Raw genomic sequence first — 144179 nt, 5'->3', positions numbered from 1 at the left:
AATTCTTCTGCTCTCATCTTCCATCTCAGAACAGCAATTGTAAGAGGTTACTGCACTAGACGTCATCGTGGTACTCCCCATACTTTGCTGTGACGGCTTCCTCAAGACTAACTGCTGCGCCACCCATTAAGGCAAATGCCGGGTACATTACACCAGAGCAGTCAACCTCGCACTCATAAAGGCATTTCATACAGCCTGCGTCGTAAAACCCCACCTTGCCCTTGTCACAGTCGAGGCAGATGCCCAAGCACGATGGCAGGGGAAGGATTCTGCTCACTGGATCCTTGGGGGCAGCAGGTGTCGTGGGGATAAAGAACTTCTTCATGCCTAAAGTGACCAGTGTGAAAGGCTGTGATGAATCAAAGAAGGCATCTTCACTCCCACTGTCATGACCACTGTCTTGTTCATATCTAGAACAGAAAAACAACCACTTGCTTTTGTCAAATTCTTAAGTGGGATCAGTGATGTGAACTGAAGAAAACATTTCTGTAGGACAGGTAACACCACACTATCACCCGCAAAACCTTGTGGGGTAAAAATATACGTAAGTCAGGAGGGAAGATGCACGTAGTAGGTGGAGAACACTCACTTGGGCCACTTCAAACAACTAATAACAGCTAAACACTAATGACGATGAGACCACAGAAGGCTTTACTAAGGAGCAGATGTATCTAAATGCACTAATGCTAGGCAATCATTAACGAACCTACAGGTACAGGAAATCAGTTAACTTGAGAAGTAATTTAGTGAATATGACTAATCATTACAGACAAGATGTATTTAACTTTGTTTACATCATGTTAAATGACACCAGTAAGTATATTCAACATTACTGTTGTCCTATGAGTTTTCCATGCTGCTGCTGTATTACATTGTCTTTAGAATTCACAACACAAAAAGTAGTGGTTTAAGTTTTTGGTTTGGTTTTGTTTTTAAGTGCTCTGACTGGAGGCTTCCCTAAACCCCTGTTACGCAGCTGGTTACCAGGGAAAGTTTGTAGCCAGATTTGTTCAGTCTACATGCTTTTCCCCCTGCTTCTGTCCCCAGGTGAAGACAGACCAAAGACACATACACTCTTCTGTGTAGACAATCCCTAGCTAGGTTTGCATTTTGGGGGTGTTTGGGGGAAGGCTGATGTGTGTCAGCTCAAGTTTTTCAGGTATTTGTGTGGATAAGGAAAAAGAAATCAGGGAATCCAGATCTCATTTCTCACTTTGCAAAAAGGCTCCATCATCTGACTTTAAGCAGCTCAAGACATTCGCATTTTTACACTTTCAGTATGTTATACAGAAGGAAGCCAATACATTTGTCAGATTCCTGAAAGTTAGAGACCCCAGAAGACAGCCTCCCAGCCTGCAGATCCTAGACACAGCCAGGCTTACTACAACTGTAACTGAGAGCTGAAAATCTTTTTGCTGCTTTGTCCACTGTACTTTGGCTTGTGCTCAGTAGCGCTCCAATACTGTATGCAAGTGCATGGCCTGGGATAAGCCAGTGACTTGGAGTCCACCGTGACGCAAGCTGCCACAAAGATACACAGATACGCACAGTGAACGTTGTACCTCTGAATGGCTGCCAAACCTCACATACTAAGGGAATTAAGGCAGAGTCTTACTACTGACAATCAAGCATGGCTTCAATCTTGCAACATATGCTTTTTTCTTTTTTCACCTTCTTGCTTTAACTGACACATGTCGACATCTATAGGTACCTGAGTTCTTTCCCAAGAAGAAAGAAAACAGGACTCTGAATAATAAGAACATGTTTCTACTATTAGGAGGGGATGAATAGGACAACCTGCTTACACCACTTACTTCAAGCCACTTTCCATCGGTTAGGGTCACCTTGTTTGCTAATTGAGACCAGACTCGCTCCTAATTTATTTTTTAAAAAGCCATCTCCTTATATAAAACATGTATTAAGCAAGAGTCTGCAATTTACCTTGGGCTGGTCATGTCATGGGTATTATGGAACAATTTCTGTATCTTGTTGCTAGAAACAACTCCCACTTTCACCAGGTACGAACAGGCTTCCACACGAAAGGCCCAGAAGTGCTTCCCTTTGGCAATCCCAGTGTCACCAATGATGTAATCCAGGGTTGTGTAGCATCCAACCTGCATGCGCTCAGATGCCAGCAGTAGAGGAAATCCAGCCCTGCTTTCCACAGAGGTTCTTCTTGGGTTCAGCAGGAGATGTTCACTGTTGTACCCACATTTGTCATCAAAAAGAAAACTGAAAACTGGAAAACAGTATCCCCAAAAATTTCCTCTTAGTTAAGTATTTGGCATTCTGTGCTTACGAACCACATTTTAAGTCACACTGGCATTAGAGTTTCTCACTTTTAAAGGCTACCAGGAACATCATGCAAGCTAACACAGTCTCAGTATGCTACCTACTTAACCTGTTTATTAACAGTACTTCTAAACATTTATGCAACCTGTAACAGTATAGTGGAAGGCTGGGAGCTACTGGAAACCACCTACAGCTCTTAATACCAACAGACATAGATTCAGCACCTTGTGGACATAAGAAAACCCAATACCTGGAGCTGGAGGTGTATGCAAAATAACTTCTCGGCTCCAAAGGCTACAGATGGACCCTTTACATCCTCGAACTCTAAAGCCGTAGCTGCTGTCGTCATCAAGATCAGATATTACTTTGCTCTTGCTGTAAACTTTGATCTCCTGCCACGTCGCACTCTCCTCTTCTCTGTTAAGCTTACGATACTCAAGAACATACGTATCAGCTGTGTCTGTCTTCCCAGGGCATTCCCAACTGATCAGAGCTTTGTTGTACATTCTGCTCTTCTCTTCATTGATTGCTGGTATTCCTAGACCTGGAATGCCAGAAATTCAGGAGAAAAAAAACTCAAATTTAGATACACGTTCTTTTAGCATTAACCATACAAGCCCTTCCGTTGAGTGGCTATAGCACAGCATCTCTGTGTGTGTGTGTGTGTGTGTGTGTGTGTGTGTGTGTGAAACCTGATTCACTCCGTTAAAGAGTGCAGATAAGGATCGTTCTGTTCACGCACTTAAATAAATCCCTTACTTTCTGGTTTTAATTTGAAAGTTGTATTACTTAATTTTGCTGTCAGATAAAAAACATATAAAAACCTATTCTCTTCTGTCATGCACAAAAAGCTTCTAGGAAGACCTAGTATTACTTAAGTACAATATTTTGGAAGCCAATGTAAACTGGTACTGAATGCGACAGCATCTTAGCTTCTTTATCAAAGCTGAAGCTAGCATTGCTGCCAGGTAATGCACTGTGGATCACAGAGACAGAAGGGACAATGCAAGTCACAAGACTGAGTTCTGCAGCTGCAGCCCTGCCTCTTTCCAGAGAAGCCCTGAAAGCCAAAGCTCGAGAAAGACCTGATGCTCTCGCAATGTACCGTTGGAATGGAAGGACAAGTCATCAAGGATCTCTTCTTGCTTGGCTATGTCCACCACAAAGTTTTCAAAAGTAGTTTCAGCTGCTGGCTTGAAGCTCTTCAGAGACTCAGTCGCTTTTTGGATTCTGAAAGGACAGAAGGAGAGGGATGGCAGAAGAGAGTGGAGGGAATTCACATGCGCCTTCCTTAAACTAAAATGCTAGTTTTTGCTTTAAAAAACGTTCTGTTTTCATGGACTTACTGATGTCTCCCAGGAATCTGTCTCTCTAGACAGCATTCAAATGCAAAATTTGAAGGCCTTCTGTACATCAGTGTAAAGATAACGAACAGGTAATCGTTGGCAGAGCAGTTTGGGGCATTATGTTCAAGGAACAAAATAGGAGTGAAGCGCTAATGGAGAACAACTATTAAGATCAAAGAGTTTAAAGCTAGAAAACTTGCAAATACCCGATACAATCTCTGAGCAAAGGAATGTGTCAGTGAGCTGAATGGACTACCCTTCCACCGCAGTGCTAGTGAACAAGGCTAGGCTGTTGCAGGACAGAGCCCCTCCTGTGTGCCATTTCTTAACGCATACCATAGCATAGTAATCTCTACTGAACGGTACCGGGACCATCTCTGAGCCTCTGCAATACAAGGTATTGCATTCAGTACTTCGTTAGCCGGTGTCAAAAGAATATGACTAACCAGACATCCTGGAACAGTACCTGTATCTTCAACAGAAGATAATTAACATACCTGACATGAAGTTGTTTTGCCGTTTGAACAAAACAAGATGGATCAGTTTCTTTAAGCACTTCTTGAGCATATCCTACAAGGCCATTATTTTCCAGGAGCCCTTGATACTCTTCTGCTTGCGTTTGCAATTTTTCCAGTCTTAAATTCTTAGAAGCTTCAATTGCCCTGAGAGCTGCAGATTTCTTCTCCTCCAGGACATGAAATAATTTCTCAAAACTGTGAGATGCTGCTTCTTTAGCTCTTTCACTGTTGCACTAGGAGGGAACAAAAGACATTTTAGACAGATTCCACAGCACTGTGGCTGCATACAGAAAGATACTTAAGGTTGCTGAAGATATCATAGCAATCTAGTCATCCGTCTGACAGACAAGACTAATGAGCTTTGTTATGCTCTTCAGCACTGAAAGTACAATCGACACTGCACCCAAGCTAGTAAGCATTTACTATCTTAACACAGAGACCAAAGAGCAGGAAAGTATTCCTCTGATCACGTCTTGAGTTATACAGAGCATTTGCCAAACAGCTCATGGAAAAGCACTATAAAAGTGCTCTCTGAAGCCTTCATGCCCAAGAGACAGGTGCTCTTCCATCTTCCCCGATCACTCTGAACCGGTGCAGGGCGTCCAGCCCAGTTTCTCACATATGCTCTCAGAACCATAGTGCCACCTCTACCTAGTGCCCTGGATAAAAGGAACTACAAACCACGGAGACAGTCTGTATCAAGATACGGGCAGAGCCAGGAGCTCCTGCAATTTCTGTCACCGCGTTTTTCAGCTTGTATGTGAGCATGCCCCCAGCTCTGACTCTTCTGCAGGGAGATTTTGCCCTTCATTCTGGCTTTACTGCAACATCCTCAAGGTATACAGACAGTGTAAATCGTGCAGCACCATTAATACACAAGAGCTGTTAAGTTTAACCCACTACTCTTTGGTTAAGGTATCAAATAAGCTTTATTTCAATTAAATTTACAGCAGCACCCAAAACTTAACTTCCCTCTGTATGTTGCCCAAATTTCCCATGCTGTCAGGACTAGATCTTACTGTGTGTGATTCAGGACTAACACAAACTGTACAGAAATTGTTTTACTGGCTAACTGAAAAAAAACAAAACGATTTTAAATGCTTCACTGAAAACAGTTCGAGTCCCTGCAAGGGCCAGCCCCAGACAACCCGCAAGCCACTCTTACCTCTGTTTCCTTCAGCAGCAGATCCAGCTGTGTGATGTGAGCTTTCACCTGGCTCTCCTTGCTGATGAGGTACTCAATATCTTTTGAAAGCTTCTCCTGTTAAAATAAAAACAGCAAGCTGGCAGAATAAGGGTATCCCACCCAAACTGACAACCAGCACAGGCAGGTCATCCAGCTAGCACTTGGTTATCTAGTTACAAGGACAACAGCCTGCCACCAGTTAGGAAAAGCAGCCCCTCGGAGAACTGCTCGGTGAGCTGTGATGAGTGCGCGGGGACACCAGGCCACTGCTATGAGCAGGACTGGGGGCACAGCCTCTAGGGACAAGAGGTAACAGCCTCAGCTGGCTCATGCCTCCCCAGACACAGGAGCCACCCTCTCTTAGGCTAGGAAAAGTCCTGAGGCTTCAGGACGTTATTAAAACTTACAGAAAAGCCGTGTTAGTTATTAACTCATTTGTAGTAAGATTTGCCAGAAAAATCAGTGGTTCAAAGCATGAACTTACAAGGAGGTAGCAGCAATCATTTTTTTAGTAACAAAGCAATGTTTGCAAGTCCTCCCTGTTGTACTGTGCTTAGCAAATTAACAGCTATGCAACTTCAGAAACATACAAAGTCCCAACAGATAATTCAGATGCAAATTTTTCAGGACTGCTTCTAAAGTATCAGCTAACCCAAGCCACCAGGACACTTATCTTAACATCCAGGGGTAAAAGCTAGATTGCAAAGTATTAACAGCTTAAACCTTCTGCATTGGTCAGTACTGTTGACAGTTCACCGAAATAAAGTGGAAGCACTTCTAAGGGGTTATGCTTCAAGCCTCCTAGAAAATACATAGTTTAGTTTCTCAGACGTGCACTGTGTCACCCCAATACATACATTAACAGATGTTGCACAATAGCATGCCTCGTGACTAGCTCGGTGTCCTCTGCACACGCGTCCTGGCTTCCTGCCAGAGCGAGTTTGCCCTTACACCGGAAGCTCAGTACTCTTCCCCTTCTTAAGGCCAGGTCCAACAATATTTACTTTTACCTTAAGGGTTTTGTAGGCAGTGCTCATGGTTGTTACTCTGTGGTTCGCATGACATCCACCCAGCTTACAAAGATGACAAACGGGCCTTCTGCAGAGCTCACAGTACATGTTTACCCTCTCCATTTCATGTTCTGGACACATCAAAATCTGAAAAAAAAAAAGAAACAGAGCAGAGAGAATGCAGATGTATTTCCAAAAATTGAGGTCCTCAACAAACCGTTAAGACACTCAATCATCCCACAGCAGCGTCTGATTTCATCAGTGGGTATTTTATATTCAGTTTATCTTCCACCTTTTATATTTGCCCACGCCAGTGAAAGCCAGCAGATGAACACACACAGTTTCGCAAGGTTTACAGTGAGTAAACCTGTAGCAATGTCTGTGGACACATCATGTAGCCTTCGAACTGCAACCAACCATTCCGCTAATCCCTGAGGCTGTTTGCATGCCTCAAGCTCCCTACACACTCCTGTTCAGAGTTGTAAATGCAATACGTAATACACCCACCCTGTCAAATTTAACCCTGTCCACGTCAGCATCTCTTGAAACAGCTACAAACTGTTTCTTAAAGCAAGAGTTGACATAATACTGTAATGGTTTAAGTCTAAGCTAGACTCTGATCAGCCACGTAGCCATAGCTCTTGGAGCAAAAAACGAAACGCAGCCACCACCACCAGTCACTGTCATTTTAAAGACAAAAGGCTCCAGTGTTTCAATTTTTCTGTCTGACTCCAATCACATGCTGAGTGCTAATTCCAGCAGCAGCTTAAACACCATTCTGAAAAAGCTGGTGTTCGCTAAAAATGATCTTTCAAAAATTGAACATGTGGAAGTAACTGCTCAAAGAGGGAAAAAAAGCGCTGCTAAACTCCAAGCGCAAGCAACTGATAAAGCCATCTAAAAGGGCGGGTGGGGGGCTAAAACAAAAAATGCTTTGCCTCATTCCAGAACACCGAGAGACAACGTTTGTGTCCGTCTACTCCATGTTGCCAAAGAGCTCTTGAGAAAGCTTTTCAGTTTCACGTGAAGAACAAGACAGCAGTGCGAATAGTCAAGCTTTAAAAGTATCATCTTTTAACATACACACGCAAAAAAAGAACAGGAAAGAGCACAAAAATAGAAAATTATGAGTAGCATTAGTATGGCCACACTAAGCTAAAATCACAGACTATCTCTGAAACCACCTCTCAAGCCCCAAATGTTACCTTAGGCTATGGTGAAAAGGCCAAAGACACCAGTCTCACTAGCGCCTTGGTACATAAAACTGTCATTAAGCAGAATATGGATTAAACTATCCCGTTGGCACTGACTGCAGGATTGGGGGCAGGGGGGGAGAAAACTTTGTGGAAAATCAGCTGTGCAAGCACACACCTCCAAAAACTACAGTCGTGCTGTTAAGTCTGTGGAAGTAAAACCCTCCACAGCAGGGCAGTCACACCTAACAGAAACCACATATTTTTATTCACCTCCTCGTATAAGCAAGAATTACAGCCTGCAAGCTAAAGACAGAAGAGGTCAGCAGATGACCTTGTCTATTTCTCTCAAAATTCAAGAACAATCAGCTCAGTCTGTGCTTCTCCCATCCCCACCACACACGTTACAAAGTGCTCTCCAGTCTGGTTGTAACTTTAAAGTGATGACTGGGAACATTGTTTAGGAGACCAGCAATACTCCATGCATTCAGTTCAGGTCTTAACAATGCAGTGCAACGAAAAATGCACTTTTCTTTCTTATATTAAGCTCAAACAGTCCTCAAAAAACTCTCTATAAGAGCACAGCAAAGATCAGTTTACTGTTGTTGGGAAGTTTTTCTACGAAGTAGATGTATCTACAGTTGACTTAACTATACTATGTTTTTCTCTTTTTTTTCTTTTTTTAAAACAGTACATCTGTCTTCATGCATAATTTTAAAAAGCTAAATCCCACACATGCGCACACACTTGATACATCAAGGTCAGGATGATCTAAACCACTTCTCCCCCTTTCGCTCTGCTTCAACAGAATTCAACTACTGACTTTTAAACCCAAATTCAGTCTGCATGTAGTGTAACAACATATGGTACCTTTAAGAGTAGACAAGGGCCACAAGATGCCTTTCGTATTTTCAAGTAGCAATACTGCAGCAGCGAGGGTTTAGATAGCACAGAAGTTTTTAAGGAGCTGTACAGCATTCTAGATCAAGAGCTGGAAGACAGCACGCAAACTTTTACCTTACTCACTTATCCAACAAAGGGACATTTCACAAAGACAGCTGTGTGCTAGCGCATTTTGAAGCACATCAAGCACATGCAACAAGCACAACTAAGAACAACTTAGCTGGTGTGAATGCGTTAGACTCAAGAAAAACAGCTTTAAGTGGACTCCCGGATGTCCACTATCTGCCAGCTCAATAACTTTTGAGGCTCAAATTTTTCCAGCCTCAGAAAGAAGGTACACCACCAGTCAAGAGCTTCTTACACATTGCACGTTAATCAAACCTACTTAATTTAAGAAAAATTCATCAGGACTCCTTGTACACCAGCATTTCCGCTATCTGTGGGACCTCCACTGAGGTCACTGGCCACAGGCACACAGCAAGTGCTGGGACATTAAGACCTATTGCTGTCCCTTGTTAGAGACGGCAGCTGTGACAATTCCTCCCATCGTGTAACTTAAATTCAGTAAGACACTGCCATGTTCTGCACCATGCTTAGCAGGAGAAGCAAAGGTGATGGCATTTTGCAATCGCTCTGTTTTGTCTGAAGGCAGAAGCAGCAGCAGTGCATGAAGTAGAAAACCTGCCATTACATTTTCTTGTCTGCTACAGCTAAAAAAATAACAGGGTGTAATAACACCGGAGACCTGAACTCCACCTTTTGCTATTGCTAGATGCAAGGAAGGAGGAAAGAAAGAAGATGCTTTGTGATGGATCACCCTCAGGCACAAAACACCCAAAGGGAATCCGCCTCAAGGGGACGAGGGGGAGGCCAGTTGTGTCGGGTTTTTTAAATTTACTGCACACAGGCATCCTCCTTGACCCGACTTTTGGGGAAAAGCACTGCCACTCTAGATGTTCAAGTTCATTAAGTCTTCCACAAAAAAGAAAAAAAAAAAAGACCCAAATCACAAACAACATAATCCATTCCCCGAAGTACAAAATCCTTATTTTTAGGGTCCCCTTCAAATATGTTCTCAATGTCCTCTTCAACAACAACCACTTCAGCATGAAGAACAACAAAAGCTTACAGTTCATTCAATAAATAACAGCAACAGTCAATAAAGAAAAAATGGTCCTAAAAAGCAACTACCGTTGCACAGATATGTCTGAAGCAACATACGAATGCTGCAACCCAAATTCTCTAAGACACAGTACACTCACCTTGGGTCTCAAGTTGGTGGTTGGTCCTACATATTCATGCTGGGCTTTCACAGTGCCCCAAGGATGGTGTATTTTGAAACATTCGTTGCAATAGCTGGCACTGCAGTCCATGCAGCTCTTTGTGGACTCTTGAGGCGGAGGTTTGCAGAAATCGCACATAATAGCAATGGCTGCCCTGGCTGCCTGCCTGTATCTTTCCACGATCGTTTCCAAAGTAAAGTTGCGAAATAAGCCATTGATGCCACGTTCTCCGAGATCAATATCCCGCTGGCAACCCGGACAAGGAAACAGACTCGATCTAGGAGTCAAAGAATTGCGTTTTCTGCCTGTGTAGACACCAAATCCTGATTTAGGAGGAGCATAAACAGAAGAGGTTTTGATTTTAAAAGGAGAAGCACAGGAATTTACGAACCAATTCCAAACTATCGTATCGCATCGTCCAAACCAGTACAATACCAACTCGTATGCAGTCTGCCAAGCCAAAGAGAATACTTTCGCCATGACAAGGTAGTGCAACGTCTGAGTCCAGGGGACGTTACAAACTGCTGCTCTAAAACTTAATTCTATGTTAAGACTAATTTAGCTGTTCCAATCCTATCTTCTTTCATCTAGTTTTGGATGCACTCAACCCGCAGCCTTTTGAAACACTAAACACAAACCTTCCAGAAACCTGTTGGGTTTAGGCTAACTGGCTGCCCATATAGAGAGCAACAGCTCCCTAACATACTGAAGTGAAAGATGCTTATTCCCAGAGTCAGACTAGTTATTCCCAGACACATACAGCCAACTTTGAGCTCCCCGAAGTTTGCTTTGGCTGAGTCAAACTTATCTGGCTCGTCCCAAGAGGCATCATAAAAAAATAAGGAGGAAAACAAGAGAACTGGATATTAGCAGTATGAAAACTCAGACAAATCATTTAGTCAAAATATGCAGAGGCTGACTTGGCCCTTGCTGAATGGCCTTGATAACGGAGGGCTGCTGAGGAAGCCCCGCACACCAAAGGGCATGCTGAGATGGTTATGTCTGAGAGATTCCTTTGCCCTGAACTGGGGAACCAGGGATCTGCACGGTTACACAGGGTATGTCTCTCTCTTTTCATTTCAAAAAGGGGACAGCAGAGAAGCTGCACTCCTACCAAACAGCTACGCCCAAGTCTTCCCTCCTCTCCAAAATAAAGTGGTCAAAGGCTCAGGTAAAGCCGTAAGCCTAAGGAGCCTTTGGAGCCTGTTCAAGGGGATGGCTCACATAGACCCAAAACTATTTACAGGGTAGTATTCTTGAGGCTATCAAAGAGGGAGCGCATCCCCGTGTCTCACTCATGAACCCACACGGCACAACTATCAAAAAGCAGTCCTCTATGCATTTCTGAAGCAGGCTAAGCCCCTGTTTAGGCTTCACATGTATCCTCTCAGCTTACCCTTACAAACAAACAAAAAAATATCCTCTGTAGCTGTACCATGGATTTAAGATGCCCTTGAGAGGGCTGCATGTTGGTATAACTAACAAATTTGTAAATGAAGGTAAGAACTAAAGCTGAATTCATGGTGTTGAAATTGGTTCTTCTTCAGAGAGGGAAATTTGTTCTCATCTGTGTTTAGCCAGTATCTTCCCACCAGAAATGTCAATGCTTCATTTCTTTACGAAGTGTCCTTTGATGCTATCCAAAAGACACTTGCCTTGTGCCACTCTCCTCCGGCTGCTTCACCCAGCAATCCAAAACCTCCCTTCCTATCCATGCCCTTTCCAGTGTCTTTAAAAAAAACAAACTAACACTCCCATAAGGAACTGGTTCCTTTAAAAATCTTTGAAATGTGCTCTATGGTAGTTATGCACGACCGTCAGCTAAGAAGCCACAACCAGAGCATGAGTAAGTGTGTACAAGCTGGCAGTCTCAAACTCAGCTGGTCTCATGCTTTTCTGCAGGTTCTGAGCAGAAGAACTAGAATGAATTTACGGAACAGTATGGGTGACACAAGGCACCGGTATACAACTCTCTGGCTATGGGAAGCTGTGATGGTTTTTTTTCTTATTTTATTTTTTATTAGTACTTACTTGAAGTGAATTAATTACCCAAACTGCACGTCCTGCAGTACCTGTAACTTGGCATACACAGCAACGCACACATGCAATGCACAGCAACAGCAGTGAAATGCAAACTGTATTTCCAATGTACGCCCCAAGCTAGCACTGCACACAGGAACACAGAGCGATCTTCTACACAGACTTCTACAATTGCCTAAACAAAAAGATGATTTCGCATGCACGGCCATGCAGTCAGCAGCTACAGAAAGGGATCTGGAGTACTTACATTTGCTAAAACTAAGAAAATAATGATACAGTGTCGTATGTACAGGGACTGCCTACAAGCAGTACGCTACAGCAGACAGCAAGCCATGACAAAGCAAGATAACATGAAAAAAAACATGGTGCAGTGGTCAAGTTTAAAAATACGATATGAAATTCGTATCTGGTAGCATGCTTTTGAAGTCTGGCCCAAGCGGCTCAAACGTGGAAGGGGTGTTTGTTTAACTCAAAGGTGAGTTCAGGTGCATCCCCCAATGGAAGCCCTTCGTTCTGCCTGTGGTGGACCGAAACGAGACCGTCATCACGAGCCGTGCTCTGCGAAGACTGGTGACGCTGCTTACGGAAAGCAATCCAGTATCAAGGACATCCTGCGTCATCCCTTTTCACTGACAGCGCTCTAGAGCCCAGGGTTGGGTTTTTTCCCCGGTTTTAAACCCTGAAGGTTATTTGCTGAGCTTCGTGGTGTGCTCTGTCACCTGAAGACTTAAAGTATGGAAACATTCTCTTTTTGCCTAGCAGGTGTTAAAATATTAACATGCAGTAACAATTAGTCCTGCTTTCTGCTTATGGGATTTCTACACTCGTATTTTAAAAGAAAGCGTTGATGAAGTGATAAGTTACTTGGAGCACTATCTTCCCTACCTGTCTTGTGTTCAGTTTGCTAAAACTGAATTCTGCTTCTATACAAAGAAAACCCCACAAAAAAAAAAAAAAAAAAAAAGAGAAGCAAAACCCATGGGTTTTGTAGTCATATTAGATGTGCGGCTCAGAGAAACTTAGGTTCTCCCCACATTCTTTTTCACACTTTGCCAATGCAGCTTACACAAACCAGTATGTATTTTGTGAGATATTAGGAATCATCACAAGAAATTTTCCACTGTCGCTTGTGAACAGACTGCTCCACTTGCAATGAATAGCTCAATCAATAACTAAAACATTAGCACAACATACGCTCATGCTCAGACTCTAAACTCACAAATACTAGGATACAGATTGCAAAGACTCAAGTCAAAGAGCAATCTTAAGTATGTCTTCTAAAGACAATGTTTAAATGTCCTCTTCCCAAGGAGAGGTACCAACACCTAAAATGTTGAAAAGCCCAACCTGCAGCTGATGGTTTGCAAAGGGATGAGACATCTTAAAGATAAAACTGTGCTTTCCAAGTAAACAGTATCACCAGAATTCTATGGTTATGGAAGACATGGAAGTTAAATGTGTGAGAGTTTAAAAAAAATAAAGATTTTAAAAGTCAACTGGATTCTCATAGAAGTTTTTAAAAATATATAAACGTAGATTGCCACCCCCCCCCAAACTCAGTTAATGCTTTTGCACAGATTTTTAGGAAGAAAGAAAAGAAAAAACGTGTGCGAAGTCAGTAGCTGCGGAATATTATTTTCAGATACTTTAATCTTCCCCAAATCAAGAGTGCTTTCTGCAAAAAGAACAGATAAGGCCAGCTTTCCAAGAGCTCTGACAGTGTCCTACGGTATCTTTGTTTTATGACACTTTTCAGTCTTGAACTGAGGCAATTCAAACTTCCGCTTCCGATTAGCTGCTTTGTCCTCCACTGAGTGTGAAAATCAGCTTTGTGTTTAGCTCAGTTCACGTCTTTCCTGAAGGGCAAAGTATTTCTATGGATTGCTCATGTGCCTGCCAGTATTACGGCAACATGGAGCTTTCCGGGTTTTTTTTCCGTTTTTGACAGAGCATCACATAAAAAAAACCCAGAATATTTATGTTAACAAGCCCACACAGTGGCTGAGATAGCATCATAGAATTGTTTTGGTTAGAAAAGGCCTTTAAGGTTATTGAGTCCAACTATTAACCCAGCACTGCCAAGTCCACCACTAAACCACATCCCTAAGCACGACATCTACACAGCTTTTAAATGCCTCCAGCGATGGCAACTCCACCACTTCCCTGGGCAGCATGTTCCAGGGCGTAGACTAGCTCAGTTCTGGAAATTAGATGTACTTAAAACACAGACACTGGCTGTCCTTCAGCTGACTTGTCTCACTAAGCACACCAAACATTACAAGTGTATCAATTTAAAACTAGTTTTCCTCATATATTCATGTGCCGTGCTAAACTGCAAGATCCAGAACTACCTGCTCAGATGAACATGCTGTATCAAATTAAGTGGGTTCAGATACAACGCAGGATCCGTATTACCTTCCATTTAAAAGCGATGGCCAACCATGACCTCTAAATGTTACAAAGATCAATCTAATACCTATACTTCACAACCAGTAAGACAGCAGTTTTACTGAAATTTGACCATGTAAATTCTTAAAAATTAAAAAGCAAGGGGTGTGGGGGGGTGACTGTTGGGGTTTTGTTTTAAAGGGAAGAAAGAACGTGCGTTTTTGCACCCGTCAATGTGTGTTCAGTCATGCATACATACAAGAAAAAAAATATAACCCAACCTGTAACTGAATTCCAGACCAGTTGACCTTTAAGTCAGTGTTAAACAGAATGAAAAGCTTTTCTGATAGAAGTCCGTTGCTGTACCTTTGCTCACTGCAAAAGCCATTTTGTGGACTTGACCACTGACAAAAAGCTATACGCTAACCAGCAATATTTAACTCGATATCTAAATGCTGGACTATCTCTAGCCAATACAAGAAGTGAAGTATTTCTACCTCTCCACCCAAAAGACCTCCTCTGTGAGGCTGCGAACAATGAACAGAAAGCTGTTTAGAAATCAAAAAATGAGATATACCATTGGTTTACAATGGTTCAAATGAAAAGCATCAACTGTTTTCTCTCCTGTGGCTGTTAAAACTACTTCAGGGCTGAAAGGCAAGAACGTCTAATTTCCTAGCACATGAAACAACTGTAGTATTTAAGCAGAACAGAAAAAGGGAGAAAGAAGAGATTTGGCGGGGGGGGGGCAGTGCAGGGAGTTTCAAACATTCAGTTTCTGCATCATCCATCAGTGCTGCACAAGTGTCAACATAAACAAATTAAACGCTTTACTCTAATTACACCAACACTGTAATTACACTAACATTACAGAATATGGATTAGCAATAAGAAATACCCTTTATTTTCATTTTATATGCAACACAATCTTTTTTAATCAAAAATTATTTTACATACAACATGAACAGTGGGAATTTTTTAAACCAACACATTAGATTTTAAGAGGCACATGCACTCCATTTCAAATGAAAAATAGGTAGTTCTACCAGTTCCAGCCTTTTTACATTAAGATAAATTGTATTTGCAAATGCAAGCTGTGTGGGCACAACAAATACAGAACGTGGACCAGTTCCTTCTCGCATCTCAAGAATTTAAACGCTAGAATAATTTTAAATAGATGATATTCCACATGGAGATAGCAGGAATTCCTTAAGTAAAAAAAAAGAAAAAACCCACGGCAGGAGGAAGGTGTCGTATACATTTTTGAATATAACAATAATGTCTTGACACTGACGTGCCCTGCACAAGCCTACCGGAAATTCCAGTGATTTTTTGCTATACATGTGAGGCCCCACTTTGGATGTTTTCTTGTACATTTTCTCTCTTATGGAGCTGTTTTATTACAAATTCCCCTAAGGATCACAAAACGAATGAAGCAAGGCAAGGCACAGTACGGGTACTTCAGATGCAAGACAAGAATTGTACAAATATAAGTTGCAAGCTGGTTGAGCATTAATGGTACCAAACGTCTGGGAGCAAATCTCACACCCCACATAGCAGTGGAGCTATAATGCCTGTAACATTAGAAGCAAAGACAGTATAACCTGAATGTCCAAATGTATTCTTTCAAGCTCCCATTTCCATATGCTTTTCATTTTGCAAATTCGAACTGTCTGAGATGATAAATTTTCCTGTGATGTTCATCTGCCCAATGCTCTTTGGGGGGGAAGCCCATTATTTCCAATTCTCCACACTATCTTGCTACTCATCAAACAGGTATGAAGTCTTTAGGAAAGCATTCATCTCCCTCTACTAGCAGGACAGATGACGAGATAACACACATAACTTCCCATCAGTTTGCTGGGATGGTGGCAGACTACTGTGGATTTGAAGACTGCAACCCCTGCAACAACTTGTGTGCATATATCTCAGGGTGGCAGGAGTACCAAGAATGGGTCTTTCTTGCCCTGTCATTATGGGCACAATGAAGTAGTAATGCTCAGCCTTGCGAGAAAGGGCCACCAACAACCATGGCAGCCCTGCGAACTGAACTCTGCAAATCTAGCAGTAATTAAATGTCAGGTTCCCAAGGGAGCCGTGCCTCCTCCGTGCACAGGGCAAACTGTGCCACAGCACCGCGTGCGGGCCGTGTCATGCTAAATCACTATTTCTAGTGCCCGATGGAGAGCAAGCTGGAGAGCAGCTTTTGATGGGAGAGTAAGGATTACCTCCTCGCTTACGCTGCTGAAGGCGGCATGGTGGGGCTCTGCTCCCCACCCACAGCCTGTCCGATGCTCCCACACTTTGCAAGCCACAGTTTTCACAGGGAGCTCAGGTCGCCCACGCTGCGTCCACCCCTCCCCAGGCACCCAACCTAGGGCTCCAATGTCCACGTTGTAAAAACATAAAGTGGACAGCTGCAGCAAAACCAGGTGACTGCTTCAGTCCATGTATACATTGCCATGCCAGAACATCATGCTTACCGAGGAAAAAGGGGAATAGACTCGGATTTGGGAGAAGGCAGTCACCGGTGGGCTCTCTTCATTCAAACTTCACGTAACACTGCAGTTAGAGAGGGCTGATAAAGCAGCTGAGGTGTATGTATGCAGAGCTAAACAGTGACTTTGGGGCTGTGCACCCCATGTCCAGAAAACAGGGCTGTAACAAAGATAAGTAGCCATTTGGCTTGGGGATTTCCTCAAATCATGCGAGCCTCAACCTGCCAAGCTACAGCAAACACAGCAAACACTTATCAATCAATCAGATTTGAAAGAGTACCAGTACTAACAACTCAGGAGTTGTTTAAAAGAAGTGGGTGAAATAAAACATTTGAACTTCGAAAACTGGGAAGGATGAATGTTAGTAACATACGAAATGCAAGATAGAGCTTTAGGGTTTGACTTGGGGGTGACTCTTCCAGAGCACCGCAGAGTGTGGTTTTGAAGTGGATAATTATGTCAGAAGGAAGCCTAAAAGCCAAGATTAGATTTCTTTCGATAAGTATAACACGTACAAAGTACTTAAGGACGTTTCTGTGTAAAAGCAGATCAACTCATCCGTGGATTACACAGATGGCTGTAACAATCCTCCTAGTGTGACATCACAAAGAGCATGAGGAGTCCTACAGCTAAGCGCTCCTTAAAGCTTTGAGCAGACCACACTGAAAGAGACTGTTAACACAGCCTTCTTAAAGTCATCTGTCCTCCAATTCTGCAACCATGCAATGATCACCATCTATGGAAAATTATTTATTGTAAGCATAATGAAATGGGTAGGACAAAACTATCATTTGCAAAGTCTGCAGAGGCCCAGAAGGAAGTCGGAACTACCGCATTTAGGCTGGTCGAAACCTGAGAGAACCACCTCAACAGTACTACTGACAGGCAGTAAAGCTGGTGAAACCCACATCGCGACGCTATTGCACATGACACTATTGCATCTCAATGTAACTGAAATACAGGAATAAGCAAACACAATGGTTACAAAGATTTACAGGATGCCACAAAGACAAACCTATTATATATGAAATGAAGTGCTTTGTCCTTAAAAATATTCCCATTGTTCTTGCCACAGAATGCACAAGACTTGCGCTATCCCTAAGTCATCTCTTTAACTGCGTCAGGAGTAGTGGGAAGATATTTTACCAATGCAGATACCATTCAGCTCAGGTCAGTCTAATACATAAAATTAGGAAAACGCACAAAAATTCTGATACGTACCTGATCTACTAATCCTGTCAATTCTATCCATGCTAGAAGAAGAGATTTTAATTCGAGGGCTACTCTGGTTAGAGGATTCGGAGCCCCCATCAGCAAAAGAGTCTTCAAATGCAAAGAGTATTTCTTTCACACATTTGTGACAGACATTGTGCTGGCAAGGAAGGATCAGTGGCTGGGTAAATAATTCCTTGCATGCTGGGCAGATGAGCTCTTTTTCGATACTCTTAATGGTAACCTTCATGACAGAAAGAGGGGAAAAACAAGTGTAAGCGCAGAAAACATGAGCCAGCAAGACTTACTGCACAGCTGTATGTCTCTATGTCACCAAACCCCAGCTCGGTAGAATAGCCGCACACAGTTTTAGCTGGTTTGAGGCGCTCCTCTGGGTTAACACTGCAAACAAATCTCAATTAACATTTATGAAAGCACTGACAACACTCATTTCAACTGAAATGAACACGGCCACCAGGCAAACTCGGTTCATCTTTAGGTCATGCCTGCATTGCAGGGGAGGAGAGGAGGGGAGTAGTCTTAATTCCACCTAAGGACCTAGTGAAACGAAAGCAACCATACTTCTTAACAATAGGAATCCATACGTTTAACTCAGCTTGCCTCCTCGCTTTTCAAGAAGGGGAGGGGGGAAAAAAAAGGAATTAAGTGTCAGACTGGTTAAACAACAGGCTTTCCTGTCGTGTAACTCACATTTAAGGGCTGAAAGTGCCTTGGCTTCATGAGGCTCACAGCTGGAGCCAGGAGCACCGCTTATTTATTTATTTGCCGCACAAAGGGCAGCCCCTGGATCCACGCAGCTCCTCAGCCACCCGTCACCCCGCAGCCGTGCGGCACCGCGCTCCCCGGCCGCAGCACCCGCCGGGAGAGCCCACGGCGAGCGCAGCCCCAGCGAAGCATCAAGCGGGGAGCGCCGGCACCGGCCGCCCGGCGCCCGTTCATCCCTCCCGGGCTGCCACCGCTCCGCCCGCCGCCACAGCACACCGACTGCATTGACGTGCCTCCGGGAGCGCTTCCCCCGGGCGCACCGAGCCCCGTCGGTGGATCTCCGTGCCACCCCTGCCCGCCGCTCCCAGCCGGGCAGGGACAAGGCTGCCGGCGTTCACCGGGGGGCGGGTGGGCAAACACCCCCCCATCCACCACCCACCCCCCGCAGCACAAGCCGCAAACCCCGACCCTCCGCCCCGCCCCGCCCCGCCCCGCGCTCACCGGGCTGTGCATCCGATCGCACTCCATCTCCGCGCCTCCTCCGTCCGCAGCCTCCGCCGCAGCGGCTGACAGCGCAGCCGTCCGCCGAGGGGCAGGCGCAGGGAATGCCGGCGGCCGGGCGGGGCCGAGCGCGGCGCCTAGCGCACAATGGGGAGCGGGCGCGTCACTGGGCAACGGCGGCGCGGGGGGGGGCGGCAACGGCGGCGCGGGGGGGGGGGGCGGCCACGCCCTCAGCGGCAGCAGAGCCGGCAGGGGGCAGCGCGGCGCCGGCGGCTGTCCAGCCACCGCCCCGGGCCCGGGCCGGGCCTCGGCTGCCGCCAGCCGCCCCCGCAAGCCCGCTCCTCTCCGGTCCCGAGGGGGTATCGGCGGGGTTTTTTAATTTATGTTTTCCCTCTGGCCAAGCGGCACCGGAAATGTCGCCCGTCCCAGCGGCGGGGAGCACGTAGGGAAGCACTCAGCCCCCTTCCGTTAGTAACCGCCGCTGGTAACGGGGACGAGGCACAGGTGTGTGTCTGTCCCTGGGGAGAACAGGGTGGCGGTGCGGGGGGCACGGGAGAGAGAGCTGGAGCGGGCCGTTTTCGGGGCGCAGCAGGCAGCACCGGGCGGGTTTCGTGGCACCGAGGGCGAAGGAGATGCGGTGCAGCGGTCACGCCTGTCTGCACCCCCCGCCCTCCCCTTGCCGCCATCGGAGAAGGTGCAGCGAACACCCATTTCACCGCCAGCCAGAACAGAAAACAAAACAAAAAACAAAACAAACAGAAAAAACAAACCAAACTTTGAAACCTCCAGCTTGTTCAGGTTTTGGAGAGGGTGCAGGCGCAGCCGTTGCAGACGCAGCGCTGGCTGTAGTTGACGTGGCATGAGGCTCAGGGAGAAAAATCACTGCTTAGGAAACTCGGAGTGTTCTCACATGACACAACGGAAGGAGGTTTGGTTAATTAAAACACATGGAGCCGGGACTACGTGTATGAAGAAATGCTGTCAGTTTTACAAACCCTATATTTGACCTGCTTGCCTATTAAGAAGACTAACCTCAGGATAAGAAGTTCCTTTTTTCCCCTCGGAATTACCCTCCAGATGAGTCAATAAAACAAACACGCTTGAAATATCGTATTTGGGTTTTGGTCGTTATTTACATCTGGGCTTCAGTGGCCTCTACATGAAATTTGAATGGAAGCTTACACTCAGAATTCATGAAGACAGAGATGATATTTTTGCAAAGAACTTTCTAGAAAACACATATAAAAATATTATTTCACATTTACTGTGGAAACCACCCTCATAAAAATACAGAGTACTGTGCTAGAAATGATTCCGATAATGCCAGTAATGCACAGTATGTATATTCAGACTGAAACATCTCACTTAACCGAGCTGGGGCAGAACAGGTTGGTAAGGACATGTGTTGTCAGCCCTCCAAATATGTTTTGAGTAATGATTTGCAGGCTTATGAATAACTATATTATCCCTTAACCACCTCTACTATCCCCAAATTTCCTGATGTTACAGGCAGGCTTTAAGGGATGTAGCTCTTAATTAGCCCTTGCCAACATTAGCACACTACCCACCGCTGGCACTGGATGTGATTGATTTGGGGCCAAATAAACCATCAGCTGCAGACCAGAACAAAGCCCCTTTGGCTGTGCTGCCACCTTTGAAACAGCATGAAGAAATTTTGTCCGTGGTGGCACAGCAAGGCAAACTGTTCTGCACTTCATGCCGGAGCTGTAGGTGCCAGCAGAGGTGGGTGTTGCTAGCATGGACAAAGCCGGGGCACACATTTTCCTCCTGTCCTCCCACAGCCTTCAGATGCACCACAGTGCCAACCGCTGTTATGGCCAGGACCTGTGAATGACTCTTTGTTCAATCCCGTAATAGATCATTAAGGTATTAGCTTGTTTGTGTGCCTGTTTGCTCTGGCTTCAGGGTGCTTTTGAACACGATATCAATTACCACCTCCTCCTCTACCACATTAAGATGTTCCATAGATGAAAAGGTCCTCCAAAGGGTAAAACTCCCCCTTCTGCACTCACAGCTTTTTACTGGCCTTTTGATCCATCTTCAGCCTAGGATGACTGCATTTGCAGTGCCAAAATCCACATTAGCTTTAAAGTACTGGGAGAAAAAAAAAACCCAGTGTTAGGAAACACCGGTATACTAAAAAGACAAGAGCACAAATCACTGTCAGGAGAGATGCCTATCGTTAGCCTCTGCAGGAGGGGTTAGTAAGACCAGTGTGGCCACAGACATCAGACCTACCCTTCTGCTTTGTTTCCAGACACATGCGTTCATCAACTGGACACCTGTTCTGCTAACGAGGGACTCCTTACATCCAGTAATACCTGGGAAGTGTCAAGATAGTTCAACACATCCTTCATAATTCGCTCCTGCACCCTCAGCAGGCAGGGTCTGTTGAGGCATTGCTGGTGTGCCTTGCCTTCCCAAGACAGAAACTGGAGGGGGCAAGAGGGGATTTGTCATCCTATTTTCCCTCCTACCTCAGGTTAGATGTGCTTGTTAATTTAATCAGTGGTGTGCAGCAGTCTCCCAAGCGCTCATTTGCATTAACTATCAGTATAATTCAAAGAAGGATGCAGCACTGGTTTTCAACAAGCCATAAAAATCCTACGCTTGGTTTACAGAGCGATTGGGGTCCTACTGCGTGAAGCAACACAGCCCTTCCCCAAACCGCTCAAGACAGTCTGGCAACACCTCCCCTGCCTGCAGTAGTCAGGTCCTCCGACCAAAGCTTTCCAGGACTTTTTTTTTTTTTCATGCTGCTTTTGCAGCCATGTCTCGATCCTGAGCCAGTTCCCTGCGGGTCTGTGCTCCTCTGACTGAACTGCTGCTAGCTGCCCTGTGCTAGGTTTGCATCAGAGCAGAGCCAATGCAGAGACGCACAGCATGAAGAGTGAGATTTGTTCCTGTGCTAATGTGACTGACTGTCCTGGGGACTGAGTTACCAGAGAGATCGTTTTCTCTCTGTGCAAAGGAAGTATCTTTTGCCAGGCTGGATGCAGTGGGCTTTTAGCCTGCATCACACTCTCTGTAAATTAGGGACGCGGTTTAGTGGTGGACTTGGCAGTGCTAGGTTAACGGTTGGACTTGATGATCTTAAGGTCCTTTCCAACCAAAACGATTCTATGATTCTATGATTAAATTGTCAGAGATACAATTTGCTTCTCTGCTTAGACCTGAAAAGTTGAACCTTGAAGACCACTTTTTTCCCCAGGATTTTCTCAGTCATGCAGGCTGAAAGGTGTATCATTCACTCAGCAGTAAGGCAGGAATTTATGCTGCCTGAGAGAATTGTGCCTGTTGTGGCTCAGCAACACAGGCTCATCTTTGTCTTCTCGATGGTTAGCCTTCAATTGTGTCACCCTGAACAGCCAGCAAGGGCCTATAGACCCTGGGTGTTTCAAAATGAAAATAATGATGACTTCAGGATTTCTTGTCATAAAAAAAAAAAAAAATAGCAAGCCCTAATCCTTTAATTCTGGTTGTTTATCTGCTCTGCAGATTTGCTACAGGCCCATAACCCTCACAGTCGGATGGGTTTCCTAACAGACCCCATAACCTGATCAGCTGGACTGAACAAGTTGGGAAGGTCACACTGCTATGCACAGAGCACTGAGCCAAAAAAGACTATACTCGTTGAACTGCCAGAATACAGGGATTGCAATCAGCTTTGGGTAGGATTTGTAGCTAGCACATCTCAAAGTGTGGTAAGTTGGCTCAGACTATCTTTGCTTTTTCACTTCCTGCCACGTGTACAGTACTCTGCTTCACGCCTAGACACCTGGAAAGCAGCAGCTGCGGGGGATCCAAAGAGCAGCGACAGACAACAGTCCACACAGAGGACTCCGCTGTTTCCCTCCACACATTGTAATCACTTGCCAAGCAAATGAAAGGATTATAATGAAAAAGCTTCTCAAAAATATATGACATTCAAGCCAAAATACCCTCCAGCTCTGAACTACGAAAGAATCATACCTGTAAACAAATTATTACTGTTTACCAGAAATGAAAGGTAATGGTTATTTTTAAAAGGATTTGGAATATAAAAGGTTTAAATTAAAAAAAAAAATATCAAATTTATAGGAAGCCTAGCCACAGGCTCAGTTTCTGACACCATAAAGATACGGCACGAAAAATATGAACAATACATATGTAGCACATGGGGAGTTGCCACTGTGTCTTGCTGCCTTCCCTCCTTCACTTCTGATTGTAGCTACTCCCACCACCGAGGGCAAGGCTGGGAGCTCGCCCTTGCCACGTCACTTTGCAGGCGCTTCAGAGAACCTGGCTGCTGGAGCGATGAGGACATGTCTAAGCTGTGGAAACACACCTTTGTCACACAGGCTGACTAACCCAGCTAAGTAACTCAGATTGAAAGCTGTGAAGACAGGCAAATTGGATTTTAATGCATCTTAGCGGCTAGATTTCAAACTCAGACTCCCCTGCAGTATCTAACTTCAGCTGTTACCTGAAATTGAACTCCATGTTATCTTTACATGCTCTTTTAAGCCAAGTCACCTTTTTGCGCAAATACCCCTCACAATATAGACATAATCTGGCACACTTCTGTATAGCCTGTAAATGGAAGAAAATTGCTGTTAAAGGGCTATTCTTCTCATAGGGACCCAAACCCCAAACAAGATCTTTCCTACACATAAGCAAGAAATATGTAAAGCCTTCTCTTCTGAAAGATGAGCAGAACTTCAGTTCAGCTGAGTCAGGCAGCCCAGAGCATCCTGCCAGCCCCCGGCAGCCACTAGTAAACTTTGCTGTATTTCCTCTCCCCAGTTCCTCATGCCATTTGGTTTTTGTACCCCCATGTAGCTCTATCCCTTACTCTTACCAGGAGAAAAGCTGAAATGCCACCACGAGATAATTGTACATCAGTCACTATATGAAGCCAGGCAGAAGGGAGGGACAGAAGTCAATGTGACCTGCAGAGTCCAGGTGGAGAGCACACAGAATTTCAATTGCTCTTAAAATTATTTTTATAAATCTCTCATGTTCACATCATATGGGGTTTGGGGCTTCTTTTTAGTAGTATCTATTTCTCTAAACGCTTTTTCTGGAGAAATGTTTTTAAAGCTCTTCCTTATGGATCGCAAACTGTCAGTTTCTACAAACACGTGGAGGGGAAGAATAGACTGTAAAACAAAGCAAACAAGTGAGGGAAAAAACAGAGGGGTTTGATTAAAAAATGGAGCATGCCACGGGTCCTGAGGGAACTGACGGATGAAGTTGCTAAGCTGCTATCCATCATTTTTGAGAAGTCGTGGCAGCCTGGTGAAGTTTCCACTGACTGGAAAAGGGGAAAGCCCCTTTTCCAAGAAGGGAAAAAAGGAAGACCCGGGAACTACAGGACAGTCAGTCTCACCTCTGTGCCCGGCAAGATCATGGAGCAGATCCTCCTGGAAACTATACTGAGGCACACGGAAATCAAGGAGGTGATTGGTGACAGCCAGCATGGCTTCACTAAGGGCAAATCGTGCCTGACTAATTTGGTGGCCTTCTACAACGGAGTTACAGCAGTGCTGGATGAGGGAAGAGCAACCGATGTCATCTACCTGGACTTGTGCAAAGCATTTGACACTGTCCCACACGACATCCTTGTCTCTAAATTGGAAAGACATGGACTTGACGGATGGACCACTCAGTGGATAAGGAATTGGCTGGATGGTCACACTCAAAGGGTTGTGGTCAATAGCTCAATGTCCAAGTGGACACCAGTGACGAGTGGCGTTCCTCAGGGGTCTGTATTGGGACCGGTCCTGTTTAACATCTTTGTCAGCGACATGGACAGTGGGATTGAGTGCACCCTCAGCAAGTTTGCCACGACACCAAACTGTGTGGTGCGGTTGACACACTGGAGGGAAGGGATGCCATCCAGAGGGACCTTGACAGGCTTGAGAGGTGGGCCCGTGCGAACCGCATGAAGTTCAACAAGGCCCAGTGCAAGGTCGTGCACGTGGGTCGGGGCAATCGCAAGCACAAATACAGGCTGGGCGGAGAATGGATTGAGAGCAGCCCTGAGGAGGACTTCGGAGTGATGGTTGATGAGAAGCTCAACATGAGCCGGCAACGTGCGCTTGCAACCCAGAAAGCCAACCGTATCCTGGGCTGCATCAAAATCGGCATGGCCAGCAGATCAAGGGAGGTGATTCTGCCCCTCTACTCCGCTCTCGTGAGACCCCACCTGGAATACTGCATTCAGCTCTGGGGCCCCCAACATAAGAAGGACATGCAGCTGTGGGAGCGAGTCCAGAGGAGGGCCACGAAGATGATGAGAGGGCTGGAGCACCTCTCCTATGAAGACAGGCTGAGAGAGCTGGGCTGTTCAGCCTGGAGAAGAGAAGGCTCCGGAGAGACCTCATAGCAGCCTTCCAGTACCTGAAGGGGGCCTACAGGAAAGCGGGAGAGGGGCTTTTTACAAGGGCATGTAGTGACAGGACGAGGGGAAATGGTTTTAAACTGAAAGAGGGTAGATTTAGATTAGATATTAGGAAGAAATTCTTTACTGTGAGGGTGGTGAGACACTGGAACAGGTTGCCCAAAGAAATGATGTGGATGATTCCCACTTCCCTGGCAGTGTCTGAGACCAGATTGGATGGGGCTTTGAGCAACCTGGTCTAGTGGAAAGGTGTCCCTGCCTGTGGCAGGGTGGTTCGAACTAGATGATCTTTAAGGTCCCTTCCAACCCAAACCATTCTATGATTCTGTGATTCTACGAAGATCCTTATTTCAACAAAACCAACAGCTAGTGCACAAGGACAGTGGCAGTGTTGCTAGCCTCTCTCTGAAATTCACATCATTTTATATTGGTTTATTGATTTTATTCCACTTACAGGAAAATGCCTGAAAATGGTTCTACAAAATGGATTACAAGTATTGGTATCGGTTACTTCATCAGACACAAACATTCCTTTACAGTATCTAAACATTATTTGACGTTAGTACTACAAGAGAAGCAGATGCGCTCCAACGAAGAAAACACGCATCTATGCAAGTAAAACAATTTCGAACAGAGTGAGGGTGACTAATTGTAGGGATGTTTCTGTGTTTTATTACTGCAAAAGGAAACTTACAGACTGTGGAGAAAGCAGAAAAAAAAGAAGCCTGAAACCGTTTCTGGAATATTATGTCATTTTGAGACAGCTGAGTGTCCGTCCTCGCTGTGATTTGAACTGGGATTTCAGTCCTGAAAGAATGGAATACAATCTCCTTCTGCCTCAGTGCCTCTGCTACATAACACAGTTAATTGTTAATCTATCTCACAGGGGTATTTTGGAGTGCTCAGATGCTGCTGTGACATTTGTGACAGGTGCCTCGGGGGCCCAGAATATCTCACAGAGTATTGTAGTGAGCCTAAACAGATGTTGTGGATATAAGGATTATACAAGGACTGTCTTATCCAGGCTAAAAGTGTTACATGCCTCTTTCTGTTCCAGGGACAACGTGCAAGTTGTGTGTGTGAAATGGAGTCACAGGGGAATAATTAGTACAGATCATTAAAAGAGATAACAGATTTTTGAAGTGTCAATACCCCAAGGAAAAGCGATATATAATGATTTGCCCTGTTTGAGAGGCCTGACAGAGGCTGAAAGCTAAATGGAAAAACAGCATGAGTGCCAAAAGAGATCACGTGCCCAGGGTCTGTGAGCTGATGTATAGTACCTGTTGGGACCCTACGCAGTGAGAGTGTGTAAGTGTAAAGTGTTGTTATTATGTCCTGTTTCTCTAATAGTTCTTTGTTCAGTGAAAGCCAGATGCTTAGCAGTCAGTTCAGAGCATGTTAATGTGCTCAGGCTTTGTTGCAAAAGGGGCATTGACGTGGGAGAACTGGAAAGGGAAAACTGCAGTCCTGGGACCTCTAGGCAGTAATACCTTGCCCCTAAGCAAATACAGTTTAGTATGCCGAAGAGTCCTCTTACTGGCATGATTTATGTCACCTGAGAAAGCAGCTTAATTATCCCAGCAGAATACCTCCAAGCTCCTGAATAGCATCAATAAATTACAGAGGGGGTGTCATCTAATACCCTGGTCTGGAGGTAAAGAAACGCAAAATGAAAACGTAGAGAGTGAGAGGTCTCAGAGCTGGCCCTGGAGATCCTCAAGCAGTGACTCCCACTGTGGAAAGCCTGTGAAGGTCACACAACTGCTACTGCTCCTCTTTTCTTCAGGTACATCAAGTGTCTCTGAGGATGGGACTTGGCAATGTGATGCTCTATGTATAAACAACAGCACTGTTTGTAATAAACATGCATATTTCACACTAATGTGCTAGCTCGGCTGTCTACCGAACCATATGCTCTTGCAGAGGGCGTCTGATTCAAGCTACCAGCACAGACTGTTTAACTGTGAGAGATGGGGCAGACATAGCACCCCCTTACAGGGAAATCACAGGCAAAAGGAGTTTCTTGTCTGAAACCCTTTATGATTTTGTGTAGTGTGTAAAATGGACAGGAGCAAGACTTGGCCACCTGAATTTTTCTTTGGACCCCCAGGCATGGTTACTCCTCGGTAAGGAGAAGCAGAAAATCACCCAGGAAACTGTTCTCTCACCAGCTCTAAAGGTTCATCCACAGCTTTTAGAAGAGGGAGTGGGGGAGAGGGAGGAGGAGGAAGGGTGGGCACCCATAACAGGGTGTGAAGGCAGCCTCTGGAGATGAGCTGGAAGGTCTTCAGGATGTGTTCTGAACAGTCTTTCAAATAACACCATTGATTGCCCCACTTGTTTTTAAGTTTAAAAATACTGTGACTGCTTCATTTTTTTTAAACCCACCACAGCAGTCTTTGGGAGGAGGGCAGAAGAAGTACTCCTTGGTTTTTGTATGTATCAGCAGCTCAAAAATACAAGAAGTTGGATCCCCCCCTCGCACATGCTGGTTTCCCTCAAAATATTTGCAAACTCTGAATCATTTCCTGGGGGTGACACTTTTCACTCCAGCATTGCCCGCAGCCAATCCAGCTATGCGTAACAGAAAAAGCTCCCGGTAACAGGCTGCCGTGGGCGCAGCCCGCGTTAACACACCACATCGCAGATGAGCAGAAGGACAAGCTGACACACACTGAGCAGAAGGCTGCAAAAATGCCAGATGCCTAATTGTGCCGGGCTGAGTGACGCTTCGCATCCAACAGCCTCAGAAGCGTGCAGCAGATAACTAGGCGAGCCTCCAAAGTACACCAGCTCTAAAGATGAGCCAAGTTCCCCCCCATAAAAAAGATTTAAGGAGTGAACCGCTTCTCCCCTCCAGGCGCATCTCCAGCGGCTCGCCGGTCCCGGCGCTGCTGCCGCCCCAAACCTGCACAGGTGCCCTGGGATGCCCTCCCGCACCCCCACCGACCCGCCCGCCCCGGGGGCGCCCTCCCGCACCCCCACCGACCCGCCCATCCCGGGGATGCCGACCCGCCCGTCCCGAGGGTGCCCTCCCGCACCCCCACCGGCCCGCCCGCCCCGGGGTCCCCGCAGGGGCGGGCCCACGGCCGCGCCGCTCCTACCTTGTCCCGCTTCAGCAGGTCCAGGATGTAGCCGAAGCGGCTGCTCTCCGTGGCCACCGCCATGGCCCCACTCTCCCTCCGCCCCCCACAGCGCAGCCCCGGCCTCCCCCGGTGCTGTGCAGGGGGTTCCGTCGTGGTGCGAGGGATGGTCTCCTCACCTCCGCTCCTCCCCGTGATGGGGAGGATGCTCATGGGACCCTCGCCGCTCCTGACACCCTCCCACCCAGCAGCATGGGCAGGCTGTCAGGGCACGTCGGGGTGCCCAGAAGCATCATCTCTGCTCAGATGTTATGGCTGCTCTCAATGCCGCAGCCAGGCCTGCCCAGGGCAGCACCCACGGTGGGCAGGCCTCTCTTCCAAGAGACTTGGAGGCACAGCTTCAAGTGGGGTGCATGCTGAGGTACAGCACAGTGTATTTGTCCCCGGGCTCCGTCTGGTTTTCTTAAATTCCAAGCTTCTGTATAGATGAAAAATTGTGTCTAAACACATCCGCAGAGAAGAACACCTACTGATGTAATGTATATAATTCCGTGTATGATCTGTGTGGTGTGTTGGCACTTGGCTGCTGTCATGCCTGTAGGGTAACTCAAACAGGAAGAAAACTTCTATTTTTCTGCATCCCAGGCCTGGTGCTGCCACTCAAGATGGATACAACATCCGTGTATACAACTGTGGCAGAAAAACTGGTCCCAGCAACTCAAGTACCCTGCGCTGCTTGAGGAAGGCAACGCTCCGGGCCTGCTGACATGTTCACACCAGGCAAGAAGGCCAGCTACCAGGAGAAGCACTGTCAATCTTCACTCAGACACAGTAGGCAAGGGGGCCCCACAGGACGGCTGGGGACTGGTGTTTGAGACATTGTAAACGTCGCACCCCTGCTCCGTGCCTGTCTCCATTCCACACTGTGCAATAACTTGCTTCTGGTAGAGGCACCACAGGTAACTTCAGCCAGCAGCTGGCTCATTTATTCCTCCTCTGGTCACAAATTGCCCCAAACCCAAAGGTCCCAGCCATCCCAAAGACTTGGGGGAGGTGGGTAGGTGAGTGGCCAGTCTACTGCTCTCTCAAACTGAGAGGTGGAAGGGGACAAGCCACCCTTACGCTGTAGCTATCAGGTAGTGCATGGAGCACATCACCCCTGTGTGGTGAAAACATACCAAAGGGTGTTTTATGACAGTATAATGTATCCCCTGGGAGGCTGTATTTCCTAAGCCTTCTGATACGGTGGTAATGTTATCCAAGATTCTCTCTACAGGTTACTCACTGAAACAAAATATGCTTTCTCTTTCAGGAAACGGGACTCATGAATAGCTACCAGACTTTTCTGTTACTAGATACTGTACAATTATGTATATCAGATGGCTCATTAATCAAATAGCTCGTTATTGGGATATAGACAGGCTTTCAGCGTTCCACATATTGCTTTTGTGCAAACAGGCCAGGAATAAACAATGGGTAGCAGCACAAGGGACAGTCAGCTGTCATCACCCACGCAGCTGACAGGTCCTCGATAAATAATTTAACTCAACGTGAGATATTTTACTTCTCTGATCTAATTCCAGCTCAAAAATTGCACTCACATAGGAAATATTTGCTACTGTAATGTCTTTGGGTCAGTGTCGAGTGCCATCAGAAAGCAGGGCTGGCTGAGGCTGGGACGAGGGACTGCCCAAAGTAGTGCCTCGCTTCTCCCAAGCTGCTCAAGTCCACTAGCCATTTGCAGGAGACCACGCTGGTGGTGGCCTCAGCAGCAGTGGCACTCCCTCATCAAGGAAATTTGTACCACGATATCAGTGTGAATCTCCAAATGATAACCAGCACCAAGCAGCAAACATACCTTTGACCTAACTGCTCAATAACAACAGGCTGTGTGAAAAGCCGAGGAATTTACAACCGTTCCTGCTCCACCGTGCAAGAAGACAACATGCAGTGGTTTACTCCACTGGAACCCTTTCAGCTGGAAGCATGTCTGCACCTGAATCTCATTGCACCTTTGTTATATCCATGTTGAACAACCCCCAATGACCACCTCCCAAAGTCTGTGAGACAAGGGTCTGCCCTGGTGTATGCACTGTGCGCCTGCTGTGAATCGGTGCTTTTGTCTTGTGTTCTTTCGCCGTGAATCACACTGGTATTTTGAACTGTGTGCTCTGAATTTCTGGCTGCTGTCTCATTACTTTTTTGCTGCACTACTGTGATTAGGTATTTTCTCTTTTTCCCCCCCCCCTTTCTGCTACACACTGTAGGTTGTGGCCAGCCTGGGTTGAAATTCAAGGACTTGGGACAGAAAGGATGCTTCCTGTTCCCCTCTCTTCACCTCCCCATGATCAACACCCCAGTCACAGCTGAGTTGTGCTGTCCTCCAGAGCAGTGGAGTGCTGTGGTTCTCATTAGAGTGCTCTGTAAATGTAAAGAGATGTAAATGTAGCTCAAGTCATGAAGTCAGTCAGGGCAAGAAGGATATGGGAGAAGATGGAAGAAGCTGATCGTTCTTTCATGCTCTTTTCTTGAAGCAGTTTTGTTTCAGCCTTAGCTCTGTTAGCACTCCAGGTTCGGGTGGCTGCCAGCGATAGGCAAGGAGGAGGGTGCCACAAAACACTTTTGCATTGATGTCAATGCTGCCAAGCAGCGCTTGCTGGGATGATCCCTGTCCCTGTATGACGGTACTGTCTGCCATCAGCTCTGCAGAAGAGTGTATTTCTGCAGAGTCCTGCAAGGCTGGGCAGAGCCTTGTGGATGGTTCAGTATCATTAACACGAGCTGTCTCCATAGATCCAGACTAGCTAGGAATTTGGGACTGTTCTCTGCAGCAGATGTCAATTCCTGTAGCCATTCCGAGGGATCCCACTTTCTTCCCCTTGGATGGAAGAAAGTTTGTGCTAGCCTGTGTCTTGAGTGGCTGCAGGCTGACAGGGGAATATGCACTTGGAAGGCCGGAGACAGATGGAGAAGCTTTGTGTTGCAGCCAGTGGCCCAGGGACTTTCACCCCTCTTGGTAACCTGTCACTGTGTTTTACACAACCTTTACTGAGGTAGGCTGTATGTCAGAAATAGCTGGGAGCTCCTCACCTGTTCCACATAAATCACAGGTATTAATGTGCTTTTCCCGCTATTCCTCCTTTTTTTTCGTCTCTCAGGTTGTTTCCTTTCTGTGGAACCAGGATGTCTGAAAATGGATTGAAACCTTTCGTTGTCATGAAATTATCAGTCTCAGAGCATGTCATGTTAAAATGAATGAGTAGAAGGACTTAATTTGCTTTATATCACTTAAACTTCAAGTAGGTCTCAAAAAAAGCAAGTATCCCAGGCTATATTATCCACTGATATAAATAATTTGTGTAATTTTATACCAGTGGAAAATCCGCCTGTGTATTGTGATCCTGAACTGTCATGCAGCACAGGTCTCTGTCTTGGCACATTGGTATAGAAATTAAAATAGAAAGGAAATCTGTGTTTCCTGACCTGTGAATTATGTTGGTTCTCCCAGGACAGCAGCGACAGCTCTAGATTTTCTGTTTGATCTCCTTCTCTGTCATAGTTTCTACTTCTGAAGTAAATCTGAGCAGAGGAGCCTGCTCAGACGCTCTTTTCTTTCTGCTCCCCCAGGATGGTAAGGTGTTTTCCCATTTCTGTTATACAGGGGATCCACTCAAGCACACACCCTTGGCAGCCGTCTAGCGTCCTGAGCAGGGGTCTTCTCCCGCTGTGCTCCTGTACACCACGCTTGAAGTTGTTGGCTATCATTACCTGCAGAAATCTACTTAAAGTGTGTTTGAAACCAGTTGCAGGTGGGATATGGGAAGGGCTAACACAAATAATTCAGTACGGAGGACAGAAGGAGTGCTTCCATTTTACGGTATGTATGGGGGAAATGGATCTGTGTAGATGTACCTCTATCTCAGACTCCAATGTCACTGACAATGGCAGTGCCAGAGCAATGGAGATGTCAAGAAAGACGATGTCATAAGTAGTGGAAAGTTGTGCCAGTATTCAGTATGACCTACTTCAGTGTTAAATTGTACATTTAAAGAAACATTTGAAATAATGACAAAACCCACCATGCATATGCAATGTCTCTGGTAAGGATTGTGACTTGCTTTTATTCTCTGAACAGTGTTCAGAGGCCTGCAACCAGCTTGAGCAATACTAAAGAGAATTCATGTAAATAGTTTATGAATATTATATATACTGCTTCCTTCTACAGGGAGTGATGTAGATGGGAACTGTCACTAGCAGAAAAAAAAATTTGCCATGAAACAGATAAGACCTTCTGATGGCTGGAAAGGTTTTACAAGCAGGATAAATGAGACCAAACTGTATTTCAAAGCTCACAGTACCTGCATGCAGACCTAAACCTCTCCCTGCAATAAACCCCATCACCTCTAGTTCTTTTAGGCACCACAGAGGGATTTTTTTTTCCCATTCCGAGCTGTGTTGCTCTGGGGAAGAAAAAGGAGCATGTCACGGTTTAAAGCTGGGCCAGCTATTAACCCAGTGGCAGACGCTCTCTATTAACCCTCTCCCCCCCACCCAAAGGGAAAGGGAAAAGGGAGAGAGACTTACGGGTTGGAAAGTTAAAACAGTTTTAATAAACTATAATAATAAAAAAGAATATAATAACAATAATAATAGAAATAATCAAATATATACAAATATATAAAATATATACAAAACCAAGACTGAGAGCTTGGAAATCCTCCTCAGGCAAAGTTGTTCCCACAGCACGGGCAGAGGGGAAAATGCAGTAGCTCCCCCCAGCACAGGCAGAGGGGAAAATGCAAAGCTGGTACCAATCAGTGGGAGACAGGAGGGCCCCTCCCTCCTGGGCCCCACCTCCAGGAGGCAGTGGGTTAGTGATAAATAGGAAAGTGAGAATGACGTGTGTGGGATGGAATACTTCGTTGGTCAATCTTGGGTCACCTGCCCTGTCTGCTCCCCCCTGCAGCTGTGACCCCCCTTCGGCTCTTCACTCGTAAGCAGTGAGGAATTTAGCAGTGACCTTGGTTTCTCTAAGACTAATTGGCCTGGTTTGGGCCAAACCAGGACAGAGCACAACTATCTGGACTATCTTGGTGTGTGGTCAGGGAACTGTCTGCTTCTGCATCTATTCCATGTTCCGCTGAGGTCCCACCAAGGCCACCTCAAGCAGACAAACTCCTGCACCTTCTCTCTGACACTCGTGTTAATAAATCCCACTCAGGATTCAGATTTAGCCTGTGATTCCCTGGGATCCCCAGATATGTCTCTGTGATGCAGCTGCCGATTCACATCCTCACTTTCTGTTGGAGAATTTGATTTTTACCTCTTCAATGTCTCTAGCCTTCCTTAGTGATCAAATTTTTACTCCCTGTTACCACAGACTGAAGTAGGGTTTATTTATTTTTATATACCTTGTTCTAATAGGTACTGGCAGAAACAAAAAGGCTGCTAAACCCGTAACACTAAATATGGCAAACGAACAGCAATAATCAACACGAGATACTGAAGCAGTTCTGCTGCTCTTCTGTGGCTAAGTCAACATCATCCATTGCTAATGGCCAGAAAAAAGAGTCTCACCCTTAGCCTGTACCTCTCATTTCCCTTACTTCTGGCTGTAGGTCCTCTGGCAAAGGCACATATAGTAAAATTAAAAGGTGAATTTCAAATCCACAACATTCTGGAGCCAGACTTTTGTTCTAGTACGCTCAGACCTTTTTGACACCAGATATACCTGCCTCTAGGCTTTTTATCTTGCTCCATTTAAACACCTCCATCCAAATACTGTAAACATATCCATTTAGAATTTGTGAGACACGAACACACAAATAAAGTATAGAGTGAAAACTGCATCTGTGCTGTGTGGAAAATTATCTTTATGTATGATTTCCTCCTAGCTGTCCCATGTGATACTAGTACGGTATCACATGCCCCTGGGAACAAGCTCATTTAAGAAATATGGGTTAAGTATGTAGAGTACCATTAATATTTGATGTATGGAGTATGTTATTAGATATTTATAAGGAATCAGCTGAAGTACATAATGATGCACACCATGAATATATAATGTAATTGCCATTTTTTGCTACAACTACAGTTAATCAAGTTTGACAATATAAAGAGAATTTTGAGTATCTAGACTTTTAACAAATATTAATTGAGCAAAACACAGCAGGTTTGAGCCTATTAATTTACAGATTCTATTCATTTACTTAAAGGAATGTGTCTAATGAAGAAATCAGAGACATGCAGATCAGGGAAAGGTGAGTGCTACTGAGATCTGCATGCGACTGTGGTGATGTACATTTTAGCGATGTTGTGTGTTCTGCAGAAGAGGTATGTGTGTAACAGCGAAGGCTCTGAAGAAGGCAGCATAGACCTGAAAGCTCTTCAGACTCAGCTGGCCTTCAGAGAGAATTACACCTCTCCACAAAGCTTGTCCAATTTATGCCTTCAAGTTTTAAATGTGTCAGCTGGGCTCCTGCACTTTTCTTTCAGCTTAACTACACCAGGATTAGGTTTGAGTTAACTTTCCCTTTTCAAAATGGCTTACCCTGCGTTCGTGCAAAAAAATTCTTCCCCTGCATTTACCTGTGGGTTAATACAGTCCTTAATCCCCACTGAAAGTGGATTAAGCTCCCTGTGAATTGAATTTGCACAGAGCGAGGCTGGTGCAGACCCTGCTGTGCTCTGCATGAGCCAGACAAGTGCTGACCCTCCCAGCATCGCACTGCACCAGAACGAGCCTGTCCTTTACCTGTGTCCGCTCTGGGCATCTGAGGCTCTCCAGACCCTTAACACCAGCAGCCTGCTTTTAACACCAGTATGCAGCTGGGATCAGCACCGAGGCAGAGGTTGCGCTGCTGGAGCACCTGCCTGCAGCGCTGCAGGAGCACTGTCACAGCCAGCCTGGGCGGGCAACACCGCACCGATGATGGGGGCTCCTGCCTGTCCTTACCCCTCCGAAGGCTGACAAAGCTACTGGTGACCCCTCACAGAACCACTGGCTTAAACAAGGTTGGTTTATGTATGTAAAGGGACGTGCAGCGCAGAGCAAAAGGCCAAAAATATCACTTAAGGGAGTTTATCTGAAGTCACAACAAAGCTAATTTTTCCTTGTAGTGTTAACAAAAAATCTGAGGGTTAAGCACTGTGACACTCCTGCTCCCTTGTCCCATCGTGTGGAGCATGGAGAGGATCTGGGGCAGCAGTTTGTCCTGGATGTGAGATGGATGCCAAGGCTGGCCAGCACTGTTTGGGGCCAGAACCCCCAAATCATGGTTCTGGCTGGTTCCCCATGTGTGTTGCAGTGCAGGACAAGCCGAGCACCACAAGGTGCAGAGCCAGCTGCAGAGGGTAGCATAAGAGAACCACAGCCCCGAGTGCTTGGCTGTTGCTCTGGAAGATGTTCCTGTCCCATACATGCTGCTGTGCAGAGTGAGCTAGTACAAACCTCGCTGCGTGAACTTGGTTGCTTTTATCACGTGGGTGATACGCAGAAGCACAGTCCCTGATGATGGGAGTCTGGGCCCTACCACGGGCAGACAAGCACTTATGCACTATTCTGGAGTTTCTGGAAAAGGAAACCTCCCTGGTTTTCCATGCAAGTTTGTTTTAATTCCTTTGACCTCTACAGGCCTCTCAACAACTTCAGCAGTTCTCCTTGGCACACTTAAAAAAGCCTCCCTGATGCAGCAGCCTAACTGGAACAGATTTACCTCTGATTCAGCTATAACACACTAACTTCATGGGAGCACGCTCCCTTTGCCCTGCTGTGAAAGAAAGTCAAGTGCATGTTGGTCTGCCAAGGGTGGCTTCTTGCAGCATCCTCCCCAAATAACTTGCTAGCCAAGGATTTCAAACTGGTTAAACACAAGAAAAACCCTTCTGCTACTAGCTATGAATATTGCATTATTTATTACCTTTTTACTGTTTTCATGTAGAGCTGGGGTGGGTGAATAAGTTATGTTGGCAAAATGATATTTTAGCCAGGTTTGATTTTATTTATTTATTTTTTTACCATTAGTTTAAAGCAATCAAGAACAATCTGTTCCTGACCGACACCAGTGAATGAGCAGAAGTGTGTAGGCTAGACCTGTCTCAGCCTGCAAGACAAGGCGCCTCCAAAGTGTCTCTATCTTCCTTTGCCAGTGTTTGCAGCATACAGACCTTCACCAGAGTGACTGACATCAGAGCACTTATTTCTGAAAGACAAAAAAAAAAGACTTATTTCATGTTCCTGTTCACTCCAAATCTGGCTAGCATCAAAAAGCACCAGAAGGCTCAGCTTGTTCTGATGGCAAGAGTTGGCCGTGGGTAGCTGGAGGAGGCTGGGCAGCCAGCGAGGGGATGGGAGGGGGATCCAGTCTACACTGGCTAACAGACTAACAGTTGCTGCAGACTTTAATTTCCTTTTATAGAAGGGAGATCGTGGGAACTGTTGCTCTTCATAGCCTGTGGAGACTTCAGCTAAAAAACTGCCCTCCCCGGGGACCACGTACTACATAACATCCCAAATGCCAGTCTGCTTGTTTGCTCGTGTTTCTGCCACAGCCAAAAGCAGCGTGCTTGCCTTTGCGTCATGCAGGGACCTGTGAAGCCTCCCTGTTCTGTGGCTCCTGGACCATGACCTGGAGTCACACGAGGTGAGAAAGCCTGCAACAGTCCAGAGGGTGGTAAGGGAGATGCAGAGTCAGGGCCACACAGGAGCAGGAGGAGGGATGCATTAGGAGCCTACCTGCTGCTATGCACGGGGCCCCCTAGGGCCGAGTGCAGGCTCAGGTGCCCGCCTGGATGCTGCTCCAAGGGCCGCTGACACTGGAGCACGCCGGCAGCCGTGACAGGGCTGGGGAGCAGCCTTCACCCGACAGCTCCCGTTCCTAACTCGCCCCCAGGGCCAGGTACACCCTGCAGCAGGGAGGATCCTGCATCTCGGGCAGAGTAGGATTAAACACGCGCCTCTGCTGTTTCCGCCAGTCTAGGTTTAATAAGAACAAGGATGAGCCTGGGGCAGCAGAGGGGAAGGGGACAGGACTTGGCATGTGGCCAGGGAAGCTCACCTCGCTTACGCGGCTTACACCTTTTCTTTAGAAGCCCACCATCGCAGTCCTCACTATTACCGGCAGCTCCTCATTCTGCAGAAGGAAGTTGCTTGAGGCTGGAGTTTATTTATACTGAAAACAAATGTCAAGGCATAGAGCCATCAGGAAAGTTTGGTGGCAGCAGCAGTTTCCATGGTCTGCGCAGGAAGCTATCTATAGCAACTGGGAAACCACAGAGGGCACTTGTTATCACCACTCTGCAGGACGCACTCTGTCTGGCCATATACAGGGAGTTATATATAGGGCCATATATAAAAATACAGAAGAGCCCTGTGGCTGTGTTGGAAAGCCTCATCCAGACTAATTCTCTAGCAGAACCCTGTCCTTGGCCCCACCAGAGCTGCATATTTCAGAGGCTATTTCAGAAGGATGCTGGGCAGTCAGCACCACCCGGGGACAGCTGATCTGTAACATACGAGCGTACAGACCAGAGTGCAAATACGCCCAATCGTTCTAAGATTTCTGATTTCCTCTAAATTATCTTTGTGCTAGATATAGAACCATCCCCCCTCATTCCCATCTCTGCACCTTGCAGATTAGCTCTACACTAAACATTCACACCAGCAAAACTCTCCTTAATTTAAGAATTTACAGGCTGGCGGGGGGCGGAGGGGGGATTAAAAAAATTACAATGTTAAAGCAGAACTAAAGAACTGTAAAAAATAGTCCAGGAGGGTCCTTAAGACCTTAAGAGCCCACCAGATTGCCCCAAGGCAGGATCAGCTGTCCCTATGTCATTCCTATCCTGCTGTGAAAGAGCACCCCCAACAAAAGCTCCCCAGGCAGTAGGTTTACACAGATGCCTTTCTGTGGGATGCTCCTCCACAATGGGTCTGAAGTTAAAGGAGGCTTTAATGGTATAATAAGCAGTATGAAGGTCGGGTCCAAGATTAAAATGTAATTTTGTAAAGTGAGCCTATTTTAGTAAGGCATGGTGATAATTTAAAGAAGGTTGCTAAATGAAGACTCCTGGACAGCATAACAGCAAATTAATATAGCTCTGTGCTAAGGGAAACCTTTAAATTATCCAAAGGCAGCATGCAATTTCAACAGCAGCCCTGCATGTTCAGCTTTCTAGGCAGCATAAGCACCACTCCTTTCCCACAAGCACTCAGGAAGAGCAATGAACAACTGAAAGCTGTGCCTTGACTTCTATTCTGTCATTTTTTGTGTCAAATTGTCCTTTTGCAGATTTCCCGTAACAGGATAAGGTGGAATCCTCCCTCCCAGGGCGAGGCAGAGCCTCTCTCCCATGTGCTGTACCAAAGGGGACATGGGGAGAGATATGGATAGAAACCCAGGGATGGCTCTTGCAGAAATAGCTTCACAAAGGCCTCCGCGCGCTCTCAGACTGTGAGCATGCGAGGTGTTTGGTTTAACCAGTGCACAGGGTAGCTCCTGGTCCTCGTACCAGAGCCTGGATGCCATCACTGTTCCGAGTTAATAAGGAAGCCACCTTCACATGCATACACGACTAAAACTGTCAAAACACAGGCTTCCACATGCGTATCTCCCTCTTTTCATTTGTGAGTTTAACAAAAACAACTTAATCCGGCAAGTGGAAAGCGCTTTCCTTACTGCAAACATTTCCCCTCCCTTGCACATTTTGAAATTCTCAAAGTGAGAAGTTTCAGATTGTTCTCACACAGATTTTCTCTTTCTTGACGACCTTCCCCTTTTTATTGAAAGGCAGGACCATTTCCTTCCTCAGGATCCTGCTTGTTCTCCAGTGATAATGGCCACTTCTGTTCAGTCCCGTTCCCAAGTACAGAGCCTGTACCTACAGGTGGACAATTCAAAGGATGTTCTTGCACTGCAGTTATCAAACAAGGCACTTTGCCAGTACCTCAAAAACAAAGCAGTAGTGTAGGGGTTTGCTGTCTTTGGTGGGCTTAGCTTGAAAACTTTTGGAGGTTGCAATTTTCTGTGCCCTGAGAAGATGCCATGTGGGCAGTTCTTCACCCAGAACACCTGACTGTACTTGCAAAAAAACCCACCCCAATGGAGCTACAGCTCACAAGGAACAAGAGTTTTTCCCTGCTTCCCAAAGCAACAGTTCATTGATTTTTATTAAATTCAGAAACTCATCAGGCAAATAGAGACCAGGAAGATAAAAGCTTGAAAATGGTGGACTGAAAGTGTAAATCTATGACACACTGTAACCACTCAGTGGAATAATAATCATTTAGTATAAAGATGATGAGACTTCTCCTTCACCCAGTGCTTGTTTAAAGTGAGGAAAACTTAAGTGGTCTCTACTTGCAATAGCAAAACAAAAGCTTTTCAGAACAACCACAGTTTCTAACACCAACCAAAACAGACGAATATTCTCATTCAACTGATGCACTTCAGAGACAGTTCACATTTTAGTTACAGCAATAGGATCTGCTTACCTGGGGGGTCTCTCTCCTTCTGACATCCTGACAGCGTGTCTTCTACCTCTGCAGGGGCACCAATAGCAGGGTTCTTCCAAAACGCAAGGAGATGGGCTGTCCAGAAAGGCTCTGACTTTGGAAATCATTGTTCCTTCCCCTCTACACAAGGTAAACCCAAATCAATGGCTGAGGACTTGCTACAATGGGGAAATGTATTTTTCTGTGAGCACTATTCTTTCTAAGGGATATTTAATTTTTACTGGCTTTCACGGAGAACAGCATATTTGATGTAGCTGAAGAAGCTCCTCTTAGGTTGTCTTTTACTTTGTTACAAGGCATTAGAGCATGGAGCAAGGTAGACTTAGTATGTGCTTCAACATACGTATTTCAGATATTTCTCCCCATGCCCAATTTACTTGTTAGTTTTTTTCACGGCTCATGATTGTTCCATTTAGAACAAAATTTCTCAAGTTGAAAAGTTCATAAACACAAACTTACTTAGCAACAGTCTTCCAAAAATGCTGTTCACAGAATCACAGAATGTTAGGGATTGGAAGGGACCTCGAAAGATCATCTAGTCCAATCCCCCTGCCAGAGCAGGATTATCTAGATCATATCACACAAGAACGCGTCCAGGCGGGTTTTGAATGTCTCCAGAGAAGGAGACTCCACAACCTCTCTGGGCAGCCTGTTCCAGTGTTCAGTTACCCTCCCTGTAAAGACGTTTTTCCTCATATTTATGTGGAACCTCCTGTATTCCAGCTTGTACCTGTTGCCCCTTGTCCTGTCAATGGATGTCACTGAGAAGAGCCTGGCTCCATCTTCGTGACACTTGCCCTTTACATATTTATAAACATTAATGAGGTCACCCCTCAGTCTTCTCTTCTCCAAGCTAAAGAGACCCAGCTCCCTCAGCCTCTCCTCATAAGGGAGATGTTCCACTCCCTTAATCATCTTCGTGGCTCTGTGATGGACTTTCTCTGGCAGTTCCCTGTCCTTCTTGAACTGAGGGGCCCAGAACTGGACACAATATTCCAGATGCGGCCTCACCAGGGCAGAGTAGAGGGGGAGGAGAACCTCTCTTGACCTGCTAACCACACCCCTTCTAATACACCCCAGGCTGCCATTGGCCTTCTTGGCCACAAGGGCACACTGCTGGCTCATGGTCATCCTGCTGTCCACTAGGACCCCCAGGTCCCTTTCCCCTACGCTGCTCTCCAACAGGTCTGTCCCCAGCTTGTACTGGTACATGGGGTTGTTCTTGCCCAGATGCAGGACTCTACACTTGCCCTTGTTATATTTCATTAAGTTTCTCCCCGCCCAACTCTCCAGCCTGTCTAGGTCCCTCTGAATGGCTGCGCAGCCTTCCGGTGTGTCAGCCACTCCTCCCAGTTTTGTGTCATCAGCGAACTTGCTGACAGTGCACTCTATTCCCTCATCCAAGTCATTAATGAATATATTGAATAGAACTGGTCCCAGTACCGACCCTTGAGGGACTCTGCTAGACACAGGCCTCCAACTGGACTCTGTCCCACTGACCACTACTCTCTGGCTTCTTTCCTTCAGCCAGTTCACAATCCACCTCACTACCCGATCATCCAGACCACACTTCCTCAGTTTAGCTGCGAGGATGCTGTGGGAGACCGTGTCAAACGCTTTACTGAAATCGAGAGAGACCACATCCACAGCTTTACCATCATGTATCCACCGGGTTATGTCCTCATAAAAGGCTATCAAGTTGGTTAAGCATCACTTCCCCTTGGTGAAGCTATGTTGACTGCCCCTAATGATCCTCCTATCCTTGATGTGCCTAGAGACAGCACCAAGGACAAGTTGTTCCATGACCTTTCCAGGGATGGAGGTGAGGCTGACCGGTCTATAGTTACCTGGGTCCTCCTTCTTGCCCTTTTTGAAGACTGGAGTGACATTTGCTTTCCTCCAGTCCTCAGGCACCTCTCCTGTTGCCCACGACTTAGCAAAGATGATGGAGAGTGGCCTAGCAATGACTTCCGCCAGCTCCCTCGGCACCCGCGGGTGCATCCCATCAGGGCCCATGGATTTATGGACGTCCAGATTGCTTAATTGGTCCCTGACCCAGCCCTCATCAACCAAGACAGATTCCTCCTCTATCCTGACTTCTTCTGGGGCCTCAGGGGTTCGGGGCTCCTCAGGACAGCCTCTAGCAGTATAGACAGAGGCAAAGAAGGCATTCAGTAACTCTGCCTTCTTTTTATCCTCTGTCTCCAGGGCCCCCACCTCATTCATCAGTGGGCCTACATTGCCTCTAGTGTTGGTTTTACCTGCAATGTATTTGAAGAAGCCCTTTCTGTTGTCCTTGACCTCTCTTGCAAGGTTTAATTCCAAGGAGGCCTTAGCTTTCCTAGTTGCCTCCCTACATCCTCTGACAACAGACTTATATTCCTCCCAAGTGGCCAGCCCCTCCTTCCATGATCTGTACACCCTCTTCTTCCACTTGAGTTTGCCCAGCAGTTCCCTGTTTAACCATGCAGGTCTCCTGGTACCCTTCCTTGACTTCCTACCTGTTGGGATGCTCTGATCTTGAGTTTGGAAGAAGCAGTCCTTGAATGCTAACCAACTATCTTGGGCCCCCTTACCTTCCAGTACCCTGTCCCATGGGATTTCACCTAGCAATTGCTTGAAAAGGCCAAAGTTACCCTACTGAAGTCCAGGGTTATGATTCTGCTAGATATTCTGTTCCTGCCATATGAGATCCTGAACTCCACCATCTCACGGTCACTACAACCAAGGCTGCCCTCAACCTTCACCGCTTCAACCAGACCCTCCTTGTTAGTGAGAACAAGATCCAGCAACGCTTCTCTCCTAGTTGGTTCATCCACCATTTGCATCAGAAAGTTATCAGTGCACTGGAGGAACCTCCTAGACTGAGGATGGCTGGCTGAGTAGGCCTTCCAGCAAATATCAGTTTAGTTGAAATCCCCCACGACAGCCAGGGCCTGTAATTGTGAGACTGCTCTCAGCTGCCTGTAGAAGGCCTCCTCATCCTGATCTGGTGGCCTGTAATAGACACCCACAACAGTATCACCCCTGCCAGCCTGCCCCTTAATTCATACCCACAAACACTCAACTCGCTCCTGATCCGCCCCTGGACAGAACTCAATACATTCTAGCTGCTCACTCACATAAAGAGCAACTCCACCACCTCTCCTTAGTGGCCTGTCTTTCCTGAACAGGACATAGCCATCCATGACCACATTCCAGTTATGCAAGGTGTCCCACCAAGTCTCTGTAACTGCCACTAGGTCATAACCCCCCGACTGAACACGGATTTCTAACTCCCCGTTTATTCCCCATGCTGCGTGCATTGGTGTACAGGCATTTCAGGGAGCGAGCTGAGCACACCGATTTCACCGTTACCGTATCTGCCAGCACTTATGTACAAATCAAGTTGCTGTGAAACCCCTAATGACAGTATTTAAGACCTCGGTCCTCAGATCCTATTGAAAGGGCACATTTAACTTACTTTGTTCAACAAGCCAGTTCAAAGCTGTTTTTCTGGAAGAGGAGGTAGAACCACAGTTTCTGAGCCTTTCAGATAAGATAGCGGCACCCAGCTGGCATACATTTGTCAGCCCAAGCCAACATCAGCAAGCTTTGAGTGCTGCTGAGGATTGCATAAGGCATTAATTTTATACATACATTCTTGATAAACAGGAAGTATTAGGGAGCGCATCTGTTGTATGACACCCTTGCTGGAACACCAAAAGGTTGTGGCAGTGTAGCCGTTTCACATAGTGCAAGCCCTGATAGCCAAGACGGTTTTCACATCCTCAAGCACATGGTAAAGCCATTTACTTTCTTATTTAGGTTCAGCCTCAGCAACGTAAAGCTGTGCTTAACACAAAATTATTACAGGTGGATAGTAATCGCATGGTTTGCTTTTTCTAGCTATGTTTAAGCTGCACAGTTCACATTTAAGTTTTAGCTGCATTTGGACGTCTCTGTTGTAAAATAGATCTTAGGCTATGGACTCCTTTCTGTGAAATTATTGTCCATCAATTTATCATTTAACATTTTTCCAGTCAGAAGACATGATAACCACAAAAATGGGGGAGGCAATGCAATCTAGTGTTAACTACACAGTCAGAATCAAAATGTCTGCTACACAGGAACATTCAATGTGCACCATTTGTTTGCTTGACACCAGTTGGGGCACTAAGAATGGCAAATCATGCATGCAGAGTTGGTTATTAGCAGAGATTTTTGTCAACTTTAAAAAGATTAAAGATTTCAAACCAATTAAAGTAATTGGATTCTCAGTGTGGGGTGAGGGCATACACATTTTGCTGTCTCCAGAACAAACTATGGGAGTTAATGGGAAATAAATATGTCCCCTGCAACCTTCAGAGAAGGGAAACTCCGTTGTCAACATTCAGCCTGAAAAGATGCTATTATTTAGCTGGGGAAAAAAAAAAGCTGTAGAATAACTGGGGGCCAAGATGTGAAATATAAAATCCATATAAACAACCCAAGGTAGCTTACAGATACAGAAAACAAAGCAAAAAATATTACCTGCTTTTCAAAGCATTACTTGCCATGAGAAACAAATTATTCACAGAATATGATTTTTCACTGTTGTCCCCTTACTTCTGCTTCTCTACGCTGATGTCCCTCACAGATGAGAATCTGGTCACAGACAAGGGAACTCAGGAGCCATAGTTCAGGATTTTGTAAGTACGGATTTGCCCCAAAATAATAAAATACATCATTCCTCATGAAGCCAAGTAAGAAAGTATCAATATTTGGGCTGTTTCCCAGAAGAAACTTAGAGCACCTTACATAACTCTTCTGAAATTCAAAGCTACTTCATCTAACAAGGGATGTACACTAAATGCTAAGAAACTGGTAAACACTCTCCAGCAAGGCAGAAAGCATGGGTAGGGACGGGTGGCTACAATAACATTTCATCTTCATTGTAACTTCACCATGTTCCAAAAAAACAACACACTCTACCATGGGTCAACTTGTGGCCACCGTCTGATGTCAAGGACAAGCAAATACTGTGCTATTTTAAAATACTTTTGCCCCAAGGTTTTGTTTGGTTTTCAGTGGATTGTCAGCTAGGTAGATGCCCATGACCTGAGAGTCTTCTGTCCAGGGAAGCTACCTCAGCCTTTGCTGACTAACATCCCATTAAGCCCCTCTGGGAAAACAGACTCCCCCAGGAACTGCTGTAGTGAAAATCCACCCTGGGAGATCCTCTCTTTTAGGGATCTCTACTATTTCTTCCTATTTGCAGCTGAATTTCAGGTAATCTCAGGATGTGGGGAATAAAACCAGTTCCCAAGCTCTCTCTTTCTCAGTTTATTCCCTCATGTTGCTTGAGTCAGTACCTCCCTCTTGCTGTTGTCCCCTAATCTACACACTAACCCTAGGCAGCTCAAATATTTCCACCATTCTGGTTCCATTCTTACTCCGCATTCCCTTCCCTATTTTTCTCTCCATATCTCCCAGTTTTAATATTCTCTTACTCTGCACCAGTCCTACTCAAGCACCTCATTCCCCCTCCCCAGTACTAGCCCTATAGTCCCCTTGCTTCCACCACTCGACTTTCTTACAGTTCTTCCAGCTAATGCAGCCTCTCCTCCTACAGGGAAAGTGTCTACTGGGACATGCCTAGATGCAAGTTTTACTTCCAAGCCCTTCCCCATGCTCCTTCCCTGCTTTTCCAAGCAGACCACCACTGGTGATATGTTCCCAGTGCTGCCATGGAAATTAATCTGCTTATAGAAATAAAAACAATTTCTTTAAGTAGGAAGGCTGCCACAGGTGTGAACATCAGGATTGTTCTGATAGCCTGAAGATGCCCATTGGATCTCTCTGACATGTGTGACAGGGGTACAACTATGCTACCCTCTTCCCTTGCACTGCATTGCAAAATCAGAACCACGGCTATTCCTGAAAGCTCTTTTCGCTGACTGAAAGGGTCTATATCCTGTCTCTTTGGGCTCTGCAGTGGCAAATAGTGCACTTAATCTGGCTTGAGAGATCTCCAGTTATCTGTGTTTGGAAGTGCTTTAGAAAAAATAATGTGCCTTAATAACTGGCAAGTAGAAAGATGTCCTGGTGTCTACTGTATGCTTGAAATGCACAAATGACCTGCCACAAACGCAACAGCTGCGAAGTTATTTGCTATGATTCTGAGCCACATTTCAAGCATAGGAAGTAAGGCACTACTACTAAATAAGCTGAGAATGTTCATCATCTCTCTAACAGCAAACCACTGCCACTTACTTTAAAGCCCGATACTTCATTCTTTACACAGAATGGTTAATAAACTTGGAATTATTTCATACTAAAAAGGAAATACGCATTAAAAATCGGAGTGCAGCTGTACAATTTTAATGTATTGCAAAGACTTGACTTTGGAAACAAGTTCTAATGCTCTTCTCACACACAGCTACTCTTCCAAATGACTGTGTTGAGTATCTCTTACTGCCATACATCAATACGCCACACGCTCATTGAATTGCACATGAAGACGGTATGCCAGACGAAAACTCTGTCTGGCTAACGATCTGCTGCATCTGTGCAGAAGCTACTCAGAAGAATTATGAAATCCATCTAGTAAGGCCACACAACTTTAGAAGTCCAGTATATTGAATAAAATAATTTTATTTGTATTTACTTGCTTTTTTTTAACAAAGTTTATGGAATCTGAAAGTAGACAATAAAAGGTAACTTTTAACTGAGACTTAATATGGGAGATTCTCTACCCCAAAAATATGTCAAACATTAAGATCATAAAGAACTCCAAGATTCTGTGCTATACTGTATGATATGTAAACAGATTTCGAAAATACTTCCCCATTATATATTTTGACACAGTATGCACAAATTTCAAAAAATAAAAATGAAGTTTAAACGCCTCAAGGGATTTCTTAGAAGTAAAGCCATTCGAAGAGCCATTTACAGTCTGTGGTGACAAACTTCTATATAACCAAAATATTTCCTTTTCTTTCACAATACAGAATAACCTGCTGAAGGCCACTCCCTATTGAAGTGATGCCAGCAACACAGATCTGATTGTATGACTCCAGCACTTAAAAGAGCACATTGGTTATACATGGCTTTTAACCTTGGGCTACAATTATGCTACCAGAACTAAATTCAAGTCTAAATCAGTCGTGTAGAGAGGTGTGTGTCGTCTGAACACTGTTTAGAGTCCTTGTTTTCCAGATCTGATGAAGGTGGTGAAGGCGGTCTGAGGTTCTTGTGCTTACATTCAGGGCGGGATGAACTTTGCAAATACCAGGTTCTCCAATTAACGACAAACCACAGATCCCAAAGTAGGCATGTAAAGCATCTGAAAGAAGGATGGAAAAGGAAAAATAAAATTCCTGGATTCCAACACCTCTGAATAATTACAGCCAAGGAAAACAAACAAACAGGTTCTACATTTTAAACTTGAGTTCTGACAGAAGAAATCAATTTCTGCCCAAAGCCACCAGCGTGAACTGATAGTCTGTAATCTCTAAAACTAGAGTCTAGTTTTGTTTTGTAACAATTCTTGCCCACTACTTTATTTCTTCTGAGTGCTCAGGCCAAACAGCAGAAGAATTTGAGCATCTGGAAATAATTTCTGTCCACAAAGCAACTTTTTTTTTTTTCCCAAACATGAAAGAATATTTTGGCTGATTACTTGATGAACAGCTGACTACTGAAACATCAAAATTAGCGCCAATAGCTGCCAAACAGCAAGATTTAAAAGTATGAAAGAAGTCATTACTTTACCTAGCTTCCCTGAGAGCATGCCCTAAGGACAGGAATTCATGAGGTGGCTTAATCAGCCATAACAGATGACTGCCACCAAAAAGGGATGCTCTTATTCCCCTGTCCCACGCTGCTCCTGCTGCCTACCTTATACCAGGCACTACAGCTTGCTGAACACCCTGCATGACCTAAAGCAATTGAAAAAACATGGAAGAAAATTAACCCAAGCAGGAGAAAATGGACAGTTTTCTGACATTTTAGTGAATTAATGTGGTTTGCAGAAGGTTTTGATACATATCAAAGCTAGTGCAAAAAGGAGAAGGGATATGCAGCTGTACTTGGGAACGCTGGGAAGAAAAGAAGTGAGCCTGCCTCCTCTGGGCAGCAGCAAGCCATTAGATTAGATTATCTGCCCAGGAAATCACAGGCTAAAGATGGAAAGAGGATGTGAACTTAATATGTCCCTCACAAATTCTCAACACTTAGTAATCTTTTAGAGGTGTCAGTAAATTCATATCTGACTAAAATGATACAACAACAAGGTCTCACAATGACAGACTCTGAAAGAAAACTTCTGCTTATCAGCATTAATATGCAGACAAAAGCATGGGCAGACACAGCTCCTACTGGCCTTGCAGAAAGTATGTCAGGCAAGGAGACCTCAACTTCAGGAAATACAGTACATTAACACTTGTGGAGAGCTGCATTGATACACAGTAAAAACCATATACAAATCTCATTACTTGTATATGGCTATTTGGTGGATTTAACCACAAAGTTCAACTGTTGTGCAAATCCATGTTAACTTGAGTATTAAGCTCTAGCCAAAACATACATATGCAGCCTGTGTACTCCTCTGTTTCAAGCTATGAAATACACCAAGTTTTTCAAGGTCAAAAAACACAGGTCCAAACATTTTGTTTCATAAGTAACTCACAAATACACAATGCAGCATGCAACCTCAGGACTGCTTGGGTGCTGTCTTAAAAACGTAACAAAGTAAGGTTGCTACAAGAGCAAATCTCACTTTAGTGTTTTACATGTAGTAACTGTGCACACTCATTTTCATCCTCTCTTTTATGTTAAATCTTTTGATCTTTCTCTTGCATAACCTGTAATTCACATATGCTTCCAATTCTTTTATACTGCATATCAGTTAAAAGTAACAAGTGAGATGCATCAGAGTTGTGGCAGGACCTCCTGGGGTATGCAGCAGTACATCTAGGAATTTAAAAGAAAAGTTTATTTAAATCTAGTCATGAGTTATGCACAAGTCTGGGAAAAACAAAAAAAAAAGGACAAGTGGCTTAGGTACTGTTCTAGCAAAATGTTGTGGATTAACCCTGGTAGGCAGCTAAGCACCACACAGCTGCTTGCTCACTTCCCCTGCTCCACCCCAGTCGGAGAAGAGGGAAGGAAGAGCAAACGTAAGAAAACTGGTAGGTTGAAGTAACGACAGCTTATAGGTAAAGCAAAAGCCGTGGGTGCAAGCAAAGCAAAATAAGGAATTTGTTCACTACATCCCATGGGCAGGCAAGTCTGTAGCCACTTCCCAGCAAGCAGGGCTTTATCATGCATAATGGTTAGTTGGGAAGACAAACACTGTAGCTCCAAACGTCCCCGCTTCATCCTTCTCCCAGCTTTTATTGCTGAGCATAATGCCATATGGTACAGGGTACCCCTGTGGTCAGTGGGGTTCAGCAGTCCTGGCTGTGTCCCATCCAACTTCTTGCGCACCCCCAGTCTGCTCGCTAGCAGGGCAGCATGAGAAACAGAAAAGGCCCCTGACACTGTGTAAGCACTGCTCCACAACAGCTAAGACATCAGTGTTTTATGAACACTGTTTTGTCATGAATCCAAAATACAGCACCATTCAGGCTACTAGGAAGAAAATTAACTCCACTAAACCATGTTAATGTGGTTTAATGTTTGTTACAAGTAGTATTAACACAAGGTCACAGATCTAACTGCTTAACACTAAAGACTTGGGAAAAAAATCACAGACTCACAAAATCACAGAATGTTAGGGATTGGAAGGGACCTCGAAAGATCATCTAGTCCAATCCCCCTGCCGGAGCAGGATTGCCTAGACCATATCACACAGGAACGCGTCCAGGCGGGTTTTGAATGTCTCCAGAGAAGGAGACTCCACAACCTCTCTGGGCAGCCTGTTCCAGAGTTCGGTCACCCTCACCGAAAAGAAGTTTTTCCTCATATTTATGCGGAACCTCCTGTGTTCCAGCTTGCACCCATTGCCCCTTGTCCTGTCAAGGGATGTCACTGAGAAGAGCCTGGCTCCATCCTCATGACACTTGCCAAAATACATACCTGTCACTTGTAAACAAAGAACAGAACAAATACAGTAGGTGTCAGTTGTGTTTTGAAGTATGAATCCCCCTACTAAGCCAGTGTCCGTGTCTGCTTTATAAAACAGTAATACTACTATTACAATAATCTTCAGAAGATTTTTCACATAAAAGCCTTTCCTATATTTGACAACCTGTAGATCACTATAAACAAAACAATAGTCATGTCCTGATTCACTTTGTTATGCTCATGTTTTCAGAGGATTGCTAGTATTCAAGAGCCTTTTGACTTTTTAGATTTATTTTCAAAGGCCAGAAAGTTTTCTAAGCTCACTGCTCAATAAGCACGCTGGTCCAAACACTATTTAAAAGCAAGAAAAAGTGTTAAATAATGCTACTGGCCTCCAGAACGAACAATGTATTGATGTCTGTTAGCATGTGAACATCAGAACTATAAAACAGTATCTCCCTGAATCATCAGTTGTGGAAAGTTACTTGCAACTTCGGACGTCATGTAATATATAGATTATCACAAGCAGTTGACCGTTTTCTGCAATTTTTTCTAGTCTTCTTCCTAAAAATATTATTGCACAGCAAAGACAGCTTGACTATCCAAATTTAAACAGAGCTTTTATAAAGTAGGAGCTACAGAAGTTCAAATTCTGAATCTATCTTAGAAAGTACCTTTGAAAAAATGGCATATTCTTACTTTGCAAACTTTCCCTGGAATATTCTGGCACATCCAAGTTTTGCAACAAAACCAAACTGAGGCCACTGTTACCAGCTTTACAAATGCTAAATGCTTCAAGGAGAATGAATCATTTCTGTCAATATTCAGCCTCAACAAAACTATTAACTCATTTGCAAGATGACCCATACCACTCTCGTTACCTTCACATTTTGTATTTACACTGAAGTCAAGAGGACAGTGTACATTTAACCAACAATAGGCTTTTGAGAACAATCGAGTTGCACAGACGCTTCACATTAGTAAAGTGTGAAATCTTCATTGTGGAGACACACAACGATCAAAAGATAGCTTGCCTCTCTGATACTAGACTGAGCTTGCAGGAAGCTATGACTATGTATGACTATGCAATCACAGTTCCATAGAAACAATCTTTGCATTTATAGTCATTCTTCACATTAGAACTGCCTTAACTTTGTACTCTTTCCTTCAAAACATGAACACAGACTTATGTCACCATCTGCCTGAGGAAAGAATGCTGCAATAAGCCCACCTATCACAACAACACAAAAGAGACAGCAAAAGCTTGCTTCGTAGGAAACAGCAGTGTTCAGGCTGGAATACCACACAAATCAAAGGAAAATAGTTTTATTATTAGTCTTGCCTTTCTCAAATCTTGTCTCAAACAATCACAGCTATGCCAAAAGACAGGTTAAGGAACTTTGCACATGACTGGGGTTTTAAACAGATTTTTTAATTCCTAGCTCACTATGTAAATGGTTCATCAAGATAAACAGAAGTATTTCCTCCAAATGATACTGACTGATCTATATAATGCAGAGTAAATACAGCTAGGTCCTCTGTAATCCTAAGCTGGTTTTCAGGGGAGTGAGGGGAGCACATCTATGACAAGCACTGTGTTTTCAGTGTAGGTCCACCCTGAAAAATTCTCAATTGTTCTTCAAAATGAAATAATGAAAGGATGAAAAATCAGGGCACAGATTCTGAACGGACTCATCCTTTATTTATTATGACTATTTTTTATCTTATTTGGTCAGTTTACAGGCTGTTTATCTTCCCTGTACAAAATGCCACTGGGCAACACTACTGGCACAAGGTTTGTTTTCACACGTTTGCAATACCTTTGTTGAATTCTAGCATCTTTTAAAATTATTTCAAATTAAAAGATTTTAGCATCTTTCCGAGTTTTTCACTACTTCAAATTATCCACTTCCAAAAAGATCATAATTAACTTTCAGATATACTATGTATAATTGCTACGTGTAACTACAATCTGTAAATCACAATATGTAACTATGTAAACTTTGTTTTTACATACATCAATGACTTCTGATTAAGCTTAACGGATTCCTTGATTAAGGAAACAAAAGTTTTGAAATATTTCACTCAGACGATTTACAAAAATACCCACTGCACAATATTTCCTTTAACTAGAACAGTTAAACACATACAGAAAGGCTTGTCCAGCTCTAAATAGACAGTGATACCCTTTCAGCAATAGTCTAAACAACAGTAGCTCACGTGCTCTGTGTCTGAACAAGGAAAAACTGTAACTCCTTCTTCCCACTTAAATCATGAAAATCTCTTTTTTAAGTTTTTTTTTTTTTCATTTTTTGAAGGAAACTGAGGAGAAAACTTCCTTTACACCTCTCAGATGTCTGACTGCTGGAACGTTATTTCTAGCTTAGAACACACTCACCCTAATACGAAAAGAAAATTTACCTGGATGACTATCTGGCCACTTGGCAAATCCACCAACAAGGCGATCTTGAGTTGACAGGATGTAATTTCGGTTTTTCTCAAAATTTGTATATTGGAATATGTTCAAGAGCTGAAAATAAATTAGACCATTACAGTAATACACAAAATCTTAGTGCCTATTTATGAGATAAGCAGTGATAGCAGAGAGAGCACTAACCTGGTAAACCTCCATATCCTGCACTTTTGCAAGATGAAAGACCTTTATAGTGATTTGTGCATATTCATGCACTTGTGCCAAATAGGTAACTCTTTCAAGCAAAGAAAAGATATGATACTTAAAGAAGTCAAAACAAGTCAATAAGTATCCTGAAGCTGTTCTGTACACTACCTTCAATGTTGCTCCCACCCAAAAGGAATAGCAAGTGTCTACAGGTTTGTTGGGTCGTCCATGGTAGCCATTCTGTTGTCTCATTATACACCACCTTCTTATTCTGTTCAATTCCTTTTCTGAAAAAACTTCCTCCAGTTTACCCATCAAACACAGCGATGCAATACCACAAAATGTAGAGCCACCTGTGAAGAGAGTTGTTTTTGCAATGTTTTGACACCCAGATTTTCACTGAAGCCTGCATAATCTCAGTCAGAACTTTAACTAGGGTAGTAACAATTAAATCAATGGATTTTTAAAAGTATGAAAGTGTTAATTTTAAGTCTAAAATACAAACAAATAAAAACACTTTAGTTCAGCAATTCTAAATAAAACTGTATTCATTTTCTTAAAGCTGGATTGCCTCTCAATGCTGCACAACCTACATTACACAGCAGTCCAGAAATAAGTAAACTGCAATGGAACAGACAACATTTCTTCACATGTAACTTAAAAAAGACAGCTATTGGAAAGCCAGCAATCAGATTGAAGCAGAGATGCTGAAGGCAGTCTCAGACACAATCTCTCAGCGCATATAAACAGAAGTGTCTGATGAGCAGAAGCCAAAAAAAATTAAGGAAAAAAAAAAAGGCATGGTTAATACTATGAAAAGACTGCTGGACTCTCACAGTTTTAAGATACACAAATTATACTTCTAAGGAATTTTTTGTTGTCAAGGAAACTGTACTATAAAATTTGGAATTAGAAATGTTCTTTGTCTGTGTATCATGGTCATCACTTTTTAAAGCCCATCAAAACTCATTCTGAGTCTATTACCTGATGTGATAAAATTACAGCCTGAAAAAGACCATAAGCGAGCTCTTGATAGAATACTTGGGGCCCAAAGCTCCTTACACTATGCTGGTGCTAGAAGATACCAGCACCTCTAAGGTTATTTTCATTCTGATGCTGAAATGCATCAGGAGAAGAACGCTGAAGTAACGCTGTTATCAATAGCATTCTACAGTAATTTAGTTAACTAATTTTTAAAATACGTAGAGGTATAATTTAAGTTTTTCAACTTTATCCATCCTGCAGGAAGAAAACAGATGGAATCCTATCAAAGCTGAATACTAAGGATAAAGCTAGCAAACATTTGATAGATTTAGTCTCAGTCACACAGGAGTCAATGGTTCTCTGTCACAAGCAGACCACTAGTTCATGGCATAGAAACATTTTGCTTAAAATACCAGTCTCTTGGAAATTCCTATCTTCACAGCTACCAACTGTTTACAAAAATTAACTGCTGCTTCAAGATTTGAGCCCCCAATGGATGCTGTAATCTATGAGAGGAAATGTTTCTAGGTTTTACTAATAGCTGCTGAAATTGGAGATTATCAGGTGCATTGCACAAAACCTCTTGCAGATAAATCCACAGAGTAGCAATGGTACACGTGGAAAAAGTTTGCTCTGTCAGCAAGAGATGAGAACTACAGCCAACACCTTTCAACAAAACATTCATGAGGTACGATTAATGGAGTTCATATAACAAGAGCCCAGCTGGTCTGATATTAAGCTGGAACTAAGGCAAGAAGACAGATGATATTCTGAGGCATGTTTTGGATTTGCTCCTCCTCATCCCACTTCCTTAAAATCAGAAAAGAAGGAAAGGCATGACATACCCTGCACCTTTTACAGCATTTTCAATCCCAGTCTTAAAAATAGGCAGAGAGCATTTTAACATTCTTACCATGAGATTCCAGTCCAGCTCCCTGTGCCAGGCCGTTATCATAAGACTGAAGAAAAAAACCGCACAAACCAGTTACTTTAGAACCACATCACTTTCACAGACGTTGCAATTTCCCAGTTTACTAGCGAAATTATCATCAGACCATAACCACCATTTAACCTGATTAAATTCTGAACCTACACCTCAAAAAGCTCTTGGCACAAAACAGTTAACAAATCAGCCTTGTTTCAGTACAGGCAGCTTTTATGACTTGTGGAATTCATTGTAGTTGTGAAATAAGTTATAAGTCTGAAAATGGGTAAACATGTCTTTGCCAAAAAGGAAAAGCATGTGATGCAGCTAACCATTAGAGAAAAAGAAAAAAAACACAAACATTTTTTGTCTTTATAAAAAGAGAAAATGGACATGTAATTCCAAACAAAGTTAAATGGATAAATTAAAGCCATCTCTAACCCAAAAGCTGGTTAACATACAAAAAGGCAAAATGCAAGGTACTACTATGTATACAATACTCAAGTACAAGAAATGCTTTAGTAAGGAGCAAGAACATCAGGCTTTAAAAAAATTAAGGGGGGGAGGAAACCAGAAGCAACAACATAATAAAGCATAGTATTGGACTAAACTTAACCTGCCCTCTAAAGTGTTACTGTTAAAAAATACCTTAACAATGCCAAAAAATAACTTCAAAGCACCAAGGATATCATAATAGTACAGGTCTGTTAGGAGCAATCTAGGAGCAGATGATATTGTGTATGTAGGAATAACAGTCTCTCTTCCCTAAAATTTCATTAACTCATTTTGCGTGATAAGAAACAAGAGATCACAGGATCATAGCAAGTTATTCATAAAATGGAAAATGTTTTATTTTACAAGAGTTCATAGAATACTTAATAAATTATCACTGGACAAACCAAACTTTAGTAGGAACAAAAAAGAAATTTAACTTTTGAAGTTGAATTACACAGGTCCTACATCTTGTATATTAACTGCTCAATTAATGATTGGTTCAATATCTGATCAGACAGTTAGAAAGCAATTTTAACACCCCCTCTGCCCCCCACCCTCCCCCAGGTGCTGACTATGAATTTCTCATAGTCATCTCAGCACTAGTCATAGTGCTAGTAGATACAGGACACCTTAACAGACCATTAATAACTCCCATAGTCCTAACCAAAGAATGGCTACAGGAGCTAGCATGTCTTTAGGAATGACCTAAGGATTATTTTGTAGATCTGTTTTTAAAGCTGACATTGAGAAGAAAAAAGGAAACAGAAGCAGACACAGAAGCTACATTAAAACTGTATTCCTCAGTTTTCGAGTTGTTGCTGCAAGTTGAAGCAACTAAGACAACTAACATCTGACACATACACTTCAAGCTGCAGCCTGACCTTCTAAAGTTTGAACCAGTCAATTTTAAGTAAGCCCTATGAACATCTGAATGTTAAAACACAGTGTAAACTCTTCGCACTACCTTTTGAGAATGCAATGCAAATGTGCTGCCATACTCCACAGACCCATTAATTGCTAAGCAAAGGCAAGCTGATTAGCAAAGATATGCTGGCAAAGCTAATTAACTCTACAAACAGTAAGAGGAGGTGGTTTGCTTTATGTATGACAAAGTAATTAGCTCTGGAGAAAAGCTGTTAAGTGTGCATCCCAGACACAGTGTACTATGTTGGGCTGTACAATTAGCTTGAAATTTTAATAGAAAATACCTGACCTTTGGCTGACTGGTGCCTATTTATTGACAAACAGCAGCTGCTCTTTGGGGACTTGTGTGCATTAAAGAACTAGGGAAATATTTTTGTTTCTTTGTCCTTTTGAAAAGACCCAGGAAATTACATGCAAAAGAGGCTATGGGTTACTGCAACAGGAAAACTGCATAATTAAATACTATCCCCAGGAAATGTGTAAATCCAGTTGGGTACAACCTTTGCTTCACAGTCTAAAAGTTTCAAAACCAGCTTAATTACATCAACAGACTCATACACCTGCATTTCAAGAGAACTCTTACTATACTAGAAAAAGTAGATGCTATACTTAAAGCTTCTTGGAATATCTCCACTTAAACTGTCATAAACCAAGTAATGTTGCAAAAAGCAGTATTTTAGAGTCTGTGGAAGTAATTCAAAATTTCAGCATCTTTTTGTCTTTTGTTTTTTGATTAGTGATATATCTGCCTTTTGAATGTGAAAGCCAAAAATCAACCTGTGCTGATAAAAATGGTGTGATTGGAACCTGACTGTTTTACAGACAATAAAACTGATCCAGAATTATTGTGATCAGTATTGTATAAAAACTTTTTAGTCAAGTGATAACAAAAGGGCTATCCATTCTGTATGAAGATTCAATTCTTTTTAACATAGTTACTTTTCAGAATAAAGCAACACCATTGTTTCATGTTAGTCTTCTGCTGTTCTTAACATGCCTAACTACCCAAAGTCCCTCCCTCCTTCAGCTGTACTGAATTCTGTCACAATACTTACACTGCATCACTAGAAATAATAAATTCCAAAGAATAAGCTAAAAAATCCAGAACTTTATTACAAAGATTAGTGTTTAACCAGTCATGTTACTCTCCAGCCAGATTAGTCCCACTTCACATGCATGCCAGTTTGAATAACTGAAAAAAGTCTGTGAACTACCACTTGCTTCATCTATGTGCAAATGATGACATGTGATTGTAAAACGACCACACCTTTCTGTCACAGCAGTTTACTACTCAGCAATGCAATCTCTTTTGTTTTATAATTAATGGAAGTACCAGGACGAGGTAACACTGTAGCAAAACAGGAATAAGCATTTACAAGAAGGTCTACAGCAATATTCACTGTATAGTTACACAAGGAATAACAAATGAAATAATCTCAAATAGAATTTACTTTGAATTGTAATATATATAGGTTATTTTTCACACCATCTACAAAATCTTAACAGGAGAATTCAAGCTAACATTCTTGGATGCCACGTTTCACATTCATTGTATTTATTTAAGAAATACACTTTAAGAAATACTTGGTTCCTGTGATATGTAACTGAATTGGAATACATCTCCAGGAGTGTCGTGGAAAGAGATGAATGAGAGGAAGGAATAACCACCACTGTGAAATGATTTTCGCAAAGGGCTAATCCCCAAATGTTTGAGACTTCTTCAGACACATCTTAAACTCTACAATGTGACCAAGCAGGATTCAAGGACTTTGTGTGTTTTTCTAGAAGTGCCAGACACTTTGCAACCGAGTTAGTGCACTGAAATACTGGTTTGACCAAACAGTGCACACCCAGAAAACCCAGACAAAAGTAGTGTACATGTGCGTAACAACTCTACAGTGAATTAACAGTATACCAATGCTTTTAAAAAATAAATCCTACTGAACACAGTGTATAGTCCATCACAGTAATTCACAGTAAACCTGGCCAAAATATAGCGTCTCGTTACATGTTAGCACATGATAAGATGACTGCTGCCTACAGAACACTGCTTAAAGTATCTCTTTAAGTTAGTCTCTGAGCTAGCCAGGAAAAGACAAGAGTCTTCGTGATGAGCCACAGTGTCTTCTGGACTTCAACCATGCCCAGACTCCAGTTTTACTTCACTGGTCAACTAAGTATTACCACAAGCACTTCCAAGAGGTCTTGTTCCATTCAGGCTTCATTTTTTTTTAAGTGTTGTCAGTTTTCCCAGTAGGAACATAACAACTGGAATTTGCAGGTACAAGGATTAATGCTAAGTCTCTAGAAGCAAATTATACATTTGGTTCAAGATCACTGTAGACAGTAAATCTCCAGTGCCATTTCAAAGCTCCAAACTTTCAAAAAATCTCCTCTTACCTGCTCTACCAATGGTCTCATATGATACTCTCTAGTTCTTGTCTTAGAAAGAAATAATTGCTCCCTGCTCACTTCATCTTTTCAGTGCTACTTACTACTTTACATACCTCTGTCACACTCCACTTAATCATCTCATTTCCAGAATGAAGAGTCCTAGTACATTAAATGCTCCTTTTACACAAGCTGGTTCATACCTCTGACAATTCAACTCAACTTTCTTTGTACCCTTCCTATTTCCACCATATCCTTTACACCAAAACTGCAGTCAGGTGTCCAAAATGCTAACTAACAGTTGATGTGATGTATAGAACAATAAGATGAGGATTTTCCTCTTTGGTTTTGTTCTCTAGTCTTTCTTAATATTTGATTCTCCTATTGTATCTCTGCTAAGCTATCTGATTAAAGTAAACACAGAGGTCCAGCAAGGATCAGAGGAGGAAGAACCCTCCTGACCTTATCAGTGAAAAGTGAGCAACCAGACTTGGCTGCTCCCTCAGACTGCAGAAGGAGAATGGATAAATCATTGCTCCTGGGTAAAACCGATAGAGAGGATTCAGCAGGGTTATTCTCACCCTGGAAACCTCACTCACATTCAGGGAACTGTAGTTTTCAAGCTTCCTCAGCTTCTTTGAAAAACATTTATTTTAAACTTGGAAAGTGAAACTCAATTAAAGTAATGAAAACATCACGAAAAAAACTGAAAATGCTTTTGCTCCAACCAAACAGGAAGACAGCTTGCACAGATACAGAAAATAATGTGTAGATACTAATATTTTCCTTCATTCCAAATATCTAATAAATAAATAATGAAGTGAATGACTGCAAACACTTACTAAGCTTGAACTGATGTCAATAATTAGTTTTTCCTTTGATTCTACATATCATTTAAAAAGCAAGACTACAGCTCATTGAAATGTGAGAATTTTATTGATGCAGTACTTTAATTATGCTCTTTTTCCAAATTATAAACATCAGGCCCTAGTTTTCAAAAACTTGTTTTCAATTTTAAATTGAGTTTTAAAGAAAAAAGAGCAGATTTAATTTGCAGTGAACAAACACACCAAATAAAATTATCTTGCTAGTACACACATTACAATGAAAATACAAATGCAAAAAAAAAATATACTTTTTCACTTTCAACTTGCTAAAGTAGGAACAGAAAAGAAAACCGTTACCATAATATTTCAATTTGGACAGAGAGATTTTCAGTCGTAGTTAATAAATAAAGCTAGTAACTTTAAAATACAGTAAGAAATAGCACTTTGCAAATACTCACCATACTTCTTCTGATGTAGTCTATTGCTTTTTTCATATCCATGCCTGACCAGTTATCGAGCATGTAGCAGATGCAGGAAGCACAGTACACAAACCTCATATCATTCTCACTTCCTTCCAGCACTGCACAGAAACTGAAAGAAACGTTTCTGTCATTATAAACTGTATAGCCAGTTATGTCAGAAAATATGAAAAGCAGTTCAAGGAACTGCGTTATTTTTCCTTCAAAAGTTAGTTACTTCTATTTATAGTATTCACATAAATATGACCCAAAACTATGCTAGATTTTCTTTTTAGAAAATGTGATTCTAACTAAGCCAGGCAAAATGAACAGAACTATTAACACTTAGGGGCCTGGGTGACTTGTATTTCCAGAAATGTAATGACACTGGTTTTTATTTATTCAGAGATGTCAATGCTTACAGTCTTTCACCTATCACAGTACATACTGATGTATGAGTTACCATTTTAACATTTACTGGTCTGGGCAGAATTCTTTGCCTTCCTAGAAAACTTAAGTGCTCACAAGGTTTTCTTTCCTCAGTGCCATTTCAGGATCAGTTTCCCATGTATGTATAAATGTAATTGTTATTACTCCCATTTCTAATACAAATGGTGAAAATTACCTTCAATCCAGTTCTTGATTTCTTATGGCTACAATCTTTCCAAACTCTACAAACATTTTGAAGTTGTATCTGGGTTATCTAGATACAATCCTGTGCTCTCTCAGAGACCCTTAAAATGAAGATGGATGCTGTGATCTGCTGCCTGCAAGCCTCCATTTGGTTCAAAGAGCGAGTTAGTATATTTTGATGACTTAACCATTTGCAAGAAGCCAGGACAACAGAATATTTTGATAAGCCTTCCTGACAAATCTCTTCTAAAAAAAAAAAAAGGAAAAAAAAGGTACTTCTGAATTTAAAGACAGTCTTTTAAGCACGACTATCACTACCATGATACTCCTTCTTTGACCCTGCAATTCAAGTATGTACCTCATTATCTTCTTGCATAGAAAAGCCTCCAACATTTACTGGGAGATACTTTCATCTCTCCAAACCCCCATAGTGCCAGGCCCTGCTCTCTGCAGCTCAGATAGGTACGAATTCCACTGATCTCTGGATATGGCACAGGGCATTCTCAGAAACCAAGACACTTCTTAACACGTGCCAGTACTGTGGTTTACAATCTCGTCCCATCTGCAGGTGACAACCGCATTGTATGTTACCCAGATACTTCAAATAACATTCAGCTAAGGTAAGGTAGAAATTAAAATACACACATTTATTCATAATGTAAAAAGAGACAATATAATTTCTTTTTTTTTATTATTATTTTAGTTTTTGTTTTTTCACATCTGTCTTTTATTACTAATACTACCATACTTATACTAGGTTAACACCAGAAAAATGTGTCTTTCCCTCACTGAGCTCACTTGCTGTTTCCATCTGGACAAGACGTTAGCTCAAGTTCTGTCCCTTGCACATCCTCCCCCTTTGGTTTTCAGAGGTATGAAAATGTCTGTCACACTAGAAACTAACTCCTGCCAAAGTAACAATTCTATACCAGTGCAAAGCAGTCTCCTTTCCCTGTAAGGGCTAGCTGGCACTGTTCAACAGTGAACACAAAACACAGGATCATGTGTTAAGAGCTATCAGTCTGGTTAACTATCAGAAGAGGTTAACTGCATGTAGCTTATTACTGTAACCAGGCAAGATAACAAGTACCCACTTCAACATGCTAGTGGGTTAGAAGCAACTCCCTCCTTTTGGATATACTTTAAAAAAAACATGGTCTGACATATAATAGGAATGCTTGGAGCAATGGAACAGGGACCTCTACACGCTTGAAGAAACTGCAAACTACAGCAGATCAACAAATACATGTATATGTGTCTGTATACACACATTAGGGCTTGGCCCATTAAAGTCAGTCTGCTGTTATAAATAACAGAAAACTGTACATCATATAGTTCATATTCACCACTTACATTCTGAACATTCTGAAAACAAAAGCTTTCTTAATTCACAAAAGGTGATAGCAATTTCATTGTGAAGTGAAAAATAATTCCTTCAGGAACCACATTTCTAAAATTCTGCTTTTCTTAAAAGTACTCTTTCAAAAATGACATTCAGTAAAATTTAACAACATAGACAGATCACGTGCACTAGCACAAGTTTTCATTAGCTACCTGCTTCAGCCTGTATTAAAAAAAACAAAAAACCCACTAATAGAAGTAGATCAAGGGATATATACCACCATCTATTAAAAAATGCATGCAAAAAGGACAGATCTCACAATGAAGTTTAGTAGTATTATACTATTACAAGTAATATATAGCCTAATTCATCTCCTATATTGATATCTTGAATCTCTCAAAACTAAATAAAGCCCATGCTCGCACAAAGCAGAGCAAACCATCATAGTAGTGTTCCAGGGCCCTGCAAAAAACAGAATATAAACACAGAAAACCTCACTTATCTGAAGGACAGAGCAGAAAAACTACTATCCTCAAGACATAAACCAAGCCATTAACTTTTCAGTAATAAGTATCTACAGTTGTAAGCAAATACCGTCATTCTCCACTACGAAAGCAAATCTACACACAAACTGCTGTTTAGTCCTGTAAACTGGTATGTGTTCTATGACTGATACTGATTACCCACAGAAATATTTTCTCATAGAAAGGATTTTATAGCTACTTTCATAAAACATGTTTCTTATGTTTGATTCCACATCTGGGTTTTCTATTAACCTTCCAGAGAGTTGTAGAATATAAAATGTCTTTTACCTTCCATCCTCCAGCTGGAGAGCTCTCAGTCCTGCCAGTACAGCATCTTTATTTACTCGACTTAAATCATCTCCAAGAATAACCAGACATGACAGACCTGTGTAAGTCATTGCTATGTGCCCACTATCATAGGGATGAGATACACCCGGACCCTAGAAAAAAAATGGGAAAAAATAAAAATACCGAAACATCATAAGACCTTATATTACAGGCAAGTATTAATTTAAAAAAAAATTAAGATGTAAACAAAGTTGTTTTCCCTTTACTCGTTATGGTTGAACTAAAGGCATTCCACTCAGCAACTCAGGTTTTCTAATCAACCTAAGCTACTGCACAGCTCTGCTATCCTGGTAAACAGTTGGTCAGTAGGAAGCTTTGGAAAAGAACTTTGCCAAGAGTGATATTTATGCAAGAGTTATGCAAAGAGATGGGATGTGCTCAACTGTACCTAAGTTTATCCTGACACACCACTGGGCATTAGCTTCCTGGCAGCTGGATAAGCACTGTTAAACAGCCAAACCTCTGGAGGACCCTTCAACAAAGATTTTACAATCTAACGATCTACAAGTAGAACGCAGTGTGAGGGATTGTTAGTAATCTGTCAACTGAAGCAAAACCAAATTAGCCTCTCATCTACTTTCATCTCTATTCTAAAACAATAATCAGAGCTTAAACAAAGTATTTATGTAGCAAATAATGTCAACTGAGAAACTAAAATGAGAGTTAAGTGCTGATTAGCCACATGTACAGGTCACAATAATGGGCAGGGGATTGATATAGCTGTGCTAAAATTATTATTTTTCCTTCTGGTATTTTATAGGCATATCCTGGACTGTTCCACCTCATGAAAACAGAAACCTCATGTAACAAGATGACTTTGGATACTTAGGATGGTTCAACTTGGAGCAATTGGAAGACAATTGTTTTAAACAGAATACAAGCTATTTCAATACTGAATGGTAGAGACAAGCAGGTTTTCAAATCACATTTTATTTGCATTATTGCCTAGTCAGCTGCCATTTTAATTTTGCAATTCATCCTAAAAACACGTGCAAAAAACAGTGTAAAACCAAATTTGAGATTGTTACGTGTAATTGGTATTTTTCAGGCAAGTCATGCTTATTTCCAAAGTCAAAAAGCTTTGCTTCTAATAAGAAACTGGGAGAAAAATACCTATTACCCACTAAACAGCAAGGGACTGTTCTCACACTAGGAAATCAGACACAGCTGGGAAAGGGAGGCAGAAAACAAGGTGAAAGAGGCTGGAGCAGCACTGAAAAAGCTCTAGCTATGCAACAAAGATGGGGAACAAGGGACCGAGCGCTGAGAGCTGCACCTCCTCTCCCTCATTTCCAGCCCTGGACTCTGCTGAGAAGGTGACATAAATCTCAGTAGCTCCCACTCCTACCCCTGAGCTGTCAATGACCTCATCACTGTCTCCTGCCCTGCACATTCCCCAGTCACACACACACAATCACAGAGTGGTGAAGGCTGGCAGGGACCTCTGTATGTCACCTGGTCCAACTCCCTGCTCAAGCGGGGTCACCTAGAGCTGGGTGCCCAGGACCATGTCCAGGTGGCATTTGAGTATCTCTAAGGATGGAGACCCTACCACGTCTCTGAGCAATCTATGCCAGTGCCTGGTCACCCTCACAAAGTGTTTCCTGATGTTCAGGAGGAACCTCCTGTGTTTCAGGGTGTGCGCATGGCCTCTGGTCCTGTCACTGGGCACCACTGAAAAGAGTCTGGCTCTGTCCTCTTTCCACCCTCCCTTCAGGTATTTACATACATTGGTGGGATCCCCCTGAGCCTTCTCTTCTCCAGGCAGAACAGTCCCAGCTCTCTCAGCCTTTCCTTGTAGGAGAGGTGCACTAGTCCCAAACAGACTTCCCCATGGGGCACCCCACAGATGGAGGACAGCTGTGCCCTCAAACAGCTGACAAAATCTACTGCAGTCATGAAACATGTTTTTCTAACTTGACTGGATGACAGGCTCTAATCCCAGAAGGAACAACTTGGCCTTTCATACCAATTTTAGGGATTTAAAATCTAGCAGAACCAAAACCCTTCTTTTCAGAATACCTTCCCCTTAAAAATTTTATTATAAGCAGCTTAACCATTGTGATGCATCAACTTACTTCAAATGTAAAATTCCGCTCCAAAAATCCAGACACATAGGGAAGTATTCAGTTTAATGTAATTGATTAATTTACTTTTAAGCAAAGCAAGTCTCTACTTTAAAAAGCCAACTTTGAATCAGCTCTTGCCCTGGAAGGATTCTCAGTGTCCCAGCTCTGTAGCTAAACTTCTCACATATTCTGTCAAATGAAATACAAGACACACACTAGCTGATGAAAAATATCTGTAAAGGTTCTCCAATACTAGGACTAACTGCTTAAAAAATGTCCCAGCAACTACAAAGAAAATGAAGTTGACAAACATGTATATAATTGAAGTCAAATCAGAATGAGGGGAACACTTGATTTCTTCCTACTTAGAATAACCTGGAGAAGGGGAAGTGCAGAAGATGCCTCTGCTCATTTCACACAAATACACTGAAAATGCTAAATCAATGTTAACTGTTCACACTTTTATAGGTAGTTCATCTCCAAATCAATACTGACATCAGGAATAACTGAAGAGTAATTGACACAGTGAAAGATTTCAACCTTCCATCTGAAAATATTATTTCCAGAGGAAGATGACATTCACTAAGCAAGGAAGGTTTACTCTAAGGACATTCACACTTGCTTTTTAAAACTGTATTTATGAAAATTCTACCCAAATGTTCTAGCTACTACAAACGTGCTTGAATATTCAAGAAATTTTCTAAGGCACCTGTAATTCTCAAACAACATTCTCCTTCAAGTGACAATTTTTCACAGTGTCTACATAAAGTAACTGAAAATTCCTGCTTAACAAGATTTTTTTTTTAATTATACTTTTCTATAGATGTGCTAATTCCATATTGTCTGTAAAGCTTTGGTAGCCTACAAACATGTTTAAATAAGTGGGCCCTTATTTTTTAGTGAATTCTGTATTTTAGTATTTCTGTTACACTATTACTCGCTGCACTAAAAAACAGGCTGCAGATGAAGTGTTATAAGGACATATACTGTATGCTCATGAAACTAAATACTACCATCCTCCCCTCAAACAAATTGTATCAATCACTACAGTACTTGAACAATGTACAAATTCTATCTGTACTTCCTTTTCCATGCAAACATTTCAACATGTAGTGGTAGCACACTGCTTTTCCAAATACAGGCTTTCAGCAACACCAGAGCTGTATAAAATTCTGCAAGTCTGGTAGTTTATTAATAAAGAACACAAACTATACTTGCATGATGCATACAAAGCAAACAATAGTGTCTGCTGCCTGTACATACAATCGTGAAGTTCACAGCTAAATTAATACTGCCATCTGCTTCTGTCCTTGGACATCAAACAAGTATTTAGGTTCAAGTAATGCAGAAAAGACTGCTAGGATACATGATTTTGAAACATCCTTATGTGGGGAATCAGGGAGACAGTCTCAGCGTTCAAAAACAACTTTTCATAGGGCACACAACTACCTTTACTACTAATAGTTTTCTCCTATCACAGGATTATCATGTGGCAAGTAATTACATAATATGTAATATGCCAACAATAAGTTGGCATACTACTAGATATCTTGATATGTGATTACTAAAAAAGCCAGTGGAAATGACAGAGGTCCCAACATACTGGTATACAGCCAATGTCCTGAGAACATTTGGTTTAGGGCCAAAAATCCCAGCAAATATGGCCAATATTTCAATAAAATTAAATTAAACACAGAAGGATCGGAATCAAATATGAGATTATATAGGAATTACTACAAGGCATACTCACAGAGGCCAACATGATGTTTCATATGTGTAATTACTGTAGGATTTTGGAAGCTTTTGAGAGCCTAACAGATCTTTGTTCACCACATGTGGTTTTAAAAAAAAAACAAAAACCAAACAGATATACTTATTCACCAGAAGAGTAATAGAAGAATAATATATTCTTTACGCTAACCGTAATTGTTCAAATTTTAAGTGTACTGGAATTCACTTTATCTTCTAGGTTCCACGTAATTATTTCAAGCTCATTGTGACATCACTACCCAAATTTTATGTTGTACCTACACGCACTAATACACACTTCACACACTAATGCAACAAAACACCTGAGGCCAAGTAACATGATGTCTTTGAGGGGACAACAATCAGAATAACCGGACATTTCAGACAGAAAAAAACCCAAAAAAACAAAAAAACACAAAACAAAAAAACACCCAAGAAAACAGTATTTTTTTGCATAAAACTGAGAATCCATAAAATCTGTAGAAACTGGCCCTGTGACAATTCGATATCACGAAGTAGGAAAGGAATGGCTTCTCTAAATGCAAAAGATTGCAGTAACTCTCAAAAGGTTTCAAAAGATAATTGCTAATACCTCTAAAATGTGCATGGCTGGGAGGAAGTGTTGCCAGACTGCCTCTGCCATGAAGGACAAAGTAATTCAGACATTGTGTAGAAATTTGTCCCAAATGTATCAAAGACACCATAGTCAAACCACCTTATTTTTAATTGACATCTTCAAGCTTGGTAAAAAGAAGTTCCCTTTTAAGTTCTGTATTATGAACAAAGCCTACTTGTAGTGAAATATAACTATTTCCACCTCATAAATACTGCAGACTAAAGCAACAGCAGCGACTAAGCAAACTGTGAGCCTAAGCACAAAAAATCCACTGCTGCCACCACCTCAAACTGGGAGCTTCACAGGCCAAGGACACGGGGATAAACAGACTGACATTATTTTAAGAATGGCAGAAGTTACATCTCAAAAAACTAGCAAGAAGAAAGCTGTTAAAGTGTGGATGGATTGTTAAACACTTAGACTAAACAACCAGAAGAAATACACTTAATCCGGTAAGGTTATGTCTACGTGACATAACCTTACTGCTGTAAGGCAACAGGACTGTGTCTGGAGGGCAGAACAGTAGGTGCTGCGGTACTGGTGCCCACACTATATGCATTTCACAATTCTTGCCAGCTGTAGTCTGGCTCCATGGACTAACAGCCCACTAACGGAGAAGTTAATTTGGAGTGCATCTTCTGGTGCTGTTTCATTTAAAAGAAGCCCAGCTTGTGTGTCTTGCTCTTTTGGAGCAGCCACATTAAACTGCTCTTATAAAGTGCTCTCTACTGGTCTGAACGAATACACCAGTGCAGACATACTCTGAGAAGACAACAATGGGGACACGGCCAGGTCCTGTTCTCTCTATATACTCCACCTTTTGTGATAATGAAACGGTTGAGGGCCCCAAGAACAAAGAGGATGTTGTAAATACCTTAGACATTCGACTAACCTAGTTATATAAATAAACAAAGGGAGCCTTTTTTTAATTTAGATGGGTATATCTCACTTCAGACAACTGGGCCTTGGGAAAACAGAGGCACAGAAACCTAAAGATAAGGGAGTTGCAACAGCTGCCTTGAAGGACACAGCCTACGTGACCTACGTGATCCCTGGACTGAGTTTGCGCAGAAGCAGGGGTCAGTTAGCGAACACAGCGAGGAAGACTATAAGCCTTCATCTGAAGACCCCTGACGACCACCAGAGGAAACGACTGCGCATGCAGAACGGACATTTACATATATTAATGAGTTCCAGGAAATCTCATGACTATGTAAATGAGTTATTGGGAATCTTATGACTATGTATAACTTTATGGTATATAATCTCTGAAAATCTGCAAAATCGGCGGAGCACTCATGGCGGATAATCCCAGTGCTGCCCAGCGCTGCAATAAAGAATGCCTGCTTAATAACACACTCCGGTGTTACTGAGTTTTCTTTCGGACTCCTTACCCAGCCGCACCTAGCTTCCCACTTCGGTGAGGAAAGTTAGAAAGCAAGGGGGTTTGGAGATCTCCGATTTTTTTTGTGTCAGTTTTGGCGAGCCAGCCAGGAGACTCTCTGTCCGGCTGCAGGACCCCTGGGTCGGAGACTCCCTTGGCCGGCCCCAGAGACTTCTCTGGAGGGACTCTCCGATTCAGCCGATCCGTGCAGGGACAGACAAGGACCACTGGTAAGAAAAGGCATTCTTTCTGTTTGTTTGTTTTGTTTTGTTTTGGTTTTGTTTCTGTTTTGGGGACCGGTCATTTGGAGCTACTCATAAGTCGCGGTTCGTGAGAACCCCGCCGGGTGGCATACATTTGCATGTACGATTTGTATTAATCATCCGGTTAATGCAGTCGTTTGTTTGTGCATTTGTATTTGGTTTTGACATTTGCATGTACGATTCGTATTAATCTTCTGGTTAGTGCGATCGTTTGTTTGTGCATTTGTATTTGGGGCTGCTCATAAGTCGTGGTTCGTGAGAACCCCGCCGGGTGGCATTTGGTTTACATATGCGTAGTAATACGTATGTGTTTGGTATACGCGTATCTGAACATCTTTGAATAACCTATGTCGACATTTGTCATCTGGGGAGTAGCAGCTGCTGTTGTTAACTTTGTAATCTCTGTACCTTTGTTGGTCTCCCCGAGGTTTGGCGGGGGGGCGAGTGAATGTTCAGAGGAAAAATTTGTTTATTGTAACTTGACTTTGTATCTATCTGAATTTGTGTGATTGTGTGAGTGAGACGTACAAATATGTATGAAGCGAGTGCAGAGTCTGGATCCGCGGTTCTGTTATCCTGCGAGGGAAACAGCCGGAGAAGGACAAAGTGATTGATAAATGTGGGAACCTGAAATACTGTGTGTGTGTGTGTGTGTGTGTGTGTAAGTGTTCAGGCCCCAGTCCCTGTCTTTGTGTTTTATAAATTTTAAATGGGAAACAAACAGGGTGGAGTTTTGAAAAAGAGCCCTTTGGGCTGCGTTTTGGCTCGCTGGAAAGATATTGGGGACCACCTGGAGGAAGTGCGAGTCGTAAGACTCTGATAAAATATTGCAATCAGTGGTGGCCTTTACACAAGTTATATGATGGAGAAAAATGGCTTGTTAATGGAACTTTAGATTACAATGCTTTGTTACAACTTATGTTATTTTTAAGAGGGGAAAGAAAATGGGATGAAGTGGGTTATGCAGATATGTTCTTTACTCTGTGGAATCACCCAGACTGACAAAAGGAATGTGGAATTAATTTAGCACCCCAGGACCCTATGGTCCTGGTGATAGGAAAAAAAAAAAAAGAAAAAAAAAGGGAAAAAAAAGGGGAAAAAAAAAAAAGAAAAATGGGAGGTTAAAAGGATGTTGCTTGGCTTGTAGCATTGTACAAAAGTGTTTAAAGGTTGGTGCAGAGAATGAAAGATTAGAGGAGGGGATAGAGAAGGAGATGCTGCGGGGAATTATCGGGATGATCCTGAAAAGGTTGCTAAAGGATTTGAACTAATTGTGAAAACCCAGGATCCTGACTGGGAGGATGTGGATGCAATGTTGGATGTGGTGTTTGTGAAAGCGGTCAGAACCCAGGTGCAGGCTCTGATTCTGGCTGGAATTCTGCCGGGAACAGTGGATCTCTGTTTTTGGGACAATCGGCAGATGATATTAGGAGAAAGCTACAGAAAGTGCAAGGAATGGCTGCGAGAGATTTAGAGAGGTTGCTGGAGACTGCATGGCAGGCGTATCGGAGTGGGGAGATTCGGAGGGGGAGAGCGAGGGCGCAGCGGCTGCCGGTGCTGCAGCGGCTGCTCTGCGCACCGCGGGGGGCCAGAGACCCTCTGGAACTTACCGGGAAATAACACTAACGCTGTGAGACGAAGTGCAAGTGCCCCACCGAGGGGAAATACACCCCTCCCGAAAAGATCAGTGTGTGTATTGTAAACAGATGGGGCACTGGAAAAAGGATTGTCTCAAACTGAAATCGGTAATGGTTACTGACACAGGAGCTGACTGACTGGAATGAGGAGATTCTTCCCTAGCAGAACCCTTGGTAAAAATGCAGCTACGGAAAGGAGAAAAACTGTAGAATTTCTAGTAGATACAGGTGCCACATTTTCAGTATTGAATCAGACCTTATTGTCAACAAGCAAACAAAATGTTAACATTGTGGAAGCAGTTGGGCAGGTTGAGAAAGCTTTCTTTTGAAACCATTAGAATTCAAAATTGGGTAAAGTGTAGGAATTAATAAATTTCTCTACCTGCCTGATGCTCCTAGACCACTTTTGCGAAGAGATTTATTAGAACAATTGAATGCTGAGATAAAATTTAAAAATGGAGAAATTGAGTTAAAATACCAGAAAAGAATCACATTGAAATTTTGTTTGGCTCTCACTGAACCCCAAATTAGGGAAGAAGAAATTATACACGAAATAAAGGACCAGGTATATCCAGGAGTGTGGGCCTCAGGAATGCCTGGAAAAGCTAAAAATGCAGAATGGTTTGTTGTTAAACTTAACGAGAGAACACGGCCTGTTAGGATAAAACAATATCCCCTGAAACTGGAAGATAGGCGAGGAGTGAAAAGTGTTATAGAGGACTTGCGTACTCGGCAGGATCCCTCAAAGCGACAGTGTCGCCCTCCAGCCCGCTTTAAACTTCAGCTTGCGCCCTTCGCCTGCTTTAACTTTGGCTTGTGCTTCTAATCTGTTTTAACTTTGCCTCGTTTCTCCTGTGTACCCCGGATAGGTCTGATCTGTATCGCGTGTCTGTATTATGTGTTCACCTCTCAGGGATGTAAGGGATGGGAGTTCTTGTGTGTGGAGTTCGGTTTTCTGTGTGTGCCTCTCAGGGACAATTGGGGTGGGGGTTGTGTGATGAAAATCCCTGTTTAACCAGAGCCTTGTGAAGATTTACGTGCCACCTCCCTGAGACGATTACCCCCCCTGCTTGTTGTGTTTGTAGACCAGAACTTCATCAGAACTTTGTGGCTTGTGTGCCTGGATTGTGTAACTTGTGCATCCGAATTCTGTGTGGAAAATTGCTTGATAACTAGGATCTTGTGTGAAACCTGTTTGTGCATTAGGATTTCTGTGGAAGATTGCTTATGGACTGGGGTTTTGTAGTGAAACCGTTTGTGTATTGGAAAACCTATTGCCGATTTTTTTTCTTTCTTCAGAGTGCACGGGTGACAGCTGCTTTAACCGGAGCTGTAACCCCAGATCGCTATACCCAGGGGAAAAAGGTGGGGACGTGGGGGAAATAGTTCAGGAATTGATTAACTGTGGGCAAAAATATGGCCCAGTTAACACCTCGTCGGCGAGATCGGAATCAAAGGGCTTGTGGCGTACTGAGATAAAATCCCCCGGCAGCTGCACAGGGTTCCCTCCCCCTAGATCTCCTGGTGGGAGAAACATACCAAATAGGTGAAACATCTTATGGTCTCTGGGGCGTCAGAAAGGTGTCCCTAGGGATCTCATGGATGGGTTACCCACAGACAGGCTAGAGAAATTGGTCTCGGGGTGGCCCAAAAAGCAGACAACCAAAGCAGGCTATAACTGCATCTTACATAAACAGTTATTTGAAAGAAAAGAGGATCTTTGTAACTATTGGCAGAATCATCATAATTGTGAGGACCCTTCTGCTTTATGGACAATTTTTAGTTTGTCATCAAAACAAGGAATTATTGAACTTTCTAGTAATGGTGAATATTGAAGCTTTAGTCTCCAATACTATGAAAAACATCAACTACCTTACCAAATTGTTTTTTTTTTTTTTTTTGTTTTGTCTGTTGTGTTGCTAAACCAACCAAGAAATGCACTACAAGTTGATAGCTTTGAGTGAAATGAATACATAAGCTGAAAGAAATCAGAATGTGTGGAAGTGAATAAATGATGTGGATCTATATAAGTTGGTAAAAGGTCAACAGAGTATTACATTAATAAAATACAGATCCTCCTGATTGTCAGTGTCCTATACTTGCAAGTATCCTTGGTGATCAAAGTAACATTGCTAGACATAAAAGACATATCTAAAGAATATATCTGTTAGATCTCATTGCACAGATTTTTCCACCAAACCACACATGCGCCTTCCAGCCCTTCCAGGAGAAGGTGCTGGAACATTCCTTATTGGGTTGGGGGTGTGGAAATCTATTTCCCTACTGTGTATGCAGACCCCAACTCCAGCAGACCAGGGCAGCGTGACCACCAGTTTCCCGATCGCGACGCAGGCGGCAAACTCATCTGTGAATAGCCAAACGAATCGTAAGAATTAACAAGGACAGAATGTGGCTGGCACCAGGAGCTGCAATTATGATTCTGGTCGCACTCTTCCTTTTAATTATTACTTTAATCATTATTGGAATACTTAATCTTCTGTCTTTTTATGATTATGATTTATCCTGTAATTGTCATTGGCCTTGTGTTTGCAATTGTGGACAATCACCTCCTTCTTTTGATCCCCCAGAGCCATAAACCTTCAACATGGCCTGAGATAAGTTTTTATTCTCTTTCAATTGTTGAGATATTGTTAAGTTTCTGTTCTCTTTGAATCGTTGCTCTTTAGATTGTTAAGATATTGTTAAGATAATTACTATGTACATATCAAGGTGGTGGACAAAGCTGTCCATGTGCTACATAAGCCTGTCTTGTTTTGTTTGTTGGGTGGAACAATATTTTAAGTTTTCTTTATTGTTAAAATACAAATTTCCTAGGAGGGCTGCCACATTATTCAATACTAACTTTCATGAGAAAGATAAATAATATGTTTGCCTACAACTTTCTGTTTGAAAAAGCAATAAGGTCTAAAGACTAATTTTGTTTGAATTTATTTCTGTCTGACCTACCTAATCACCGGGTGGCATTGAATACACCAACCGAAGCCATTGTTGTACAAATTGTTTGAATTTGTTGATTGCTTACATTTTAGGAAGTTCAAATGCTCTTTTCCTACTTTATTATCCTTTCCTTCTCCCACCACCACGGGATCCCGAAGACAGCGATCGGAGACGAACGAGGACCGACAGCACACCGCTGGATCTGTGGTGGTGACTAACCCTGCTGCTCTCTCTGCTCTTCTGCTTAGTCTTCTCTTCTCACTTCCTACCTTTCCTATCGCTTCGTTTTCTCTCTGCCGTCTCATTCAACAAAGTGGTTTGAGTGGCAACATCTGACCTTGTTTATGCCTTAATGTCGCTCTCTGGGATCACAAAGAACCTTCTCAGAGCCCAGAATCTGACTCGGACCCTGACAAGGATGCCATGAGATTTGGATTATTGATTGAATGCTCTTTAGAGTATAACACACACCTATTTTACCTGTTAAAAAACCTGCTGGCAAAACTTATCGACGGGTGCAGGATTTGTGAACAATAAATCAGATAGTTAAAGGTTTGTATCCAATAGTGGAAAACCCATATACTTTGCTGACCAGTTTAAAGGAAACCTATGAATGGTTTATAGCCACCAGTGCGTTTGTTTAAACCTGGGAATTGGGTTTATGTTAAAAATATTTCAGGTAACCCTCTCGAATAGAAATGGAGCAACCCTTTTCAAGTTTTGCTCATGACCTACACAGCGGTCAGGCTTGAGAAGCACACTGCCTGGATCCGCTACTTGAGAATCAAGAAGGCACCCGAAGGACCATGGAAATCCCAGCTCACAGAACCCACATCCGTAAAGTTAACTTGAGACTGTTAATGATTATATTGTGGTTTTGTTTTTGACACCACCTCTGATATTGTTAGTGTTTGTCATTGTACTAATAGCTTTCAATTGCCTTTTATGGTATAGGTTGAAGAAATTAGCTATGAAAATTTGGATCCTACCTAAGGTAATGAAATACGAAAACTTGGAACCTTTGTAAAAGAATTTACAAGTAACAAGTAAAGGGGGGAATGAAACGGTTGAGGGCCCCAAGAACAAAGAGGATGTTGTAAATACCTTAGACATTCGACTAACCTAGTTATATAAATAAACAAAGGGAGCCTTTTTTAAATTTAGATGGGTATATCTCACTTCAGACAACTGGGCCTTGAAAAGATAGTTTCTAATTAGGATGGCTGTATTTCACTTCAGACAACTTGGCCTTGGGAAAACAGAGGCACAGAAACCTAAAGATAAGGGAGTTGCAACAGCTGCCTTGAAGGACACAGCCTACGTGACCTACGTGATCCCTGGACTGAGTTTGCGCAGAAGCAGGGGTCAGTTAGCGAACACAGCGAGGAAGACTATAAGCCTTCATCTGAAGACCCCTGACGACCACCAGAGAAAACGACTGCGCATGCAGAACGGACATTTACATATATTAATGAGTTCCAGGAAATCTCATGACTATGCAAATGAGTTATTGGGAATCTTATGACTATGTATAACTTTATGGTATATAATCTCTGAAAATCTGCAAAATCGGCGGAGCACTCATGGTGGATAATCCCCAGTGCTGCCCAGCGCTGCAATAAAGAATGCCTGCTTAATAACACACTCTGGTGTTACTGAGTTTTCTTTCGGACTCCTTACCCAGCCGCACCTAGCTTCCCACTTCGGTGAGGAAAGTTAGAAAGCAAGGGGGTTTGGAGATCTCCGATTTTTTTTGTGTCAATAATTACAGTTTGTAGGTCACACAGGAAAGACAATAACTTGGATCTTAGCAACAGAGTAAAACAGTTCTGCTCTATGGGCGTTACCATCATGGTCTCCACAATCTGAGCCTTCCTCAAAAGAATTAACACTTAAAGATGCAAGGTGAGGAGAAGCTTTCAAACTTTCAAATGTGGTTCAGTGACGTGATAATATTCCCTACCACATTATCCAGAACAGCTATTTAAACATAATTTATGGTCACCAACAATTCCTGCTGACCACTGCAGAGAGGACTAAGAAACCCTCTCTGTTGCGCAAGCATGGGCAAGATCTCTCCAAACACTAATAAAGAATGCTACTACACATATTTCTACACGGACAGGGTCTCACTTTCAAAAAAACTTCCTTCTCATACCTGGCATCAGTGTTACAAACATGGATTGTTTGAGCCTTTAGAAAATACAATGTTGTGTTGGGAACACAAAACAGATCTTTTTTTCCCAAGTGAAAGCATATGTTATTTACCATAATCTTCCATAAAAGTTCCAGGTATTGGCTTTCAATCTAGCTGCTAAAACTGACTTATAACACTTTAAAGAGATTGAAAAGACCTAGGCCCATCTGAAACTCTGAGGAGACTGTTCACCTCTAAATTAAAAAGCTAGTTTAAACTCCAATAACACCAAATCAGAGAGACTACAGAACCTGGAACCATTTCAGAAAATAATTATCTAATTTTAAATGATTCATGTTTAAATACAGTGATAGAAGCAGCACTAAGCCTTCATTTACAGTTAGGGCTTGTTAAGGCTGTGTGTGGCGAGTTGGTGAAGTGCATATAGTTTTCCTTCACTTTTGCTACCATCCCAAAGAGCTGCACAGACCCCACCATCAAACACTGAACAGGTAACACATTAAAAAAAACAAACCCCAAACCAAAACCAAATGAGCTATCTTGCTAACAGTTAGTAAAGCTGGAAATTTTAACATATTCCTTGCTTTTTTCTACTATTTTGAAGGGTCCGTACTGACAGAAGAGATTTGGCTACCTCCAGTAAGGCACCTTCTCCAAGTTCAAGAATGAAATCACTCTAGTGGTATGCAATAAATAGTAACTGCCAATGCAAATCCAAAACACTTACAGGCTTCTTCAAAAATTATTTTTCAAGACACAGATTTAATAGAACATTTTAAAATGATGCATAAAGAAAAATGACATGACCTGAAACATAATTCAAAGTCATCGCAGTGGATTTCCAAGTCTTTCTTCTTCTGAGTTATTTCAGAATATTTTTGGGCAACGGTGCTGGAAATACTTTAAAAACTTCGTATGCCAATAAATCAAGCAGATCTGATCCCTCTCATGCAGATGCAATGAAAAAAGTATTGCAATGCTTGAATAAAAAGCATATCCATCTGCAACAGTTTTCTAGAGATAATGACCTTGTAGCTAATTTCCACAGGTAACATGATTCCACCCCCTTGTCCCTTCTGCAGACTGGCTGACACATTATGAGACACCAATGGGCTGCAACACACTTCCTGAAAAGAGAGTATTTAAGTATGAGCATATGTAGCACATGAAGCATGTACTATTGGAAGCTGACAACTAAATTAAAACACCAGACAGCGCTGGGAAGGGATAATGATGCTTTGCTGATCTTACAGACTTTTTGTCTTCAGGGGCCTTTACAAGATCTCAGGACTATATCCAGAACTCACTCTTTATACACTGGGGAGGATTTAGAAAGGTTCCCAAAAGCATGCACTTATTTAACGTACTCCACTACATGGCAGTGACCCAAACCTTTGAGGAAACAAGACTGATACATTTTTCTTATCTCAGTTTGGTAAAAGTATGTCTTTATTCATTTTATAATGCTGTTATGCCACAATAATAGCATGACAACCTCAGCTTCTTTAGGTGACTGTTATCAAAGACAACCATCTTCCTTCTGAGTAAACCCAGTCTTTTTCTTATACAACTATACTGAAATTATTGTCTACTATTTTGTCTTTAATTTTTAACAAAGTATCCCACCACTACAGATGCCAAACTGGTTTAGGTTTTAAGCAGAAGCATCCCTTTTTCCTTCAAGCTCAGTGGGTGGTTGGATTGCCACTGAGGTTAATTCCAATTAAAACAGATGATTAATTCATCTTGCTACTACAGTTCAAGCTCACTGCAGACACCATCTGTAGTGTAGAACACGATAAATACCAACACAAACCAAGAGACAAATTACCTTGCCTGTCACATGCTGCTGTAGCACCCACAGTAGAGATGTAAAAAACCCTCTTTGCAATTATTTTACCCTTGTTAGAAAGCACAACCTCTGAATATTACTGCTATGAGTACTTGGCTGACTTGCTATGTGAAGAGGCATATGCAGTTATTACTCCAATGTAGATTAACATTCTCTCAAGTTATTCAGAAGCATAAAGTTATGCTGTTAAGAGTAAATAAAAATAAGGCCAAAACAGGCTGCTGCATTCCCTTCATACTCAAGTTAGTTCAAGCATTTTTACACTCAACTACAGTCATTAGTGTATGAGATGTCCATCCTTGCTTTCAATTTCAGATTCCAAGATTCTTTCATTCATTATATTTCAAATCTTGCTATCTGTCCACTACAAAAATCAAATACTGGTCATAATTTAGTGCTCTTCCAGATTTTTCATCCACTCTTTAGTGAGATTTGACTCTTCACTCTCAAACACAGGATAAAACTACTGTACCTCTTTCACAGTCCTTTCTGCACACTGGCCTCTACTTCCCTCTTCCAACTGTATCAGACCTTCTGTACGATCTTTAGCAGCCTCTGCTAACCTCCTGTCTCTCTTGTATTAAGGGCACTTTCTTTGTGTGTACACAGATTTAACTCTCTTGAACCTCAGTTCCATGGGCTTCAAAGCATCCCCTCTTTCACCAAACTGGGATGAGCAAAGACTTGCCTATGTTTGAGTGGATACCAGGTGCAATCATATACGCATGTTTCATCACAGGAAGAGGAATACTGAAGAACAGCATGTGCTGCACCACTTAATATGGAGCTATTCTGCCCTTCTCTACCACATGATAGCTCTTAAGTTAGAGAAGTTTTGCTACTTCAGTAACAGAGAAGAGGGAGAGTACACTCAGAAAAGCCACGATTTTTACATCAATTTCTGCACTGCCCTGGAAACTTAAGCAGTACCATTTTAGTATGTTTCTTATGCATGTTTCTTAAAAGGTCTGCAAACATTTCAGTGTATTAACAGTGCAAAAATTCCTGCCTTCCAGATATTTTGTAATTATGCAGTTAATATTATAAAAGACACAAGATTCTTTATTGCCTAATTGAAAATATTTCACACACACACACTTAACTGACCTTGGAGGGATTGAATTGCATCCCTAAATATGAAGAGCCTCTGAATCCACAGCGATTCAAGTTTGATCCTGGAAAAGACAAAAAAATAAAGACTCAACTAACTTGCTTTACTGAAACACTCATTATAAATCATAATTCTCTAGTCAATATCAAGACCTGTTAGTGAAACACTTTTCACAGTATTACTAGAGTTTGCATGTGTCTTTCAGTATGTTCCCAACCTCAGTTTGTTATCACGCTGATTAATTAAAAAAACAAAACAAAGAAAACCACAAGCAAACTTGATCCTGCTGTAGTGACAAAGCAATAGGTTTTTTTGATTTGGTGGAAATATAGTGTTCATATCAGCACAGAATCATCTTCCATGCTCACACACACACACACGAAAAAAAAAAAGATTGCTCCCCTGGAAAAGGGCTCAGAGTGAACAGATTTTTTTCCTCTCTGGATTCCTGCCTGGTAATACTGTCTGTTCCCAAGCAGAATTGTTTTAATATACTTTGCAACATGTACAAGGACAAACAAACTGTTTGCAGTTTTAAGCTAGCATCGATCTAACTCAATCTTGTCAGAGTGAAATAGTTAAAATGATGTGACAGGCAAATTTTCAACTGGAGCCATTTTTCTCTCCCCCAAAACACAGGTACAAGACCACTGTAGCTATCAAACATTTCTGTTAGTGATTCAGTATAATTTGTTTTAAATGCGTCACAGTACCTGAGCATGCAGCATACAGAAGTGTGCACCACACACTGTCTAGAGCCAAGTACAGGTTTGCAAGGCTCAAATCTGCTTCTGCATGGCAAAAACTCAACTACTTTTCTCTTCAGCCTCTGAAATTAACAGCCTAATGAGTGCTGTAGTTCAACAGCACTTGGGTGTTCTTAAATTCTCTCCTTCCTCCCCCCCCCCCCAGCTCTTCACCCTTTAATTTAAAAATCCTCAGGGAGATTAGGGAAAACTGCACAAGACTAACCAAACAAGAATAGTTATAAAGCTGAAAGTCCTAAAAAACATCACTGTGCAATGTGGTCTACCAGTTCTGGTGTCATTTATCAGAACATCAGCTTCTAATTTTAAATACATTCTGCATGCGTGCAATATTTAAACTAGAAGATTTTATCAGTCTAAGTACTTCAATGTAGTTGAAGTATGCAAGTTTCTCTACCAGACAAGTCTTTGGATCTAATTTACATGGAATGAACTATTATTTAACAGAAGAAAAACCCACCTGCAATTCTCCACTTCCTTCAACCACCTTTCAATCAGAAGTACTTTTTAATGATTCTACAGGTGTAATGAAGGTGATTTCAGCCAGCACTAAAAACTGGTATGCTATAGTCATACCACAAAGAGAAAGCATAAAGATTATCCGTATTTGTAGACCAAAAAATGCGTAACTATTATATCTTGTTATAATCTAAATCTTCTCAGCAGAGAACATTTGTCTGTTAGCTTCTGGAGTCAAAGCCTTGCGCTACATGTTGCAACAGGTTCCAGAAAGCACAATAAATATTAGTCTTAAAGGCTAATGTAAAGTCCTGAGGGACATTGCCCAAAAAGCACCACAATTTGAAAAATGACACAATGTAAATGAATCAGTAAGAGGAGAAGTAGAATTCCTGCTTCTTAAATATCAGATTTCCTAAGTGACATTGTGGAAAAATCACCATTCACTTGGTCCACTTTCAGTAAAAATGAATCTGTCTCTTAAGTGCTTAAGTAAACTACAAAATTAACTTTGAAATGGCACTAATGTGGAAACTCTTCATCCAGAAAACAGTTGCTAGCCTACTGGCACACAGCTGTTCTGGCCTGCTGCAAATGAAAATGTGCTACAATTAGGACCGCTCTGCAGTCAAACAGAACTCAGTTGGCAGTTGCTAGATGGAAGGATTCATCCAAGAAAGACTGATCCTCATCGTCAGCCTTTTAGACTGTAGCTTATAATTCACTATCAATGCAGAAATGGCAGTGTGAAACCCAAGTACAGTGTGCTGTTAGTGGGTCACTTGACCGGCTTCTGACTTGACAGCTACTATGAAAAAGATTAAAAATAAAGTACATGAATGAAAATAGGATCTATTATTCCCTTTAGATGTTCAATTTTCATGTAGTATTTTAAAATTTTTCTTGTACTACTAAACTGCTACCAACTAAAAACCAGCACTGGTAATTTTAAAATGCTGGATCTTTTAACTGTATTGCTATCATTGATTTTAAAATCTATTTTGACTCTTTATGTCAGTGACTTCCGATCTCCCATCCTAGACTTTACACACTGGCTTCTAGGAGAGACAGAACAGCATGGCTCTTCAATGCCCTTACTACTGCATATTCTTTAAAGGGAATTTTATACCCTCTTCCAAACAAAAAATCTTTGTCACTAATGTGCATGCAATAGATGCTTCCTAGACCTTCAGCATTACAAGTGATTCGCTAAATTGCTAGTTACAATTCTTGAATTAAAAAATAGAATGCTGAGCTGATAAAGGAAGTGTTAAAACAGGAAGTGAAAACAGCTATTTCTAACCAGATGACTCTGGCACATTGACGCCATGTCTCAAACTTCTTTTTAGCTTCCTGTGAATGCAGACGTTCAAAACCAAATGGGAATCAAAGGGAACTCAGGGAAAACTCACCGTCTTTCAGTTTATGCACATCACTTCACCTTCTGTGAAGCTGGTTTTACTATTTTATTGCAGAGTACGTGTACTTCTTATCTTATGTACTAGCTTAGTAGCACTAATCAAACTCTTGCCTACTTTCCTCAAGCACAAACAGCCTGTCAGAATCAGAAACAGAATCAGAAATTAAACAGACCGTAATTAAAAGGATATGATCGTAGTTTATGTCCCTTGCAAAAAATCGCTGGAATGACCGGTTCAGCTCCAGCAGGTCCCCTGAAGCACCAAGTACAACTGCACTTATGAAACAGTACCAAACGGTACCACCTAGTGTTCACTTTCAGAGTGACGCATATTTAACCACTTACTGAAAGAGCTTAAGACAGAGCAAAAAGTAATAAATAAATAGTCGTTTCATCAACGACTACTGCAAGCTGAACAAAACTCACCTGGAAAAACTTTTCACATTTGACAACAGAGCTCAAGAAAACTGACCCCTTTCCCAAACTAAAAGACTCCAGGCTTAAATCAAGACCCAAGACTTTCCCATAAAGAAAACACCCATGTATGCACAGGCCAGAAAATCCTTCAGACATGTAACAGAGCTCCAAGTGATGACCACAGACGGCTTATGCTGGGAGCTCTTTTGTTACAGATGGGACATTTTTGTTACTTGTCTTTTATGCTTTGTCTTGCATGGGAAGATTGGTAACTTTTACCACTGCTTCTTCCCATTTAGGCTACCTATGCATTCCTCTGGTTCCAAGGCTTTTCTCATTTTGCTAAGTACAGAAGCAAGCTTATATACATCATTAACATCTTAATATAAAAAAAACAATCATAGCTTTAACATAGGCTGACACGGTCAGTACATCCAGACAAAAGTAAGCATAAGCAGTTCTTACTGCACTAGGGCTAAAAAATAATTATTCTTACGAATCAAAGCACTAGAATATGTCATAAAATGCAAAGTTGCGTTCTCTAACATGGAAGTCCATTATACATCCAGATAAATCCTTCAAGTGCAGCCATTAAAGAAGGTTATGTTGGAGGAAAAGTCGTATTTCTGCTCAAGAAACTCATGATCAGAAAGCTCACATGTAACAATGATCTCAAAAACAGTCAATGGCATTTTATCAATTTTTTTCAGTACTGGCAAGCAAGTAAAGAAGCATATTACAAATCTAAACTTAGACTTTGACAGAAGTTTTAGGTCCCTGATGCAGTATAACGGTTTGCAGCCTGCTATGCATGGGTCCGGCGTGTTCAGAGCCACAAATGAAACACGTCTCGGTTGCCTTCTGGCACCATTTCTTCATACAGCAAAGCCGGTGAAGCATCCAGCTGTCAAAAAGGACAATCTTCCCCCTCCCTTACTGGGCTGGCACTAGCACTCGCAGCCAACACAGATCACCAATGCAACACAAGGCTAACCTTCTGTTAGATAAATAAATGCATGCTTTTCTGCCACTTCAACAAGCTAAACCAGCTCGTAAGCAGGGTCAAACAAGTGCTAGTGTTGCTGTGGGGGAGGATGGCAGAAGAATAGGTCCAAGGAGTGTGCCTCCACTGCCTGCCTGTAATTAGATTGCTTTAGTACAGAGCTCTGGATTCACTCTCTTTCAGAAGTGCTGAACTGTTTTTAAATGTGACCTGCAAGAAACTGGGATACAACTTTCCCACATTGCTAAGAGTTGCACTTCAAGACACTTAAAATAACTTTGCAATTCTGTCTAGGAGCTGCTTTAAGAGAGGAAAACCAGTAAAGCTCTGACATGATAAGAATCTTAAGAACAAGCAGTTGAAACAGGGTATTTTGTCAACCTTTTTCCAATTTCACTAATGCTTTAAAAACTATGTCTTAGTCTAAATAGGTATAATTTCTGATGAGGCTTGCAAAAGAGCACCACCCGCCTCAAAATGAAAAAAGAAAAAAGATTTCAACTTCTTTTTAAAAGGAAACACAGCGAGGTGTTTCTGCAGTGAACACACAAACAAAACAAGAACATGTATTAGCCATGCACCTAAGCAGAGCATTTACTAAAGGTGAAGGAAAACTAACAATGGCCAAAATCTACGGAATATAAAGCCAAACTATTTTGCAAGAGTCACAGAAGACAGGGGCCATTCAAACAAGCAGAAGACAGCAATGAGACGAAGCATTCAGCTAAGGACGGTAGGTTTCTGTGTGAGGGTCAGCTTGTGTGTGTAACATGCCACTCCCTCCTAATTAGAATTGGTATTGAGTCAGTCTCTAAAACACTTGAGCTGAAATTATGGTACCTAAAGGACTTTATTTGTTTGAATCACAGTTACAATAAACTCACAGAAGAATCCAGTCCATCCTGACAGACCTTAATCTTTAGCTTCCTTTAGTGCATTTCAATTAGGTGCAGAGTATATATTTGCTTTCTTACTCAGCTAGATAAAGATCTCACCACTTTGTATTCATGAGCTTTAGTTTCACATAAAAATTTCAAAGGCAACAAACCTCTAAACTGAAGCTTTCATTAGCCATCAGATGTATCACATAGCAGTAAATACAAACGTGTTACCTAAACCTATCACAGTATATTGTGAGATTCTATCTAAGAAGTATTCTAAACCATCAAATTCTCAATTTTCTACCAGGTTCTGTAACGCCCTGCTGTGGTGGGTGGACCCCAACCAGCAGCTGAGCATCCACGCAGCCAGCCACTCACTTTCCCCTTCTCATGGGAGGGCGAGAAAACAGAGAGAAGGGGAGAAGACTCACGGATTGAGACAGAGACAGTTCGACAGGCAAAGCAAAAGCTGCGGGCACAAGCAAAGCAAAGGAAGAATTCATTCACTACTTCCCATCGACCAGGCAGGTGTTTAGCCACTCCCGAGAAAGCAGGGCCTCAGCACGTGTTAGGGTTACTCAGGAAGACAAATGCCAGAACCACAAACATCACCCCCCTTCTCCTCCCTTTCCCAAGCTTTTACTGCTGAACATGGTGTCAGATGGTACGGAGTATCCCTCGGGTTAGTCCAGGGTCAGCTGTCCTGGCTGTGTCCCCTGGCTGTACCTGCTGGGGGAGAAGGGGTGCAGAGGGGGAAAAAGAGACAGCCTTGGTGCTGCGCAGGCACTGCTCAGCAATAGCTAAAACACTGGTGTGCTACCAACATTGTTTTAGTCATAAACCCAAAACACAGCAGCATACGGGCTACCATGGAAAAAATGAATTCTATCCCAGCCAGTACACCTGCTATAATAGTTACTGACAAAAATAAACAGATATTAAGTTTGCAGAGCATCAACTGTTCTGTCTCCCATCCATTGGAAAAATGACTGTAAGGCAGCAGTAGTTCTCAAAATAATTTGAATTTGCCACCTTGGAAATGGCAAATCTGCTTTAAATAAAAATAAACCAAAATGTTATGGATATGGAAGCCTTGGAGGGACAAATGTGAACAGCAGAGAAACTTATTTTTCTGATAAGAATTACAGGAATTATCTTTTTGCTCATTTTAGGAATTCAACCAGTGATGCGATCAAAAACAAAGAACCAAGATTCTGTAAAAATGTATTCCAATTTAAAATGTAAGTTTTAAATAGGTTTTCAGTCTCAGAGCCAAAAGTAATGAAGACTTACATCAAGTACAATACAGTTACTTCAGGCAAGATTATTGGAATTCATCATTCCAGGAAATACGTAATAAAGAGGGACTTTCACGTCAAAGAAGCTGCAATAGAATGTTTCTTTAAAAGCAAAGTAAAGATTTTTTTTTTTTAACCTGGAAAGATTCTGATGCACCAAGCTAGCCACCATTCTCTTTAACTAGAGATGCACAAACATTTTGAAACCAAAAAGCTTCATGGCTGCAGCCTGCCAGAGTTTGGCTACTTCCTCAAACAGGCCAAAAGAGGAGTCAGAGCTCCACTGCTGGGAGATTGCCAATTCACAAATATTGCACACGCCCAGGATTAAAAAACAGAAAGTCAATACATTTTATTGCAAGTGGACATTACAGGAGGGTATACATTCCCTTCTGAACATTTACTCATCCAGTATCCAACTTGTTGCTGTTGGTATCATTTATATTTTGCATTAGATGACGTAAAAATGGAATAAAAATAATTCTGAAGTTTTAGGGGTTAAGTGACCAGATAGAGTAGTGTTACTACCAAAAGCAAGAGAGCTAAAGCAGAAGAGAGTTCTTACAACGTGATACAAAAATACAGGATTGGAGGGAAGTTTGTTCTGGTAAAAAGGAGAGATTTATTACAGCACAGAATACACTGCCAAAAGCATCCTCTGCAAAACTACTGTCCTGTAATCTTATGATGGGATGATAGCTAGAAAAAGAAGGAGTACATCTCAGCTGTGCCCTGGACTGTGAGCCTCCACATCTGCGTGCTGAGATTTACACTGCCCTCCCTAGGAGGCTCTTGACAATGGGACTATTCCAAACATCGGCTAGGTAGAAAAAAACCTTACTGGGAGTTACTGCATGCTACCAAAGGCAAACAAACGAAAAATGCCTGTTCTAATATATCTTCTTGTAAACTTCACTGTTCTTTCAGAATACACTCCCGAAGACTGGGATAAAGATCAGAAAGGGAGCAACTCCTAAAAACAAAGCATGTACACCCTGGACAATTTTTTTTTAACGCTAAGGGACAGGAACCTTCTCATGATTAAAAACATTGTGGGAATAATTACGTGATCCAAACCCCTAATTTTCTATAATCAGTCCTGGAATACAACACAAGAAAAGACAAGTCTATTAGAGCTAATGCCTGCGGTGGATCTGATGGTTTGTAAGTCGCCAGAATAAGAAAAGGGATCTTTTTATCACTATAAAAAATCAAGCATCAACAACCTTGACTTTCATATGCTTACTTCATAAAACTGCTTTTATTTCATAAAACTGCTTTTAGGGAAGAGACCTAATTTGTAGTATATAATTAGACTAGATATTGTAAGGAAACGCACAATTTTCATTTTACAACTATGCAATATACAAAGTACATGTTCATGATTTTACAGATGGGCACCTGGAATTACCTTTTCTCTAGAGACCAGCCTGGAGCTATCCCCACACCACCACTTAACATGCCAGCACCTCCTGTCATAAAACAGCAGTGCCTCGCCCACACCTCCCTCCCTTCCACCCCCTCTACTGCTATTAGCCATTCACCTGCGCTGCCACATCAAGAATTGCCAATCCCACCTAGCCGACAGAAGCAGCAGCTCCCTGACTTCTGTCAAGTCACCAGGAAAGGGACGCTTTCTGTGTGCTCCCTCCCCTGCTTGGACCTGCTGGGCACCTCCCAGTCTGAGGACAGTTGGGATGCAGCAACAGCATTACTCCTCCTAAAACTTCAGGTAAATTTAACCTTCACAGATCTAAGGAACAGATTCTTCATTTTAAAGCAGGAACTGTGTTTATCGCTTTTGCTTCTTAGCCTTACACCTCCCGGTTTCCAAAAGCTGTTCCAAATAACCACACCTGTGTCCAGAGCTCCTGGCATAGCCACAATTAGTGGAAACCAATGTAATCACTATTACACTTGTAATACTTATGTAACATATGCATTTCTTTTAGAATCAGGTGAAACATTCCTTTGAGATGTTCCTGCTTAAAGATGCAACTTCATTACTATTCTATACTGTCATCAACTTAATTTCATAGCTTCACCTCATATACATAAAAAAGCCAAACTAATTGCTTTTTCTAGCTTTACTACTTTAGAGGGATCTATTTCTAGGATTTGCTCGACATTGCTATCTCAGATTATCAGGACAGCACTTCAGGAAGGTCAACCTTGTATTTTATAAAACCCAAGAGCCATCCACTGTACCCCAGGTGAAAAGCAAAAGTCAAGATGTTAATATAAATAAAAAAACTAAAAACTCACTCACTGTCTTCTGTGGGAAGGACCTGAAGGGAATAAATCCATTCTATTATATCATCTTTGTTCACCACATCTAAGGAATCCAACATATCCAGACCAGAGAGAGCGAAAAATGCAATTGTCAACCTAAAAGAAAAAGATAAGACTTACACTTCCCACCATAAATATCATGGGGAAATTAACAAACGGTTGCAGAAACAAAAATATCTATGAATTCTCAGCCTTTGACAGTGCTGCAACATATAGTGCCTAGCTCAGAAAGCATGAAATGTATCTACTGCGCAAAAGTATGGTTTTTGTACTGTAAACATTTCTCTGTCTCAACAGGGCTTTTCATATAAGCAACCCCTCCTTTTATATAATAATGATATGCCAATTCAGACATCAACCTAAGGGTCTGCTTACCTGAAAAAAACACTGCGAAGTAAGCTAAGTTACTAAAATATGGAGCACTAGCTCTCTGTGATGAATTCTTACATGAACAATCCTCTAAATATGCAGGAAGTGCAAGGCAACCCTGAACAGCAGTAACCTGCCTCTCATTGCGTTCCAAACCCAATTTCAGATGCTTAGAAGCTAGGTGTCAAACAGCAAGGCTTCCTTTGTAACCAACCAATGTATAAACAGGGACACAGGATGAATTACCACCTAGAGGTACTTAGTTCTTGTCCTTTGGTATAAAGGAGCCTAGATGACTAACTTAATTAAACATCTAAAATTAAGCATGTCAAATCCAAGTATCCAATACAGGAGTACAGTAGCCAGCATGCTGAATGTCTGTCTTGCCCACATCTCGTTTCCTTCCATAAACGTGTGCTACCATACCTGTTAACCAATACCTTCTTTGAAGGTTTTGTTTTTACCCCAAACCATTGCAGCCACCTAGCTTACAGCACGGCCCCTCAAACAGCTACATTACTTGCTCTGACAGAGCACCAAAGCAATAACACTGGGTTAGGAACTTGAGATAGCTTGCTATGAGAGAAAATGTTCATGTGATGGTACCTCAGAAGTTCTGACTCAGATTAAAATTAGCTAGGTGTATATTTTGCCACCTACACTTGCATCTGCCTGTCCTTCTTCTAGAAATTCTTGCTCTCCTCTCACCAGATAAGATGGTGGATTGTGAAACAGCTGCTACACAGCCAGAAACTAGTTTAGCATGCTAAGAAAAAACAAAAGTTAATGCCAGCTTTCCTTAGGAGACTAAGTTATAATTTGCAGTTACCTCACAAGCTGATGAGCCACCTTGGCTATCAGTAGTAGGCACCTCTGAAGATGAGGAGACAGAAGCCTCTACAGCCACTGAGTTTCTGCATGTAGTTCTGCACCAGAACCACAAACAGTAAGACCAAAGAAAAAATGGTGATGTGAGTCAGCCCAAAACACACCTCCAAGAGAATTCTTCTAATTAAAAAACAGCAGCCAAATGATGATGCAGCAGACACTGATCTCAATAAAATGGCACAACCTCAAAGAATGACGTTCCTACCAATGGGCTGACTGGCTGCTATAGTCATCATGTGGCCATTCACAAGCAGAATTTAAGTCAACAACTTCTGCTTCAAAACTGTTATCACCTAGGATTACAATTACAGAGCACAAGCAGTGGCCACAACTCAGTTGAATAAAGGTGACTTGTTGAGCTGAGGTTATTTGATTTTACCCTGTCTTTTACTTTGACCCTCAGCTTTTGCATTGCTTTTCATACCACTCTTACAAACAAGAGGGTTTAATCTATAATCTGCTTGGATATTGAACGTGAACATTCCCTGTTCAAAAAATCCCTCCTTGCAACTCCAGGGTCCTTGCAAAAAAAAAACCTAACTAACCAAAGCCAAACACTGAACAGGTGCAGCACCATTACTGCAAGTATTCATGGCAGAAAGTATAAACTTACCCTGTAATCACTGCATTCTAAAATATGCCTCTTTACTGTTATTATTACAAATAAAGTTTTTGAGTACAGAAAGCCAAAAAAAGTATGTTGCACACAAAAGTATTTCTACATGGAACAAGAATACCTTTTAAGCCATTTGATGACTAAAAAACTGTCCTTCAAAGGACAAAATTAACACTTCAAGGCTTGTACCAGCTTTTGATCAGATCTGTGTAACCCAAAATCTGACTCTGGATAATAGCCCACTATTTCAAGCTAAACCACTACTTTTACAAAAAAACAAGGAGTTTACTGTTCAGCTACAGTAACTTATTGCTTTGAAACCTTGCACATATTTTGCGATTTTCACAAACACTAAGTTGGACAATCTTTTACTGAAACTACTTAAAGTCATTATCACACTACGTTACCCAGCTAAGCTACTTCCAGCGAGGCACAAACAACACGCCAACTCCAGCACTAGAAATTGCTGCAGACGAGGTCCAAAATCACAAGGCTGTACATACAAGACAGAGAATAAATCTCATCTGTACTTCAAAATACATATATCAGACAAATGAATGTAAAATGTAAAAATAGTTAAGTTTCAGTTTATTTATTTAGAGCTGATTCTCTGTGTTAATAGTACCAGCAAGACTAAGGAACAGCCCATACAGTGTGTTGGAATTCACATATGATGGGCAAGCACATACGGCACCACTGGACATAGACAGGTCCTGAAAAAGCCATCTAAATACTGCATCCTTACTCCATACGCTATCCTGCCTCACAGAAAATTAACAGACACATGTCCTCAGACTAACAAAGACAACTCTTAGCAGTACCTTCGTTGACACACAGCATGAAGTGTAAAAACGTTATATACAGCAACTTCCACCGAGGGCAGGCCTTTCTGAGACAACCCCTAAGTTTGGCATCACTTTCTCTGTATCTTTACTTCAGGCCTTCTACCACTTTAGTTACTGCATGTGTGTCAATTTAAGAAGTCAAGCATCAAAGCTTGACGGCTGAAACTTATGTTAATTGACCTGCCAAAAACTTAGAAAACAGGTATAATTTGTGTTAAGTTCCCCTCCAAGACAAGCAAGTAAAGACATTTCTGATGACAGATTCAGAGCTCTTTGTCTTCTGGCATGGACAAAGACTAAAATTTCTCAACACAATTCAGGAAGCATCTGAAGTGACCAATTTGAGAAAGTGAGTGTGCTATAAAGAGCACCATGAAGCACCACAATCCGAAAGACATGGGAGAGACCAGGAGAGTTGCATTCTCCTGCAAAACCTCACTGTACAGACTGATCATGTACAAATCACTATCAACCAGACTACTTAAAAACTACTGATGCTGATGCTGCATGTAATAGCTACAGAGAAAAATAATTATGAAGGCTCTGAGCCAGGAACTTGAGTAAAGAACATGAAAACAAATTTCTTTATCGTTGTACCTACTCCCTTAGTGTTTGACAAACTACAGCTTAAGTTAGAATGGATCAGCACTGTGTGGAAAACTTCATCCTCTACCACCCTGCCTGGTGACAATAAATGCGGTTGTTTCTGCTGCAGTGCAGTGAACCAAAAACAACTCACTGACAAATGGGTTTTTTTTACAAGTCTCTCTTTACTTTAGTTGAGTTTCCCATATAATTCACCACGGAACCACACAAACGCAGGAACAAGGGAGGCAAGAATAAAAGGGTAAGAGCACTTCTTTCTGCAGCAGTACCCACTCAGGAGGCTTGCTGAACTCAGTGACCTTGAATTTGTCAAAAGATGCAAACTTAGTACCCTCAAGGTCAAACTGGGGAAGACACATTTATGGTTCAATGCCCCACTTAGAATTTGTTAACAGACGTGTATGTACATCTGCAGAACACTGATCTAAAAATCAGTATAAGAGACCTGCAAAATCTCTGGCTGAGTAAAAACTTCATGATTTCAAAAAATGCACGAATTTAGATGACCGCGATTTTTATTCTAATTGAAGGCTTAGATTGTGCTCATTAGCCAAAAATGAAGGCATCCTGAAACAGTTTCAAACTGACAGTTCCAATTTTCAGAAAACAGTGTTTATTCAGTGTTGCACAGCCATTATGGACAATACGCTGGACGCTGATTATTTAATGTATTGTGCCTACTATGACCACCCATTAAATTTAAGCTCAGACAGCTCACTGATTTCTTAAGAGTTCTCAAAACAATTAGCATTATTATTAACATTATTCAGTAAGATTAGGGAAGACCCCATGTAAACTAGGGCCTCTGTTTCAGCACAGCGGCAAACTGCAACAGCTTGGCAATGTACATCACAGAACAGAAAAGTCTAGGTTGCCAAGGGCCTTTGGAGATCACTGGTGCCACCTTCTGCGGAAAGCGGGGCCTTAGATGAGATGGCCCAGGACCCTGACAAGCCAAGTCTTCAAGGGAGACTCCACACTTCACTGGGCAACCTATTTGTAGTTAACTGCTGTAATGGTAAAGAACATTTTTCCTACATTCAGAAAATTTTCCCTGAAGCAGCTCATTCCCATAGCCTCCTGCCCCGTCACCCTGCTCCCTTGTGAAGGGAGCACCTCCATCTTTCTCTGCAACTAGTTTCTCAGAAATGGAAGACTGTGATCTGATCCTCCCTCCTCTAGGCTGAACAAACCCCATTTCTTTAGCCTTTCTGCATAATGTCAGTGTGGCCAAGGTTAGCCCTTTGCATTATGATTCTAATACACCCACATGTTATTGTAACTTGAATCACAGAATCACAGAGAGGCTGGGGTTGGAAGGAACCTCTGGAGATCATCCAGTCCAACCCCCTGCCAAAGCAGGTTCCCTTAGAGCATGTTGCACAGGGTCGTGTCCAGGTGGGTTTTGAATATCTCCAGAGAAGGAGACTCCACAACCTCCTTGGGCAGCCTGTTCCAGTGCTCTGCCACCCTCAAAGTAAAGAAGTTCCTCCTCATATTCAGATGGAATTTCCCATGTTTCAGCTTGTGCCCATTGCCCCTTCTCCTGGCACTGGGCACCACTGAGAAGAGTCTGGCCCCATCCTCTTGACACCTCCCCTTAAGGTATTTGTAAGCATTTATAGACCCCCTCTCTGTCTTCTCTTCTCCAAGCTGAACAGACCCAGCTCTCTCAGCCTCTCCTTGTAGGAGAGATGCTCCAGTCCGCTAATCATCTTCATAGCCCTCCACTGGACTCTCTCCAGTAGCTGCTGGTTTTTCTTGAACTTGAGGGCCCAGAACTGGGCACAGTACTCTAGATGTGGCCTCACTAGGGCAGTGTAGAGGGGGAGGATAACCTCACTCGACCTGCTGGCCACACTCTTCCTAATGCACCCCAGGATACCATTGGCCTTCCTGGCCACAAGGGCACATTGTTGGCTCATGGTGAACTTGTCCCCTGGAACTCCCAGGTCCTTCTCTGCAGAGCTGCTTTCCAGCAGGTCATTCCCCAGCCTGTACTGGTGCATGGGGTTATTCCTTCCTAGGTGCAGGACCCTGCACTTTAATGCCTAGAAAGAATTAAGAGTATGGCATGCCTAGACTTCCTCTTGCTTTAATTGAAAAGAACTGACAAAGTACGCTGAAACATGGTCTAATTCTTAACAAATAAATGATGTACACCTCTGAAAACAAAATTTCTAACTTTCCTTTTGAATATAGTTATGTGTTATTCCACACACAGTTTGGCACTACCCATACTAGTCCTTACATGTTTTTGCCAAGCGCTTGTGATCTAAACTGCAATAAACCTTGATTTAGCAGGAAAACTTGATCAAAGCCATTAAGCATTCTTCACAGCATGACTTGCAGGAGATTACAAAGTGAAAAGCATCTGATAATTTTATTGGTTGAGTAAGAGACTGAACTCTCAACCCTCTACCTGTCTCCAGGTTTTTATCAGGTGCAGCTTGACAATCAAGTTATTGATCCTCTTGTGCCTCAGATGCAACGGCCTGCCTTACATGAAGTCTTTGAGAATCTGAAATAAACGCATACCGAAGCATTAAAGGGACAAGTGTCCCTCTAATTCAAAGTGAGGAACATACTTCACTAGTACTTTAGCTCTTATACTAGCCAATGAAGATTTAAATTGTTACTGTTATATAAACAAGAGTCTCCTGCTTGCTGACCTCGAGCGACAAAAGGCCTAAATCGTTTATTTTGAAATCGGCTTCCAGGGTGGATTAAAAGAGTGAAGCACAGGACTGAAAAGAGATTAAAAGGATCAACAAGTCTTCCCTCGCGGACATCGGGGACTTTAAGCGAGCATAGAGACTAGATCCCTACACCAACTCGTGTTTTTTGGAGCCGTCTGCTGGCGGGCACCCTGACAGGGAGCGGTTTCCCTCCGGCCTCCGCGGCGGCCGGTGCCGCGCCCTGCGCACCGCCGCTGGAGGCAGCTCTCCAGGAGGCACTCCCCGTCAACGCGACCGCCCGGCGGAGAGGGAAGAGCCACCGCCTCTCCGAGACGGGCAGGGGGGCGCCGGGCGAAAGGCAACGGGGTCACTCCCGCCTTCCCACCGCGCGGCTCCAGGGCAACTCGGGCGGGCCAAGGCCCCGGCCGCCAGCCCGGGGACGGCGGGGCCCGCAGGCCCCCGAAGGCCGGCACGGCGGAGACCGCCGCCCGGGCGCGGCGCCGAGCCGAGCTCGGCTCGGTCAGGCGGCCGGCCCGCCCGCGGCAGGAGGAGACCGGCCCGCTACCTGCTAGTCTCCAGGGACGAGTAGCGTTCGGGCAGGATCTGGAGGCAGCGCTGGAAGAAGCGCACATGCCGCTCCCGCAGGAAGTCCAGCCGCTCCGCCTCCCCGGAGCACGGCGCCGCTGCCGCCATCTTGCCGCCGCCCGCGCCCGGCGCGCACAGACTGCGTCACGCTCTGCGGCGGGCGCCACCGCCAGCGTGGCCCCGCCCCGGCGGCAGCTAGCGGCGGGGTCCCGGGGGAGCGAGGGGAGGTGGTGCGGTCGGTGTCTGCGCCCCGTTCGCTGCGGGAGGTGGCAGCCTGCCGGAGACGCGCTGTGAACGCCGACGGAAACGCGTGCCGTCACGCAAACCCTGCTAGTCTTGACAGATGACGTTTCAAATCCGACGCTCACGAAATACAAAGCTAATACACGTCATTGTGTCAAGCACATTTTGTGACCGCTTCTGAGGACTGCTGGCCGCTTCACAGGTCAGGAAGTCGTCATCCTGCAGGTGCTCATCTATAAGCCTTGTCTCCAGGCTGGGACAGCTCTAAAAACAGCGCAGAGCAGCATAAGGAGCTCATACATCACCGTGTTTTTGCCATACTACGCGTCCATCGTTTTCCTCCCTGCCTATGAGGGATGCAGAAAAGCTTTTCTGAAGCTGTGGGTGCCATCTCTTTCGTGTGTTCCTCCCAGCCCTTGGTAGGTCTGTACAACCTGGACCGGTCTCTGGTTACATGAATCTCGACCTCAGTGTGAAACAAACAAAAAAACCCTGGTCTTTTTCACCGATCGAAGAATGAGTTACATACACTCATTAGGTCTTCATCATATGAATAGGTGCAGAGTAAAGAAAGCACCGCTGGCTATCGAGAGAGAGACCTCCCTCCACACTATCGCAGGAAATGGCAGAAACATGAAATCAGTAAGAGGCGCAACAACTGCTTGCTGTCATTAATTTTAATGATTTAAAAAGGTTAAACTCTAAAGCCAGACAACGTTCCCAAAACTCTCCTGGAAGCCAGCCTACTTAACTAATGGTAGAAAACCATTTAAAAAAATATATTAAAAAAGCCACCACCATCCATAGTGCAGCTCATTTGTATGAGTTTTAAGCTTTACCCAGAATAAACATTGCCAGGAGATAAATAAATTCTCTTGCCTTTTTTTTTTTTTTAAACACAAGAACAACGATGCCTGCTGCATTTCTGTCTCCTGATAACAAGCATGACTTACTATTTAAATTCTTTTTTCTTTATCAAACATTTAGATAAGTAAAAATAATTGCTTTTTAGATCAGTGAGGAAAAAGGTGGCTTAAACAACCAAGCTTCACACACTTAGATTAAAACAAAAAAATGGTAGGTTACCTTCTCTTAACTTCTTTAGCTTGTTTTTGTAGAATCCTTAGCTCCAGTTTATGCAGATCCTGAAACATATAACAAATACAAAAGCAAACTCGTCTTTGGAAGTAACAAATTGTATGAAAATATGTATGCAGCCTTTTCACAGTTAATTCTTTTTTGTCTTGAAATTATTTTGTCATAGTACAGAATAAGGTTACACTAGGTAGCTACTTGCTATAGCTTGTCCTGCACGAACAAATTAGTTAGTTCTGAAAAAAAACGGATTGTAGTAGTTTAATCTGTATATAAAAATGAACTCTAGTGTGAATGCTGACAATAATATTGGTTCTCCAGTAATCAGATTTACATTGACATGGGATCTAACTTGACCTTACAGCTACTGAAACCTGCTGCATCTTCAAACATCTCTTTATTTCAGATCTGCATGCAACAATCAGGTCTTCTGAGGTTTTCTACAGCATGGACAGCAACGCAGCCCAAGCTGTTTTTCCCAAACATTTTCACATTGAAGTAAATAAAAACACTTATATATGTAGAAAGAAATATGGGCTTGAATAATCCTGTAGAACTTTAAGATATTGAAGAAAAGGAACATTTTTGTCTAAAGTTTCATACTGTTTTCTTGTAACATGCTGTTGTTCATAGTGAATCAAAAACAGATTTAAATGAATGAAACTTGGATTTTAGAAAGTGTTTCACAGATTATATTGTAGGAGGAAGTAGGCAAATTTAAAACATGCATAAATGGAGATGTAATTACGCACACGCTCTTGAAACTTAGTAATTTCTTCTGCAGCAATTCTCTTCCTTTCCTCCTTTTCAGCTTCCTCTCCTCCTTTTCAAGCTGTTCAAGTTCCTCCTTTTCTTTCTTCTGCAAGGTATACCTTTCCAACAGTAACTTCATGTGGCATTGGCGCTGGCATTTTTTTTGTTGCTTTTTCTCCTTCTCTTCTTCTAGTTTTAGTTGTGATGTTTGTTCCATTGCAAATGTGATTGCTTTCTGTTTCTTCCATGCTTCAATTGCTGCTTGTTGTCTTTTTCTTTCTTCTTCTGCTTTTTGCTTCTGAGCTTCTTCACGCTGTAGCCATTCTTCCTTGAGCATTTTTTTCTGACTTCTCTTTCTCCTTCAAGTTGCCTTCTTTTTCTTGCTGCTGCTTTTCTTTCCAATTCTTAATTGACCGCAAGAGAAGAGCAGAAAAAAACCCAAAGTTTTTCATGAAAATTTTACACATTCCCATTGATTTGGTCTGATGAAAACATATGCTCCAAGGATACAAACTGCAGATAGGAATTAAAAGTCTACTAAAGACAAAACTTAAGGCAAAGAAGCACCTATGTCTGCTTTCTCACATTTTTTTTTTCTATTTTATGGATCACACAGGCAGGTTTAATATGTGCCTGCTAAAATTATTTAAGTTACGGCATTCATATTAACTTTGGGTAGTTATGGATGTTGGTGTAACATGCTTTTTTAAATGCAAACATATTTCAGGTCGTAATTTTTTTCTTCAAATTAACAATTCCACCTACTATTTTATAATTCGGTTTTTATTATGTCTGTGTATCTTCTATTACCCAGATGGATAGTCTTGAAGGAATCATAATTCGTTATGTCAGTATGGCATAGGTATATGGCCTATATGGTGGGACAGACATTCTTACGGATAGATGTAACAAGACAGAGAGGATCACTTACCGTCTGGGACTGGTATCTAACTTGCTGGACCACTGCCATCAAAAGCATTTGTAATACACTTTGACAATACACAGCCCACGTCAGTGTGTTGTTAGGTCTACGCTTAACTCGTTAATTCTTTAAGACAAATATTTTTGGCAAGCTGAGGATGCTAACGTCTTCAGTTATATACCATCAACCTTAACAGAAATGTACCTAGCACTACCACCAGAGAGGCAAACACAAATATAAGAAATGCATACATTTTAAAAATAAGTACTTTTTCTTAAAGCTACAAAAGCCATCGAGAGGTTATTTTACCTCTTCCTTTCGTGTAAAATTAGAAATTCTTGATACCATTTGTCATGCTGTACAATATCTTTTGTTCTTCCACAGAGATACTCAAGGGCTTCATCCACGTAAGACAGCCTTCCTTTGTGTTTTGTCCATACTTTCAGAAAATTTTGATGATCATAATCATCCCAGCCTCCTTGTCACCCTCCTGTTCGCTGAAGAAATCTTTCAAACTCTACTGCTTCTTCAGGTAGATTATCTTCCAGTGTTTTATCAAGTGAGTCCCTGGCTGATGGTAATCTGAAAACTTTTCCTGTTGTTGAGCTGCCTAATGCCCACAGTTCTACTTTTCTCTCAAAGACACTGAGCTCATTAATAGCAGTTTTTTCCTCCTTCAAAAGCTGTTCGTATCTGAAAAGAGAACACTGAAATGTAAGAAAAAAAAAGAAATCCAGTATTCATTGTTCATTCACTGAAAATGAATTTTGGAATTGTTCAATGCCACACACAAGCTATTCTTCAAAGATTAAGAACTGAAGTGGTAACACAGATGACAGCATGGTTGTAATGATCCCATCATAAAGCACTACACAATCAGAATTAAGTTACCCTTTTAGTGAAAGCACACATTTATGGCACTCAAACAACTCACTCAGTCCCCTCCTGACACCAGTAGAGAGAAAGGGAAAAAAAACCCCACCCACTTAAAAAACCATAACAACAGCAACAACAAAGACCCCACAATCTAATTTCTTCTGCAGCCTTTGTCAGAAAAGCCTTTTCATAGGCAAATGATTGTTACATTGGATCACTGCAATAGCTATATAAACAGTCTCTCTAAAAGGCAAGATTCTAACGTGGATAGCGAGTTTTGATTTCGTATGACAGGAATCACTACCAAAAGAGTAAATCAAAGGAACAGTTTACTTGATTAATGCAAAGTTTTCACTGTGTCTTACCAAAGCACTTTTTCTTGTAGCTGAAGCATGTATAAACATACATTTGCCTCTGTTCCTCTTTAAAAGCATTGTCTGCATTTTCAACTTCTTCCATCATTTCCTTGAGCTTGTCAACAACTACAAAGGAAAAGAAGAAAAGAGCATATCACTGAAGAAGTCTACAGTATTTACCAGTAGTTCAGCGCTATCCAGAAATGTAGGCACTTGCAGAGACCTCTGGGACACTTCTATTTCATGTGCAAAAAAGCATGCATTTCCATCTCAAGCAGCCTTAAAAGACAGACTCTCCATTTACTGAAAAGGTGTGGTTTCACAGAGATTTAGCTAAATGGATGCAAGTCCCAGTATAAATGTTTATTTTCAGTAAACAAGTCTCATTCTGAGTAACCTTCAACTGATTCACAGAATAAGACAGCCTTATCCTAAAGAGTTTCTACTTTTGTTTTCTATAACAATGCAGTTAGTGACTTGAGAAGCATACTCAAATCTTTGTTTATACCAGGCGTAGTGATCCTATTTAACCTACAGGTCACTACTTTTACAAAGCTGACAAAGAAACATCAAAGTAAGACTTTGTCCTGTACTGTCAGCACGCTGTAGTCCTGATATGGAGAAAGACGGTAAGACAGCTTTCCAGCGAGGATCTATTTTGCAATGGTAGGAAAAAGTTTTAAAATCTGTTTTAAACCAGCACATCATCTCTACAGACACATGTTGAACACATAGTTTAACTAACCTGGCTTTAAAAAATAATAAACTAAATTAGTACAGTTATATCATCTAAAACTCTTAGATCAGCTTTCATGCCTTGTTAGTTCTTGGTACCTTTGCTGACAGCTTAAGAAGATAATACATTTTTTATAGAATAGACCCTGAATAAATGAAATGAGATGCATTTTATCTAGCATCAGAAAGCCCTCAGCTAGTGGGAGGGCTTCAATCTGAGCTCCACATGAGATAGTAGAGTATCACAGGAGAATGTTTTTTTTTCAGTGCCTATTTCCCAAACATTTCAAAACATCCAAACTGAATGAGTTGTTTCAGCATTTTCCGCAGAATATTCCAACTTACACGTAAAGCCATGTGGGCAGCTGGAAATGAGTCCCTGTAGACCCTACTCAGTGACCTCTTACCACATGAAAGGGAGCTATATCTGAACAGCATGAGAATACTAACTTTATTTTACATAAGGCAAAGAGTTACATATAGAAAATACCTAGCTTTCAACAGCCTGAAGAAACAAACACAACCCACTTCTAAGACAAAGTAAGTTTCTCTGTTTCCACACAGAACTGCATGATCTTTCACCATTTCTTACACTTCTGCATTCTTCCCTTCCCAGATTCCTGGAAAAACAGACAGACTGGAGAAGGAATATCTCAAGTCTGCAGGAGAATCATCGGCCCAACTATGCAAGAAACCTGTCTATAGAGGAAAATGTTTTTAAATCTGTCATCACCCCTTACATTCTGGTGTAGGCTTCACATCTTTTAATTGTCGCTGAAGTCTCTTCACATTATTTTGTATTTTTGATAGCTGCTGCAGGATTTTAGCTTCTGTTAAACAAAATAAGGTGCTGATAATTTTAACAGTTTCTTTGTGCATTAAATTCAATACAAGATCAAGAGCAATGAAGTGTTGCCAGTCTCCTAATGAAGTGGGGATTTCATCTAAGCAGGGGCACAAATTCTGTTTGATCATAAGAAACTGCCATACTACTAAGCATTTTAACATGACTGTAACTGCATGTAACTGATTGCACGGGCCATGTACCTCCCCACACAGCATCAACAGATTTTAAAACTAGTAGCTCCTATTTCTAAAGGGGTCAACAGGATAGTCATACCTAGATTAAATCAGGTTGGTGGGGTTTTTTTCCCAACCTTTTATCAGGTAACTGGAGTTTGGAGAATACTGCCTATGCAGATGACACCTCCTTTAGAATTTTGAGGGAGACTCTGACCTAGGCCTCAAAACAGTCAGCAATAAAGAAAAAACAAACTTGGAAAATGTATGTGAATGTACTACTTCAACAAGATTTACTTATTTGGTGTGTTAACTGAAGTAGAATCAATGTTTTCGTGTACTCCAAGCATGCATGCACTTACTTGCTTTGTTACCACATGGCTCCTCGTGAGTCCATAAATACAATAATGATGATGAAGTAGGATGAACTTCTGGATACATCTAAGGTACTACGGAGTCTGGGGACTGTATCTTCTATCCTAAAAGATTTGGTTTAAGGAAGGGATAACAGAGTCCAAGACCAAAACGTAATAAAATGTAGCTAAGACATAACCCTACTAAGTTCCTGCTGAGACCACAGGAAGTGTAAAAGCACATGGATGATGCTGGAAGACCTGAATGTAGCAAATGGGAAGTTTGGGGGTTCTAGTACACACCCTAAAAGATCATACTCTAACACTCCTTCACATCTCACATGTAGTCCCTTACACCTCTCACCACTGTCCTCTTATCATCTCATAATCATATCTCTATCCATGCTTCCATGCTCCCTTCTTACACTTGGAAAATTTTCTGAACTTTTTAGCTTAGTCATTCCTCAGAAATATTTACATTTCTTAAGGATTGCAAGATGTAACAGATATGATGTTTCCTTAATTAAAAGACGCACATTAAAACACATACAAATTTCTAAGGTAAATGTATTTTTAGCTGTCTCTATGTGTCCTTTCCCTTCTTCAACTTATTTTGTTTTGATCTGGTATATCAGAAAGTATAGCATGATTTATTTGATTACTTTTGAAAGAATCTAGGTACCGTGACCAGGGAGTCACTTTTTTTCCTGAAGTAGTGGAACAGATATTGTAGGACAGACTGTGTACCATCTCACAGAACTATTTAGACTATGAATATTCATTATCCAAGAATTTGAAAAATGCAAACACAGAACAGTTTAAAAGTATATTTAAAGGCAGGAATTGGTGTGTGAAAAACGTTGCCTTAAGTATATATTTATTGTATACACACACAAAATTGATTCCAAGTTTCTAAAACAGTAACTTTCCACAAAATTTTTTGTGGGTCATATCTGCCACATTCAAGATTAAAAGAAAACACTTAACACAGACAGCCCAAAATGTTTATGCTTCTGAATTTTGCAAGTGAATTGTGGAAGTCGTCTTTATAAGCAGTACACATAGTGAAATACCACACTTGTATCAGCATCTACCTTCCACCTGAACTGATCTCTTTGTACTACTGTTAAACAAACAACGTAGACTAAAAAAAAAAAAAGCAAACAGAAAACCCAAATAAAACACCACTTACTTTCAGTTTTCCTGCTGACAGTCATGCTACGTTCCAGTTCCTCTAGCATGCTGTATTCTACCCTGAAATCACTCTTCCTAGTGTAAAGATGTCCATTTTTGTCCTTTTCTGCATTTGCAAGCCTGGAAAAACAGGTTGCCACACTAAGACATGAATACTTAGCAATGCCCCAAGATTTTCCAAGGTTAGTATCCAGCTGAGGCTTCGTCAACAGATCTGTCTTAGATTTTATACAAATCACTGGTTTGTTCCTACAGCTGTTTTCAAGGAAAATCTTTCTGCAGCTACATGGCCTACACACTAAAGTAACGTAAGAACATGAACAAGAGAAAGAAGTTAACAAGGAAATTACCTCGCTGACAGGCAGTGGTTCACACACTGAAATGGCCTGAAATTTTACATGTGTGCTCACTATCGGGGAGCCTTAGGAGTTTTCATTGGAAAGCGGACGGACAGAGAGAGGCTGTATTCATGCAGTTGCACACACAGATGGAGCCCCAGCACAGACAAAATAAGTACATTCCCTCAGCCTGAACACCAGTAATAGTACTGCTGCAACTGAAGATTCAAATTCAAGTTCATTTAGCATTTAAATAACTAAGATATTAAAGCTGCTACCTTACTTACTGACCATGCTTTATCTATAGTACAGAGCGCTGCAGGTGACTTTTGCTTTCTTACTAAGGTCTGAAGCTTTAGAGTACATCTCAGAGTGGGATGTGCTTTGCCTTCCTACAACCAGGCAGTATACTGGTGTTTGACCTACAGAACAGCAGATTCAAAAGGACTGCAGATACTGCAGTCTGAGTACATCTGTGAAGTCTGGTACCACCAGGTTAGAGATCAGAACAGCAGGAAACTGGTGCCACACAGTAGAGACATCTGGTAGGATTCCCAATGCTAAGCAACACTACTGACAGCCCAAGAAACCCTGTCTCAGTAGCAGCTGTGTTCTTCAGCAGACAGTTCCTGCTATATGGTTCAAACCCCTATACTGTGCAGTTTATGGTTCACAGTTTAAATGCTTTCTGTCCACTGGAATTCACAGACCAGACTCAAGTACCAAATCTCCCCACACAGTGCACTAGAAGCCTTCAGAGCACCACAACTACAGAAGGACAATGTGCTGTAGTTAAATGGCATGCCTTGTTTGAAGCTGCTTGGGAACATCTACATTACCCAGCAGTCAACTTTTGAGCCATAACCCAGGATCCAGAATAACCAAGGAGCAGCTGATTCAGTCAGACAGTATGAAACACTGCTGTGAGACTTAAGTGTCACTGTTCATTCAGGATTCACAACTACAAACCTCTCCTGGAGCCGGATGGCTACGTCAGCTCTTCCTCATAAAGCTCATCCACGCAAGAAGAAACCTCCTTGTTCTTTCAGCTGTCAGTGTAGTTGTTACAGCACTTACTCAAGATGTGAGGAAACAGATTTAAATCACTTCTGTGCCTGAGCTGTCTTGAATCCCCATTTTCCAAAGCAGTGGCCTAGATATTCTAGAGAAAGTGCTTTCAGACTTCTCTGAGGAAGCTCGTGTAATGCTGCCGTAATTCCCCTTTTGTTGGTATGTCTTAAGGGCTTTAGGTCCTTAGAAGGCTAGGCACAGCTGAGTAGGAAAACTGAGAACTCAGTTATGCCACAGGCACTTTCTTTTGTGCATCTAGTGCAGCAATAGCTTACTAAAGATGACTGACCAAATCCAAATGCTAATTAGAACACCAGGGCATTTTGGAGCTCAAGTCTATCCTCAACTACTGTAACAACCACAACAATCTGCTTGAGCTTCTGAAAAGGAAATCTTAGCCTCAGGGTTTCATTGCTGTAAATTCTTACCTTGAACCTTGAGTTATGTCACCTCCAGAACAGCATGAAAATATACTTATGATGAAGTGTGTAACTTGCTGGGTTTTTAGATTTTCTGCAGTTCTTATGAATTCAACTTTCTTAGCTTGTTCAGCTTTCATCTTCCAGTTCTGAAACTGTCGACCAGCACCTGCAGTACTGGCACAGCTGTCATTCTGTACATAACAAAATAAATTATTATTAAAAAACAGTATTTATTTTTTAAATGCTTAAGCAGACACCACCACAGTGCAGAGTAACAGCATTACTTCAGTTTCATACGGTCGCAATTCAAATAATTTTAAGTCACACAGGTATAAAACTGGAGTGATGAGTGATGGCAAGCTGATGACTGTATACAAATATGCATTATTCAACAGAAAAATGGAAAGACAGCAACATCAGCTTGTTTTAACAGAGGCTGCTCATCACACTGCAATACTAAATCAAGGCAACTGCCCTGCCTCTCAGGGCACTCAGTCTGGCGAGTCAGAGTACCTACCTACCTGGCTACAAGCACGTAATCTACACTAGGCAGACTACCCTCATTTCATCTGGTTCACGAAAAGCACCAGCTTACCTTCTGAAATCTGCTTAATATCCCTTGCCAATTGCCAACCCTTATTCATAGCAACCCTGAACACCCTTAACACAGCCACTGCCAGGAATGCAGGCTATGAAGCAGCCCCTTTCGAGGCCAGCCCGGCAAACTCGCATTCGTTTCTCACGTTTATCCCTACACCTCGTACGAGGCTGGAACCCCTCCGCGGCCGCCTCCTGGCGAGCCCGCCGAGAGGGGCTCCCCCCGGCCGGCGGGGGATGCAGCGGCCCCGCGCCGCGGCCTTTACCTGCTGCGGCCCGGCAGCCGCCACAGCCACCGCCACGGCCAACGCAGCCATTTTGGCGGTGGCCCCCGCTGCCACCCCGCCCCGGCGCTGAGGGGCGGCCCGTACCGCGCCGCGCCCCGCGTCTAGGCGGTGTAAGCCTCCCTAAATCCTGGGGTTTCAACAGGAGGAAGGCGGGTTTTGGGTGCAGAGGGCATGGCCCGTGTTGTCAGGGCCAAACGGTGCCTGCGTGAGACCTGCCGCTGTCTGTGAGGGGCAAGGCGCCATGCGGGGTGCCTGCAGCCGCGAAAGCCCTACGGGCTGCGCTGGAGGCGGTGGGCGCTTGGAGAGGACAGCGGCCTCAGGAGGCCCAGGCTCTTCTGCGATGCTGTTTTAGTCCGCTGAGGTGGTTTGAAGATCTGGGGCCACAGGCTGGGGGTTCACAAGGTGGTGTCCCGTCAGTGATGTGCTGCAGGCCCGGCGGACAGCGCTGGCCTGGCCTGTGGGCTATGAGGAACGCTGTGTGTGGAGGAATCCTGTGTGTGGAGGTCCCTCAGCTGTACAGCAGCAAGTGGTGCTTGCTGTGGGGTGGCACTGTGTCCTCCTCCCGCAGTGGCTGGTGTTAATTGGGAAGAGCCATGTATAGCTGTAATTTGACTATGACCGATGAACCGCCTGGCATGTATGATTTCACGCTTCTTTTTCTTTCTCAACTCGTGGAGCACTCTTGTTACCGGCTACGGTTTCATTTATGTTGGGATCTAAGGTTTTGTATTGATTGCTTCCTTCAGGAAGACCAGAGTATATCATCATTATCCTGATAGAAAATAAAGAACTTCACATTATTCAATACATTTTTGGAACTCTCAAAATCTTGTTTTTCATTCACATATACCAATCAAAGTTTTAATGAATTGCCAATTAACATTTCTGCAGAAACAAAATAATCTATTCATGCAGTAGCTTTTCTAGCTAAAGAGATTTTATGAACTGGTGTTTTCCCAGCTGCAGAACACAAAAGCGTTCACAGATGCTAACCAAATGGCCTAAGCTAAAGACATTTTATTGCCTAATTGATGTTTTTAAGAGCACTTTCCTGACAAATTTTTCCTCTTTATATTTTATGACTGTGCCTACATTTGATTTCTTTGTATTTGCTGAATAGGAATTAACAAGTAAAGGAGAACATTTCAAAACCTGAAAATAGACGTCAGCATAAATTACAGAGGATTGATTTCACAGATTGCTACCTGAAATGGCTTGTAAAATATTCTCTCCACAGCAGTGTTTCAAAGTCCTCTTTGTCTTGTCCTTCACTGGCTGTAAGAGAAAAAAATGTGTCTTCTAGAACATGTTTGTATTTGCTTTCCATTGGTGACTGTCTGCCCTTCCAAGGTTTCTGTTATTAGGATCAGCACACTGATAACTGGTCAGAAATTGCTCCACAGCAAGCATCTGTTTTCAGCAAGCATTTTAACAAGGTGGCTCCAGTCATAGTGTAATTCAGATACTGTGCAGTAGTTCACCAATTTCTGGATGGTCAGTCTGTATTATTGTTTGCCACACACTTTACTTGTGAGTTACTCAGAATCCTGAGAACTTTACAAAGACGCCCTAGAAACCATGTGCAGAGATATTTCAGGTATCGGAGCAGAGCTAGGCTTGGCTAGTTCCGTCTCTAAGCACTGGTGGGGTCAGGCATCAAGTTGTGATGCTGGTATAAAGATGAACATTGGCTTTCAGCTGGGCCAGGACATTACTTCATTCCCTCTATGGAGTAGGACTCATCTAAGCCAGGATGCGCCTGTGGTGGGTTGGCCTTGGCTGGCCACCAGATGCCCACAATGCCACGCTGTTACTCCTCCTCAGTAGGATGGGGAAAAAATAAGATTAAAAACTCATGGTGTAGATAAAGGCAGTTTAATGAATAAAAGCAAAGGCTGCACTCAGAAGCAAAGGAAAGCAACAATTTATTTTCTACTTCCCATCAGCAGGTGATGTCCAGCCACTTCCTGTGAAGCAGGGCCCCAGTACACATAGCAGTTGCTTTAGAAGACACAAACGTTAATAACAAATACCCCCCCCACACACCTTTCTCTTAGCTTTATATGCTGAGCAGACATCATATGGTATGGAATATCCCTGTGGTCAGTTTTGGTCAGCTGTCCCAGCTGCAACCCTTCCCAGCCTCTTGCCCACCCCAGCCCACTGGCCTTTGGCGGGGAGTATGGGAGAGACAGCTCTGACGCTGTTTGAGCACTGATCAGCAGTAGCCCAAACACTGGAGTGGTATCAACACCCTTCTAGCTACAGACACAAAGCACAGCTCTATGTGGACTGCGGTGGGGAATATTAACTCCGTCCCAGCCAGACCAAATACAGATGTACACAACTCTTCGGTGGCCTCTGTGCCCTTTTTGTAAACAGCTAATATAGATGCAGAAGAAAGGAGCTAGGTAATTACATAGGGTAATTACATCCTGGCCTCTCCCACACTCTCTCTGTTTCAGCTTAGTTTGGTGTTTGATGTTAGCAAATCCTTGACTTCTGTGTGTGTTTTTCTTTGTAAAAGCTTTCAAGATTTTGCACAAAAATAAAGCATGGAAATACACTGAGGAAAGATAAAGCTCTTAAAATCTAAAGGAACTGGGTATACACAAAACAAAAAAGCCCAAGTAACAGAAAAGAAAACATTAACCTGGAAGATGCAATGCCAGCAATCAAAGAATTGATCACAGCCATTTATTTATATGGAAGAGACCTCATCTGTCACAGTGCTGATTTAGCAGTATTTGCCATTTTCCTGGAATCCTTCAAGCCAAACAGAGAAAAAAAACTGCACAGTAATGTTGTATTCCCATCCATTCGATCCCTGAGGAAACCACCTGTCTTACCAGGAGGCATAAGCATCCACTCACTGGAGGTGGATCCCCAGAAGAAAGACTACCCTAAGTAGCTGTTTCTCTCCAGGGGAACTCAGAGAGGTTTTTGTTTTGTTGGTGCCTTATCTCTGGGTTGTCAACAAGAATGCATTAGGGCAGTTCTAAAGTGTCAAGCAGAAAAGACAGCCAGTGTTAGAGAAGCAAACTGGAAATAGTTTAAAAGAGAAAGAGTAAATTAATGATCAGAAGAAATCAAAGCCTTTAACCCTGTGGGTACAACTATCCACTTGTGAAGGCATTCATAAAATTGCCTAGGTATCCCAGACTATAAAAGCACCCAGTGGCTGCTAACAACATGGGCTTTCCTTGTATTTTTATTTCTGAACACAACGTCTCCAGTCTGGTCTAGCTTCAGAATCACAGGTCAGAATTAAACCAACTCAGGGCATCAGCCAGAATATGAAAAAAAAATGGAAGCAGATGCAAAAAGAAGAGCTGTTACAGGCTGATGGGTGATGGATGATACGTGCTTATTCTGGGCCACTGTAATAATGCAGTCTGGGAGGGGATAAGAAGAGCAGGGAGGGCACCTGGTAGGTACACCAGCTGTAAGTGCAGTAGTGCAGGTGTGAGCAGGGGTGGTACAGTTCTGCACTGTAAAGGCAGGCTTCATTTATCTCTTTAGTGTTTGTCCACCAGGTGTCATCTGAGAGGCACCTGATAGCTACTAAAGGCATAGCTTTTGTATTTTCTCTTTCTAGAAACCAAGAGCAAGCTTTTACTGTCTATAAGTAACATGGCGTACACTCAGCCCTTTGTCTGTCTCTGTCCTTCATTACAGAATGATCTCATCTGGCCCCATACTGGCGCCATTAGCTTTCCTTCATTTGATGAGAACAGAGAGTGGTCATCACTTCTGACTGTGAGACCTGTCACTAGTGCTAGCAGACCTGACAGCCTGGACGCACAAAGGTTTGTTGCTCTGCAGCCGCAGCTCAGTGTCAGCGTCCCCCAGTACCTTGTCCTGCCAGTGCCTATCTTGCCCCAGAAGTCAAGGAGCTCCAGACTAGGCAGTGGCAGTATGGAAGATCCCTTTTCTATTTCCCAGATGAGAGCCTGTTCCACTTACCCTAACTCATTTTTGCATAAAGCTGTGCTTTAGGTAGAAGGGCCTTCGCATGGTGGCATGACGGTAAGGAATGGTAGCTTGGCTTTCATGTTTTGTTCAGTGTAGAAGGCATCTCCAAAGAAACTAAAAGCACAAGATATAGAAAGAGGCAGTAGCTTAGTCAGCAGCTTAGTTTTAGCAAATGTTTGTAGGAGAATGTAGATGGTAGGAATAAAAAAAAAAGCTGTATTTATAATGTCCACAGAAACATCTGCACATCTAAACTACCATTTCCTTTCCTTTGCTTTCTGTAAAACACAGCCTATATCTTTCAAGAAAATAAACCTTTATTTGAACCCTGATTGAAGTCTAGATTTCATGCTGAAAGTGAAGTGAAAGACCAAAAGAGAAATGAAAAAACCTGAACAAATCCATGTGACAAATCCAAGGGTCCCAAATGAACAGGAGCACGTCATTTTAGTGTTCTTTACTCTCTCCTGATTTATAACCACGTAAACGACAACTGAATCTGATCTCTTAATAATTCATCCTATTCCTTCCTTTTGTCCTCCAATTCTTTCCTTTTTTTCATTCTCTAGAGTTTCCTCATGTATTTTCACATCATCTCCCATTCTTGGCTTTTCTGTAATTCTCTCCTTGTTCATCTCCCTTTCCTGTTATAAAAGGAAAATGTTTCCTGCACCCGTACTTGAAACAAACATGCCAGTAGAACACAAACGTTTCCTAATGTGTTACTTAAGCCTGAAAGGTTTTCTTAAAATCATTCTGAATGTGATGAAGGTGATAGTCCTAAGTTCAAATCCCAGTCTTCCAGAATACCTTCCTTCTTAGATCTGGCAAGCAGAGGACAGAAATGTGCTCTGGCAAAATTACAGAAAGTTTTAGGCTTGGCCAAACCTCAGCACAGCAAAAAGTTGGATACTCTCCCTGGTACACATTTGTATATTCAGTCAACAACCTTAGCAGCTGCTGGCGTTTGAAACTGGCACGCTGTATAGGTCACACTACTGACAGCATCAGTCATGCTGGGGCTTCAAGACCTTACTCAGCAGCTGCCTCTGCCACTTCTTTTTCATCATGACTTTTTAATTTATCAGCTCCTATGCTACTTTTCTGTAACTGTTTATTAATGCAGTCAAGTGTGATGAACTTTCTTACGCCTTCACTTTCACTGGCCTTTCCTGTGGCTTCTGCGAAAAACTGGCTGCCTACTTCGGGCTATCGGGAGCTTCTCTTCCTCCTGTCACATAAAGGCCAAGAGTTTACTAACTCAAGCCAGCCTCAGCAGCACTCCAACAACCTCAAATAAGTCAGAGGCGAGAATGCATTACCAGCATAATGAAGGTTTTCTAGGGAAGTATGCCCTTCAGAACAGAGAGGGGTTCCTAGGAGCATGAGGAAAATGGCTGGCTGGCAAAGCTGACCTGTACTAGGAGCAAGTGCAAGGATATTTTGTGCATGAAAGCAAAACTGCCATATACAAATAAAGAGAATCACTTGGCCTGTCACAAGTGTATGGCCTGGCATTGCTACAACTGGAAGTGTTTAACAGTTTTGGCACTGATTTTGTAATGGGCACATTAAAGCTCTAGGTTTTTGTGATGATGACTTTTATTTTTCTCAGTTCTAGTCCCTACAGATCACTACTGTAGCTGTGAGAGTTAAGTGATTAAATTAGTAATCAGAATTAAATTTGTAATCAGAATTAAAAAGCTACATTTTCAAATGTTGTACTTCTACCTTTTATATTTGTAGTTACTGTAAGTCCTTATGCTTAAACAGCTAACTGATCATGCATGTGACTTGGGACTGTAACTGCACAAACCAGTACAGCAACGCACATATGTCAATCACAGTCACAATTTTTGCCTCCATTATTCTGGATATATGGCTGAAAGATGCAAGACACTCTCACTACTAAGCAAGTCTTTGTAGTTTAAAAAGAGAACGTAAACAAAAAGTCCATTTACAGAAAAAAAGTCGTATTGTCCAAATTTAGGTTCAAATGTAAACTTGAAAAGATGACAACAATTAGTATTTTCATGGTCACCATAAAGCTACCCCAGTTTCACAGATTGTTCCAGATTTCAGTTGCACTGAGTTAAACATTGTGGCTTTCACAGATCTCCTCTTGCAATGAAAACTAGCAGTTGGCTAGCAGGTTTTATCCACATTCACTAAGTATTCTTTGACTGGCAGCCATTTATCAAAAAGAAAAACCTTCCAGACCATATTAAACATTGCCTCTAATTTCACACCTGGCCTCAGAACAGTTTACTGCAAAACATGACAGTATCTGTGCAAGAATATACCTGTTTGTGCCAATATTAGGTCAAATAAGTGTTTGGGTAAAAGATGAAGTAAATTTTTGTGGGTGTAAGATAGGATCTTGGTACTATTTTAGAGGAAAGGATGTGCTGAAGACCTTCAACACATCGTCCTTGATCTTTCGTGGTGTCTCTCACATGGATTATACAGTCTTAAAGTTGTGTGACGCGGGGATAAGTACTCCTGGTTTCTGTCCTGACTGAACATTTGCCCCAGTGAAGTCAATAGAAATGTTCCTGTGTGAACAAGTTGACCCAAACACCATTTGTGTTTAACTTGATGCTTTTTGCTAAGGCTTTGGACAGGTTTTTCAAGCTTGTAACACTGCCTGCAGGTTTCAGAACTTCCTGAGATCAGGTCTCAACCACAAATACTGCAGAAGCAGCATTCACAAGCAGTGTGAGAGGAAACAGCTCAGGAGGCTGTAAAGCTCTTCATTTACACTATTGTCTTCATTTTTCATTTTACTGGATTTTAAAACAATACTTAGAGACAGAAGAGCCCATTGGAAGAACTTCAGAAGCAGAAACAGATGAGACAACAGGGCAAGGAGAAGACTACCAGGTACCTATGCAGGGACTGATCTGGTAGTGGGCATACCGTTCCTACAAAACTGTGCCTGTAGCAATGCCTTTTGGCCCTCCATGATACCAGTCTTGTGGCTCCCAGCATAGCTCCAGGAAGCTGAGGCTGTGATAGGAACCTGAAAAATACTCTGCATAGATGATTTGGAGATGTGTTTGAAGACACTCATTCCTTATACATTTGGCCAACAAAAAGCATAAAGTGACAAGGATTTTCTTTTTTCTTGGATTGCTACTACTGCATAACTACCTTAGAAGGATGATCATGGTCATTATTGATTTCTGTCTGCGGTAGATAGAAATTAGAAAAGGTTTGAAATGAGCCAAAAGTGAAGATGAATCCAAGGAACATTAGTAGTACACTTCTGTTGGAAACCTTCGAAGTCAGGCAAGTGTTGTGCTGACAGGGGTTGAAAATGATGTAATCAGTAAGTATCCCAAGGTCAAACTGGGATCAGTAATTAGATTCTGTTCTTATATTTTTTGTTCTATCCTATTTGTGTTTTTTTGCTTTTCTTGGGATATCAGATTTTTGTCACTTTCAAAGTAGAAAATGAAAGCAGAGCACTTCTGATTAGTCCCTGCCTGTTGGCAGAACAGCGAAATATCAGGCTGTTATTTTCAGTGGAAATGAATGAGCTATCAAGATGTATGAAACAGTCACTTGCATGTAGGTGCAGAATTTTTTTTACATGCATAATGTGATATAAAATATGCAAGGCGCTGGAGACGGCTAGAGTGGAATAGCTCACGGCAGAGTCACAGCAATACAGTGGGCCTGGAATCACAGAATCACAGAATGTTAGGGATTGGAAGGGACCTCGAAAGATCATCTAGTCCAATCCCCCTGCCGGAGCAGGATTGCCTAGATCATATCACACAGGAACGCGTCCAGGCGGGTTTTGAATGCCTGCAGAGAAGGAGACTCCACAACCTCTCTGGGCAGCCTGTTCCAGTGTTCAGTTACCCTCACTGTAAAGAAGTTTTTCCTCATATTTATGTGGAACCTCCTGTGTTCCAGCTTGCACCCATTGCCCCTTGTTCTGTCAAGGGATGTCACTGAGAAGAGCCTGGCTCCATCCTCATGACACTTGCCCTTTACATATTTATAAACATTAATGAGGTCACCCCTCAGTCTTCTCTTCTCCAAGCTAAAGAGACACAGCTCCCTCAGCCTCTCCTCATAAGGGAGATGTTCCACCCCCTTAATCATCTTTGTGGCTCTGCGCTGGACTCTCTCTAGCAGTTCCCTGTCCTTCCTGAACTGAGGGGCCCAGAACTGGACACAATATTCCAGATGCGGCCTCACCAGGGCAGAGTAGAGGGGGAGGAGAACCTCTCTTGACCTGCTAACCACACCCCTTCTAATACACCCCAGGCTGCCATTGGCCTTCTTGGCCACAAGGGCACACTGCTGGCTCATGGTCATCCTGCTGTCCACTAGGACCCCCAGGTCCCTTTCCCCTACACTGCTTTCCAACAGGTCTATCCCCAACTTGTACTCATACATGGGATTGTTCTTGCCCAGATGCAGGAACAGTGACAGGGATTCAGAGGATGTCACTCCTGCCTCCAGCACAGCTGCTCAGGGAACCTGGGACAAGTCACAAAGGCACCGCCTGTCCCTACACTGGAACATGCACTCTGGTGCGTGGTGCTTGGGGAGCTTGTGTGGCTAGCGCTGTGGCAATGCCGTGCACCATAGGAATGACAGTGTTGAGAATTGCATGTCAGCATTTGGTCAAACGTTCACTTTGCCGCACACAAGATCAAATAAGTAGTCACATCTGCATTTGTACTTGTCCTGCTGTTACCCACACCTGTAAAATACATAATTTAGAAAAAAACCCCATGCAAACATATAGAGCGTATGTAGAACGTGTGTATAATATCCTGTCTTTGGTAGGTAACATGGACTGCAAGCCTGCAGGTCACAGCAGCTCTTCGTTAGATAATCCACAGAAATATGTTTGGCTGAAAATAACAACACTGAGGGGCACAACAGAGAAAGTGAGGTATTCTTGCTTTCCCCTCACAAACAAGCTCCTGTAACAGGCTGAGCCATACTTCAGGCGATTGATAGGGAAACTCAGGAAGTCATAAAACAAGCTTTTTCCCTTAGTGAAGTGTGTAAGTAGTGGTAATGCTGCTGATTACACCTGTGAGAGGAAGTAGCCTGCCATACATCCTTTTGGAAGATAAGAGGCGTGCGGAAGGTGAGAGGCCTGGCTATATGTTACAGACCTCTCTGGCAGGTTGGGGAAAAATATGCAGCGCAGTATATTGCATAGTTCTAGAATAATACAAACAGGTGGGAGTGTTAGTAGTGGAATTTGTAAGGATAATTCGTCAGCAGACAGCCCAGGATAATTAGATGGGTTTAGCTGTGTATGAGCATGGACCAAAATGTAAAGGTCAAGGGGAGATTGCAAGTGGTTTAGATGCTGGTGAGAGTAGCTTGCTCACAAAGCCAGCTGCCAAACAGGGGTGTGATGGTGTAGGCTGTTCCGTAGCACTGCTGATAATAACATCCACAGGTTTCCACTTTTTGCTGTGTTTCCCACGGGTACTAGTCACAGTCACCATCCACTTCCCGCATAAATATTCACAGGACACTTCCAGACTCCACTCAGATGAGTAATCCCCAGAGCTGAGGCAGCACAAAAGATTGCTTGAAGCTGCTTTTGCCCCTACCACTCTCCTCCTTGCCTTCTGGCTGAGTGGTCACTTCAGTACCCACAGGACAGGGAAACCACAATGAGCTGTAGGACACCAGGGCTTTTCTCTTGTCAAAATGCACACGTCTAAAGTGATGAACACACACTGTCTGTGCCCTATAAATAAATAAATGGTAGTTACTGTCCCAGCAAAACAAAATACAGATTGGCACCCTTTATTAATATTTACCTGAATCTATGTTGAGAAGTATTAAACCCCTGAGTATACAATAATCCATTTGGTAGCATGTTCTAGATTGGTACATGATAAAGCTGGAAAACATCCCTCAAGCTCAATATTCTCCTTGGAAATGATTTCACTGCACAACCACACCATTAAGCAAACTGTTATATGCTCTGACAGAACTTCTCGGGCAATTTTCTCCATTTCCAAGCTAAGTTAATATTCTCCCCACCCCAGTGTCATGTTTTTGTTCTATTGGAGAACTCCAGTAGGACTGACATGCTCTCTCTCTTCCATCCTTCCCCTTCTGACATCTGTCAAGAGCTATTCCCATTAATTTTCTTTTCTTTTAGGGAGAGCAAATCTGGATCCTGACCATTTCTGCAAGTCAGGTTACACTATCTGGGCTTGCCACACTATTGGGAACCTTTAGTATCCCAATTGTATCCTGCAGTGCTGAGGATAATTAATGTTTATGACAGGGTACTAAGAGTTGTCTGATCCCTGCTGTGCATAAGAGGAATTGCCCTTTTTTTTCGACTAGACCTCTGCTGACCTTTTGGGATTTTTGTTTGTTTTTTTTCTGGTGTTTTTCTGTGACAGCAATACCCCGAGCACTCAAATGAGTGCACCATTTGGTAGGAGCCAGGGATAACTCATATGGCAAATGAGCATGTGATTAGGCACACTGACTCTCTGACAATGCTGATGTAAGGTGATTTGAAAAGTTCCCCCACTTGGAGAACACTACTGCAGAGAGATGCATGGCTTTAACATGATCTTTGTGTTGGAGGCATCTATTAACGCATCAGCGTATACATACTAACATACTAGCACTTCAAAACAAAAGCAGTCCTTGTAACAGTCTACTTTTGTGCCTGTGGCTTTAGGTCCTGCCATGCATTAAGGTCACTTCGTGTCTTCTCCCGAAGCCATCTGAAATGACCCAGAAGGATTTTCCCAAGGCACCCATGTTCCAGGTGGCAAAGAGCTGACATTGTGTCTCTTCCATTCCCTTGCTGCAGGCTTAGGGCACACGGCTGGGGGCAAAGATTGTTTGGAAGTGTAGGAAGCCACATACCTGGAAACAGCTGAGTTTGATGAGGGTCTGGCTTGATGAGTTACCCCCATGGGGAGCATGGTTTATCTACAGACCAGCATCTGTAGTTCTCCTTTCCATCTTGCCCTCAGTCTCTTTTTGGGTGCAATGTGATGTGAGCATCTGACTGCCAGGTTATTTTTCACATCACAATTGTGCCTATCATGTTTGCACTAATACAGGTTCCTGCAAGGGTAAAGGGGAGGCAGCCACAGTGGTGTGATGTTGGATGACCATGAGCCAGCAGTGTGCCCTTGTGGCCAAGAAGGCCAATGGCAGCCTGGGGTGTATTAGAAGGGGTGTGGTTAGTAGGTCAAGAGAGGTTCTCCTCCCCCTCTACTCTGCCCTGGTGAGGCCGCATCTGGAATATTGTGTCCAGTTCTGGGCCCCTCAGTTCAGGAAGGACAGGGAACTGCTAGAGAGAGTCCAGCGCAGAGCCACAAAGATGATTAAGGGGGTGGAACATCTCCCTTATGAGGAGAGGCTGAGGGAGCTGTGTCTCTTTAGCTTGGAGAAGAGAAGACTGAGGGGTGACCTCATTAATGTTTATAAATATGTAAAGGGCAAGTGTCACGAGGATGGAGCCAGGCTCTTCTCAGTGACATCCCTTGACAGAACAAGGGGCAATGGGTGCAAGCTGGAACACAGGAGGTTCCACATAAATATGAGGAAAAACTTCTTTACAGTGAGGGTAACTGAACACTGGAACAGGCTGCCCAGAGAGGTTGTGGAGTCTCCTTCTCTGGAGACATTCAAAACCCGCCTGGACGCGTTCCTCTGTGATATGATCTAGGCAATCCTGCTCCGGCAGGGGGATTGGACTAGATGATCTTTCGAGGTCCCTTCCAATCCCTAACATTCTGTGATTCTGTGATTCTGTGTCCGCAGCCATGAAGTCAAAACAAAATGCTGGGCCTTTCAAATCTGGCTCTAAGTGTCATGTCACACCTTAGTCTCAGATATACCCAAATAAGCAGTGACCAAAATGTATTTTAACCCTTTCGTTTCATAGCTTTGTTTTTATCAGATGAGATTTTACTTGGGTGGATAAAGCAGCAGATGCTGACAGTGCCCTACCACTGCGGCTGGACCACCAGCTGGAAATATGAGCTGCTTGATGACCATGGAGACACGCATTCAGACTGAGCCTGTGCCTGTCTGCTGTGCCATTTCATGTGCAGTCTCCGTCAGAATTAAATCCTAGTCCAAGTGGCAAATCCCATAACCAGGTACATGCATAGATAACTTGACATGGTTCAGTAGGTCCCTCGTAAAACAAATATTTGTGGGCTCAGATTCCAAGGTACTGAGGAATATGTTACACAATCCCCATCCAGCACTGATTGCTAGCCTCAAGACATATTCTTGTGGGAACCTACTGATACATTTGTATGTTCTGGTTTTAAACACTCTTGAAAATAAGCTTATCTATCACTCCTAACAAACAGCTCTATCTTATCTCTCTTCATTGTACAATATCAAGGTGCTTTCCTTATATTGCTATGTCTGGTGTGACAGAAAGATTGAAATCCTCTTTGTAAAGATCCGAGAGAAGCAACGGGAGAAAAAGAAAGATAACTGCTTGGGTCGTGATCAGCAAATAGAGGAAAAAACTGTGGCAAAGGAATCTACAGATGCTTGTGTAAGCCCAGTGCAACTCCTGAGACTTAATGCACAGGAATATTAATTCAAAATACAAACAACAAGTTCTTCCAAATGCTTTTTATTCATAACACCAAAATTTTGAAGGTTTCAATCATAGTGTGCTTTAGTGTGCTTGTTAGTGAATCAGGCCATACTTCTCAATACACACATCTTCTGAGTTAACCTCCAGCTGACCAAAAAAGTGTTGCATAAATCATAGTGTCTGTAAGTAAATGTGATACAAAATTGTACTGAATGGCCAAATGCCAGACCTATGTTGTAGCTGCCTTACATGACACTCGCAGCACAGAGTGGTCTAAGCATTCCTCCTCATGTGTGGAAAGCTTTCTGTGGGGAACACCTGAGATGGCAGCTGCTGTCAGAGCTCACAAAAAAGCATCAAACCTACCTGTTTTCTGCCAGTAAATGCCATTTTCTCTCATGCTCCAGTCCTGAGGACATTTTCATTCTGACCATCTGCACACATGTATGCCATCCGCTGAGTGTTGACTGGGAGGCACTAACGCTGTCTATGCAGTTCCCCCATGTTGCCCTGGCTTGGGGCAACCCTGCACCCATCTGGTGCAGTGACATGACAGCTGGGTGTCCAGAGATGGATGCCCTGAATATTCAGATGTATTTCCTGTACTAGATTGTAAAAGCAGGCACAAACCACTTAAAAAATGGGCAGAATGTTAAACTGCCCTTTTTGTCGAGTGGTTGCACCAAACACTCGGTATTTATCTAGAGTTTTAGAATGTGCCCTTCCCCACAGTATCTGTGCATGCACCTGTATAATGGAAGTAACATCTGTCTTTACAAACCTATATGTGTGTTATATACATTTTACATGTGTTACATTGTTTTATAGAACTAGCCTGCTACTGAAAGTAAGATATAATTAAATTCAAATAATACCTTTTATTGTAGTGATTAAGAGCTATTGGGAAGTAAAATTTTGGACTTAGTTCAAAAAGAAGTATTCACTGTTTACCTGCAAAATAGAGACAACACCTGCTGAGTCTCAGATATGCTATGCTAAGAGCATATAAGGATCAAAATACTATTTCTTAGACAATTGATATCCTTATCAAGTACAGAAATACAGTTTTTAAGTGGGTTTGGGCATATTGTCATGCACAAATCTTCTGAAAGACTGTGTTAATCTGGGGCTAAATCCTAGATGTCATTTCTACCCAAACTGGCACTCTGCAGGGTACAATCAAGTTAGGCTCTTTTATTCCAAAGCCAGTTGCTCCCCATTTAAACTAAAATAGATGCTACCCTGATTATAAAGACTAGTAATAGCAGTACTGATATATTTCCTCACCTCTGCACCAGTACTCGTAGTGGGTATCATTTAAAAGCTGGTTTAAAGTGGTTAATGTTACATTTCTGTTTTAAATGACTGAGCAAAAGCTGGTTGTCTAAAAGCCAGAGATGGATCAGTATTACAGATTTGATGCATTGCTTCCAGAACTGCTCCAGAACACTGTGCACTCCAAAAATATTAATGACATAGCCATAAACCAGACAGTAAACACTTTTGGTGCATATGGAATTAGGGGGCTTAACTGCTGTTATCTTTATAATTGCCTAAGTCATTAGCAGACTAGAGCATAACAGTTTTTATGTTTTGAATAAAATACAATCCAACATAAAGATTAACATAAAAAATTAAAGCTGCAAAAAATCTTAACTCTCTTTTGGAAAATAAAAATAAGATGTAATGTGATATTGATACAGAAATGAATTGAATAAACTAATGTTGAATTGGACCAATAGACTGCATTTTCATTTTATGAAAGTTTTGTGCACAATCCAGAAATGTACAGGCCTGTAAGTCTTGCCAATATCAGCAAAAGTTTGATTTCTAAATACATTTTACAGTTCTGTCTGTATAAAAGTAAGAATATAACACCTAGACTAGTATGATGTGAATCAGGAAGAGGAAAATTAAATTCTGCTGTCCAAGGCATCTGTTTCATTAGTCTTGAAGGCATTATAATTTTCGTGGCTTTTGTCAATATATTAAATGTCTTCCTGAAACTTTTCGTAAAGAGGAATATTAGCACACTTAATTGTTCTTCCACAGTATCTAGAGAAAATCAATGCAGCGCTATAGTGTCTGCTCTAAAATACATCAAACATTACAGTGCTTGAGCAGCAGCTCAAATTATCTAAATAAATACATGGACCTCTGTTTTGTAGTTTTTATTTGGTTTTGCTGTTGCAGTTTAAAAATGCATTAAAATAAATTTAAATACACACTAAAATGTTAAATGCATTAAATGAGTCGACAACAGAAGTTATTGTCCCAGCAGAACAATGATATTAGGGTCATGTGAGGCAGTTCATAGGGGAAGAGAAGACTTGCCCTCTGCTCTTGTATGTGGCAAATCCCTTAGGGGTAATGAACAAGCCTTGGAGGGGCTAGCAGGGACGGAAAGAAGGGAAAGGCTGCTGGTAAAACACAGCCAAAGCTCATGGGGAAATGACCACCGTGCAGCAAAGTGCCCACCATCATCTGGAAACTCACACCGGGACAAACCCAGAAGTTGCCCCCAGACACTGCTGAAGGGCTGCAGTGTCAGGGTTGTGGTGGGAATCTGTGCTTGGGATGGTGACCACCTGGAGACACATGGCTGGCCCCCTGCAAGGCCCTAAATAGCTGCCAAAGCTGATGAATGGACTGCAAACATGCTAAGTACACGTGCTTGCCAGGCATCCCCTTACAGGCCAATGCATCTAGCAGATGTTTGCAGAAAAGGACTCCATTGTTGTCTTCTGCATAATGTTACTTCTGCTATGAGTGTCATCTTTTTAATTTAGCTTAGTGATCTCTTTAACAGAAAAAGATTTAGCTTTTATTTTACCATCTGGAGCCTTTTAAGCTGTGTTCTTCTGGGAGATATTGTTCTCCAAATGGGTAAACTTGTCAATGCGCTCATATACTTCCAATACTTTGTTTTGTGGGCATGAAATAATAAAAATAGTCAAATGTGTAATTATAGTAGGAATTCTTCAAATTAGACCCTGTTCAAATTATCCTTGATTGTTCAGAGAATTTTTGCCAATGAGGTGTTTTCAGATCTCTTCAGCTGGGCACACAAGGAGAAAGACAAATGCCAGCAGTTCTAGCTCCATGCTCTTCCTCTTGCTTTTGTCTGCACTGCAACAATGAGCAGAGGCACTGGCAAAGATGGGGGCCCTATTTGTTAGAGCTGGTCTATGCTGCAAGACTTGACAGGAAAGGTATGCTTTTTCTGCTTGGGCTTGTAGGCCAGCAAACACTTGGATGGTAAAATTTCCTGAGAGAGACAAGGCACAGGTATTGGTCAAGTGAAAGCCCATTTTCAGCCTTCAGAATTTAGATCATACATGAAATAACCTGAAAATTGGGACTGAAAGGGCACGAGGGCCTGTTCAAGGGCTGTCCATGGGAAACCGAGAGAGACATTCAGGCTGTTCTCACCTGACTCCAGCCCAGGCGCCTGGATTCCACAAGTCTTCTAATGTGAGTAGTAAATCCTATAACATCAATGAGGGTTGGACTGAGTTTGAAGATAATGTATGCAGGTCCTTTACCAAAGGGTTAGTTAATCTGCAAAAACGACTATTTTCCCAAGGAAAACTGGAGCTCTGAAATTTTAAAAAGATCAAATCTTCCCAGAACAAACCCTTCGCACTTTGAAGAATATTTCTCTCGCCAGTACTTCTGTGGGAAAAGATTTGGAAAAAAAAAGAAAAAAATTTCTCTTTTGACTCCATTCCCAACAGCAAAGAATTTTTCACTCTTACTTTCTGTGAGGGCTTGACTAGCCGGCTAACAAGTGACTTGTTGCACCACCACAGTAACAAAAGGTCTGATGCATTTCAAACAGTCATAATGGAAGCAATGAGAATTCTTATTTCCCTTGTTCCTATGCAACTTTCAGCATTTCCAAAGAAACTATGAAAGCCTGAATTTGTAAAAACTACTACGCTTTTGCGAACATCTGGAAGAAAAGAAAATAGGGGACAGACTTCCTGCCTTGTTTCTCAGAACAAGAAAATAAGTTAAATCAGGAAATAATTCAATTTCTGAAAATAAATGGCAGGAAAAAATGGATTTCTGTATCAAGGGGAACTTCTGCACAGAGGGTCAGTCTGCTGCTACAGGGAACAGCCCAGGCTGTCTCTTTAAACTCAGAGCCTGAGTGCCAGCAGAGCAAAAAGTTAGAGGCCAAACCTAACTTTCATGAGTAAAATATAAATTAATTATGGCAAATAAAAGAGGGCATTAGTTCAATATGGATTATTTTTATTTTCTTGGATTGAGTGCAGTTCACGGCAGGCACATAATGATTTACTTCAGCTCAATTTTTCTACTGGCCTAGGAAGCTGCAAATGTGCCGAGTATCTTCCTCCAGCTTGACTAGCCAATATCAGAGTTTTAATGTTTGGGTATATATATTCCACTTCTCTGGTCTCCCAGCGTCTCCTGCGCACAGTGAGCTAACTCTGATTTAATTAACGCCTTTTTTGGCTGGTGTTCTCCTGTTGACTTCTACACAGTTGGTCTGGCAGCAACCAGCTAGCAACCATACAATTAAGGGCTCTGCTACCTACAGCAGTGCAGCTGCAGCAGGATGCATCTCAGGCAAGCACAGATTTGCCAGAAATCCTATTTAAAGACTCAGCTGCTGAAGCCTGAGGTGTTACGCTAGCTAATTTCTCTCTGGTTAGTTTAGAGCTAGTTTAATGTTAGCTGGGGAATGAACAGACTGCAGCTGCAAAGAGAGCTGACAATAACGTAGGCAGATGCAGTGTCAATGAGACAAAAAATGAGCCAGGGCTATTCAAATGCTGCCTCAAATGTCGTGGTGCAGGAGAACATATCAGGAAGGCCTGATCCAACACCCTCTGGACTCAGTGATGGTCATTTCATGGCTTTACTGCAACAGATCCTTAGACACAAGTAATAGCTGGAAAGTGTTTGAGAAACATTACTTTGAATAATAATTAATAATAATAATAATAATAATCATCATCATCATCACCACCATAAACCCTTCCTTTTCATAGCAGGCTTCCCCTTATACAGTTGTTATTTCAGTGCTCGCTAAAGATACCTGTGATTTTGCATCTCCTGTGCAAATAAATTCATGAGACTGTGTTGGAAATATGTGCATGAGCTTTACACATACTCGTACAAAGACTAAGCCTGAGCAAAAGCTAGGATTTGTAAAGCTATTTGAAATGAAAGATATTTGCAAATGCAAATGTATATTGTTATGGTAATTTCTTTCTTGATTTTGCATATTAGTTTTTCCCATTAGAAAATTTCACTTTCTTTTTCACAAAAGGTCTGTAGATATCCCATTTCTTAGAATAAGAGAAGACAACATAAAAAAAAAATAATGTTTTCCTTCAGCTACCTAGACCTGATGTTCTGTCCTCTTCCTAACGGGAAGGCACTTCAAAATGAATCTGAAAATACTTGCCAATTAATTTGCAATTGCTAAGAGTATAACTGCATTGGGGCTTTAGTCTTGCAACATTTCTAACGGCTGAAAGTTAACATCTCTTTAGAAAAGCATTTTCATGATGTACCTTTGAAATGACACACAGGCAAGCCTACAGTGCTACAGACACAATCTCACCTGTTACAGTGCCCTGTGCAGCTTGAGACTCTAGTGAAATGTCTCTTTGATAATGAAGGTTGACAAACTTATGACTTAAAAAAGATGTACAGGTTGTGTTTCCCATGTACCTTTAATACTCTTTCCAGTGTAAATACTTGGAAGTTACTGTCCACTGGGGGAAAAAGTCACAGAGGTAGAAAGAAGTCATCAGTTCTGAAATTTCATGGTAGTAAAACTGTAAATGCTTGCTGCCTGTTTGCTGTGCCCAGAGATTTTGACTGTGGGGCTGGCAGAGGTCTGGCAGCACACAGCTTAACTCTGAGAGCCCCGTGGATGGTCCCCATGACAGCAGGGTACTGCCCTGCAGTCTAGCCTGTACATGTTCTGAAGAAGCTTACAGCTGCATGAAGAACATTTCTAGATGTATTTATTTTGTATAGACAAAGGAAGGAATTAAAAAAAAAATTTTCCAACAAAAGAACCATCCTCAGCTAATGGGGAAACCATGAAGACTTGCCACAAGAAAAAAATCTTAAGTACCTATTTAGTGTTTAGTTTTAAGTATCTGTTTTCCTACATTTTTATCCAGAAAAAAGACTTTTTCTAAAACAATGTAGAAGTTGCTGAGTATGGATGGCTTGGCCCACATTGGAAGGCTGATGGTTTTATCTGGCAAAAAAAAAAAAGCGTGATTCAGGAAACTTACAGGAAGGGTCTTGCAGTAACCCGAGCACCACAGAGCTGTTCAGTTTGACAGTAAAAAAACATACGTTGAATGTGCTAAAACAGACCAACCAGGCAAAGCCAGTATGGGGTGAATGTATGTGTGCAAATATGTATTATATTTTTTGTCAGTGTCAGTTCCTTTTTCACGGGGAGCCAGTTTTGCATTGATTTTTTCCGGCGTCTGTTATTTATGTGGCATTACTATCATTATGTGGTTTTATTATTATTGATGTGGTATTGTTGTTATTAAGGTAATATCATTATTATTATTATGGTATTCTTATTATTATGGTGGTATTATTATTATTATTATTATTACAGGGTATTATTCCAACATCTGATATTTAGTAAACCATAGGTGCATTTATGGTTTAAGATGGGCACACGTGTAGCTAGTCCTTCCCAGAAATAGGCTCCAGAGTAAGCTGGACTGCTGGTGTGCTCCCTGCAGACCTGCTACTTTAAGTTTCCTGCTCCAAAGCCAAAACAGGGGTCACCATTTGGTCCAATGAAGATGCTCTTGACCTGATTCCTGATTTTGTTTGCATCACATATGCATTCCTTATTTATACAGCAGGACAGAAGAAAGTCTTGTGCCTGTGAGGTGTGAAAATGAAGTGCCATTACGCTACGAAGCTCAGCTTTGCAGAAAATGAGCTTCACCCAAGTACAAATACATGTTTTTCAAACAGAATATGCATTGACAAGCACCATTGCCCAATTTACCTTGCTTTGATCATATCACATCGTTTGCCAAGCTTATCTAGTAAGTGAAGCAAGCAGTTGACACAAAGTGTTGCCTGAGCAGAAAATGAACTTTGGTCAAGTATCAGGGAACCCAAGCAAGTTATTGGACTTGTTCATATCAGCTTAAATTAAAACAAATTATCTAGCTTTTATTTATTCTGTGGGGACCTGACACAGTCCACATCAAACTCAAGTTATGAGCTAGGATTTTCTTTAAACCCACAAATCATTGCAAACATGGACATAAATCAAGAAAAAAAACATAAAATTCAGAAACATATGCTGCAGTGACTAAGCAATCTAGATTATGCCTTTTCTATATTTGAAAATTCAACAAAAGTTGTTGTTGAAAAGACGGGCAGCAGTGTGAATGAAACAGGCCTGTATGAGTTTTTTTGCGCAGTCAAAGTTACAGGTCAGTTTGACTTTGAACCAGCAATAGCACTATCTTACTGCACTTGATTGCATTTGATTTAGTTGGCTATGATTTACTCTTCAGCTGTTGTCCCTTGGAAATAGTTCCATTTGTAGAATTCAATATATGACTTGGATGAGCCATTACAACGTGTAATGTTTTTTTAGTTTAGCTCAAATGTGAGTGCTTGCTTTATTTTGTCCTGAGAGATTTAAAAGTCATCAGAAGAGAGTCTGAAAACCATCTGGACTTCTCCAGGGTTGGGGTGATGGCAACCTAGACCCTACAGAGGTTAGAGAGGAACCCCAGCTCCTTACATGCCATGGCAGTCGGGACTTTCCCAAGGTCATGAGGCTCCTGGGTTTGATATCTAGGATACCTACTGCAAAACCCAGGGATCAAAGTTATGCTAGGCCAATTTTGTTTTCTGCTCACTATGGGGTAGGTCTCACCCCACCGAAATGTAGATCAGACTCAGGGTTTCTGTGCATTATGGCTGGTAGTGGGACCATCCTGCAACAGTTTCAGCAGCTTGAAGATTTCTGGGGCAAAAGGGTGCCTTGGCTCTGGCCCCTCTCTGTGAAATGGTCTCTGCAGGGAGCATGAATGGCGAGGCAAAGGCCATGCCAGGGCTCTCTGCACCTGAGATGCCCCACTGCTGCTGTGATCTGGGTGACACTGCTGAACCAGGGTGGAGCAGCCAGCTTGCACCGGAGGGTGGTGCCCTATATGTTTTTCCATTTTTCATGCCAGATTTCTTATTGTGCATTAATCATTTTTCAATGCTTTGGCCACATACTGTTGAAAAAACAAAGGTCCTGATTTTCCACAGAGCAGCATGCCTATTAACATTAGTACTGCTATCATAGACTCCTGGTTGGTTTATATGACAAGCTGTTCTCTTTAATGTTCAGAGGATGGAAAGTTTAGTAGAGTCAAGAACACTACAGCAAAAAAACCTTGTTCCTCAGTGTGTACTTGAGAAATAAATGGGACACAGATTTCGGAAGAGAATGAAGGTTACAGGCACCTGGCTTCTTTGGTGAGTTCACCTCCATTCTCAGCAGTCCGGGTTAGTGCATTTTGCCCCCCTGTAGACCCCCTCTGAAGCACTGCCTTTCACTCTAACATCAGTCCTGTCAACGTAAACAGATTGTCTGCCTCTCTCTCGTTTAATTTAACACCAGGTTTGTGCAAATGGAAACTGATGACTTGCAAGGATTGTTCTGGGACCGGCTCATTAGACTCTGGAGAAAATATCACAATGGCTTTTCCAGAGAGGGCAAATGTGTTTCCCTGAATTAACACACTGTACTAACTGGAAAGCCCCCCTGACATGGCTGGGCTCTATTGCTCTGTGTATATACGTATCTTTCTGCCTGCTTCTGAACCACACATATTTATGTAAAGGCTACTTGTGCAAATGAAAATGCTGTTGTTCCAAATGACACATGACAAGCAGTCTAAAAGAGTATTGAGTTTCTAGCTGGCATAAAACCAAGGCCTCAGTGCTTTGCACAATGAGTCCCTGACTCATGAGTAACATGTACAATACGATGGAAAGTAGTGGCAGAGTCTGGCATCAAAAAGCTTTTGCATAGTTTGGATCCTCAGTTACAAGAAACACTCAAAATGTTGCATACACAGTTATATCTATCATTAGATTATGAATTTCTAGTATCAATACTGTAAATAATTAACATTTGAAAACAAAGGCAAAAAGGATTAGCGCAGCAATCATAAACAGAGCAAAGAGGTGCCATGAAGTGTCGCGAGGTAACAGAATGGGAAACATATGCAATGAAACATCTACAATGCTTGAAAACACCATATGTTGCTTTGCCAAGAACTCTGGCTGTGCCACTTAACTGTGTTGAGCATTAGTCATGAAGTAAGCCACTCTCCTGGGAGGGAATTGGAGTTAGTGATCCTGCCTTTAAATAGGCTTCCCAATGCAGCAACCCTCTCCAACCACAAGCCTGCAGTCTTCTAATGCAGCAGGGGCCATCATCCATGTTAGGACTTCTTCTGCAGTATAACTGGTAAAAATAAAGTGTGCAAGCCTAGTTACGAAGTGATTTCTAATGCATTTTCTAGGATATTACTACCCCGTGAGCTGTTCCAAGGCATGATGCCTTTTGGAAACAAGCGACCTGCCCTAGTGGGTAGTAGGTCCCTCCCAGCCCACCTTCCTACATCATGGGTAAGAACATGTGAGGGAATCCAGCTAGGAAGCTTTGCCAGGGCCCTTTGCTACAATGACTTGATTCATGCTGGCCTTTGCCTCCATTATGCAGATTGCAAAGTGGCTCCAAATCTGGCAAATTGTATCCCAGGGAATGTCTCCCAGTGTCAGTGAAATCCTCATGTGGCTTAAGGGACGTTGTGTCAGTGGTGAAAATGTTGACACCAAGCATCGAGCATCACTGATGTGAAAAAGCAGGTAAGATACACCTCAGCACTGCAGTGAAATCCTATGTCACCTGTAATGGCATTTTGCTTTTCCCGTTCAATGACCAGTGCAGAGCCTTGGCCCTCCACAACTCACACACATTCCCCTCCCTCTGAAGGAAGCTGGAAATGCAAAAAGGTGGAGAGAAAGCTTTGTGTGTCTGAACTAGCAGTTGGAAGAGAAAACAAAAGTGTTCAGATAACAGCACAAAATATTCAATGCCTTGCCAGGATTTGAAAGTAAATAATGACATTCTGCTATATTGTGCCTAAAATTCTCTTTACAGTTTCTCTCAGTCAAGGTTTAAGTACCTAATTCATCACATTAATTTAGAGACTGATGTGAAGCAATTAAATTAGGAACCGTGTCTCCTCTTTTTTTGGCAACAGAAAAAAGAAAGGGCTTGTAGAAGGTGAGGTGCATCCAGCAAAAACATCAACTCAGACCTCAGCAATGGTCAGAAAAGTGAAGGAAGGTCTGAGTTGTTCAGAAAATGGTAAAGGACTAAACAGGGAATGCCATTATGCCACTGTATGTATATTTATGATATATCTGCATCTTGGACACTGCATTTGGTTTGAAACAGCTCAGAAAAAGTCAAAGAATTGAGAAGTTACAGAGAAGGATAGCAAGATTTGTGTAGCTAGAGAACAGCTTTCCTGTGATAAAAATTCGAGCAATTTAAGATGCCTCAGTCTGGAAAGGAGCAGAACTCAAGCATCTGTAAAATCTTGAGTGACTTGAAGGAGTGGACCATTTTTCATGGGCTTTTCCAACACAAAAACTTGGGGTCGTTGACTGAAATAAACATAGGTAGGTTCCAGACGAACACAAGGAGGTGGCTCTTCACAAAACACACAATTAACTTGTATCACTCCTTGCTGCAAGACATTGTAAATGATAAAAGTTGTTTGGGTTTTCAAAATAACAAATTTTTGGGAAAAGTCCATCTAGGTTTACTAAACACAAAGAAACCACCACCTAAAGATGGAAAAACTCTTTGGAAAGTACTCACCAGGTTTTTCTAGGTCTTTCCTGCCTTTCATCGAGACTAAACAAGTCTTATTAAAGGTTATCTGGTGAAATTTTGTAAGACTGTTTAAACCAGCTTTGTTATTATTATCAGCTAACTTGGAATTAGTCAGTAATCTGTCCATTTTTGGGAAAATATTAATGACTTACAAAAGGCTTAGAAAATGCTAGGCAAATATTCAGAGATTGAATCATCACACGAGTGAATGGAAAGAGTGAAATGTCTGTGAACCGGTTCGTAAGATTAGTAAATCAATCTGCACACCTAAGTGTAGCTTTGAGGATGGAGTTTCTGATTTTTATCACACAATTATGATTGTACAAGGGCTTATGAAAACTGATCTGAAAATGCACTGGACTGGCCATTAGTCTAAACTATGCACATGGTCTAATTCATTATATTTTGAGTTGTCAGTCAGGTGGATGCCAAAAGCAAAACCAACTGCAGCTTCAGAAGCATGAAGGAAAGAGTGTATTCCCATGCAAGTCTTTTCTGCTTAGAAAAACAAGAGAGAGCACCACTGAGAAGCCTATGCAGATGATGAACTTTGTGCTTTCCCTGTCCACTTCCATCTGACCCTGTCTGGGAGGTTCCAGCTTGAGGTTACACCTGCACTCTTGTTCATGTCTTAACAATTTCTGCAGATTTTTCATTCATATTCCAAGTGCTGTAATGGAATAGAAAATGTATCTGTGGCTGAACTGTGGCATGAAAACTCTAGTATCCAAGGAAACAGAGAACACACACGGGCAACTCATCTTGTGAAAAGCTAAACCAAATTATCTGTATCATTTTACTTGTCCAAGGAACTTATTTTCTCACTCAGATAAGCCTGTTTGACACTATTTAAAATGTCAAAATGGAACCCACACTGCAAAATATAAATCCTTGTCTCAAGCACCCTAGTTCTTAACGGGGTTTTCATCTGCAGGTGTAATTTTGGCCTATTAAAGTCACGGGAATGAATCACAGACCCATTATTTGTCTCCAAAAATCTGGATCATCTCTCAAGATATTGATTGCAAACAGCTTGAGACTGAACATATTTTCTTGCAGGTTGCTAGTTCATGCCTGCCAGTAATAAGAAGGAAATTGTGATGAGGTGGTTAGGCAAAAAATGAGATGTACTGGAGTGAAAATACTGAAGTACTATCCAGTAATCTCAAAAGAACACCAAAAAGAAAATGTCCGCTCGTGTTTTCACTAGTTTCCCTGCTGCCACGCAGAAATGAGAACTGCTGAAGTGCTAGGAAAAATGTTTCTGTCTGGAGCATTCCATTGCAGCAGGGTGCTCACATTATGAGTAAAGATGGGAAGAAACTTTTAGGCAAATGGTATGGATAACTGTCTCCTTTTGATCTGTTTAGAGGAGCCAAGCAAAGCCTGTGTAATGCTTTTTGTTCTGTTGCTTGCTTTATATATGTATATATATACAAAGCCAGTATCATTATCCAGAGTTGCTATTTCAATGAATAACCAAGTGCAGACAAACCCTTAGGGATAGTGGAAAGAGGCCAAAATGGGGCCCAGAAGCTATGTGTTAGTCTCCACGCCTTATTTTTAGAGTTAGGGGAAAAAGGAAACAAGAACAAATGTAAAATCTTACTAATAATCAGTGTAAGAGAGAGGTGTATTCCATGTTTTAAACTGTTGTGCTTTGGTATTGCCCCACAGCATGCACTTGCTGTACACATAGGACTGCATACACATACACTCACGAGATCTGCGGAGCACCCGAGATTGGCCTAGACAGTTCAAATTTGCCATAGATAGATTTTCAGGTCCTGGTGAGAGATTATAGTCTACTAAGAGTCCAGGTTGCCCAAGTACATCATGGCTTTTCGTGGTGTCACCTATTGGGTGAGAAGGGGACAGGGCTAGAGCTGCCCAGCCTTGGGTCTAGACAGACCCAGCAAGTTTAAATGCGTACATATACCTGTGCATATGCACATATATGCATACATTCCTCTCAAGCAAAGAGCAGAAGATAAGGCTAAACGGATCTGAACATAAATGTAATATCTGTATAGGCAGAAAAATTGCACTGGGCCCAGTGGGAGGATGGTCAGTACCACCTAACACTGGTGCTGGAGTGGTGTGCCTCTGTGCATAGTCCATCCAGACTGTGAGGAGTCATGCAGACCCCTAGGAAGGCTTTAGCCTTACAGACAAACCATACTGGGTGACAAGGTGGCAGTCTGACTCTCTGCTTCCCAGCTAAGGCTAGACCTCCCCAGTGCGAGGGAAACCTGAGCATCTACTGAGGCATGGGAATTTACGAGGAGATAGAATAAACCTTTGCAATTTTAATGACTTTAAAGTGAATCCCATTATTCTGGGAGGTGGAGATGTCTAATCGATGATTTTTGCTGGTCTGGGCTAGGTTCTACTTTATTTGCAGGAGAATAAAAGAGAGGTCTGTGCTGCACAGCCAGGACTTCCTTGGTCAGGACTTCCTTGGTCAGTACTCAGTTCAGTGACTAGAAACAGAAGCTGTGGTGGACACTGAGACCTAAGAGCTGCATCAAAACATGAAATTAAACAAAACCAGTTAATAGTTACCCCAGGAAATTTGCTTGGCTTAGCCACTGCATGACTTAGAGTAAAAAAATGACCTGTTGCAAAGATCCACTTTGACAGCCTGTGCTGGGACCAAATCTACTCCTGGGTGCGTAGCACTCAGTGACATAAGCTGGCAAGCTCTACTTTTAAAACAGTAATACCTAAGGAATGGTATGACCAAGAAACTCCTGTTAATGTTTACTGTGTGGCAGAGAAGAGATCATTCATTTCTGAGAAGAGCACCAGATTCACCTGGAGGTGGTCGACAGGAGTTCATTTGAGACCAGACCATTCTGGCACTCTTTTCCAGGTGAGCAGTTTCAGGACCTGGGGGATGGATTTCTGTGTCCCAGAACACTTTTAATAGATATGGCAGGAGGTCTCACCTCTGTTGAAGACAATTTCCTTCATTTTCAGGTATTTTCAACCATTTCTAGTCATCATTCAGCCCTTTCTCTCAGCTCTTCTGCAGCCAGGAGAAAGGACAAATAGCCCTGAATTAAGGGTGGTCGTTATTTATCCACAGTCCACCACATCTGACAATGTAGTCCGAGGTGTGTAGTGAGACCCTGGTGTGAAGTGCAGCTCATCAGCCTCCGAAGTACTTGTCTGTCAGCCATTGACCATAGGAACCTACAGGCAGAAATGCCTCTGAGGATGCTGGCAGGAACCACATCACCTTTGCACAGTGAAAAGACGGCACTGGTACTGCTTCAAGGTGCTGTTCCTGTGGCAGCATAAGAGATGAAGCCAGGGAGCCAAGACTCCTTCTGCACCATCCTTCTTGCCGCATCTCTTCTCACCTGGTGCCCCAAGAAGTGCGAGCAGAGCCAGAGGCTGCATATGGACCGAGTTGCCTCGCTTTCCACTCTGATGTGAGCATCTTTGCAGGAGCTGACCCCTGAGCAAACTCAAAGGAGGGGGGATGAGTGGTAGAATAGCCTTGTGACTGGTGCAAATGAGCACTGCTGATCCCAGATGTTTAAAAATTGTAGGACCCAATAGAATAATATAATGAGCTAGAAAAAATATCAGGAGATTAAAATAAAGCTTGGGCTTTTTTTAGTTGCTGTCTCATTTTTTGACCAACATTCAAATAGTATTTTCTAGCTTTTCTTCACATCTGTGACAAGCAGAAATATACTCTTAATATCTCTTTTTTAAAAAAAATATACTACACTGTCATATTTAGTCCCGTGCTTCGTCATGAATAAGGTGAGATTCAGGATTGAATACTGAGAGGAGTAGGAAATGCCCTTCTCACTTGTTATGCCTGAAGGCCACCCTTGCAGCAGAGCACTGTCACCTGTGCTTTCACACTATTCTTATAGTTCCTCACCTTTCCAAGTAAAAAGCCAAGCACCTGCACTGTGGTCTCATGAACTGAGATGGTAGGCAATCCTCATAACGGAAGAGAAACATTCCCCATCTCATGTTTTATGATGCAGAGGTTTATTCCTTCTTCTCTCCCACCTTCTCACTAACCACTCCTTTGAGAGTCTGCAGAGTCCAGGTGGGCTTTCACAGCTGGAAAGTGGTGTGGGCTGCAGAGAAAAACACCACACTGTCCAAAACGACTTCACTGCTTCTTGCAGGAGCAGTGCATTGATTTTGTTTCAAAGGTTTCTTTCTAATAAAATGAATGTCGATAACTATAAACGCTCTGACAAAATGTGACATACTCAGCATCATGGGAGCCAAGTTCAATCAAGCAAGAGGGAGGCTGTTTTGCTCATATTTGAGAACAGCTGGAAGAGAACAGGAGGTGGAGAGCTGTAACATGCTCCTGTCTGGGGACGAACAGGGCACAGCATGGTGAAGAGGGAAGCTGAAGGACTGGGATTAGGATGTAAGACTTTTCTGAGCTGTGCACTTATTCACTGACCTTTTCCTCCAAAGCTCCACTGTCATTAAAGGACACCCAATTAGAATGTGCAGTGAGGCAAATATATTCTCAGACTCAGAGGACTGTACTTGCTTATGAGCATCATCCTTATATACTGCTCAATATATTTAAAGCAGTGGTGATTAAAGCCACCAAAAATAAAGCTACCATACATTCCACTGTATGATGTTATCTATCGTCAAGTTCGGGGGCCATAGTGAGACATTTCAAACACACAAGAAATTATATATATAGGGAAGTCGTATAGGATTTCACTGAAATTCATGCTTTTATAGGTTTTTGAACCACTCTGCAGAATTTAGTAGGGACCTTCCTCTGCAGAGCGGGGCAGTGGAGGTGGCACTGACATGACATACTGCAGCTGTCCCAGGGAGAGAAATGCTGGCTTTACTGGCATTACTGGCATTGCAGGCTGGCATTACTGAATCTGCCAGAGATGTTTCTGGGCCCAGAAAAAAATGTATATGTGTCCTTTTCCTGCTTGACAGCACAGTGTGCTGAAAGTTTCAGGGCAGCCATGGTTGCGACCAAAAGTGTCACAGAATAGGGGCATACAGAGATGCTCAGCCAGAGGCAGGGTTTGGTGCAGATGAGAGCTAGCTAAGTGAGAGGGGCTCCCAAAGCTGTGGTAACATCTGGCATCGTGGGTACAGGAATAGCTGTTTTCAGACTACAAGAAAACTTGTCAAGGCAGCTTCAGCAACAGAGGACTTACAGGATGGAGGAAGTCTCGGCGCTGCTGAGGACCAGGCTGTACCTGCACCAAGGGCAGGAGGAGGATGTATTCAGCATGATGGAAAGAAAAAGGAACAGGCTGTTGCTTAAACATGCTCTTTTTGTCCCAGACAGCGTGCCAACTAAGTGGCATTGGGTGCTGGCTCAGCTGGCAGGCTGCAGAGCAGGGCAGAGCTTTGGGGGATGCACCTGGGGCTGATGCCAGAGACCCTGCATGGGGTGGAGAATGCACTGTCTTCTTCTCCAGGACCAGGTCCAAGCCCAGAGAGCAGTCCAGCCCTGCCTAAGCAGTAAAAAGTAGGCAATGCAGCTCCTTCATTGTAGGAGTATTTTGGGTAAGAAACAAAAAAAGCCTCACTTTTTTTTTTGGCTTTGGAGAGCAGACTGCGCATGTGAAAGGAGAGTGGGCCTGGGGGTCTCACTTAGGCTCTCTCCTGTGGGCACACAGCACTTCCGGGGAGCGGGTAATCGTAGATCATAGAATCTTTTTGTTTGGAAAGGACTTTTAAGATCATCAAGTCCAACAATTAATCTAGCACTGCCAAGGCCACCACTAAACTATGTCCCTAAGCACCACATCTACACGTCTTTTAAATACCTCCAGGGATGGTGACTCCACCACTTCCCTGGGCAGCCTGTTCCAGTGCTTGATAACCCTTTCCATGAAGAAATTTTTCCTGATATCCAATCTAAATCTCCCCTGGCACAACTTGAGGCTGATTTATCTCATCCTATCAGTTGTTACTTGGGAGAAGAGACCAACACCCACCTTGCTACAACCTCCTTTCAGGTAGTTGTACAGAGTGATAAGGTCTCCCCTCAGCCTCCTTTTCTCCAAACTGAACAACCTTGGTCCTCCAGTATGTGAGCTCAGGAGCACTGGGGAAAGAAGCCCACAGCAGGAAGCAGCAAAAGTGATCATGAAGGCCAATAATTCCTGATTTTTTTACAGGAGGATGCTGCTTTTCAGCAGCTTTCTCCCATTCAGTGAAACAGCCTGCATTACCCTACAGAGTGTAAAAAATATCGAGTACACTGTGGCCTTTAGATCCATTGCACTGAAATTACTCATTATCATTTTATAAAGAGTGTGAACAAAAAGCACTGTATAAAGCTGAAATCCATTCCTTCTAATGCAGCAGATGTGAAAAGGTCTGTACTGGCAAGCCATGGGTGGATTTTTCCGTATGCCTAGTGAAAATAAGTCCTATTACTTTGCACAGGACAGTGGGAAAATTAAGAAAGGGTAACAATTAAATGTCTAGTTCCTGAACCTGCAGCATGTCCTTCAAATGTCCGGAAGCTTCATCCTCAGTGGAAAAACAAGTAGCCAAAGAGGCAGCAACCCAGGGACACGGTCCTGATCGCTCTTACTGAACTGGGTGCTTTTTGCCAGGCAAATAAACATTACTGGAGTCAGCATGACCCCTCGCAAGAATAAACTTTACCCTCATACAGGAAGAGACTGGCAGGTAAAGTTAAATTTTAGATAATCTTTTGATACCTCTCATTCAATAAAACAATTTTCATACACTAAAAATAGAGGGAGAGATGATATTGTGTGCTCATGAAGTATAGAAAACAGGCACCTATTTATTATACTAAATCGCAGTAATTTATTAAACTGAATGCCTTTGACAAAACTTTAATGGATTAAAACCGAGGCAAACTTTCTGACAGCTGCTGCTATCAGTAGCGGCTGAGTCAGCCAATGGCAGTGTGTGGTGCTTTTGAGGGAAGAAAACTTCAATCTGCACTTAAAACAAATCTCAAGAAGGGAAGAGAAAAAAAGCCCTTGTTGATTTTTCACTCTGCACAGCATGTGAATGACTCTCCTGAATAAAACTAGCGGATGTAGTGGGAAAGAGTTCACACCTGCTGCAGAAAGGAACAGAAATTGATACCCAGTGCTCAGTTTATCCAGAGCGCTGAGTGGGTTTAAGTCACTAATAATTACCACTACACACCAAGGAAATAATTGCCCCTGTTAGCACAGGGTTTAGGAGGCTTTTCATTTATACCCTGAAGGATATGACGAGAAAGTTACTTTTTAGGCAGAGCTTTAATGAGGGGTTGGGAGAATCCTTCAGGATTCAGGACCCCCAAAATAACAGAAGGACTAGAGGAAGGCTGGAGGAGAGGAGTTTTCAGACCCACTGCAGCTCTCTGGCAATCTGCTCTGCTCCAGTCCACAATTATGCACAGTAGTGCAACTTTGTCACCCACCATTTTCCACAGTAGTGCAATTTTTTCACCCACCACTTTTCCATTCCCCAGGTCATACAGCATACCAATTGCCTATAGTGGTGACAGCCATAATAAATTTACTGTCACTTTAAAAAAAAAAAGCATCAGAAAAGCGTTGTCAGTAAAAGTCAGGGGAAAAGGCAAGGGGATTTGAAGCCTGAGAGTCTTTTTTAGGTCTCTTTCTCTTCTGCCCTGCCCCTCTCCTGACATCACTTTCTAGACATGTTTACACGTATTCAAAAATACGCATACTTCTTTTCTGTCTGTTATCAGATGTTTCGACAACCCTGCTAACAGTGTCAGCCCTGCAGGGCTACTTTGGATGAGACAATGACGGAACTGGACTCCTGGTACAAACTGGCGCAGTTCTGTTGAAATCAATGGACCCATCTCAGTTCAGACCTGCTGAGCCTTTCTTTCCCCTGGAACTGACCCTGTAGTTTCATACCTCCCAAAGCCAGCAAAAGCAGAGCAGTTTTCTGGCCTGCCCGGGGAGACCCTTCAAGCAGAGGCACAATAAAAGAGGTGGCTCCTCCACTTAACAATTAACCACTGAGAACATCGCTTTTGGTGCTGGTGTTGCTGCCTGCTTGTACATTGCCCTTGTGCAAGGGGGGCCCCGAGGCTGTTTCTCCTGAGGGGCTCTTGAAGCTTAATGACTTCATGTTTGCATTTTGGCAGCAGTAACAAACCTTAATCCCAGGGGGATTAAGTCCCCCAGGCGCTGCACAAACATGGTCTGAGGACTCAAGTTGCAGAATATCTTCTCTGTCATACCCACAGCTCTGCAAAAATTACCCAGTCTTCACTGACAAGCAATCCTCTTAGCTGTCAAACTCTGCCTCACGTGTTCAGCACTCAAAATTTAAAATCTTAAATAAAAGGGATATTTTGGGAAGCTAAATGTATTCTAGGGGTGAGAAAAGCTATTTATACATATCTAATTATTCACACTTGAAAGTAATAATAGCATTACTCGGATTATGCGATGTTATTAATATTATGCAAAATACTAGATAGCAGTTGTGACATTATCTTTTCTTTTTTATCGCTAGGCCAGAATTTCACCAAACAATAATTTGTCATGTAAACTCTTTTCTTTCAGTTTTCTTTCTTTTTTTTTTTTTCATTTTACCTCTCTTATGTAAAGGCAGAAATCCTGGCAGGAATTGAGATGCCAGGTGAGGACCCCATGCTGGCTGGAGAACACCAAGCATGGTGGCTGGTGTTTTCTCAGAGATGTTAATTTGCACGTGCCATTGCTCAGCGCTGACCCCCCCAAAAAGGGCAGCGCATGCACTGTCACCTTCATTATTAAGGGCTCAACCAGTTTAGCTGCAGAGGGGGTAGTGGTGCGCTGGAGACCTGCTGCGCTGGGAGAAGGCTGCCAGCTGACACGGCCAGCGGCTCCCAGGGCACACCGGCTGCAGACTGCTGGGCGTACTGGAGATGCCAGTAAGTCCCCCAGTGGGCAGGGTGCCAGTGCCCTTCCTTGAAAGGCAGAGCGGCTGTCTGGGGCTGTCACACAAGCAGAAGTTTTATTCCTTGCCTGTCGAGATGCCTTAGGCTAAGGGCTGAGGCAGTCGGATGGGGGTGCCACCCTGCAAACGTACCCTGTGGGGGGGTACATTCAGCTACCTGCTCCTGTTTTTTTTTTGGGCAAGTTGGAGGAGGAGGACACAGACACAAATTCTGGTGGCCACAGGCACCTGCCACTCAGGTGGTGAGATGTCCTATGCCTGGGGAGAAGGTGCCTGTCTCAGGCAGGGATCCCCCCATCCCATGGGCACCCACCAGGGCTGGTACTGGGGGCTGCATGCACAAACAGCTGAATGGGAGCCTGGGACAACATTTCCTCTGGTCCTCAGATTCCAGCCTTTGAAACACCAGATCATGTCAATCCTCCATGTCACACCACAGCGTACATGTGCCAGCACTGTCTGGGAAGCTTCCACCAGGTTTAATAACAGTGGACTTTGATTTTCATGGTGTTTAGTTTAGCATTCAGCCCTCTGTTCTGCAAAAAATCTCTCTCTTCTTTCTCAGAAATCATATTTGTTAGTTTAAATAGGTATTTATGACTTTGACCAAAGATTTTAGTTGTATTGGCAAAGATACATTTGCCCCACTTAGTGGGGTGGATCCCATCTCTCACAAGCAGATGCTGGCTTCCAAGCAGGGTCCCATGGTCCAAAACCAAACCCTGTTGATGATACCAGCTCCGCAAACAGTTGTTGACAGGCTACTGCCCTGGACCCCGTCACACCCTCTGCCCTCTCTGACAGGGCTGAGAACTCCACCTGGTCCCCCAAGCCTCTGACTGTGACCCCCAGAGCTCTGTAGTGATCTTTGATACTCTCCAGGTTGCCCCAGCAGTATCATTGGTGCTCACATGTAAGAACATCAAGGGGTACTAGTTCTCAGCGTTCTCCCCAAAACATCCCAGATCCAGGCCCCAGCAAGCAGCAAACTTCTGTAGACAACAGGTCAGGTTGGTAGGTGAGTGTCTCTGTCCGCTGCAGCAGGGAATCACCCACTGCTGTCACTCACTGCTTCCTCATGGTGGTCTTGCATGGTTCAGGGTCAGCTGGCCCAGATGCTTCTCTTGAAAGCATACCCAGCTCCTCCTCAGCCTTGAGGGCAGTAAACCTATGTCATAGTTACAGGCCTTCAGATAGAGCAGGAGCCTTCCTCTTGGTGTCAGAAGTTACCAGCTTCCATCCTTTGCTCTCCCCAGAGGTAGCACTTGCCATTCTGCTGGGAACAGACTCTGCCTGCATCTCCACTGCAGCTGGGGATTGGGGCTCTTGAAGCTGTTGCATGTCTGCGAAGATCCTGTCTATCTCTCTCAGTTCTACTATGTATTAATTTTAATTATTTTTTTTTTTTAATATGTGGGAGATGTTCTTGCCTTCTGCTGTGATTTCTTTATTACAAAGAGAGTGACGAGGCAATTACCTTGGGTTCCTGCATGGTAGGAGAGCTCGCATAAGCAGAAATCCCTTATTCATCATAATCTTCCATCAACCTGAGCAACAGGCACTGGAAGCATATTGGAATAAAGTTGTCTTTGTCTAGCTAGCATGTGGTTTTAGGGGAAAATTTATTTGCCCACAGAGAAAACAAAAGTTCAACATACTATTTCAAGTTGGTTGGAACCATGGTTAAGCTCAAGATAGGGCTGGTAGTTTCAATGGAAAAAAATGTAGCTGAAGAAAATATCGTCGTCAGACAAACCAAATGCTCCCATTTGGCCTGAGTGTCCTTTTGGTGTGCAGCAGATGAAAGGGAGGAGAGAGGTGGTACGTGATAGGAAATAAATTTACTAGGACTTTGGAAACCAAGGCAGAATGGTAGGATGGAGGACACAAAACAGATTTTCTGTGAGGTATTTGGGAGTACTCCTAATGTGAAATGTTCATCTCTCTACCAAAAAAATATTATGTAGATGACTGTTGAAGCTAAATATTTTCTCACCAGCATTAATGCCCAACCCTGTGCTAATTCTCTGCAGAAAGTATACCGCAAATATGCCCAGGAAACTCTCCCTGGCTCCCTTACCATGGCTGAAAGACTGATCAGGATAACCTGTGCCTCACCATGGCTCACAAAGAGCACGCAAGAAAAGAGTGGTTGTATTTTCTTTACAGGACAGTGTAGGGACGCCAACAGATTTTTGGCTCTTTGAGAACAAACCTAAAACAAAATTGTGGACTGATTGAAATGACGGTTTGGGCAGGGTGAAGGACACACAAGGACACAAGTCAGGAGCTGATTGTTGGGTCCTGTATCCGTGTTGCTCCAAGCAGATGAAGTATGTTGGGTATGTTTGTTAGTTGCACAAGAAAGTTTGCTCCTTTTCAAAAGACAAGGAATGATTGCAAGAGCTGCATACTTAACTCTGTGGCACTGATCCTGCTACCTGAAAAAGATCAGCTAGTTGCACCTAAGAATTAATTGAACAAAATCAAATGAACTGGAAAGCATGCAAATGCTTTATAGCAAAGGGAGAAAACTATCTGGACTCACCTGATTATCATCTCAGGCACTGCATGTTCAGGAATACATTACGAGCTATCTGCCTGGCAAGCAAAATAGCTGGGTAGCCTCAGATAACCCTGCAGGGCATGCCAGCCTGTGGCTGGAAGAGAGCTCAACCCCGCTTAAAGGTCCATAGGGTCCTTGTTGTCTCAGGTTTTGCCCAGGTGGCTAATAAAGTTCTGCACATCGTGTGGCTGCAAATGCACAGGGCTCCAGCGTGGCCTTCACCCCGGGTGCTGTGCAGCTGGGGAACAGGACATCTGTGCCTGTGCTGCCTTGGTGGCAGTATGGCTCCGGCTTTATTCAGAGTTATTTGTATGTGCCATTTGATGTCTGTGTGACCGGCTGTATTATATGCACTATGACTGGCCTACGAGGGGTAGAGCCTGCATGGGTCTGATCTACCGGGTGAGAAGAGACCTTGTGGTACTCCTGCAATATGTGCAGTTTTCCTGTGTTTCTGCTGGGTGATGAGAATGGACCATCGTACCTGAACATTGGTGCAAGGTGTACAACACTTTCAACATCTAAAATGTTTCCTTTCATCATGACCAGACTTTGCCAGCAAGCCTGCCTGTGTCTCGATCACAGACGGTAGTACACATGTAAAGATATACCACCTCCTTACTAGTCTTGCACAGCAACAGTCCCTCCTGCCAGTGTGAGGGACTAGTCTGGAGCAGCAAGGGATGAAACCATGGCATGTATTTTCCCCACGGCACTGCTGGAGCCTCACTGCAAACCCCACACCTCTGCCTTGGGATGTCTTGCTTGCACAACATGGGCTTTGAGCAGTGGTTTGAGTTGGAGCTCCCTTGTTTTGGGGACAGAACTGGAGAGCTACATGGTTAAAGGAATATTTGTTAAGAGACTGTAACCCCCAAGTGATCGCAAAGGACTATCAAGAGAAAGACATTGCCTGTGTCCTCCACAGCCTAATCCCAAGGCTTCGCCGCATACTACACAGGCCCTTTCCTTTTCCTCTCGGTTCTAGGCAGAGAGCTCAGAGGTATATAAAATGCCGTGGAGTCATGATCCTTCAGTGACAGCTTTACCTGGAATTCACATGAGGATAGACTATAAAATAAGTATTTCAAAGACTTTACCTGCATAAGGTGCCAAGGGAGTCTGATGGAATTAGTGAGTCCAACACAACTTCTCTCTCTATCTTGGCGAGGATTTTAGATCCTTAGCACCAAATTTGTCCATCCAGAGTTGCCATACCATCCAAAAATCACACATACTTATGAAGACACAATGCTGTCCATAAGAAGGAGGAGGTCTGTTCAAGGAACAAACCTCTCTGAGCTCTATTCTACAGCCTCCCAGGACTCAGTGACAACTGAGAATGAAAAAATAACCAATTACAAAAAGTAATCTAATCCTCTCACCCTTGAGACTGCTGTTACTTTACGTTTCCTCATTTTGATCTTCCATCGCCCACTTTCAAACACACTGCCACCTCTCACCTTGTTACTACATCAGCATGGGCAGTGCCTGCTTTGCAAAGCTGGCACAAAGGGTTCAAGACCCAACCATCCTGACAGCTGTGTTTGCAGTTTTGCCTGACCGGCACAGCAAGCACCCACTGCCATCCCACTGATCGGTATGACAACCAGAACTTTTATCATGCCAGGGACAGAGAACTGCTCATCTTAAAGCAGCCAGTTTGCAGCAAGCTGCTCTGCCTACTGCTGTGAGGAGCGATGTGCCTCGGAGGGCAGGAACGTGTTGGACTAGTGCGAACCCACACCTGCCATGGCGTAATCTCTGTTCCTCTTCATCGATCCACTACTGTCACTTCTGGCTTGTGATAGCTGGAAATTGGATCTCCTGTTATCTTTAATACAGATTCTCTTGCTCTTCTACCAGAGAGTCAAAGAGAGGATGTCTCAAATAAAGGACATGGGATCAGCCTGTCTCCTAACGAACAGGTGCCAGCGTTGGGTAACAACTTGGAAGTGAAACCTTTCCTTTCAGCTGCAATGTGTGTGGGTAAGCCTCTGTCCACAATGATTACCTTACAGAAGATATCACGAGGCACAATTCATTGAGTGGGTTCATTTTATTTTGCTCGACAGTATCTCTCTTCTTTTGTTAAAATTACAGAATACATCCTCTGCTTCTCCTCCACTTGAAATGCCTTGATGTGACATCTTCTGTTGTCATTCTAGTGACTAAAATACTTGGTAATCCCTTGCCACTGCTCCAGAGAAAGGCAGGTGGCATTGTCTAGTGCTTTCACAGCACATGCTTATATTTTCAAAGCACAGAAATACACCAATGTCAGGTATCAAAATGCTGGTAAGATTAACATTTTGTTGCCTGTCTGATGAAGGTTTTGAGTCCCTGCAGCATCAGTAGGATATGGAGGTTCTTTGAAACTTGTTCATAGGTTTTGTTCTTAAATTTGATTAAAAAAGCAACACTCTTCTATTAACGGCTGGAATAATTGTGGTTAATGTACTTTTCTGTAGGCCCTTCAAATTTGTTAAACATGACTTTTAAGCAGATTTGTGGAAAACTCTAGGAAAGACCTGTCTTGATGCCTGTCAGGATTGGTAGTCTCACTTGGCATCTGCCATCCAAAGCAAGTACTGTCTTTGCATTGTTAGGCATGTGTGCTTTAAACACAGTTCTGAAGGTGTGGCAAATCGCATATTTCCCTCCCATCCAGTCCTGGCTTCGTGCCCACCACATAACTCTGCATCATGGGCTTTCATCTGAGAGGTTGTATGGGAGATGCTGGCCACTTCACTATCCCTTGAGACTTCCCATGAAGATGGAGATGAACCATCACTTTTATCTGTAATCCTGGTCTGAAGGATTACATTCTGCTTGCCTAAATCCTGCCCTCCACAGTTTTAATTAGATATGATTTCCCTCCTCCTGCCCCAGTAGTTAAGCTAGGTTTACTGTCCACAGTGATGCAGTTGCAGCATTTCACATCAGAGGTGATCACAGATACTGTGGTGGGCACAGCAGCTCCTCTGAGGTACTCACTTGCACATGTGTGTATGCTTGCTGCCCACTCGGGTGTATGGCATCACGATACACTCACGTGCTTATAGAGGCAGAGCTTGACCTCCACTCTGGTGGTAGCTTCTGGTGCAGATGAGTAACATATATGCCTAGCTGAACTCTGGAGGCCATCTTTTGTCTTAGTCAGATCTCATAAATCTAACATAATACCAGCTCTGGCATCACAAAGGCATCTGTTTTCCTGGGCCTTCAACACAGTGGCCTTTGTAGTTGCATTCCCAGTATTATAATTAACACACCTATAGTCACATACAGGCTGTGCTTGGCATTGTGCACCTCACAGCTACTAAGAGCTATTTCTTTGGCATGGCTTTTTGTGAGGTTATGTTGGTTCTTAGCTAGGGAATTAACCTAGGGCTGCCTAAAATTGTACTGATGTCAAGACAATCTGTTCCTGTCTTTGAACACCTTCAGACACACTTTTTAACTTACTTGAAAGCACAGTGGTTTCTTTCCCCATTATGCCATGAGGAAAGTGTTTTTTTGGGAGCTGGAGAACAGCAAAGACTGCTAGGAGGAGGCTTTAAGGGTGTCGACATTTTTGTTAAATGCAGCTTGCTATTGGGATGATACAGGTGGGAAGTTACTGATACAGTCTTCCATTTTGGTATTTCACTTACCGCCCAGAGAGCAGTGGTTTCATGCAACTATTTACTACAACAGAGAACCAAGCAGATTAAACTAACACCTTACATCAACAAGGGACTAACTTTCCTTACCCTGAAGAATTTTACTCTCTTGCATTTCCTTTTTAGTATTGAGCATTAGAAGCTCACAGAGACTCTTTTCTGCCAAAAGAGGGAGGACAGATCTCTTTTATGAAGAGGCTGCAGTTCATTATTTCGTTGAGGGTACAGACCTCCTGTTATTCAAAGGAAAAGTACTCATCAATAATCAGAGTTTATTTTTTCTATGAATATACTTACCAGTGCTGGCAGAAAGCCAGTCTCCTCCAAGACAACTTGAAGTCAGCTCCTTCACATGGAGAAGTGACACTTTACTGTGTGACTAATTAATTTCCTAATTAGCAGCTGGCAATCTGTTATTATTTTTAATTAACTGATCCACCTAGGCTCGTTCTAAAACAAGCAACTGTTTATCATTAATATAAAAGTTAGATCCTGATACTTATACATGAAACCCAGCTAATATAAAAGGCAAGCCTACAAGAGCTGCACAAAGCCTGTGCACGACTGACTCTCTATGTTTGTGTGCAAGGCTTTGTGTGGAAATGCCTTCATACTGATGTAACCCCAACCTGCACACATCCCTGATTCCTATGTGCGTTTTTCAGTATGGCTTTCAGCTCATGTCTTTTCTGAATGTTTCTTGCAGGTGGTTCAGTATCTCTTCCAACTCAAACTATTCTGTGATTCTGTGATTCTATGTAGGTATAAATCAAGCTATGGGTGTACTTTTGCCCAGGAATGCCTGTATGTTCTCCTTATCTGTTTATTAAATGGAAAACACTCTAAGGCAAGTTTTGCTTTATGGCACGTGAACAATAGTCTTTGTAAACAAGTACGGTCTGATTTGAAAGAAGACTGAGGAGCTTGGTTGAACTCAATTGGCTGATCCCAACAGGTTCTGCTTATGCAGCTGTGGCTTTTTACAAACTTTCTGCGTCATGTAAGTACCATATAAATATAACTTACTGAGAAGTACGAGGGGCCGTAAGTCCTGGAGCAACTGAAGAGATATTAATAGAAAAGTGGTCTACAGCAGCCCAAGCTATATTAGACCAGGTCCATGTCCGCCTGAAGCCTGGCAAGTGGAAACTCTCTGGGAGATTTATTCCTATGGGGGGAAGGGCAGTGGGAGGAGGGGTGGGACTGGGTCGCTTATCAGACAGAAAATAAATTCTTGAGAAGCAGCCATAGGAGACTGGAAAACTAGACCCACACACCAGTCCTGTCCACAATTTTCTTTTGTTTCCTCTGGCCTTTCGCAGTGCAGATGCTTCCCGAGGCCAAGGCAGGGGGGACTCGGTCTGTACCACCTCGGGAGGGATGCACTCGTCACCCGCAGAGTGCTCACCAGGGCCGGGAGGCTGGGGAGTCTCCTCCAGAGCCCAGAGACCAGCCAGAGGAGAGGGATGGCGGGTGTCAAATGGAGACATCTCTTTTCCCGCTAACCTCTGCCAGCCTGCCCACCCTCGTCCGTCCCCCGCCTGCTCGCCCCATCTGACATACAGACCCCAGTCCACTGGCTGGGCAATGTGCCACCAGTTATTTGTTTGGGTCCCAACTGGGTCCTGAAAAGGCATGGAGCTTCCCAGTGCCAGTGGGGTGTAAAGCAGCCTCAAAAAGCTACAAAAGCAGCTAGTGCTGGCTTGGAGAGT

At 42.7% G+C, this 144179-nt stretch overlaps 3 protein-coding genes and 1 long non-coding RNA gene across 4 annotated transcripts; all 4 read right to left on the bottom strand.

The window, feature by feature from the left end:
* Positions 1 to 16: 16 nt before the first annotated feature.
* On the bottom strand, positions 17 to 17974 carry LOC137676851 (E3 ubiquitin-protein ligase TRIM36-like). Its single transcript, XM_068423918.1, has 9 exons — positions 17879 to 17974; positions 9711 to 10054; positions 6353 to 6499; positions 5322 to 5417; positions 4136 to 4389; positions 3398 to 3522; positions 2543 to 2836; positions 1942 to 2239; positions 17 to 410 (listed from the first exon to the last, which is right to left on the bottom strand). The coding sequence occupies exons 1-9, from the start codon at positions 17907 to 17909 to the stop codon at positions 56 to 58; spliced, it is 1944 nt and encodes a 647-aa protein (XP_068280019.1). The 5' UTR covers positions 17910 to 17974; the 3' UTR covers positions 17 to 55.
* An 18605-nt stretch (positions 17975 to 36579) lies between these two features.
* On the bottom strand, positions 36580 to 37722 carry LOC137676894 (uncharacterized). Its single transcript, XR_011050179.1, has 3 exons — positions 37645 to 37722; positions 37323 to 37562; positions 36580 to 36789 (listed from the first exon to the last, which is right to left on the bottom strand). It is a non-coding gene; the product is annotated as an uncharacterized lncRNA (long non-coding RNA).
* Positions 37723 to 46699: 8977 nt separating this feature from the next.
* On the bottom strand, positions 46700 to 93638 carry PGGT1B (protein geranylgeranyltransferase type I subunit beta). The gene is given in 10 exon segments (XM_068423920.1): positions 46700 to 47272; positions 47275 to 47406; positions 52551 to 52659; positions 52918 to 53102; positions 54647 to 54692; positions 59754 to 59886; positions 62541 to 62692; positions 78394 to 78461; positions 86912 to 87030; positions 93502 to 93638. Coding segments are annotated over 10 exon segments (1128 nt in total). The 5' UTR covers positions 93630 to 93638; the 3' UTR covers positions 46700 to 47216.
* Positions 93639 to 93738: 100 nt separating this feature from the next.
* On the bottom strand, positions 93739 to 103813 carry CCDC112 (coiled-coil domain containing 112). Its single transcript, XM_068423459.1, is given in 11 exon segments — positions 93739 to 94028; positions 94851 to 94909; positions 95612 to 95679; positions 95682 to 95952; positions 95954 to 96029; positions 96844 to 97227; positions 97817 to 97892; positions 99242 to 99331; positions 101067 to 101188; positions 102975 to 103090; positions 103763 to 103813. Coding segments are annotated over 11 exon segments (1344 nt in total). The 3' UTR covers positions 93739 to 93997.
* Positions 103814 to 144179: the final 40366 nt, after the last annotated feature.

Source organism: Nyctibius grandis, chromosome Z (assembly GCF_013368605.1).
Source record: "Nyctibius grandis isolate bNycGra1 chromosome Z, bNycGra1.pri, whole genome shotgun sequence".
In the NCBI taxonomy this organism is placed as follows: domain Eukaryota; kingdom Metazoa; phylum Chordata; class Aves; order Nyctibiiformes; family Nyctibiidae; genus Nyctibius; species Nyctibius grandis.
This window is presented reverse-complemented; position numbering and strand designations above follow the sequence as displayed.

Coding starts and splice junctions, on each gene's coding strand:
- LOC137676851 (XM_068423918.1), bottom strand. CDS start 17,909: ATGGATAGAATTGACAGGATTAGTAGATCAG. Junction 4,390..5,321: donor TGCTGCTGAAGGAAACAGAG/GTAAGAGTGGCT, acceptor GTTCCCTCCTAG/TGCAACAGTGAAAGAGCTAA. Junction 2,240..2,542: donor GCATACACCTCCAGCTCCAG/GTATTGGGTTTT, acceptor ACTGTTTTCCAG/TTTTCAGTTTTCTTTTTGAT.